The sequence below is a fragment of the Balaenoptera borealis genome (genome assembly GCF_965194805.1).
Source record: "Balaenoptera borealis genome assembly, chromosome: 3".
NCBI lineage: Eukaryota > Metazoa > Chordata > Mammalia > Artiodactyla > Balaenopteridae > Balaenoptera > Balaenoptera borealis.
In genome coordinates, this window is record NC_138866.1 from 93,830,037 (window position 1) to 93,974,215 (window position 144,179).

The following is a 144,179-nucleotide window of genomic DNA, read 5'->3' on the forward strand; positions in this document are numbered from 1 at the left end:
TCTGTCTCTCCCACTGATTACAACTAAACACTCTGAACAACAACAACAACAACAAAGACAAGTAACTGAGGACTTTGAACAGTAAATAAAGCAGGGGGATTGGGGAAAAAAATCAAAATATGATGAATGACCAATATGGTAGCAGCAAGTTTCCTGGGCTTTTTCTCCTGGATTTGACCTGTCCGTGACTACTGTACAGAGTTATGAAACTGCATGGCAGACATGTACAGCAACAACTCCAAGAAACAGCCCATTTTTCTGGCCAAATGACCTGGAAGATTGGACCCTACAAGCCAGAGAGTGTGGACAAAACCCTGTTCTTTTTTCTCATATTTTTTATCTTTTAGTTCAGCTTTAAGGCCATAGGTAGCCCCCAGACTGCACTGCCACCATGCTAGCAGCTCAGGTACCTAAAATCCCTGAGAGAAAACCTATAACTCTGGATAGAGGAACTCAGAAAAATTCACATAACCTTGTTATGTAAAGAGTATGAGGGTAGTTCTTATTTTTTTTTTTGTCTTGTCACTTTGTACTGATTTTAAGAGGACCCAGAGTCTCATTACATACCATACAAAATGTCCAGGTTACAATCTAAAATTATCCAATGTGATAAGAAGCAGAAAAATCTGACCAGTTATCAAGGCAAAGATATGATAATGTTGGAATTACTAGGAGAATAATGTCCATCCTGGAAGCCTCAGAGAAGGAGAAGGGGGATGAGGGTGGGTTATGCTTAAACCTAAATCTAACCCTAACACCACAGCCTATAACCCTAACCCCTAACCTATAACCCTAAACCTAACAACCCTAACCTTGGACTCTAGACCCTCGATCCTGACACCTAAACTCTAATCTCTGACCCTGACCCTTTAACCATCACCCTCTATCCTGACTCTCCAACCCTGACCATAATCCTAACCCTAACCCTGACCCCTAAGTCCTGACACTGACTCTGACCACAGACCTAAACCCTAGCAAAGTGGATACCGAGGGATGTCTCTATAATCTCTCAAATAAACCAAGGGAATAAATCTTTATCACCTTACATTTAGTAATAGTTTCTTAGATCTGACATGAAAGTACAAGCAATGAAAGAAAAAAATAGATACATAGGATTTCCTCAAAGTTAAAAACTTGATCATCAAAAATGCTATCCAGAAAGTGAAAAGACAGCCCACAGAATGGAAGGAAATGTTTGCACATTTTATATCTAATAAAAGTCTATTTTTAGAATATATCAAGAAACTTACCAGGGACTTCCCAGTTCCTATGTAGACTTTTTCTATTAAAAAAATTATAACATTATTTATCAAAACCTAATGCTATGAAACAAGAGACCATTATCCTGCCAAGAGTTTTGCACCTTTTGTAATGGTGCAAATGACTGAAATGGAGATGCTCACAGAACCAAAATGGAGGTTGGCTTTCCCCAGCAGCTTCCTACAGAAACCTTCAAGCACCGTGGGAAGCCTGGAATTTATTGCAAAGGAAAGGAAGCTCTATAGAAAACTTTCACTCCCAGTAAACTCATTTCAAATGTCATCATATTTTTCAGATGCTAAGGAATGGAATGAAATGCCCTCATTGCCTTGGATTCCTAGTGTAATGTCGTCTGTCAGAATACATTAATCCCCTATGTCTGTAAACACGATAATAACTACCACTTGTGTAGCATCTTACAGTTAACAGAGTAGTTCTCATTTCATGCATTTTCTCATTTCATCCTCCCAACCACTATCTTCCCAGGTAGATGAGAGCAATCACCTCCTGTTTTCTCAGAGAAAATAGTCTGAGAGAGGCTGAGAATTTTACCCCAGACCATCCAGCACTAAGCTGGAGAGAGCGCCAACTGTTCTGGCATCCAATTCTGTCCTCTTTTCCCACCACCAAGAACCAGAGGCCCTGGGCAATGCCAGAGCCAAGCTGTGAGCTACAGCTACTGGGCACAGGGCCAGTTACCCCACTTTAGAAGGGTAGGATGTAGTAGATTAGATCCTCTCAGTTCATTCCTCCCGAGAAGAACACAGTGTTGAGAGTCAGCTCCAAGATGCTCTGTCCCTTTCACATTCCCTCATTTGCCCTCCAGCCAGGCTGCTTGGCTGGAGAGGCTCTCTGGTATTAGACACAGAAAAGTTCTCCATCCCCACACCCTGTGTATGAAGCCTCTTTTGAAAAAGTCTTCTCTTCCGTCCCTCTAGTGCCTGTGAACGTGCTTGGCTTTAAGTCAAGTAGGCTTGGGGACTGGTGGTTGTTTCTTCAGGTTTTGCCATTGAGGAGCTTTGAAGGGCTTTGCTGCATGGCCCTCACATCTGCTTCCACTTGGCTCTCCTCTCCACCAAGGAATTCTGTCCCCTCACATTCCTGCACATTCATTCAGCCTCCATGCTGCATTGATGTGCCCAGAGGTCTTCTTTCCCTCCCTGCATGAGCCATTTTCAGCTCATTTATTCACACATTGCCTCCATTTTCAAGAAAAATAGAAAGTAGTCTCTTTGAGTGTGATAACTCTGAGTCAGTGCATAGTGTCATCATTTCAAAACAAAAAGAAGTCAAAATGTGGGTGGGTTCATTCCCTGGCAAGGGAATAGGCCTTCTCTTCTTTGTTTTACCCTTAATGACTCATTCAACCTGAATCAAAGCTGAGTAGTCTTGGCCTTGGAACAGGAGGCTGGGGGTAGGAGGAGCAGAGGGTAGGCATCCTGTAAGCTGGGGCCGTGGGCCCAAACCCCAGGAACCATGTCCATGAGGCATGAAGAGGGCAGAAGGGACTGAGAAAACAGAGTGGTAGGGTGGTGCCATGCAGAGCCCTCGCTCATCTCTGGTCGTGGTTCTTCCCTCTATAAAAACTTCTAAAGGCTCACATGAGTGGGTTGGGAAAGGACAGGGCACATGACTCCACTGTAACTATTTCCCTGAATCACTGTGCTTTCCTACCGGGGCATTGGAGTCTTGATTCAGGAAAGGAGGTTTGACCCTCACCTGTTTAGGCACCTGGAGAGGTGGAGAGAGGAGGCTTTGGTGACAGACTTAGGTCTGGATCCCACCTCTGCCACTTCCTGGCTGTGTGACCTTGGAATAAGTACTTAACCCCTCTGAGTCTCAGTTTTCTCACTTGTAAAAAGAGATTAGTAGTACTTATCTTGTTAAGTCCTTGTGAGGATAAAATGTAACATTTTCGAAGTGCCTAGCACAATGCTGCTGAAATTATCTCCTAGACTTCCCTGGCTCACATACAGGATGTGTAGGGCAGTGGACAAGTTGGCTTGTTGGCCTTGGATAGCCATTTAATCTCCCTCAGTTTCTTCTTCGGTAAGATGGGATAACATGTGCTTCGCAAAAGGATTGTGAGCATTAGCAATGAAGGCATGAAGAGTCCAGCACAGCTCCAGGGCACTGTGGCTCCTTAAGTGGTGCTGCTGGTCAATTGGAGGTGATAATTATTTACCTTATAGGTCGCTGTCAGGGGCCAATGCCCCGAGAAAGGGCTCCCTGGGAAGATTGCAGCAGTCCTTAGATCAGAGGCAATGTCAGAGACTGGAGGCTGGACCAAGACAGAAGATGCCAGCAGGTTTTGAGCCAGAGAACGTGAGATCAGGGGGCCATCAGCTGGAGCCAGTACCCAGAGGTGTGGGGCAGGGTGGTCAGACAGGGCATGATGCCTGGCAGGACACTTGCCCCCTAGGGCCAGAGAGGCTGCTCCACAGGCCCGGTTACGCAGCTGTGTCTTCCACAGTCTTGGGCTCAAGAAGTCTTTCTGCTGGGTCCACAGGCCTCACTCACAATGCAGGCTGCCAGGCAGGGTTCTGCAGGGGTCAAGAAATTGTAAAGCAGCACCCTGGTATAGCAGCTCTAAACATGGGGACCTGGGTCACTGCAAAAGACCCACAAGCATAAAAGCATTCCTTTGGGGGAAGGAGGACCTTTTGTCTTTTTCCTGGTGGAAGCTGAGATCTGTGGGGTTTTGGTCATGCTGGGCTGTCTAGTGGTCCACAGACCCCTTGAGGTTCCAACACAAATGGCCTTGGGATACACGAAGAACTCTGTGCCACTCTGAAAGAGCAATGAGATTCATCTCCCCAGTCCCTCCTTTCAGCAAAAGTTTTAGTTGCACCCCCTGGAGAACCAGCTCTTTGTGGCTTTCCCAAGAAGACGACAACCAAACCATCTGCTAAAAAGTCACACACCGTTGTGCCTCAGTACTTCTACTTGCATCATTGTTCAGCCTGTGATGTCCTCTCCATTCACCAAAATCCTACCCATACACAAGGCCCAGCTCCAATCTCAACTCTTCCAGGAAGCCCTCGTATATCTTTCCAGCCCACAGCAATTATCCCTTCCTTAAAACACACGGATCATGGCGCCATTTTCTTTCTGGATAGCTCTTATTCCATGGCTTTGTTTCTTAACATCTGTCTGTGTTATTTTAACATTTTTCCTTATGAATGTTAGTCTCCTCTGTCTTTCTAGTTCCTTGCTTCCAGCTAGTCACCAAAGACTGTCGGTTGTACCTCTCAGCGATATCTCAAATCCATCAACTTCTGTCTACCTCTCAGGGCCTTTTTCTGGTTCAGGCCACCAGCACTGCAACAGCCTCCTAAGTGGTCTCCCCACATCCAGACCTGCCCCTCCAATCTATTCTCTACCCTGAGGCTAGAGGACTCTTTCTAAAATACAAATATGCCTCAAGCATTTTATCCCACTAGCCTCAAGATAAGATATAAACTCTCCAACAGGCCTTTCAAAGTCCTGCCCACCTTTCCAGTCACATTTCTCAACATTCCCCACGCCTCTCTTCCACCATGGTCACCAAGGCCTGTCCCACTCTGGTCATGATAAAGCCCTCTCAGCTCCTCACACACACACACACTCCTTTGGACATTCTATCTGGAGTACTCTTCCTTTCCACCCTCCGTGCCCCTCACACAGCACTCCCTTGGCCTACACATCCTCAGTCTTCAGGTCTCCACTTCAATGTTATCTCACCCACTAAGCCTTGACCCTACCCCCAACACCCTAGTCCAGGTGACATACCTGGAGTACCTTGTCCCCTCCCATCAGGGCACTTTTAATTCCATATTGTAGTTGCCTGTTTACTGGTCTCTGTCCTCCACTGGACTATAAGCGATTTCAGAGCAGGAAGCATGTCTGCTTCTACAGTTCACTGTTGTATCCCCAGTGCTGCACCTAGTGTCTACATTTAGTAGATGCTCAATAAATAATGTTTTAATGAATGAATGAAAAGAAGAATGAATCTGTACATCCACATCTTCAAGGGCAGCAACCATTTCTTACGCTTCTTTTCAGGACCTCGTTCAGGACCCTGTGCATTCTAGGTACAAAGGAAAGGAGGTAATTATTTGCTGTGAGCAAAAAAGCCTCATTATTTAAATAGCACGCTCCTCTATTTCTTGATGTTTCCCTCTCTCCAGATGGAAGGCTTTTTGAACTGCACACCAGCAGGGATGCAGCTGACAACATGGTGACCTAGATCTGCCTACAGGGGAGCTGGACAAGCAGCGTCCCCAGCCAGGGTTGGGAGACCCACAGAATTCAAGGCCTCCAGAACCTGAATGGGCCACTCATCACAGAGGAGCAGAAAAACCCTTGATAGAGTCCAGAAACTCAAGCATTAGTCCCAGCTCCTTCATTAGTCACGGGACAATGGGCAAATTACTTAGCCTCTCTGGAGTTCAGTTTCCTCATTCGTAAAACGTGGTAAGGGAGAAGGGCCAAAATGTATCTTCACTTATAGCTCTGAATTGTCATTCGATGAAAAAACATGTCACCACATTCCCACCAGAGGTGAAGAAGAATTGGGCTGTTTCCAACCTAAAGATCAGGACACCAGTACCATTTCGAACAAGGTAAGTATTTTGTAATCATAATCTCATCCATTGTATGAGGCTTTAAACTTGGTAGTGCATTTGCATAATTTTTATTCTTTTAATAACTGTGGCAGAGGTAACCATATGGGTATGTCAGTATCTCTTCTCTCCCTTTTCCCTATCAATTTTATTAGAAATAGCAATATGCTCAGTTAAAAAGTATATTCCCCAGCCTCCCTTATGGCTAGAATGGCCATGTGACTAAGTTCTAGCCAATAAGATGATATGAGCAGAAGTCACATGTAGCATCCAGGAAGTCTCCCTAAAGGGAGAGAAGACAACTTTTGTGCTCTTTCTTCTCTCCTTTATGCTGGCTGAATGAGAATGAGAATGAGATGTCTGGAACTTGGCAGCCATAGTGTACCATGAGATGATGTGCTAAGAATGGTGGAACAGGAAGACAGAAGGAGCATTTGTCCCTGATACCTGGAGCCACCATCCCAGCCCTGGGCTACTTCTGTTGGACCTCTTTTCCATGAGAGAGAAATAATTACTATCTTGTTTAAGCTACTATTTTCATTTTCCTGTCACATGTAAACAAACCTAATGCTAATCGATAAAATAATCATCTATTTTATGCAAGACCCTGTGCTAAATGCTGTAGGGAATGCAAAGGTGTTTAGACACAGAAGATTTGGGCAAGTAGGTTCTGTCTGGGTATGAAGGAAAGGCTAAGAAAGGTTTAGCTTCGCAGGTCCATGTGGGTATGAAGAGGATTTACAGGAGCTGAGATCAGGGAATATAATGAAAGGAGTCTGAATGCCAGGCTAAAGAGGTTGGATTTGATCCTATGACAGACAAATAGAGCAGATGACCTTTCCCCCAATTTTCAAATGAAGAAATCCATGCCTAGGTTACAGGACTTGTCCAAGGTCACCCAGCCAGGGAGTGACAGAATCAGTCTCAATTCTCTTGACACTTAGTCCAGAGTCATCCCACAGTTCTGTTCTACCTTTGAAAGGATCTGGGGCAGAAAGAGTAAGAAAGGATATTTTATACTTTGACATAGCCAGGTAACTGGACTGTGCACCCCTCCAATCACCCCCAAACCTCCAAGAGGAAGCTTTGGGAATTGCCAGAAGTCTAGGATCCAGACCTACCTTTAAGTCAGAGGACCCTTTCTGGGGTCCCTGCTTAGCCACCCCCATGAGGCTGCTGTGGCCAGGGTACTCCTTTACTGTGTAGTAAGTCTCCAAGTGTCAGGCACAGTGCTGCGTGCTCTACATACATTATCTAACTTACTGCCCTCAACGGCCTAACAAGAAAGTTATAATGCCCATCCCTATTTTACAGATGAAGATGAAGAAACAGAGGCTCAAAGAAATGAAGCCACCTACCCAGTGTTGCTCAGTTGATGGCAAAGTTGAGGTAAAAAGCCATGTTTGTTCAACTCCATATACCTGTTCTGAGCCCCACATTCTAACATCTTCCCAATCCCTGCCGAAGCATGGAATAGTCTCCTGTTCCTGCTCAGACTCCAAGGACTTACCTCGTTTGATGGGTTGACCAGTGCCAAGGATCTCCTGCCAGATTCCAGTTGTGCTCACTCCACCTGCCGTCAGGAGCCAGACTCCCATCCAGTAGTCACACCACCCATGCTCTGCACATGGCCCCATGTGGGTGAGGGATCTTCTGGGGAGAGAGTGGGCCCACAGATACCCAGACCTCTGTGACCTCAGGCCTCCCAGAGCTCTTAGTCTTGGCTGGTCATGGGGCAGGGATATAAGAGTCCTCCCATTCTAGGTTCTAGAGTTCACAGATTCCAGTGAGCTGTTTCATGGGATCAGGAACACTCCGTTCTTTGTGTCCTTCCTGTGACTGTCATGGTTAGAATGCATTTGTTCTGATTTGCACTGGCATCCATTCAGTAAACAACTGGTCATTGGAACTGAATCTCCTATCATTGCCAGCATTTGGAAAGTTGAGTTTCACTGTGCAGGTCATCCAGTGTGTATCTTTCCAGTAACGTGTTATGTCCAGTGTTCCAAAATGAATCACATATTCCTCTAAGCTGACCATCCTGGCTCTCTTCTGGAAATTCCACAGGAAACATCCTGAGAAGTAGCCTACAGAGCTGAAGGCAATGGATGGATCTTGGTCCCTCTGCATTCACTGCCCAAGTACGAGGGGCCAAGCACTTTGCCAGACTTTGCCCTGGGCCATCACCAGTCCACCCCATTCTTGTCTTGCACAACTTCCCTTTCCTTTGGCCAAACAGTCGCTGTTGCTTTCCAGGCTCAGCCTAGGATTCTCACCCCTACACCCTCTCCCCTAATCATGCTAAAGATGGAATATGTTCACCTTATTTTATTATAACTTGATATATCAGGTTTAGCCTAAGTCTAGCAGATTTTAGTAGTTATGAGTAGAATATTCATCCATTTCCTTATAAACATTATAATCAACATTCCTATTCTCTGATGCACCACTTAAAATATCTGAAATCAGACATGAAAGAGTAATTTAAATTTGTTCATAACAAAGTTTTCTCTTTTTTATTTTTAAAAATTTTTATTTTATATTGCAGTATAGTTGATTAACAACGTTGTGTTAGTTTCAGGTGTATAGCAAAGTGATTCAGTTATACATGTACGTGTATTTATTCTTTTCCCATTTAGGTTATTACAGAGCATTGAGCAGAGGTCCCTGTGCTATACAGTAGGTCCTTGTTGGTTATCTATTTTAAATATAGCAGTGTGTACATGTCAATCCCAAACTCCCAATCTGTCCCTCCCCCCTACCATTCCCTCCTGGTAACCATAAGTTCATTCTCTAAGTTCAGTGAGTCTGTTTCTGTTTTGTAAGTAAGTTCATTTGTATCTTTTTTTTTTAAAACTTATTTATTTTATTTATGTATTTTTGGATGCGTTGGGTCTTCGTTGCTGTGCGTGGGCTTTCTCTAGTTGCAGCGAGCGGGGGCCACCCCTCGTTGCGGTGCGCGGGCTTCTCATTGCGGTGGCTTCTCCTGTTGCGGAGCACGGGCTCTAGGCGCACGGGCCTCAGCAGCTGCAGCACGCAGGCTCTAGAGCGCAGGCTCAGCAGTTGTGGCACTCAGGCCCAATTGCTCCACGGCATGTGGGATCCTCCCAGACCAGGGCTCGAACCCGTGTCCCCTGCATTGGCAGGCGGATTCTTAACCACTGCGCCACCAGGGAAGCCCTCATTTTTAATTAGATTCCACATATGAGTGATATCATATGATATTTGTCTTTCTCTGTCTGACTTAACTTCACTTAGTATGATAACTTCCAGGTCCATCCATGTTGCTGCAAATGGCATTATTTCATTCTTTTTAGTGGCTGAGTAATATTCCATTGTATGTATGTACCACATCTTCTTTATCCATTCATCTGTCGATGGACATTTAGGTTGCTTCCATGTCTTGGCTATTGTAAACAGCACTGCAATGAACATTGGGGTGCATGTATCCTTTTGAACCATGATTTTCTCCAGATATATGCCCAGGAGTGGGATTGCTGGATCATATGGTAGCTCTATTTTTAGTTTCTTAAAAAAACATCCATAGTGTTTTCCATAGTGGCTGCACCAACTTACATTCCCACCAACAGTGTAGGAGGGGGTCACTTTTCTCCACACCCTCTCCAGCATTTATTGTTTGTAGATTTTTGTTGATGGCCATTCTGACTGGTGTGAGGTGATATCTCGTAGTTTTGATTTGCATTTCTCTAATAATTAGCAATGTTGAGCATCTTTTCATGTGCCTCTTGACCATGTGTATGTCTTCTTTGGAGAAACGTTTATTTTGGTCTTCTGCTCATTTTTTGATTGGGTTGTTTGGTTTTTTTTTGATGTTGAACTACATGAGCTGTTCGTAAATTTTGGAGATTAATCCCTTGTCAGTCACTTCATTTGCAAATATTTTCTCCCATCCTGTGGGTTGTCTTTTTGTTTTGTTTATGGTTTCCTTTGCTGTGCAAAAGCTTTTGAGTTTAATTAGGTCCCATTTGTTTATTTTTGTTTTTATTTCCATTACACTAGGAGACGGATCAAAAAAGATATTGCTGTAATTTATGTCAAAGAGTGTTCTGCCTATGTTTTCCTCTAAGAGTTTTATAGTATCCAGTCTTACATTTAGGTCTTTAATCCACTTTGAGTTTATTTTGTGTATCGTGTTGAAGAATGTTCTAATTTCATTTTTTTATATGTAGCTGTCCAGTTTTCCCAGCACCATTTATTGAAGAGAATGTCTTTTCTCCATTGTGTAGTCTTGCCTCCTTTGTTATAGATTAATTGACCATAGGTGCATGGGTTTATTTCTGGGCTTTCTATCCTGTTCCATTGATCTATATTTCTGTTTTGAATTTGTTCATAACAAAGTTTTCTGAAGATATAAGCAGATTCTATCAGATGCAGAAGCACATACAGTTCTCACAAACACTTTCACATGTTGTAGCATAGTCAAAATATCTCACCAGGGATAATAATTAAACCTTGTAGACATTCTTACAAACAGTTTTTACACAATCCTCATAACCTGTCATTGTCACCAATAAGTGATAGCCAGCTGAGCAGTTGTATCCGCGTGATTACCAAAGGTTCATTGCTTCATTGGCTGCAGCAGTTTCATGAAAATCATGCCCTAAGTATTTTATATATAGCAATATGTTGCATTTATACATTCCTCTAGGAAAAATAAGCAGCTGGTGGGCACAAGAGGACTTTAAAACCCTGTACCACACTGCACATGTACTAGCTGTCCTTTTAGACAGGCAGCAACAGAGGTTGGCCAGAATCAGGCTAGGCTCCAGGCCTAGTTTACCTCTTAATAGTGTGTGATCTCTAGTAGGTCGACACTCTCTGAACCTCAGGTTTTTCATCTGTAAAATGGAAATGATAATAATGCCTGCTCTACTATGAGGTTGAAATGAGATCAGGGATGAGAAATCCCTTATAGGCCATGAAGCAACAATCAAACATTAGTCATTTTTTCACACACATTTACTTTTAATCTTCACAAAGCTAGGAGCTAGACATCATCATCCTGTTTTACAGACATGGAGACCCAAGTTAACAAGCACTGGAGGACCTGAGGTCCAAACCTAGATCCCCCTGTCAAATGCTCTTTCCCCTCTGTGCGATGGCACAGCCTGTGGCCCGGTTCCTTGCTCACCACTATGTCATGAGCCATTGGTCTTAAGTATGGGAGCAAATCAGGTTGTGTCAAGAGCCACACTCTGGGGAGAAGGGGGCCAAAGGAAGCCAGACAAGCCCCTGAGGCCTCCACTGGCCATGAGCCCTACCCCAGGTCCCAGCTGTCTGACTCCCCGCAGCACAAGTGTGTTTGCCAAACACCTGTGGAGGGAGCACTTGCCTCCACCCCGGCCCTGGGCTGAGGAAGCGCTAGGGAAAGCAGATGGAATTCGGCGGCACCACCTGAAGAGGCTTGTCATCTGGCTGAGGCAAGAACTCAGAGACACAGGTAAACAACAGCCCAGTACAAAACAGTACACGGTCAGGTGCCAAGTGAGTGGGAAAGACAGAAGGACATTCCCAGAGTCTCTGTTTACGGACACTGGCAATTCTTGAAGCTCTCTGTGGCCCCAACAAGACAAGAGATACCTCAGTCTGGGGAGACATGGAATCTGCATCATCAACCCCACTCCTGAGGTCCCTCTCAGCCCTCTCCCTTCATGACCCCATAGCTGTCTCCCTCACTGGCCTGTAGGCGCCACGGGGTCAGACAGCAGAGAGTTCCATTGCCACACGCGCCAGGCCTGACCCAGAGTCTGTCCTCAGTGAACATCTACTGGACTGAGCAGACGGAAACAGAGCAGATGGACAGCACTGGGGACTCATCCTCTGGCCCTGGAGGCCCATGAGACAGTGTGCAGGCGGCAAGGACCCTGTCCTGAGAAGGGGGAGGCCTAGGCCCTCACGGAGAGGAGCTCCCTGAAAAGAAGGAAAGGGGAATTCAACAACATCCTGTGAACTACACCGAGAGAAACGCTGTGTAGAAAAGAAGCCTGATAACTGAAATTCCTGCCAGCAGCAGCTAAGCCAGGGAGCACGTTCCTCCCTTGTGCCAGAGGTGAGAAGGTAGAGATGCAGCTCCATTCCCATGCCCCTGTTTCCCATGCCCCTGTACGCGCGGCCTTCCCGCCGCGACTGCAGGTGGACTGAGTGCACAGGTGCGAGCGCTTTCCTGCCGCCTTGCTGGCGGGGGCGGGGGGAGCGCCTCTGTGAGTTCAAGGGCCCTGGCCTCTTCGGAGGAAGGCGGCCTGCTTGCCAGGCGGTGTTCTTCCCCTCATCTGCCCAGAACAGATGGAGGCTTTCTCTGAACTGTGCAGCCCCTAGCCTGATTTGGAAGCACAAAGGGAAAATTAATACAGAGGGCTACTATATGGAAATGCCTCTCTCTTTTTGTACACTATATTTGCAGAAGGGAACTGCTTTGGCTTTTAGAGAGAAGTGTGATGTAAGAGTTTGTTGCTGTTCACCACCCAAGCTGTAAAAACAAACTGGAAATACTCAAATGTCAGTAACACCACCAAACCGCTTAAAAAAATATATCGTAGGCCCCCTTCAGTTGTCACTTTTTAAATTCCTGGTAGAATAGAGAACTTTCTCAGGAGAACTTGTCATACTCTAATGTTTGACAACATGTTTTCCACCTTCCCTCCCCAAACTCCCTCCTGAGGTCTTTGTGAGTACATTTGATTGCAACAGTTTGGGGTGAAACTAACTTACCATGTGGCCTTGGGCAAGTCCCAGACAGCAGGACCTCTAAGTTTCTCTTCCGCTCTGGCTCTGGAGTCTTTTTCAGTTCCATGAGTCCATAACCAGTGATCCCATTAGGAAACAGTGCAGTTCCTAGAATTATAGGTCTGCAGGGAACACAACCCACTTCTGGCTGAACTGTTCCTAAACTGCTTCTTACACAGAGCTTCCAAACTTTCAAGCCTCCAATGAAAGCCATTGAGGCTTGAATGAAAGCCTTTCAATGGCTCCAAGGAATTCAGTGTTTTCTGCTGTACCAAATGACTGCTGGAACCACAAGGGCCCTGGACAGGCACTTAGCTGGCCCAGTAAAAAGAAGGCAGTTGACCTTCTGCCCTCCTCCCAAGCTTACTCTTCCGGTGGCCTCCTGGGCTGCCTTCTTTGGACCTGTCCTCACAGCCCCACCACCCCAAGAGTCCAGGCCCTTGGGTGGCCTGCAGTTGCCCGCCATGCCTGGCTTCTCCAGCCCTCTCCTCCCTGCCTGACGAGAAATTCCTTCTATAGTGTCTGCACTCAAGTGGGAAGGAGCCATCTGACTAACTCATGCTCAGGCTTAATGTTTCCTCAAGAATTGAAATATGGATGTCTCATAGGAGAAAAAAATCCATTACATTCCCACAGAAATTAATTTTGAAGAGTTGAACTTGAGGCATCAAAGATGAACCAAGAGAGGGAGATGTTTTGTGGCATGGGAGGCTTCCAATGCCAAATTTCTGGATTTGGGTTTGGCTCTACCCTTTCTTTAAAAACTGTGTGCTCTTGGGAAATTCATTTAACCACTCTGAAATCCAATTTTTATGACTATAAGATGGTTCTGGAGCCTCTGACCTACCCCCACGAGATCATGTGAGAGCACTTGCAAACTGTAAAGTTCAGCACAGACCTACATGTCCGCACCCTGCACCACCTCCTCTGCCGGTGTGTCTGAAAGCAGCCCACTCCCTAAGTCAGCTCTGTCTCAGCTCTGCCATTCAGAAGGCCTGCGGAGAAGACGCGGGAGGGAGAGAAGGATGCCAGTGCTTTCCATTCTAGACTGCCCCACACTTTGTCCCTTCTCCACCTCCTAATCACTGCAGGGATTCCTCCCCCCCACAAGAAAACACTCCAAGTCTCTGAAGCTCACAGGCTGGACTTCACCACAGGCAAGGTTTCTGACACCAACCGTAACAGGACAGCAGGAGACTGGCATGCAGGGCAGAAGGGAGGAGGGTCTGTGTCATGCATAAAACCAGGAGACAGAGGTCTTGCTTTTTTTTTTTTAAACCTATACAGAAATGTGGCCCTTCTGGCTCTGTTCACAGCATCTCTCAGCCCCCTTGAAGACTGGGCAGCACAATGACAAGCTTGGTGCTATTTTAAAACCAGGCAGCCCATAGAATTGGGCTCTTCCCACATTCTCCTCTCAGAGGACAGCCCTCCAACCCCCCAACACGATAGACACTCTTCTTATTTAAATGTAAACATTTCTCAGCATTTCCCAAGATCAATATTTATAAATCATAAATACTATGCTGGCACTTATTCTAGCCATTCCTAATTACCATTAGGCTCATATGATGACAATGTGCTCCCATATAAATTTGAAAATTGTTCTAAAAATGCTAACAGAAACAAAAGTGAATAAAACAAAGCCAATTCATAGGACACTCAAACACTGTAAAGAGAGGGACCATCATGTTTATTAAGCCCCAGTCCGAAGAAATTAAGTAATGCATGCTGGGTGACAAGGTCACACTGATCAGAGCTGGGGTTCATGGCTAGTTGAGGGTGAAACGGAAATAATATAAACTGAAAGGTAAATCTGAGCCAAAAAGGTAAAAGGCAAATTCAAAGCTGTTTTAAAACTAAACGCGGATTTAAATCCAACTAACAAACAAACATGTGGAAATTAAACTTAAATGAGTAAAAGCATAAATGGATAATGCAGGTTTCAGACAGGCAAAGTAAATGTTAACTGTAAACCCATTTCAGCTGTCCACTGATCTGGAGTTTTTACTGTTAGCCATAGGGATCCTAGTGGGTCGTAATTCTGAGGAGGAAGTGATTATACTGGGAAAACAAAGGTCATAGGCAAAACAATAACAAAACACTGGGGCTCGTCTTCGACACAAATTGAAGTCAGAAGTGGAGATGTAACCTCGTTTTTGGTGAAAATGACCAGGAAGAATAAACAAAGAAAACAGTTCTTTCTCTCCTTCAGGCAAAAGGGAATAAAATACCAGTAAGCAAGAAAAACTAATTAAGAGAATTCCTAAGCCCAGATAAACAGTCCCCACTTTGATCAGGGTGGGTATGCAAACCAGGCTGCAAGGCCCTTATAGTGGTTCTGAAAAGCAAGCTGAGGAGAGATGCCTTCTGGGTGCTTGTAAGAAATTTCAGCCTAAAGATGTTCACCTCCTTCACCATCTGCTTCCTCTGCTCTGTCTTCTTGGGCTAACAATATGACGCTAAACCATGGAGCTTGTCTCTCATACTTACCCAACAATTAAGAGAATTCCTGAGTCCCCCCAAATTCTCTCAGTTTGATTAAGGCAGGTGTCCAAATCAGGTTGCTATGGAATAAGGATCTGTTCTACTGAACGATGTCAACTCAATGCATAATTTACCTAACCCAGCCATCCCTTCCAAGAGGCCAGAGGCAAAGCTCTTCTAGGAAAACAAAGGAGGAAAAGTGCATCTGCAGTATTTAAGTCAAATGTCCAGAACTCCTGGACAACGAGAAATAAGACTATAGCAAAACTAATAGGAACATGACATGGACCTTACAGTAAGAAAATTCTTGCTGGGACAATTCTCAACTACAAAAAAATGTACAATGTGGCTCAAGTTTAATATTAAACTAGTAAATCCCAGGTATCTAGACTTTCACTCATATTTTTTTTTTATCAGAATTGTCTAAGTTATGCGAAGTACCTAAAGAAAGGAACAGTGTACATGTGACAGCATTCAAACTCAAAGGCACAGGGCCTTGGGAAGGGTCAGTGTAATGAGGGGCTTTAAAGCTTAAGCATCTTTTGCTTCATGGCACATCTATCTCTGCCAATGCATCACTGTGTAGTTCCTTTAAATAGTTGTTTACTGCATTTCATTGACTCATAGACTTATAACCTGGAAATATGAACTGGCTTGTCCATGGCCATACAGCTAGTTGGTGGAAAAGTCAGGGATCAAGCCAGTCTTTTGAATCCAAATCCAGAACTGTGTTCCCTACACCCACTACACCTCCAACTACTTTGTATACACTCCTAATCATCCAAAAGTGGCTCAGATTCTTGGTTTCAGGCAGTCAATAAAAGGTCTTAATTATCTAGCATCTCAAAAGAATGAACACTTCTAACATTTAGAAGTAAAGTAACCTAAATGGAAGCTGGCAGGTGTTACATGGTGCCATATGACACACTGGTGATAGCCCAGCTCTCTCCTGCTTGAGCTCGTTGCTGTTCTCCATTTCTTCTAGAATCAGGTGCCAGGGCTCATTAAATTGCTGATTAAAGCCCAAGGCAGCACTGGGGGGTTAGCTGGTGAGCTGGCTGTTTAGAAAGCACAAAACAGTCCTTTCTATTTGATTTCCACAGACACTGGGATTAAATTAGTAAAGCAATCCAGTATTCCCTCCACATGATATATCCATTCATTTATTCACTCATTCATTCATTCATTCAGCATTCTTAATGAGCAGCTTAGGACACAGGACACATCAACCTCTCCCCTCAAGAAATTTACAGTCCATTTGAGGAGATGATAGGAAATGAACTCATGGAAAGAAGTTAAGATGGAGCAAGCGTAGGAAGATCAGCAGAGGCAAGAGAGAGGTTCCTTGAGGTGGAACTGATCCAGGCAGCCTTCATGGAGGAGGCGGAGCCTATAAGCTCCTGGGAGGAACTAAGCAGAAAGCCTCTTGATCCTTCCATCCCTTAGTTAAACAAAGTAATATCTCAGTGACACTAAGGAGCAGGATACATCAGCCACTTGCCTAGGGATCCGTTAATTTCTGAAGTTACCCTAAAGTGGAAGAAAAAGTTATTGGGGACCCAGTCTCCTCACTGTACATAGGCCCCCTGGGGCCAGGCTTGGGACTGACAGACAGATGAGCATCTCTTCAGGACACTGGCTCACTTGGAATAGTGGCTCTCAGTCACATTAAACCCAATGCTCTTTTTATAACAAATCATTTGTAATTCTCCCTTTGTTATGCTCAAATGAAAACCAGAGGTAAAACAATCTGCCTATACAAAAAATTTCACTTCTAAAATCCATAATTTCAGAAAAATTAATACATTCACTGCATTATATTCAAGAAACAAAGAAAAGCGGTTTTAAAGTAAAATAATAAGTATGTCAATACCTGAAAAAAATGTGTACACAACTACAACTGGAAGATCTAGTGAGCAGCTGGATGTCTGCACCTACATGCAGAATGACCATGAATGCAATAGATATAAATGCACACAGATACACATGTGTTTTAAGGGCCACTCAACTACTGTGATTGGCATTGCCATTCATATTATTTTCCAGAATGGTGAACAACCCTCAGTAAAAATTCTGAACAAAATTTACCACCTTCATTCAATCTTGCACTCCTGAGAAATTGAATGTATGTTAAAACTGTAAAAAAAAATCCTTTGTGTTTATATATAAAATGAAATTGGATGCTAGACCCAGATAATTATGAACAAAGATTTTCACAGACATGAACATCCAGTGGGATGTTTGAAAGTCAAGCAACATAGTCCCTTGTGGTGTGGACTGTCCTGACCACTGTAGAACATCTGACATTTCTGCCCATGTCCACTAAGTATCAGTGGCACCACCACCCCCATCATTGTGACAAATGCCTCCATAAATTTCCAAAAATGCCTCTTAGGAGGTGGAACCACCCTCTCCGGGAAGTCTAAATAAGAGGGCAGGGGTGTATGTTGTTGGGGGGGAATCTTCCAAAAGCTAGAGTTAGGAGTTTTCTGCTCACCCTATTGCCCTCTGTGATGGTTAATTTTATGTGGCAACTTGACTGGCCCATGGGGTGCCCAGCTACCTGGCCAAACATTCTGGGTGTTTCTATGAGTGTATTTTGGGATGAGATTAACATTTAAATCAGCTGAGTAAAGCAGATTGCCCTCCCTAATGTGGGTAGGCCTCATCCAATCCGTTGAAGCCCTGAATAGAGCAAAAAGCCTGACACTCCCTCAAGTAAGAGAGAATCCTCCTGCCTGTCTTCAAATTGAAAAATTGACTTTTTCCTGTCTTAGGCCTTGAGCTGAAACATGGACTCTTCCTGGGCCTTGAGCCTGCTGGCATTCAGACTGGAACCACACCATCAGACTCCCAGGTCTCCAGCTTGCCAACACCCTGTACATAGTGTCACCCTCCATAATGACATGAACCAACTCCTTATAATAAATGTCTGTGTGTGTGTGTGTGTGTGTGTGTGTGTATGCGTGTGTGTGTGTATACAGACTATCTATATATTATCTATACTTTTCTATATACACATCCTATTGGTTCTGTTTCTCTGAAGAGCCTTAACTAATACACTCCCACACAAGTTTGAGCCACGTCCTTGCCCTGCCCTGCCTCCTGCCTTCTGGTCCCCCATCCCAGAGTCCTGGGATCTCACCATCATAGCCATAGTCCACCCTAAGATACCCTGAAGCACTGTATGAGGAGGCCCCAGCTTCAGCACACAAGACCCCACCCCACCCCAAACTCAGCATGAACCAGGCAATGGCAAACAGGAAGGGGAGGGAAGGCGAACAAGGCAGCCTTTAGAACTGACTGGCCCCTGGGGCTTTGGCCCCTTTTTCAGTATCTGCTTGGACATTCAGGCTTAGAGTCTCTTTTGAAACAGGGAGGACCTTTGGGGAAAGACAAGGGTATTAGTAGTGCTTCCCCAGGAAGGTCAAGAGGGCCAGGGCCAAAGACAGGGAAGTTTTACAAGGTAGGCAGATGTAGAGAACCCCCTTCAAACACCACCTGGGTTGGAGAAAGTTTCTCAAAGGAGCACCCTCTCTCACTGGGCAGAGGAGATGGCAGTGTGCAACTGTGATTGCTTCCCCTTCTGCGAGTGAATCCTGTGGTCAGGAAAGGAGGCCTCAGAAAGAAACTGTAGGAAAGATATTTCATTTTATCAGGTATTTGCTCACTCATTCAAAAATGCATTAAATGTCTACTGTATGCCAGGCACGCATTAAGTTCTGAGAATATAATGATGAGCAAGATGTAGGCCTACACTTAAGGAGCTCACAGCCTGGCAGGAAGATCGGTAAAAAGGCAACTGTAAAATGAGGGGATGTACACCAGGATAGGTAAACACAATTGCAGTGGGAGCACATAGCTGGGGCAGCTACCCTCCCAAGGAGCGGGGGTCAGGGATGAGGAAGGCTCTCCAGAGGGACCACCAGAGGTGAAGTGTTCTATTTATTGAAGTATAGTTGACATACAATGTTATGTTAGCTTCAGGCATAAAACACAGTGATTCAATATTTTTATACATTATGAAATGGTCACCACTATGAGTCTAGTTACCATCTATCACCGTACAAGTTATTACAATATTATTGGTTATGTTCCCTATGCTGTACAGAACATCCCCATGACTTACTTTGTAACTGTAAGTTTGTACCTCTTAATCCTCTTTACCTATTTTGCCCATCCTCCCACTCCCCTCTCCTCTGGCAACCACTAGTTTGTTCTCTGAGTCTATTTCTGTTTTGTTATGTTTGTTCTTTTCTTTTATTTGTTTTAGATTTCACTGATAAGTGATATCTATGGTATTTGTCTTTCTCTGTCTGACTTATTTCACTTAGCGTAATTTTGAAGAATGAATTTAAGTTGGGCAGATAGAGCAGGGAAGAAGGACAAAACAGGCTAGAGATGAGTGCTGCTATGGCAGGGAGCAGGGAAGGAGCAGGTACCTCCCGGAAGCTGGAAGAAGGAATATAAGGCACAGTGTGGAATCGTGAGAGACAGGCCAGAGGGAATAGGCAGGGGTCAGATCATGGAGGGCCCTGTGTGAACCATGCCAGCAAGTTTGGTTTTCACTTTGAAGGCAATAGGAAGCAACCGAAATATTTTAAGCAAGGGAGTGACATGATCAGATTTGTATGAGAAACATATCACTGGGACTGAAGAGTCAAATATAGGTGCATTAACGAGCAGACTGGGAACAGGAAGAGCATTAGGGAAAGTGCTGCAGTAGTCTGGTTGAGGCATGATGGGGACCCAAATTAAGGCACAGGGCAGGGAGGAAGGAAGGGGTATAAGGAATATCAAGTGGGGAAAGGATTCGTGTACACACACACACACACACACACACACACACACACACATGCAATTGATTAATAAAATATTTTTTAACACCTTGCCATCACTAATAAAGCAATAAAAAATAAAATGGTATGCTATTTCCTTCCATCAGCTTGATAAGGGTTTTTGTTTTGTTTTGTTTTGAGGGCATAAAGGAGCAGGAGACTTGGGGAAAGTTTGGATGTGTTGAGTTTGAGGTCACTGTGGGCCTCCAGATGGAGGCCATTGGTAGTTGGCCCTGTGGGTCTAGAGCTCAAAAGAGAAGCCTAGGCTACAGACAGAGCTTGGGAGTCCTCCATGGTAGGTGGTGGTCAGAAGCTTTGGAAGTAGGTGAAGTCACCAAGAGAGAGTCTATAGAGAGGCTGTAAGGCAAAACCCAGGAGAATACTGGCCATCGAGGTGAACAGAGGTTGAAGAGCAGTTGAAGGAGGCTGAGAAGGAATGGTCAGAGAAATAGGAGGAAAACTAGAAGAAAGTAATGTCATGGAAGCCAAGGGAGGAAGGAATGACAAGAAGGAGGAAGTGATAAAGAGTGCCAAAGGTTGCAGAGAGGTCAAACAAGACTGACCTTTAGGCTGAAAAGTATGTATTGTATTTAGCAAACAAGTCATCAATGACTTCTTTTATTTCACTTAATGTTCATTATTTATTTCATCCCTCCCCCCCATTTCCTTTGTATTAATGAACTCAAGTTGCTATTCAATTCTTTTATTTTCCTTGTTAGTTTGGGAGCTCTAGTCTTCCATTCTACCAGCTGCCTCCTTTGTGTCACTCAGTCAGACCCATTATATGAAGCCGTGTCTAACTATTTCCTCCAGATTCTCTGTTCTCCTGCTGTTTTTCCTCCTTTGCAGGATGAAATCTTTAGAATGCTTTCACTTCCCACTCTCACACGGCAACATGAGACCTGTGGAAAACTTTTACTTCCCCTCTTTCTCCTTCAGTACTTTTAGTTCCAGGCTATTATTAACATTTCCCTTGAAATATGTCTCTTCTATTTTGAGCACTTCTATTACACATTCCTAAATGGTCTTTTATTATCCATCCAAATATAACTAATTATATATTGTACAGATTCTTGCTCAACATTATTTTTTTTCTTTTCCATCCTCCCTCTATCCTGAAGCCTTTAAGCTGATTCATTCATTGTTTGGTTAGATCTTTTCTTAACATCTTTTTCTCTGATGAAAGATGTGGGTGACATGTCCTTTGAATCCTTGCATATCCTCAAATACATTTCTATCACTCTGACAGGGGAGTAAGACCTTGCTACAGTATTCTCAGTATGCAGTATTTTTTTCTGGTAATCTTCACATGATTCACTCCAGTCTTCTCTGCCTCAGGTGTTATAGATAAGAAAGTTGATGCCCCCGTAATACTTCTTCCTCTGTAAGTAACTTGTACTTTCTTTCGGGAAGAGTATAGGTTTTCTTTTTATTCTCAGACTTCAGGAATTTACCAAGCTATGACTCATTTGTCTTGCCCACAACTTACTGAAACCTTCCAATCAGCAGACTCAGTCCTTTAATTGAGCTTGGAAATTTTACTTCCTATTACTTAAGTACTACCTCTTTTCCATTTACTTAATTTGTCTGAAGATCTTTTTTTTTTTTTAATCAGTCATCAATTTTATACACATCAGTGTATACATGTCAATCCCAATCGCCCAATTCAGCACACCACCATCCCCACCCCACCGCGGTTTGCCCCCCTTGGTGTCCATACGTTTGTTCTCTACATCTGTGTCTCAACTTCTGCCCTGCAAACCGGTTCATCTGTACCATTTTTCTAGGTTCCACATACATGCGTTAATATACGATATTTGTTTTTCTCTTTCTGACTTACTTCACTCTGTATGACAGTCTCTAGATCCGTCCACATCTCAACAAATGACTCAATTTCATTCCTTTTTATGGCTGAGTAATATTCCATTGTATATATGTACCACAACTTCTTTATCCATTCGTCTGTCGATGGGCATTTAGGTTGCTTCCATGACCTGGCTATTGTAAATAGTGCTGCAATGAACATTGGGGTGCATGTGTCTTTGAATTACCGTTTTCTCTGGGTATATGCCCAGTAGTGGGATTGCTGGGTCATATGGTAATTCTATTTTTAGTTTTTTAAGGAACCGCCATACTGTTCTCCATAGTGGCTGTATCAATTTACATTCCCACCAACAGTGCAAGAGGGTTCCCTTTTCTCCACACCCTCTCCAGCATTTGTTGTTTGTAGATTTTCTGATGATGTCCATTCTAACTGGTGTGAGGTGATACCTCATTATAGTTTTGATTTGCATTTCTCTAATAATTAGTGATGTTGAGCATCTTTTCATGCGCTTCTTGGCCATCTGTATGTCTTCTTTGGAGAAATGTCTATTTAGGTCTTCTGCCCATTTTTGGATTGGGTTGTTTGTTTCTTTAATATTGAGCTGAATGAGCTGTTTATTGTCTGCAGATCTTATCTTCTGGTTTCAGAAAGTCTTTTTGTGCTCTACTGCAATCTTTACATCCTAATCTTATTTTTAAAGTTATCATTGTTCTCTATTGGCTTGGTTTCATACAAGCCTCTTCTAAGTATTGCTGGTCCCTCTTATGGTAGTCTTTTCTTATGTCTGCTCTCTGGGCTCTGTTACAGCCACTAGGGTACCTTAAGAAGGAGCAGACCCACAAATGGTGGGTATTAGTCCCCTTATCAAGGCCATAGCTGCCTGATTCTCCTTGGCAAGGGAAATATTTCGCCCAGGCTTCTAATACCACAACTTTCTGGGGTTTCCTACAGGACCAGCTTCTGACTTGCTTGTCTTGGAATGTTGATGTGACCTGGCAAAATCTAGCCACCTGGGGGCTAGTGAGAACAGAGACAGAGATTTGGGCTGGCAGTCACCATAGTATCCTTTCATGTTTCAGCATAGAGCAAGCAGGTTTTTTTTAAAAACCCAGTTCCCAGATTCTCCCTGTGGAGGGAAGAAGTTGGACAGAGTGTCCAATGACCCTAGACACCTGGGGACTGCAAAGAACAAAAGAAATGGACTAGGTTAGCATGAAAGACTGAGAGGCCCTCAGAATTGCTGGCCAGGCTGATTGGTGGGAGTCTCCTCCTGTACAAGGCCAGTCTGCTTTGTCTAGTGCACAGACACTAACACGGAAAGCCGAGGAAAAGGTGTGCCAAACAATGTAACAACATAAATCTCCAGAGAACTACCCTAATGAAATGGAATTATATGATCTATCTGACAGAGAATTCAAAATAACTGTCATAAAGATACTGGGGTCAAGAGAACAATGCATGAACAAAATTATAATTTTAACTAAGAGATAGAAAATGTTAAAAAAGGACCAAACAGGAATCATGGAGCTGAAAAACACAATAACTAAACTGAAAATTTTACTAGAGCTCAGCAACTCACTAGATTAAATAGAAGAAAGGATCAGTGAACTCAAAGACAAGTCATTGAAAATAATTCAGTCAGAAGAGCAAAAAGGATGAAAAAGAGTGTAGAAAACTTTAGGGACTTATGGGACATTATAAAATAGACCAATAGATGCATTGTGAGAATCCCAGAAGGATCAAAGAGAGAATGGACTAGAAAGTTTATTCAAAGAAATAATGGCTGAACACTTCCCAAATATGGGGAAGGAAATAGACATCCAGATCCAAGAAACCCAAAAAACATCAAATAAGATGAACCAAAAAACAAAAAACAAAAAACCACAAAACCCCACATTGAGGCACATTATAATCAAATTGTCAAAAGTCAAAGACAGAGAATTTTAAAAGCAGCAAGGAAAAGCAACTTGTCACATACAAGTGAGCCACCATAAAACAATCAGTGATTTCTCAGCAGAAACCTTGCAGGCCAAAAGGGAATGGTATGATATATTCATAGTGCTCAAAGGAAAAAACTGCCACCAAAAATACTACACCTGGCAAAACTGTCCTTCAAAAATGAAGATAAGGGACTTCCCTGGCAGTCCAGTGGTTAAGACTCCACGCTTCCACTGCAGGGGGCGTGGGTTCAATCCCTGGTCGGGGAACTAAGATCCTGCATGCTGTATGGTGCAGCAAAAAAAAAAAAAGATAAACAATTTCCAAACAAAAGCTGAGGGAGTTCATCACCACTAGACCTCCTAATAATAAATGCTAAAGGGGAGTTCTTCAAATTGAAATAAAAGGGTACTAAAAACAACACAATAGTATAAGAAAGTATGAAAATCTTGGTAAAGGTAAATATATACACAAATGCAGAGTTCTGTATTACTGTAATGGTGGTGGGTAAATCATTTTTAATTCTAGTATATAAGTTAAAAAACAAAAGTACTAAAAATAACTGTAACTAAAAAATATGTTAAAAGAGATACAACATGAATACATGTAAATTGTGACAACAGTAACATGAAGGTCAGGAGAAATTAAAGGGTGGAGTTTTTGTATGTGATTGAATTTAAGTTATCAGCTTAAAATAGATTGTTATAACTACGAGATATTTTATGTAAGCCTCAAAGTAACCATAGACACAAAAATACCTAAAGTTACACAAAAGAAAATGGAATCGAGGCCTATCAATACAAAAATAAAAATCAACAAAATACAAAGTAAGACAGCAAGAGAGGAAAAAGACAGGCAAAAGAATTACAAGATTAACAGAAAACAATTAACATAATGGTCATAGGAAATCCTTCCCTATAAATAATTACTTTAAATGTAAATGGATTAAACTCCTCAATCAAAAGACAAAGAGTGACTAGATGGATAAGAAAACAAGACCCAACTACATGCTGTCTACAAGAAACTCAGTTTAGATTAAGGGCATACGTAGCTGAAAATGAAGAGATTGAAAAAGATATTCCATACAAATGGTAACCAAAAGAGAGTAAAAGTGGCTAAGCTTATATCAGACAAAATAAACTTTAAGGCAAAAATTGTTACAAGAGACAAAGAAGTATATAAGATAAAAGTGTCAATCTACCAGGAAGCTATAACAGTATATATACGTATATGCACACCCAACATCAGAGCACTTCAACATATAAGTAAACATCAACAGAACTGAAGGGGAAAATAGAGAGCAATAGAAAAACGGTAGACTATTTCAATACCTCACTTTCAATAATGGATAGAACATTCAGACAGAAGATTGATAAGAAAACATGGGACTTGAACAACACTATAGACCAAATGACCCTAACAGATATACACAGAACATTCTGCCCAACAGCAGAACACACATTCTTCTCAAGTACACATTGAACTTTCTCCAGGGTAGATCACATGTTAGGTCACAAAACAAGTCTTAACAAATTTAAGATTATTATCTTTTCTGACCACAATGGAATGAAACTAGAAATCAATACCAGAAAGAAAACTGGAAAATTCACAAATGTGTAGAAATTAAACAACACACTCTTAAACAACAATTAGCTCAAAGAAGAGATCAAAAAGAAAATTAGAAAACTACCTCAAGACAAACAAAAACAAAATACAACATACCGAAACATACAGGATATAGCAAAAAAAATACTAAGAGGAAATGTTATTGAGATAAATGCCTACACTAAAAATGAAGGAAGATATCAAATAACCTAACTTTACACCTCAAGAAAAACAAAGAACAGACTAAGGCCAAAGTTAGTCAAAGAATGGAAATAAAGATTAGAGCAGAAATAAATAGAGTATAGAAAATCAACAGGAAAAAAACAACAAAACTAAGAACTGGTTCTTTGAAAAGATAAACGAAATCGATAAACCCTAAGCTAGACTAAGAACAAAAGAGAGAAGACTCAAATAAATAAAATCAGTAATGAAAGAGGAGACATTACCACCCATGCCACAGAAATAAAAGGATCAAAAGAGACTACTATGAATAATCATACACCAACAAATTGGATGACCTAGAAGAAATTGGTAAGTTTCTAGAAACATACACTCTACCAAGACTGAATCATGAAGACATAGAAAATATGAATAGACCTGTAACTTGTATAGTGATTGAATGAGTAATCAAAAACCTCCCAAAAAAGTAAAGCCTAGGACCAGATGGCTTCACTGGTGAATTCTACCAAACATTTAAAGTAGTATTAATGCCAGTCCTTCTCAAAGTCTTCCAAAAGATTTAAAAGGAGGGAGCATTTCCACACTCATTTTATGAGGCCAACATTACCCTGATACCAAAGGCAGATAAAGACACCACAAAAAAAACCCTGCAGGTTAACATCCATGATAAATATAGATGTAAAAATCCTCAACAAAATACTAGCAAATTGAATCCAACAGCACATTAAAAGAATCATACACCATAACCAAATGGAATTTATCTCTGGGTTGCTAAAATCTTTCAACAGATGGAAATTAATTAATGTGAGCCACCACATTAACAGAATAAAGGAAAAAGTCTCATGATTGTTGCAATAGATACAGAATAATATTTTACAGATTCAACATTCTTTCATGATAATAATCCCTCAACAAACTAAGAACAGCACAAAAGTACCTCCATATAATAAAGGTATATATGAGAAGCCCACAGCTAACATCATACTCAATAGTGAAGAACTAAAGCTTTTCCTCTAAGGTCAGAAACAAGGTAAGGATGCCTACATTCACCACTTTTAGTCAACATAGTACTGGAAGTCCTACCAGAGAAAATAGGTAAGAAAAGAAACAAAAGACATCCAAACTGGAAGGAAAGAAATAAACTTGTCCTTGTTTGCAGAAAACACAATTTTATAAATAGAAAACCCTAAAGACTCCAGTAGAAACTGTTAGAATAAACAAATTTGGTAAAGTTGCAAGATACAAAAATCAGTTGTGTTTCTATACACAAAAAACAAACTATCTGAAAAGGGAATTAAGAGAACAATCCCTTTACAATAGCACAAAATTATAAAATACTTATGAATAAATTTAACTAAGGAAGTAAAAGACTTACATACTGAAAACTACAAAACTGGTGAAAGAAATCAAAGAAAATATACACAAATGGAAAGATAGTTTGTGATCATGGATTAGAAGACTTAATATTGTTAAAATGTCCACAGTACCCAAAGTTATCTACAGATTCAATCCCTGTCAAAATCCCTATGGCAGTTTTTTTACAGAAATAGGATAAACAATTCTAAAATTCATATGGACCCACAAAAGACCATGAATAGCCAAATCAATCTTGAGAAAGAAGAACAAAGCTGGAGGCATCACACTTCCTGATTTCAACATATATTACAGAACTATAGTAGTCAAAACATATGGTACTGGCATGAAGACAGAAGTATAGACAATGAACCAGAATAGAGAACCTGGAAATAAATTCATGCATATACAATCAATTGATCTTTGACAAGTGTGCTAAGAAATACACAAAAGGAAAATGATAGTCTCTTCAACAAATGGTGTTGAGAAACCTGGATATAAATATAAAAAAGAATGAAATTGGACCCTTATATCATACACAAAAACCAACTCAAAATGGATTAAAGACTTAAATGTAAGACCTGAAACTCTGTAACTTCTAGAAGAAAACATAGTGGAAATTCTTCATGACATTGGTCTTGGTAATGATTTCGTGGATCTAACACAAAAAGCACAGGCAGCAGAAGCAAAATAGACAAGTGAGACTACATCGAACTAAAAAGCTTCTGCACAGCAAAAGAAACAATCAACAGAGTAAAAAGGCAACATATGGAATGGGAAAAAATATTTGCAAACCATATGTCTGATAAGGGGTTAATCTCCAAAATATATAAGGAACTCCTACAACTCCATGGCACAAAAACTAATAACCCAATTAAAGAAATGGGCTAACCACTTAAATAGACATTTCTCCAAATAATACAAACAAGTGGCCAACAGGTACATGAAAAACTGCTCAGCATCACTAATCATCATGAAAATGCAAATCTAAGCCATAATGAGATATCATTTCACACTGGCTATCATCAAAAAACCAAAAGTCAACAGTGTTGGTGAGAATGTAGAGAAACTGAAACCTTTGTATACTGTTGGTAGGATTGTAAAATGGTACAGCTGCTATGGTACAGTATGAAGTTTCCTCAAAAAGTTAAAAATAGGACTATCACATGATCCAGCAATCCCACTCTTGAGCATTCACCCAAAAGAATTGAAATCAGGATGTCAAGGAGATTTCTGCACTTCTGTGTTCATTGTAGCATTATTCACAATAGCCAAGATGTGGAAACAACCTAAATATCCATCAACAGATGAATGGATAAAGAAAATGTGGTATATACACACAATGGAACATTATACAGCCTTTAAAAAAGAAAGAAATTCTGCAATATGAGACAACATGGATGAGCCTTGAGGACATTATGCTAAAAAGGCATTATGAAAAAAGTCATCATGAAAGACAAATACTACATGATTTCATTTATGTGAGGTATCTAAAATAGTCAAGTTCATAGCATCAAAGAGTGGAATGGTGGTTGCCAGAGACTGGGGGTGAGTAGGGGAAGATGAAATAGAGAGTTACTAATCAAAGGATATAATATTTTAAGTTAAGCAAGATGAATACATCCTAGAGATCTGCTGTACAACATTGTACCTGTAGTCAGCAATACTGTATCATATACTTAAAACTCTGTAAAGCAGGTAGAGCTCATGTTAAGTGTTTTTCCCACAATAACATGTTTTAAAAAGAAAGAAGGTAAAATGACACACAAGAATAATTCATTCCTAATTGTTTTGTAAGATCATGAAGAATGAGAGAGAGAGAAGGATAGGAGAGATAAAGCCCAGTATCACAGCTGTGCACATCTCTTAAAAAAAAAAAAGAAAAAGAAGTCATCGCAGTCAGGGTCTGTAGTCTGATCTGCACTCCCCCTGGCTGGGGGCAGTCCTCCAATGCCTGGCTTCAGTCCTCTGGCTCTGTAGATGTAGTGCCATCTTCTCCAGTCTTGATAATTGGCAGGAATCCCTTTTGGTCCCTCCCACTTAGCCTCTGGAGAGATGAGGCATATATAATCTTGCTTGTCACTCTGGCTTCTGATCCCAGGAAGAAAAGGTCCTGGGCTCTCAGACTCCTAGTTCATCTTTCTTTCAGGTTCACTATTCATCTCTTGAGATGCAGAGATTATGGTTCCACTACCTAGTCTCCAGGAAATCATATTCTGACATCATTGCTCTCTGTGAACCCTCCATAAAATGTTAGACTGGGGACTGGTTTCCTCTCCCTTGTGAAGCTCACACATTCTAGCATTCAGTGCTTACGCCGCCTTTGTTTTTAAGCCTTGGAGCCAAGTGCCACTCTAAGCCCTTTTCCATTTCATCAAATTGAATCCTTTCCTTGCCCTATTTTTCCCTACTTTCTGCCCATGATCTTGAGCATTCCTGACTGGCCAAAATTTGGGCCAAGAAGGTTCCCACTTTCAATGAAGAGGGCATGGATAAATGCTGGTGAGGTTACAACAGGATGATCTTGAGCAAGGCACTTACCCCACCTGAGCCTTGCTTTTCCATCTGTGAAATGGTTGTAAGACTTACCCTGCTCACTTCACAGGCTTATTATGGGGTTCAAATAACATGAGAAAGTACTTTGAAAACTGAACTGCTCTACACATATAAAGCTTTGTTTTGTCCTTGCAAAAACAGCAGTTCAAGTTTCTTAAGTGGGGCTTTGCAGTATTATCTTACTTCCACGGATTTAGCCATTTCAAAGCCAGTCTTGGAGCTCCTCTTCATATTTTTCCTTCAGCCTCTGAAAACAATCACTTTTTTTAATTTACTGAAAGGCCATAACTCCAGATGAAAAAGAAGACTTCTCTCAACAGTCCGACAAAGTTACAATTAAGAGTCTACTAATGTTGGAATTGGGGAACCTGTCTGTCACTAATCAGGTGGAAATGTGGACATGGAGATGTGCCCATGTCCCCCTTCAAGGAAGGACTTGCTGCAGGGAATGAGGTCAAGGTGTGCCTCAGCTTCAAGAGCCACCTGGCCCAAGGCCACACCCTCCCCAGGGCAGCCCACATCTGCCCAGTGACCCAGAGAGAAGAGGGAGGAAGCCCAGTCATTCTGGCCTGAGATAGGACACTGATGGGCAATACTCAATCCAGAGCTTCCCAGTGGGCTGGCCAAGGCTTGGCAGGATTGCACTGAGTAGGACTTCTCCTTCTGCCCAATCCTGCTTCCTCTCTCTTTCCTTCATAGGTGCTGATCCCTAATATATATCTTGCACCCCAAATTCCATCTCAGTATCTGCTCCAGGGAACCCAATCTGTGACAATTGGCTACCATGTGCTAAAAGGGCAGGATGAGATGGGGGTATGTTTACTGCAAACAAAGGAAACAAAGCACAGAAAGGGTAGAGGGGAAATTTGAAATAGCACTACGGTACAACCTTGGACAGCTCCATGCCCGACAATAATTGGGCTGCTCAAAGGCCTAAGAAACTATAACTATGATAGGTGGAAATCTGTTACGTGATCAACTTAGACCAAAATCTCATAAGGGAAGCAATATCATCTAGCCTTATTCCCAACCCTAGGCATAACCTGATTTGGTGGTCTCAGCCTGATGCACCAAAGGCTTACTTCTCAGAAAATGCAAGTATCTGCTGGGTATTATATAAAAACCCCAGCTAGTATCAAGATTAGCCAAATCATCTAAATGTTAGTTGCAGTTCTATTTTTCAACTACCTTTAAATGTGCAGTGAAAGAGAAAGTGGCACTTTCTAGAACTCAATGTTTTCTTATTTCATTTGGAAAAGTGGGTTTAAAGGCTGAGATTTAGCCTGGTGCTTGTCAGAGATCATACATAGTTTCTGTAGTGACAGGAGCCACTGCAAATCCTGCAAGAAAAGGTAATCTTTGAAAACGAAACACTGTCATCTGTCATCCACCAAACCAACCACCCCCCCCACACACACATACACTTAAAACCCCTCACTGGCTTCCCACTCCTCTTACAATAAAGACCCCAGCCCTACAAAGTCCCACCCACAGAGACTGGCCCCTAACTCTGTCTCCTGCCTCATTTCACTCCCTCCCCTCCTTGCTTCCAGTGCTCTCCATGCTGCAGCCACATTGGCCGCTTTAATGGTTCCTCAAATAAGCCATGGTACCTCCTGCTATAGGGCCTCACACATGCTCTCCCCTCTGCCTGCAACTCTCCCACCCAAACTGTCACCTAGTTAATGATGACTCACCTTTAGTTTCCAACTCAAGCACCATCAGTTCCTCTGGGAAGCCTTCCCTGGCACCACACTCCACGTCTAGGACAGGTACCTCGGTGATATAATCTCACAGAATCACACTGCTTTTTTTTCAGGGCATCTATCTCATCATCTCATTTAGAATTATACCCTCGCATCTGTGAGTACTTGGTTAATCTGTCTCCCCTCTTAGACTGTAAGCTTCAGGAAGGCAGGAATGGTGTCTGGGTTTGCTCTCTATCTTATGCCTAGCTCCTGGCACAGTTCCTGGCAGATAGTAAGCACTTGATTTGTTGAATAAGTGGATAAATGAATGGTTGAATGAATGAACAAGTGAACAAACAAGGAAAATGAGAGAATTTCTAACTTCGGTTGGGTGGCTTGAAGTTTCTTGGGGTGAAAATGTAGAAATGGGGAGTTAAAACCAGAGGTGGTTGGGCGGAAGATAGACGTACATGCTGGCAATTATTAGAGAGACTTTCTCCCTAACCGGTGGCAAAGAGGAAGGGTGGGGCTGGGGAGGCAGCAAAGCACCATCAGAAGTCACAACATAGCTGCCAACCTTTGGACCAAAATACCCAAGTGCCAGGCCTTAAAGTAAATGAAAATTATTCACTTTACAATCAGGAGAAAATGCCATGGAATTAAAATTGGAGTATATTCTTGAATTGGATTTTATTCTTCAGGGCCCTAAAGTTAACCAGCTGGAATCATTTTCTGAGGACCATTCTATTTAACCTTTGGAAACGAAGCATCTGCCTTTTAATGGAAAAACTACTTCTCATTGTAAAGATAGCACATGATGTTCTTGGCTTCTTTGGTCTCCAGAAAAGGAAACTCAGATATCTCCCCATGTCCTCGCTGTATCTTGAACCCCCTATATCAACAAAACAGGCCAGATTAATAGCTAACTTTATTTTTTAATAATAAGTAGAATGTACCAGCTCATCCAGAGAATACTAGACAGGGCAGCCTACATAGACATATCAGCCTCTCAAAAAGTCTCAGGAGGCTTAGGAAGCCACAGATTGAAGCGCCCCACATAACCAACCTCAAAGTCACTGTATTCAGACAAAAGGCCAAGTTTACCACCCACTCAAAGTTCTGTTCCTAAAAAAGCATTGACAACCAATTAATCAAATATTACTACTTTGCACAAGTCCATGCTGTGATGGACACAGTGAAGAGAGGTCCCTTCCTTAAGCATAGTATAACCCAACTAAAGAACTAAGATCTGGAAGAACTAAGAAGTTGGTCAACAGCACAGGCACAGTATATGGATATCAGCAAGTTCAGACAGCCCATAGCCAACCACACTAAAGTCCATTGAACATCTTCTACTGGCTGTGGGCTCTGAACCAGAAGGGGTGGGGATGTGTGTGTCAGGCTACTTTCACTCTCCTGACCATTAGACAGGCAGCCTTCCAAGGAAGGTGGGGCCTGTTCTGTGGCATAAGCAGGGTTTCATTCTTAAGCCCTACCACCACTACACACACATCATTTAACATAGCCTTGCCCTCACCATACAGCCTTTCATTCGTTTGTTCATTTCCTCATTCAACAGGTAATTATTGAATGGCCATTTTAAGCCAGGGACTGTGCTGGGTGTTGGGGGGAGACAGGGTTAAACAGGATGTGACCCCTAACCTCAGGAGCTGTATACTCTGTTGTTAATGGTGAGCATTGGTGACAGATGGTCTGGCAACAGAAACTGTATGAATGTTAGGATAAAGAGACGCTCAGGAGGCTCCGTGGGACTCCAACTGCTTACACTGCAAAAGCTGCTTGTCTTGTTCATTTCTGTACCTCCAATACCCATTACTGTGCCCAACACACAGTAGGCGCTCAGTAAGTTTTTAGTGACATAATGAAAATCTTACTGGGGCCGACCTCCAACTCTGTCTCTCCATGGCTTCTCCCCATTGGTCCTAAGCCTGACAGTTGGCATCCTATGCCTAGATGAAAAGAGATGAGGGCACATGGCAATTCTTCCAATAGGTTGGAGTTGGGAGGAACTGAACAACGTTGTCTGTATCACCCCCATCCCCTCTCAGACATCATGTCCCCATAGTTGAGGTCCTTCATGAACCACTTGGGCCTTCATGCTTTCCTGATTCCTCATCCTGGATGTTCTTTTAAGAATATGCAAGTTGGTCAATGTCCCAATTAAAACTCAGGAATCCAGACCTTGACACAGAACCTTGAAGCTCCAGCTGGCTCAGTGGAAGGGAGCCACCTCCTTCTCTGAGATAATGGGCTGTGGAAACCGCAATCTTGTCTTCTAGTTGTGGCTTCCCACACCACCAGGGCCTCCTGCAGGCCCTGGGGCCCCAGGGAGGCAGAGCCATTCTAGAGAAAGCTGAGAAAAATAGGGATGAAGAGGTCCTTGGAGGAGACTGAGAAGTGACTCTGCATGGGGGAGCGGAGGACAGTGGCCCTTGAGGCACAGCAAGCAAATGAGCTAACAGGAAATGGCTGGGGCTGTGAAGGGGTAGCCAGGAGGTACGAGGCAACTGACCCCTCAAGTAAGACAGGCTAAGTAAGGTAAGGTCCAGCAGGGACCCAGAGTCCCAACCCTTCAGCCAGAAAGCACCTCAGAATCAGTCCAGAGTGGTCTTGGGACATGCTCAAAGTCCCCCAGCTGGGTAGCAGCAGGATAGGGTTAGAAGCAGTTCTCCTGATTTATACCCTGGAATTTTTTTTCTCATCACCTTGCTACCTCCTAGATATGGATCTCATGGGAGAGTTCTTGGCCTGTCACATCCTGAAAAATCTCCCTTCACAGATGATTCCTGCTTGTCATGCAGGGCTGGGCTTTTCTGGTTCTGATGGGTGGCTCTTTTAACCCTCCAATGCCAGCTGTTTCCCTGTCTCTAGCCATTCCCTTCCTAGGAAAGATCGAGTGGGGTCTTCAGTGGCCACATGAGGCCTTATGACCCTGGGGAGGAATGATAGGCAGCCTGGGACCCAGCCCAGCAGCAGACCTCCCAGGGACAGTGGGCACATGCCTTGGCATCTGGGCATGCTGATCCTTTTCTCCAGAGAGGGCAGTGTGGGGGGAGGAGGGGGTGGAATCCAGCGACTTCTCAGGCCATAAGAATTCCTGCTCTCCCCCTCAGTCTGACCCTCGTTCTGCCCGTCTGGGCCACGGCAATGCCCACGCGCAGGGCAGCGGGGGAGAAGGAAGGAGAGACGGGTTTGCTGGTTTGCTTGGCCGGGCACCAGGAGCGTGAGCCCTGCCCCCCTCCGCGGACTGTCTCCACTCGCTCCTCTCCCCCTCTCCGCCTGCCTGTCCCTCCGGGCTACTCGGGCGCCACCATTACTGTCCCCAACCCGCCCCGCCAGCCGGGCCAAAGGGCGGCGTGACTCACGGCGCTGCCACCAGCCCACGGCTTGCCCACAGCGTATAAAGGCTGCGGGGTTGAAAGGCGGCAGAGCCTTGCCCGACCCGGCCCGAGGCGCGCAGAGCATGGCCGGAGGCGCGGAGCGAGGCCGCGGGGGCGCAGGCTGGGGGCTGCGCGGCGCCCTGGCCGCCGTGGCCCTGCTCTCGGCGCTCAATGCTGCGGGCACGGTGTTCGCGCTGTGCCAGTGGCGCGGGCTGAGCGCGGCGCTGCGGGCGCTGGAGGCGCAGCGTGGCCGGGAGCAGCGCGAGGACAGCGATCTGCGCGCCTTCCTGGCGGAGCTGAGTCACGCACCTCGCCGGGCGCCCGCGCCACCGCCAGACCCTGTGAGCGCCGCGCGCAACAAGCGCAGCCACGGCGGGGAGCCGGCGCAGCACATCCGCGCCGAGAGCCACGACATGCTGTTGATGATGACGTACTCCATGGTGCCGGTAGGCGGGGGCTCAGCTCCCCTTGACGCCCCCGCCGGGGTGGGCGGCGTACAGTGTGGGGAGAGAGCCCTAGACGCCCTCTCCTCCCCTAGCCAGATGGCAGGGTGCCGTGGGGAGAGGTCCTGGGTGTGAGCCCGCTGGGGAAGTCACCTTGGCAAGCACCTTAGCCCTCTGGGGTCAGTTTCTTCATCTGTTAAATGGGGGAGGGGGTGAAGGGGTAAGTCTTCCACCTCTGACGTCGTTCAGTCTGCAGATAAATGAGGGGAGTAGGCAGTGTTTTTAAGAGCCTACTTCCTAACTTTGGACATAAGTTTTCACCTTCTGGTGTGCCAGGAGCCACAGCAGCCCCGGGCTGTGCCTGTGCAATTCGTAGGTGCCCCCTGAGAGCACGGAGGTAGCATTTCTGAGAGAGCGCAGGCTGCTTCAATAAAGGGATTCTTTCCCTGGCATGATCTAGTGGTCTGGCGTTTCACCTGGCCTCGGCTCATCAGCACAAGACTGCCGACGTAATAGTCTCTGTTTAAGTGAAAACAATCAGCCCTAATTTTACCAACCCCCCCGGGAGCTTTCTACGGAGAAACTTACTCTTGTGTCTAAAGTGGTTACAAATAGTGGAAATCAACATAGAGCAATTTTCTTAAAACGCAACGTCAAAGCTGAGGTTCATCATATGGGCTCTAAGAAGTCTATGGAACTTCAGAAAATGTCAGTGTGTGCTCTCGCAGGCGCGTGCATCTAGGGCGAGTCCATAGCTTTTCGTTAGATTTTCAAAGGGGCTCCATTGCACTCCTCCCAAAAGGTTTAAGAAACACTGCTGTTAAAAAAGTCTTTAAAGCAAAGCCTCAAAAATCTTTTTTCCAGTGTTAACTTTCTTTGCTTTTGCTGATTTTAACTCAATAATTATCTAACAATTACATTTAGATCACATTGCAGTTCCCCATTCCATTTAATTATCCGTTACAACCGCTATGGTCTTATTTCACTTTAAAATTACAAAGATTTCAGTTCTGTCACCTCAAGTCAAGTGTGAGCCATATTTTGGAATCCTAGGTATTTGAAGATAAATCCACTTAAACCTGTTATAGAAGCTTTTAAATATCTTACATGAGCTGAAGTGCTTTTAAAACTACATGGAGGACCTCCCTGGTGGCCCAGTGGTTGGGAGTCCACCTGCCAATGCGAGGAGGGAGGGAGGAGGGAAGAGGAGGGGGGGAAGAGTTCGAGCCCTGGTCCGGGAGGATCCCACATGCGGCAGAGCGGCTGGGCCCCTGTGCCACAGCTGCTGAGCCTGCGCTCTGGAGCCCCCGTGTGAGCCACAACTACTGAGCCTGGGAGCCACAACTGCTGAGGCCCGCGCGCCTGGAGCCCATGCTCTGCGGTGGGAGGGGCCACCGCAATGAGGGGCCCAAGCACCGCAGCTAAGAGTGGCCCCGGCTCGCCGCGGCTGGAGAGGGCCCGCGGGCAGCAGCAGGGACCCAACGCAGCCAAAAATCAATCAATCAATCAAGGAGTATTTTATATGAAAAAGATAAAATAAGACTACATGGAAGTACTACACACTTCAAACACATCTTATGAGAAAGATCACATTTTCCATTCCTGGATTCAGTTTTTACCCACGTTATCATTTAGAAATCTGGGCCCAAGCAAAAATTTCAAAAAAAAAGAACTCTGTAAAACGAAGAAATCTCCTTAAGGGAATTCACTCTTTCTTGGCTCTCCACCACGCATTTTGAGGGGTTTTTGAAACCGTCTGAGAAGGATGCATCTGAACATCAACATTTTATATTTTTAATTCTGCTTTTAAGGTAGAGGCTTATGTATCCAAATTGCATCCTGTTCAGTCACTAACCCAAGAGAACGCAGAGACTCATTTCTGTGTCAATATGAAAGCTGATTTAACTACCACCACCTGCTCTGTTGCAAGTCAGCAGAAACATTACATTTGTCAGGCTGAGAAGCACTTGTAGATTATCCCCAACTCATCCCCCACTTGCAATGGGTGTGCTTTGACCTTTTGGAGTCACTGAGGGACTTTCTATGCAGGCCAGGAGAAAGCCACCATCATATTCCTCTTGGGAGTAGTTCTCAAACAGTAGGCTTAGGGATCACCTAGGAACATATTAAAAATGCAGATTTCAGGGCCCCACCCTCAGACTTGTAGAATTATAATCTCCAGAATCGGCTTCCTTAAGAAGTCCCCTGATCCCCATTCCCCCACCTTCCCAACCCCTTGATGAGTTTGATGCAGGTGGTCTAGGTGCCACACTTTGAGAAAAGCTCCTCTAGACCATGGCTTCTTTAACTTTAATGTGCTTGTGAATATTTTGGGGATCTTGTGAAAATACAGATTCCGATTGAGAAGGTCTAAGTTGGGGCCTGAGCTTCTGCATTTGTAGCAAGTTCCCGCTGACATCAGTGCTGCTGGTCTGAGAACAACACTTTGAATAACACCGTTCCATAGCAGTGGTTGCATGTTGAAATCGTATGGGGAGTTTAAACATGACTGATGCCTAGGCCCCACCTCCCAGAGATTCTGAATTAATTGTTAGGGGTGGGTGCCCACTCACCAACACAGAGGACCTTGGCGTGCCTTCCCGATGACGGTCAGCTGTGTTAAGCATCTCACTCTCATCAGTTCTCCCTTGAGGCCTCTACTTTGGGCAGAGGAACCAACTTAATTGGTGAAAAACCTTTTACATACTTTATTTTAGCAACAATTTCACCATTCACCTTTGCAGATTTTTCTCATTTTTACTCTCTGTTTTTCTCAGAACAGAGGATTATTCACATGAGGAAACAATTTTTAAGAACTTTCTCAGGGCACCTTGAGTAGAAAAGCTGCTAAGAGAACTATTTAGTGTACAGCATGGAGGTCAGTGTGCCCACTTCTTAAGGTTGAAGTCTACACTTTCCCTCACCCTTTTATATAGCACCAGTAGGTCTTGAATGAAGGTGAAATCAGAAGTCCCATGTCCTTAGAGATCTAGGAACAAAGAAGTAAGCTGTATGCAGACTAATTTCAGCATTTTAAAAAGTCTTCCAAAATGGCTCATTTATCCAAGATGAGCCTTCTTAAGCCAACTGACACTTCTAAGTTCTGTGCTTTTGGCTGAAAGTACATCAACTCAGCGTGGTCATTCTGGTTAGCACAGTCTGACCGGAAACTGATTGGCAGCTGTAAATGACTTTGTTAAAAGGGCAACATAACTAATTATTACTTAAGTACAGTTAGTTTGGTACAGCCAAACACATTAAATCTTTAAAAGTAAGTGGGTACTTTGGAGAAAAGTAAAAGGGGCCCTGGGTACCACTGAGCTTGACCAGTAATGGAACCCATCTGCCAGGAACTCCTGCAGGAGATGCTGCTTCTGTTTAGTCTCCACTCCCTCGCCACCCCTCTTCTCACTCTTCCTCTCATCAGCTGCTCTCTCTCACCCATTCTTCAGGTCTCACTCTTATTGATGTTCTGGTAGCTTTATCATCCTCCCTGAAATCTTGGGTCGAGCACCCAAGGAAGTTTTACTTCTCACAATGTGCACCTTAACAAGCTTTAAATGGATCAAAGATTTACATTTAAAAAATGAAACTCTAAAATTGCTAGAAGAAAATATGAGTAAATTCATTTTTATTTTTGGAATGGGGAATACCTTTCTTTCAAACTATAACTGAAAAGCCTGAAGCAAACAATAAATAAGTAAATTTAACCCCATTTAAAAAGCACACACAACAGCAAAACTGCATCACAAACAACAATAAAAACAAATGCATACACCATAAACAGAGGCAAAAGATAAATGACAAACTGGAAAGAAATATTTGCAGCTCATATCATAGGTACAGGGCTACTCTTCTGAATATATATAGCAGTTCTAGAAGTTGATGTAAAAGATAAGAATTTAATAGGGAAATCTGCAACAGAAATAGGAATCCAGTAGGAGTATGGAACAGATAGTTCTCAGGAAAAGAAATACAAATTTCTCTTAAAAACACAGGAAAAGAACTCTTGATTCAAAAATGCAAATTACAACTGCTCTGAAATATAATTTTTACCTGTCAGAATGACAACTGCAAAAGTTTTTCGACATATTTGGTTGGGGAAACTGAAGGGAAACAGACATGCTCTTGAATTGCTGTTTGGAGTGCAAAATGCTACAACCCATATGGAAGCCAATTTGGCAATACCTTTGGATTACAAACACATTTACCCTCTGACCCAGTAATCTTGCTTGTGGGAATTTATCCTGCACAACAGACTTTATCACCTCTGAAATGACGTATGCACATAGTTATTCATTGCAGAATATTTGTAAAAACAAAAGACTATTAACCTGTGTCCACTACAGGACTAGTTAAATAAACTGACCTATACATCCACTGGGATACGAGGTAGCTGTAAAACAAGAATAAGTAAATTCTCTATGTTCTGCTATGGGAACAATCCCCAGGATATATTTTAAGTGACAAAAGTGTAAGGAAGAAGGGGGAAAAAATAAATGAAATTAACAAAAGTATTAGGGAGGGTGGGGATGAGGTGGGAATGAGACTTTCACTGCATAGCTTTGTGCATCATTTTGACTTTTGAACCATGTGATTGTGTTACTCTTATCGTGAGTGAAAAGGCCATAAGCACGAGGTTACATGGCAGCTGCCCCTGGGCTGGGGGCCATAGGGCATGGTAGGGACTGCTCCAGCCCAAGGTTCATGTGCTGTGTCTATAAGGGGAGGCTTTTGCTGGTGGTTGCTGTATGAGAACGAGAGCCCAGTGTGCCTGATCTTTTGATTTTGTCAAGAAAAGTAAAAATTCTGACTTTTTTTTTTTTTTAATTTTATTTATTTATTTATTTTTGGTTGTGTTGGGTCTTCGTTTCTGTGCGAGGGCTTTCTCTAGTTGCGGCGAGCGGGGGCCACTCTTCATCGCGGTGCGCGGGCCTGTCACTATCGCGGCCTCTCTTGTTGCGGAGCACAGGCTCCAGACGCGCAGGCTCAGTAATTGTGGCTCACGGGCCTAGTTGCTCCGCAGCATGTGGGATCTTCCCAGACCAGGGCTCGAACCTGTGTCCCCTGCATTGGCAGACAGATTCTCAACCACTGCGCCACCAGGGAAGCCCAAATCTGACTTTTTATGTGAAATCTCTTGGCTTTGAAGTATTGACAAAAATTCCCTCAAAATGTTTTTGAATTGACTGGCAGTGTGTTGGCCAGACAACACTCACATTGTTAGGGGCCACGTTAAGACTTCCAAGCTTAGTTTGCAGCAGGCTCATCTCATAATCATGAGTAGTTTTGAACAAAAATGGCTTTATTTAGTTCCAGCACAACCTCCACCCCCACCACTGATTTCCCAGCCTGGTTCTGGAAGGATAGTGGTATCTATGCCATTGTTATCATTATTGGTGGTTAAATGGAGATGGTTTTTTGCATTCAGTTTGGTTTGGTTTGTTTCATTTTGTTTTGTTTCTGGCTGTCTCTAAACATTAACTCCACCTTCGGAGGATGGAGATTTCCTGTCACTATGGCTTTTCAAAAACATGTGTTCTGAAGGTCATTCTCAAGGAGGAGATTCCAGCTATGTTAAGCAGTAACACATTATAGCAAACAGAACTTTTCATGATGACTGCTATGAGGTACACTTATATGGATCTATACATTATCTTGTTTACAGGGGACAAAAATCACATTACCTGTAGTTACAGCTTCTGCTTGTATGGATGCTATATTTCCTTGAAGGAAAGGAAGGTAACCCCTGCCTTTCCCACTCCTTGAACTGGGTCACTTCCAGGGTGTAAAAGCTGAGGATTTAGACCAGGGGTTAACAAACTATGGCCTAAGGTCACATCAAGCCTGCTACTTGTTTTTGTGCAGCCCATGACTTAAGAATGATTTTTAAATTTATAAATGGATAGGAAAAAAAATCAAAAGAGGAATAATATTTTATGACACATGAACATTATATGAAATTCAAGTTTCAGTAACCATAAAGTTTTATTGGAATACATCCATGCCCACTTGTTTATGTATTGTCTGTGGCTGCTTGACACATGACAACCGGAGAACTGAGTAGTTGCACCAGAGACCATACGGCCCACGAAGCCTAATATATTTTCTGTCTTGTCCTTTGCAGAAAAGTTTGCTGACCTCTCATTTAGACAGTGGTCCATGGGAACGGAGGGGTGCTAGGGATGGTTCCTTTGGAGAGCTAATTTAGTAAAATCAGGGTTCTTCTAGCATAGGGTTAACCCTGGAGCTTAAGACCTCCCACAAGGAAACAGAGCCCAGGACAGAGCTGCCCTGAGACTGTGGTTTCACTCTAGAGGGAGGCTGTGGGGCTGAGCCAGCCCTCAAGCCTTTGCTCCCCCTAAGCTGACTTCCCAAGTCAAGAGCAGTCAATGTTAGGACAGCTTTTAGCCACCCATTTAACCCCATATCTAGGCCTTGTTTCACACCCCATCTATTCTCTTCAGTTGAAGGGGAGAAACATATACATATATAGGTCCTGTCACATGAAGTGGACCCTGATGAGAGCTCAGAGGCCTGATAGAGCAGAACAAAAAAAGACTAGGCAGCCAAAGTAATAACCCACATGGAGAGACTGGGAGGTGGGTTTCCGTGGCCTTCCTCATAGCAGCGTGTGCACGTGGGCATTTGGGATGTCACACCTGACACTGTGGGGTTAATTTGCATGTTAGAAGCCATTTCCAGGTATCAAGGGTAAGAGAGAATTTGAAGCTACATCTCTGCTAAGACTGTGTCTGGTATTGGTACTGTGAACACACCCATAAACTTCACTCACGTATCAGGTCATGATGGTATGTGAGGAAGACAGGAGAGAGTTGGCCCCTTAGCTACATCCTTCAGACACTTTCTTCATTGACACATATTTTGCACACATGCAAATAAAGCATTCAGTGTAGATGTACAGTTGTCATGATTCTCTAAGGACTTATGTGAGAAACAAATGGGTCAAGACTGAGCATCTGGACCCGTAGGGACAGGGAAGTTGTGTTGACCACATGAAAGGCATTAAACCATTTGGACCTGCTCTGAGGTCCTGAGTTGCGGAACAACTGCTCAAATCACGGGTCTTCCAATGCCAAATGGCTGTTCATCCTCCGTAAAGCCCGTGTCTCAGGATCCATCTTTGGCTGGTCCAAGCTCACCTCCACGTGGCTCTACTGCCACCTTCAGCCACTGTATTCCTGCCCTTAACTTGAGAGACCTGGGATTCCTTCTTCACAGTCAGGTTTGCAGCCAAATTCTCTCTCCCTGATGCTTCCCTGAGGTATGTTGTGGCAGTCGTCTGACCCACGAGTCAGACGGATTCTCATCCCGGGCCCACAGCTTGGTAGCTGGGCGACCTTGGGCAAGTCTTTTAATTTCCCCAATCCTCAGTTTCCTCCTCTGTAAGACTGAGATAATAGCATGCACCTCACAGGGCTGTTGGGAGGTTTAAGGGAAACAATGTAGGTAAAGGACAGTGCCTGCTATAGTCAGAGTTCCAGTAAGTGTTCATTGTTGCTGTTACTGAGATTAATCACTATGACTTTATCATGCAGCCCTCCTTGCCCAAAGCCCTCAGTATCTTGTTTCTGGGTTTACTCTTCATCTCCACTTTCTTCAGAATGCCAAGTTGTCTGATCATATGTGCTTTTATCAGCTGCTGCTTCGGGATCATATTTGGCCTTTTGAAGCCTAGGGTGGCATCACACCAACCTAAATCATCTTGTCATTGAAAACAAAACAGAATTAGCCTTGATATGGCAACAAGGCTTCTTCAACAGTTCAGGCTTTCCTGGGGCCTCACCCCTTCTTCATGGCCACTGATGACGAGGTTTGACACCCACTAGAAGAGAGTCACATTCACCCCATTTCTGACTGGCGTAGCTGTTGTTAACTCCTGATGATTCCTGTTGGTGGCAGTCCTGAAAAAAGTTTTGGGTGCTTTCATTTGGAAAATTGACAAAATGTGAGTGGAAGGTAGAGCAAAAAACTTCTAAGAAAGGAGAACAGTTTACTTCTTAGGGGTCTCATGTTCTCTAGGATATAGGTACCTATGTGAGAACTATCAAAATAGTCTTTATATCTGATAAAACATACTTATCTGGAAAAAAAGACATTTTTTAAAAAAATCTACATTATTCAAACTCTCCTTCCCTCCCTCCCCTCCCCACAAGAAAAAATCCTTGGCCAAATCTAGTTGACATTCAAGCTTCATTTACATGCATTTTATCTACAGACTAAAGGTCATGTTGTGTAAAACAAGATGATGATTTTAGGTTGTAATTCTTCTACAAAGGGAGCATTTTTCAGCCCATCAGTTGCTTTTTTTTTATGTAGCTCTTTGGATTTTAATAGCTCTATATTTTAAGTAGATATAATTTACTTCTAGTCTGACTAAAGTTGAGACACAATTTTCTTTACTGAAAGGTAGAGTTAAAATAACAATGCCAACTAAAGATCACTTAAAATGCAATTTGTTCTGAACGCAATAGGTAGAATAACCCCTTCATCTTGCCACTCAGAAAGTTTCTTGTGCTTATCAAAGTGCTGGGAACTTTGGAGATCCTACACGGGCTGTATGTAAAAACTGAGAAGGACTTGGAAATGTGTTGTGGATAACTGTACCCAAGCTAAAATGATGAGCTGGCAGCTGCAAAATAATTCCCCAGTTTTTCAGTAACTTAGTGTAATTGGGGTCTGGAATCCTTTCACTCAAAGGTAGAAAAGGCCCTCTCCCTTTAGGCAGCACTTGAGGACCTTGGAATCAATCCCTCTGAACAGGAAGACCTTTAGAGAAAAATCCTTTACAGTAAGCATCAGGGCAGTGACAAAGAGAGAAAATCAATCCTCACTAAAGTGATGAAGGCAGGTTTCATGGAGGAGACAGAACTTGAAATGGGCATTGAAGGGTTGGTGAGATTTGAGCAGGCAAGGAGGGAAAATCATTCCAAGTGCAGGTAATAACTTGAGCCAAGGTCTAGGGACAGGAATGAATGTGGTACAAGGCTTGGAAGAGCAAGAAGCTTTCCTGCACTGGGGAGTTTGGGCTGTGGGAGAGGAATTAAGATGACTACATGAGAGAGAGCCTTGAATTTCTACTTTTGAAAAGTTGAGAATGAATCTGATGGGTAATTGGGAGAATTTTTCATGGGGCAATCATGAAGAATGTGGTTTTATAAGACTGGTCTGGCTGTACAATGCAGGAAGGACTGCACAGGGGAGAGACAAGAGGCAGGAAGAAAGTTAGGACATTATTGCATTAGTCCAGGCAGGAAATGTTTCTGTCTGGCTAAGGTGATGGCATCAAAAATGGAGAAGATATAGACCCTAGAAATACCAAGAAATAAGAATGCATTGAACTTGGGAACTAATTGGATATAAGAAAGAGAAAGGAGCCACCTGGTCCAGATCCATCCAAAGATGGTGGCATCATGGGCAGAACTGAGGAACCTAAAGTGGGTTAGTTTAGAAGTGAGGATGCTAAATTTGTTTTGAGATGAAAAGAGAGGAAAAAAGAGGGAAGGAAAACTGAAGAGTGAAAGAACATTCAAGGAAAGGAGAACCCATTTCTTCCAAGAAGAATTCTGTCTTCTCCATGAGAGAGGTCTTTACAAGTCTAAAAAGTAAAAGGCAGACCCGAAAGCCTTTATAATGAGTGCTGGAATCATACTATGTGTTTACTCCTAGCTCCCCTCTTAGCTGTGTGACCTTTAACAGATCACTCAACCTCTCTGAATCTCAGTTTCCTCATTTTTAATAAGGTAATGACAGTAGTATCTACCTTAGGTGTTATCATAAGGATTCAATTCAGTAATCCATGTGAAGTCCTTAGCATGGTGCCTAGAACTCAATATATGTTACCTTGTTGTTACTGATATTTAGTATCTCTCAAATCCTTCCTTTTTGTGCTTCAGGGAATTTTGAAGCCTTGTAATTAAAACAATGGAGATTGAATCAATAGAACTTGCCAGAGAAAGGGCAGGTTCTAGAATAACTCCAAGGTCTGGTATCTCGGGTGCCATAAGGGAAACACACAGACTTCTAGAAAGAATGTTATTTCCCAGATAGTCATTTTTATGGTTCGTGGGTTCAATATATATATATATATATATATATATATATATATATATATATATATATATGCTGGGTATTGAATTTAGGGACGTTAATTATACTAAGGATAATTTGCAAATATTTTATTCATGTTCAAGGTGAACTCATGCATTTATCCTTTCATAGACCAAATCTTTCTGAACCCCATAGGAACAGCATGTTTGTCAAACCAACAGTTCCATCCAGCCAGTTTTCTGATGCTAACATCATCAACAATTATTTTGTGGGTGAGCATCTCAACCCAAGGACCTCCTCTAAATATTTTCTGGGCTAACCACTTGTAGCTATTCTCTGAGCGGAGGGAGGAGGGGGCTGAGCAGGGAGTAGGTTGACAAAACATCGTCACAAATGTTTTTGCTATATACAAAGAATGCCAAAGGGCAGAGTTTGAGATAATGGATTAATTCTTTGTCCATTCCCCCAACATTGGACAAGTTACTTAACTATGGTTTATGTATACTTTTCTGACTATAAGGTGACGATAAGAATGCTTAGATAAAAATCAAAAATTAACTGAAGATGCTTGTTGAAGGGAACAATGTGAGCACAAAATATTGTTATTAACAGTTAGTGAGAGATTATTCCAGCAGTACTCCTGCTTCAGAAAACTCCATTAGAGGCCTGGGGGAGACAAGTGATTCTTAGCTCACTTCAAAGCACTCATCTCTTCCACCCCTAACCTCTTCTGCACTTATTGTCTGTATCACACAACTAAAACTTTGTGTACAGTTTTGGTCTCTAATTTGTCATCTTTGGTCACCTTGTCTCTTTAAATATATCTCCACTCTTCGCTAGACCTCTAGTGAGGTATTTGATGAATACCTCTTCACTCATAAAATGCATCCACAACTCAGCAAGGGCAAATATAGACTAAGGTATCTGCCAGTTTCTGAACCTAGTTTCTTTTCATACTAAGAGTTTTGGAGGTGTGTGTTAGTTTCGGCATGTAGTTACTGAGCACCTACTATATCACAGGCACAACTGTGGGTGCACAAGAAACAGTATGAACAAACCATGCAAATCCCTGTCCTGTTGGGGTTTATGTTTGGTGGGGGAAGGGGGGAGGAGCAGACAAGAACCAAAGTAAATAAGTAAATTATCTACAATATTAGAAAGTGATGAGTGCTGTGAAGAACAATAAAACAGCGTTGAGGATTAGGGAGCAGGAAGGGGAAGATGCAATTGGAAGTCTTCTGGGTGGGGAAGGCCTCACTAAGAAGGTGACATTTGAGCAAAAACTTGAAGGAGGTGAGGGAGTGAGCCATGTGGAAATCTAGGGGAGGGCTGTTCAGGCAGAGGGAACAGCAAGTGCAAAGACCCTGAGATAGGAGAGTGTCCCCAGAGCACAAGGAACAGCAAGAAGACTGGGAGAGGATAACTGGGGGAAAGAAGGACAAGAGGACCAGTTCAAGTAGGGCCTTGCAGGCTGTTGTGAAGACATTGGCCTTTATGGGGAGTCTTTGGAGGATTTTAGGCAGAGGAGTGATATGATCTGACCTGCCTTTTCAAAGGATCACTATGATAGGACTAGACTCTCTGTGTGGGGAGGGTGGGCAGTGGTAGCAGGGAGGCCATTTATTTAGCTACTGCAGTGAAAAAAGACAGTGGCTGAGGCCAGGGTGGTAGCAGTAGAATGATAAGTGGGCAGTGTCTAGATATGTCTGATGTCCAGCTGATGGAATTTGCTGACAACTTGAATATGAGCGGGGGAAAAAGGAGTTCAGTGACTTCAGGGTTAGTGGCCAAGCAGCGGAAAGATAGAATTGCCATTAATGAGATAGAAGAATTGCAGATGGAACAATTTTGAGGGGAATATCAGGAGTTCAGTTTGGGGTATGTTGACATTGAGATTTCTGTTAGATGTTCAAGTGAAGATATTGAAGAGACAGCTGAATACCAGAGCCTGGGAGGGAAGGAATTCCAGTTGGAGGTATACCCAGGAAATAGTGGAGATGCTGAGCATGATAATACTCATGACCTGGACACAGGGAAGCTCTAACCAAGAGTTTATCTACTCCTTATTAAACCCAGATTATTTTACTTAAAACTCTTGTATAAACAACTAATTAAATTAATTAACTATATTGCAAGCTTTTTATACCCAGGGATTGTCTTACCTTTATAAACATGGGGCCCAACTTATCAAGTATTTGTTAATGAATAAATAGGTACTTCTAAGTCGTCAGAAATGTCTTGGAAAGAAGTTTAAAAGAAATCTTTCAGGGATTAGGTAATATGTAAGTCAGTATAACAGATGCTAAGCGCCTGTTCTGGGCAGTGTGGGTGCACACTGTGGTGATAGGAAAAACAAGAAAGGAGCCCTCAGGGAATTCATCGGCCAGTGGGAGGGGAAAATCCTCAAGCACATATGACAGAGCAAAGGATGGTAAGACCCTAAGAGAAGTAAGAATAAAATCCAGTGGGCAATCAGGAAGGGTTTCAAGAAGAAGGTGGCATTTGACCTGAAACTTGGGAGATGGGCAGGGCTTCAGAAAGGGAAAAAGGCCCTTGAACGGCAGGTGGTTCATTTTAGGTGGAGCATGATAGAGGGAGATGTAAAAAATGTCTGAAGTCCTGGCCTTCATTCTGGAAAATTATTTTGAGTATAGAATTGAGAATGTTTCCCTTTTAGTACTTGAAAGATGCCACCCCACTATCTTCTCACTTGCCTGTTTGCAGTGAGAAGCCTGCTGTTCTTGTCTTTGTTCCTCTCTGTGGGTTGTGTCTTTTCTTCCTCTGACTGCCCCTAAGATTTACCCTTTACTGAATGTTTTAAGCAGTTTTATTATTATATGCCTTAGTGTCATTTTCTTCATGTTTCTTTTGCTTGTGTTTTGCTGAGCTTATTGGAAATGTGGGTTTATAGTTCTCATTAAAATTGGGAAATTTTCTGCCATTATTTCTTCAGATATTTTTCTGCCCATCCTGCCAGCCAGGGACTCTAATTACACATGTATTGGGCTACTTTAAGTTTTTCCACAGCTCACTGATGACCTGTTTGCTTTTTAAGTCTTTTTTCTCCATGTGTTCCATTTTGTCTAGTTTCTATTGTTACATCTTCAAATTCATTAATCTTTCCTCTGCTCTTAGTCCCACTCAGTGTACTTTTCACCTCAGACATTCTAACTTTCATTTCTATAAGTTTGAATTGGGTGTTTTTTTATATTTTTAAAATTTCTATTTAACATGTTCGGTCTTGCCTCTAGCTTCTTGAATGTTCTGTTTCCTGCTGAGGAATGAAGAATTCATTCATTCACAGCTTACTATGTGGAAAGCTACTGGCTATGTGTTGAGGTTATAAAAATAAACAAGATATATACTTCCCCTCCCCGAAATGCTTACAATTAGTGGGGAACAAACAAGTAACCAGGCAATGACAAGAGTGCCCTGATGGGAGAAGTGAGGGATGCTGTGGGGGAGATAAGAACATCTCCAACCTGAGATGGGGGAGAAAGACTTTTGGGAAAGCGACATCAGAGCTACAGCTAGGATGATATACGAAGAGTGAGAATGACTAGGAGTTTTGCAACTTTTTTTCTGATTGTTAATGTTTCCATTATAGTAACTTGGAAAATACAGAAAGATATAAAAACTCTTAATTTTAAAAGTGTTTTGCATGTTAATAAGTTAACAAAGCATGGTGACTTATGGAGAAGTTACCCTGTGATCCTTTCTGGTTTTTTTTTTTTTTTTAATTGCTGAAGAATCATCAGGAGAAAAACAAAAAGACCCCCACCTCGTTAGTCAGGACTCTGTTCTCAAGGTCTGAGTTCACAGGGAGTTTTCTGGGAGAGGGAAAAAGAGAGAGAGAGACTGCAGGAACTGAAAGACGCTGGAATAAGCCCTTGTTTTTGATGGCACAGGGTAGAACTTCTCAAAGTGTGGGTGGGGGTCATCTTCATCAAAAAGACCTGGGAGCATCTGTTTAAAAATGCTGATGTCTGGGCTACATTCTGGATCTGCTGAGTCAGAATCAGTGAAGGTTGAGTCTGGAAATCTGTATGTAGATTACACTCTAGGTGATTCTAATACATCCTAAATTGAAGAATCATTGGCCAGATTGGGTGGGAGAAGATATTAGAGGCTTGGTAGTTTGATGTTTAAAAGAGGAGGGCCCAGGAGAGGGTTCAAGATGGCAGCATAGGAAGATCCTGAACTCACCTCCACCCACAGACACAACAAATCTACAACTACATATGGAATAATTCCCTCTGAAAAGGACATGAAGACTGGATGAACAGAGTCTCCAGAACAAAAGGTAAAAGGACAACATGAAGGTGAACAAGAGAAAGAGAAATATGCTCATGCCAAGGAAAAAAACACACCCTAGCCATGGAAATCCACAATCGGGAAGGATCACAAAGGCAGAGTTTTTTTCTGAGGAGCAAGGGATTTGAGCTCCACATGAGGCAACCCAGCCCTTAGATCATGCACGGGAGAGATGAGCACCCAAAACACTTGGCTTTGAAAACCAACAGGAAATATGTCCAGGAAAATTATGGAACTCTAGGGAACAGAAAACCACTGCTTAAAACGCTCATGCACAGACTCACTCAACCTGAAAATCAGTGCAAAAACACCAGATTGAAAGTGCCTGGACCATAGGTGAGGGGGACCCACTTACTCATCTTGAAGTATCTACCAAAGAGGCAGGAACCAGTTAGGACACTACCCTGGGACTGAGACACTGATGAGAGCCATTTTTGTGATCTCAGGCCGCCTTGCTAATACTGGCACTGGAGGGCGCCATTTTGGAAATCTCTATATAACCTGTTAGCCTCAACGGGCATGCCCCACCAAGAGCCCTGCCTACCCCTGTGCCTTGGCCAGGCCTTACAGCCAGCTGTGCAATAACTCATCCACCAGTGCCTGGAAGCCACCGTGGCAGGCCACACAGCCATTTCAAGGGCTAGCCCCACCCACCAGCATACAACAGCCACCACAACCAGGCTGCACAACCATTCATGGGGCCAGCTCCACCCACCAGTGTACCGCAGGAGTAGCTACAACCTGGACATAACAGGAGGGTACATGCAGCCCACATAGGGGACACCCCTGATTACTGGCACTGGTGGCCAGGTGGGATTGCACTTCTGAGCCTCACAGGACATCTACATAAGGCCACTTCTTCAAGACTAGGAAAGGTAGCTGATTTACCTAATACATAGAAACAAACACAGAAAATTAGGCAAAATGAGGAGACAGAGGAATATGTTCCAATTAAAAGAACAAGGCAAAACCTCAAAATAGGAACTAAGTGAAATGGAGATAAGCAATATACCTGATAAAGTGTTCATAATAATGATCATAAAGATGCTGACTGAACTCAGGAGAAGAATGGACAAACGCAGTGAGAATTTCACAAAAAGATAGAATATATAAGAAAATACCAAACAGAAGTTGTAAATGAATTGAAAAAAATCCACTAGAGGGGTTCAACAGCAGATTGGATGAGGTAGAAGAAGAAATCAGTGAACTGGAAGACAAAGCAATGGAACTCACCCAAACAGAGCAGCAAAATGAAAAAAAAATAATTTAAAAAAATGAAGAATACCCTAAGGGAACTTTGGGACAACATCAAGTGGGATGACATTTGCATTATAGGGGTTCCAAAAGGAGAAGAGAGAGAGAGAAAAGGCCAGAATAATTATTTGAAGAAATTGTGGCTGAAAACTTTCCTAATCTGGGGAAGGAAACAGACATTCAAGACCAGGGAGCCTAGAGTTCCAAATAAGATGAACCCAAAGATACACTAAGATACATTATGATTAAAATGGTAAAAGTTAAGGATAAAGAGAGAATCTTAAGATCAGCAAGGGAAAAACAACTTGTTACATACAAGAAAAACCCCATATGACTATCAGCAAATTTTTCAGCAGAAACCTTATGGGCCAGAAGGGAGTGGCATAACATATTCAAAGTGTTGAAAGGAAAAAGCTTCCAATCAAGAATTCTCTACCAAGCAAGGCGATCATTCAGAATTGAAGGAAAAATTGAGTTTCCCAGTTAAGCAAAAGCTAAAGACATTCACCACCACTAAACTGGCTCTAATAAGAAATATTAAAGGGACTTCTTTAAGTTGAAAAAAATGGCACTAATTAATTATATGAAAACGTATGAAAGTAAAAGATTTCACTGGAAAAAGTAAATATTATATAAAGCTGGTGGATAATCACCTATAAAGCAACCAGGAATGTTAAAAAAACAAAAGTAGTAAAATTAACTACAATTAAAATAATTAGTTAAGGGCTACATAAAATTAAAAGATTTAAAATGTCTCATCACAAGTATGAAATGTGGAGGGGTGTAAAAGTATAAAGTTTTGGAATGTGTTCACATTTAAGTTGCTACCAACTTGAAACAGACTGCTATTTACATAGGATGTTATATGTGAACCTCATGGTAACCACAGGGAAAAAACTTATAGTAAATACCCAAAAGAAAATGAGAAATGAATTGAAACATACCGCTAAAGAAAACCACCAAAACACAAAGATAGAAAGAGAAGAAGAAAGGAACAAATAGGAACCACAAAAACAGCCAGAAAACAATTAACAAAATGGCAATAAGTACATACCTATCAATAATTACTTTAAATGTAGATGGAATAAAATTTCCAATCAAAAGACAAAGTAGCTGAATGGATTGAAACAAACAAACAAACAAACAAGACTCATCTATATACTGCCTACAAGAGACTCACTTCAGAAGTAAGTACACACACACACTACTATATTTAAAAAGGATAACCAGGGGCTTCCCTGGTGGCGCAGTGGTTGAGAGTCTGCCTGCCAGTGCAGGGGACACGGGTTCGAGCCCTGGTCTGGGAGGATCCCACATGCCGCGGAGCAACTAGGCCCATGAGCCACAACTACTGAGCCTGCGCATCTGGAGCCTGTGCTCCGCAGCAGGAGAGGCCGCGACGGTGAGAGGCCTGCGCACCGCGATGAAGAGTGGCCCCCACTTGCCACAACTGGAGAAAGCCCTCGCACAGGAAAAAAAAATGAAGACCCAACACAGCCAAAAATAAATTAATTAATTAATTAAAAAAAAAAAAAGGATAACCAACAAGGACCTACTGTATAGCACAGGGAACTCTGCTCAATATTATGTGGCAGCCTGGATGGGAGGGGAGTCTGGGGGAGAATGGATACGTGTATATGTATGGCTGAGTTGCTTTGCTGTGCATCTGAAACTATCACAACATTGTTAATTGGCTACACTCCAGTATAAAATAAAAAGTTAAAAAAAAGTACAACAAAAAAATAATAAGAGGTAAGGTTTTTGCAAAAAAAAAAAAAGAAGAAGTAAGTACACACACAGACTAAAGGTGAAGAACAGAAAAAATATTCTGTGTAAATGGAAAAGAAAAGAAAGCTGGAGTAGATATACTCACATCAGACAAAACAGGCTTTAAACAAAGACTGTAATAAAAGACAAAGAAGGGCATTAGATAATGATAAAGGGGTCAATCCAGTAAGAAGATGTAACATTTATAAATGTATATGCACCCAACAGAGGAGCACCAAGATATATAAAGCAAATAGTAATGGACTTAAAGGGAGAAATTAAAAGCAATATAATAATAGTAGGGAACTGTAACACCCCATTTACATCAATGGATAAACCATACAGACAGAAAATCAATAAGGAAACAGCAGACTTAAATGACACATTAGACCAGATGTATTTTATTTTATTTTTTTTAACATCTTTATTGGAGTATAATTGCTTCACAATGTTGTGCTAGTTTATGCTGTACAACAAAGTGAATCAGCCACATGCACACATACATCCCCATATCTCCTCCCTCTGCGTCTCCCTCCCACCCTCCCTATCCCACCCCGCTAGGTGGTCACAGAGCACCGAGCTGATCTCCCTGTGCCATGAAGCTGCCTCCCACCAGCTATCCACTTCACATTTTAGACTAGATGTATTTTAATACAATAGATGCAGAAAAAGCATTTGTCAAAATTCAACATCCATTAATGATGAAAACTCTCAACAACGTGGGTATAGAAGGAACATACCTCGGCATAATAAAGGCCATATATGACAGACCCACAACTAACATCACACTCAACAACAAAAAGCTGAAAACTTTTCCTCTAAGATCAGAAACAAGACAAGGATGCCCACTCTAACCACTGTTGCTCAACATAGTATTGGAAGTTCTAGCCACAGCAATTTGGCAAGAAAAATTAATAAAAAGTATACAAATAGGAAAGGAAGAAGTAAAAGCTGTCACTATTTTCAGATGACATGATAATATACATAGAAAACCCTAGACTCTATCAAAAAATTGTTGGAACTAATAAATGAATTCAGAACAGTAGCAGGATACAAAATCAATATATAAAAATCTGTGGCGGGAATTCCCTGGCAGTCCAGTGGTTAGGATTCTGCGCTTCCACTGCAGGAGGCCCAGGTTTGGTCCCTGGTTAGGGAACTAAGATCCCTCAGAGCTGCTTGGTGTGGACAAAAAAAAAAAAAAAAAATCTGTGACATATCTATACACTAAGAACAAACTATCAGAAAGAGAAATTAAGAAAACAAACCCATTAGCAATGCAAACCCAAATCAAAAAGAATAAAATACCTAGGAATAAAATTAACTAAGGAGGGGCTTCCCTGGTGGTGCAGTGGTTTAGGATCTGCCTGCCAATGCAGGGGACATGGGTTCGAGCCCTGGTCCGGGAAGATCCTACATGCCATGGAGCAACTAAGCCCATGTGCCACAACTACTGAGCCTGCGCTCTAGAGCCCATGAGCCACAACTACTGAAGCCTGTGCACTTAGAGCCCGTGCTCCTCAACAAGAGAAGCCACCGCAATGAGAAGCCCGTGCACCACAACAAAGAGTAGCCCCCGCTTGCCACAACTAGAGAAAGCCTGCACGCAGCAACAAAGACCCAATGCAGCCAAAAATAAATATAAATAAATAAATTTATAAAAAAAAGTTAACCAAGGAGGTAAAAGACCTATATGTTGAAAACTACAAGACATTAATGAAAGAAACTGAAGGAGACATAAATAAGTGGAAAGATATTCTGTGCTCATGGATTGCAATAATTAATATTGTTAAAGTGTCCAAACTACCCAAAGCAATCTACAGATTCAACACAATCACTATCAAAATGTCAATGACAAATTTCACAGAACTTAAACAAATAATTCTAAAATTTGTACAGAACTACAAAAGACCCTGAATAGCCAAAATAATCTTGATAAAGAAGAACAAAGCTGGGGAAGTATCACATTCCCTGATTTCAAACTATACTATACTATACTATACTATACTATACTATACTATACTATACTATATTATACTATACTATACTATACTATACTGATACTGACACAAAAACAGACACATAGATCAGTGGAACAGAATTAAGAACTAAGAAATTAACCTACACATATATGGACAATTAATATATGACAAAGGAGCAGCAGAGAACATACAATGGAGAAAGACAGTCTCTTCAGTAAATATTGTTGTGAAAACTGGACAGCCATATGCCAAGAAAAAAAAAAGAAAAGAAAGGAAGAAAGAAACTAGACCACTGTCTTACACCATACACAAAAATTAACTCAAAATAGATTAAAGACTTGAAAGAAAGACCTGAAACCATAACGATTACTAGAAGAAAACATAGGCAGTAACCTGATTGACATCAGTCTTAGCTATGTTTTTGTGGATCTTACTCCAAAGGCAAGGGAAACAAAAGCAAAAATAAACAAATGGGACCAAATCAAAGTAAAAAGCTTCTGCAGAGCAAAGGAAACCATCAACAAAACGAAGAACAATCTACTGAATGGTAGAAGTTATTTGCAAATCATATATCCGATAAGGGGTTATTATCCAAAATATATTTAAAAACTCCTACATCAACAACAACAAAAAACCTGATTCAAGAAATGGACAGAGGATCTGAATAGACATTTTTCCAAAGAAGATATAGAGATGGCCAACAGGCACATGAAAAAAATGTTCAACATCACTAGTTATCAGGGAAATACAAATCAAAACCACAATGAGATATCACCTCACACTTGTTAGAATGGCTATTATTGAAAATACAGGGAATAACAAATATTGGGGAGAATGTGGAGAAAAGGGAACCCTTATGCACTATTGGTGGTACTGTAAATTGGTGCAGCCACTGTGGAAATTAGTAGGGAAATTCCTCAAAAAATTAAAAATATAACTACCATGTGACCCAGCTATTCCACTTCTGGGTATTTACCCGAAGAACACAAAAACACTAATTTGAAAAGATATATGCACCCCTTTGTTCATTGCAGCATTATTTACAATAGCCAAGATATGGAAACAACCTAAGTGCCCATCGATGAATGAATGGATAAAGAAGATGGAATGGAATACTATTCAGCCATAAAAAATAATGAAGTCTTGCCATTTGTGAGAACATAGATGGACCTTGAGAGTATTATGCTAATTGAAATTAGATGGAGAAAGCCAAATACCATATGATTTCACTCAAGTGTGAAATCTTAAACAAAAAACCCAAGAAACAAAATAAAACAAACTAATAGATACAGAGAAGAGATTAGTGATTACCAGAGGGGAAGGAGGTTGGAGGGTTGGGTGAAAGTAGTCAACTGTATGTTGATGGATGGTAGCTAGACTTAGGGTAGTCTACTCTACTGTATACAGATGTTGAACTATAATACTGTACACCTGAAACACAATTTTTTAAAAGGAAGAATTGAGTTGAATTGTAGGACACTAAGTAAATAAATAAATAAATAAATAAGTGGGACCCAACCCTGGGACAGGTTGAATCCCTAACATCAGGGAGGGGGCTGCAGGTGTTTGATTACAGTGAGGATGAATTTTTTTTTCATATGTTTATTGGTGATTTGAAATCATTGTGTGAGTTTTTTCATGTTTTAACTCATTTTTTAATTTGTTTTAAAAAGTTTTTCCTTACTAATTTACAAATACCTTTTATATAGAAAAACTATTTGCTTTTTGTGTATTACACATGTTGCAATATTTTTCCCTTAGTAATGATTATAACATTTATTGAGAACCTAAAACTTGCCAGGCACTATGCTAAGAGCTTTAGGTATGTGTGTCAAAAAAGTCCTTATCCTAGTAACAACCTTATGAGGTAGTTGCTATTCTTATCATTATTATGATTATTCCCATTTTACAGACAGGTCACTGAGGCTTAGAGAGCATCCTGTTCAATGACACAGAGCCAGTGAGTGAAGGAATTGGCACTCAGATCAGACTTAGCTGTATCTGACTCCCAAAACTCATGTTCTTTACACCACACCGTTCAGCCCTGGGTGTTATCTTTTAATTCTGTTTGCTGGGGTTTTTTTTGGTGGGGAGTATTTAAAATTTTCCATTTTCATGTAGTCAGATCTATAAAGTCCTTCGTTTACAGGTTCTTCTTTTGCTTTTGTGCTTAAAATATTCTTTCCTACCTCAAGGTCTCAAGATCAAATAGTTACCTATATTTTCTCATAGTTACATATAATTTCACTTGAAAGCTATTCCATTACATTTGCATGTGTTTAAAATACAGAGATAGAAAGAGCTTTTCCCCTTTAAGAAACAACTGGCCAGAATAAATTGTAAAATTGCTGGGCTTGAAAATAGGCAATTCAATACAAAACAACTTCTTAAAGTTGGATTTGAACTTAGTAACTTGATTTTTAGCTGCTACTTTTTCTTTTTTTTATGACCGGGGGAGAACTGTGTCAGGATGAGATGCAGTATAAGTAGATAAAACATCATGTTGTCTCCATGTTTGAGTCTATCTCCGACCTGGAGGAAGAAAGGTGTGAGCACAGGAGATAGTGGGAGAAGGCGTTCTGAGCCTCCTCTGAGAGTGGCCCATCACTCCTGGTTCTGGAGCCGGGTCAGCATGTTAGCGTGAGGAGTCCAGGCTGTCAGCAGCTCCCAACTAAGCAGGTGACAGGAGGAAATGCAAAAGGACAGGCCATTCCTGAGAGGCAGCTGCTTGAACTGCAGACAGGACAAGGCTGAGAACTGGGGCTTGCTGGCACCTGAGGGGCTCCTGGTGGGAGAAGGGAATGGTTTAGGAAGAGAGTCATAATACCAATCGAGGCTTATATTTAGTGGGTTAGGGCACTTATCAATTTATATCTGGCTATTTCTATAAATCCTACTCTGTTTTACATTTAGAAACTAGTAATCAGGCTTTGATTAAAATAGTATGAATTGACGATTTTTTAAAAAGCAGGATCAGCTGATTTACATTCAAATCATGAGACAATCATGTTTATGTAACACTAGTACGAACACCAAAAAGTTGTTTTTATAAGGACTCCTTCGTTTACTCCTCACAGCCACTCCCTGGGGTAAGTATTGCCATGAGTCCTGTTTTGTCAAGGGGCTGGGGAGCTAGTAGGGGATCCTGCTCAGTCAACAAGAAACAAGTCACTCATCTCCCCCATCAGGTCAGACCTAAAGAAGGCCTCCAAGCACACCTGGGGAAGGAATTGCTCCTTCAGGGACTTCTGTCATGCATTTTTAGGTGTCCCCAGGGTTCATAAATGTCACAGGGCTGTTCCCCACCCCGCCCCCCGGTCCTGATCCCAGCTGAAAGTAATTTTGCCGGAGACATTGGGTGAGGGCGTTTGCTGGAACTGCCCCTTCCAACTGGGATTGCTGAGGAGGCCTGGGCCCAGCCTGAGCTGCTTCAACTTCTGTGACTCCCCAGCCTTTGTGTGCAAGAAGGCTGGCCAAGGCTGTGGGTGGACTCTAAACCAATACATGTTAACTATTTGTTCAGCATTTTATTAGAGAATCCAGGCAATTACTGAGGCAGGGTGAGAAAGAGGGCGATGGGAGGCCGCACCGTCACTAGCAATTCAGTTCAGCCCTTGTAAGCTACTCAGGAAAATAAATGCCTTAGGGACAAGTAGTCTGAGACCCCTGCCCCTTCGAGGGCAGGCTGGTCTTCACCTCCATTCTGATCTACTTAGCAAAACAGGAAGAGCTGGGGAATACCATGTTTTCCCTATGGCATTGCATTTTCATTGATGTTTGAGACTCCTTTTCATTCAGCACCCCAGTCTCTACCTGGCCAACTCAGCCCTAACCAGGTATTTCTACTCAAGGCAGCATGAAATGTTTCTGTTATTTTCTGTTAGCCATGTATCAGGGACCCTATAGGATAACCCTAGCATCTCCAGGCTCCTATTTTCGAGGGATTAGTGGAGTTTTTGCCAAAATAAGGTTATCTTAAGCAAACAGGCACAAAGAGAAACAGGTAACCACATGCTAGATGTTCGGTTCCCATATACTGCTGGTCAAAAAAGGAATAATATCATTGGTTGAAGAGCACATTCCCCTCCCAATTGATTGAGTAGTCAATAATGAAGTATTTATTGAATATCTACTATGTGTTCAATGCCATTCTAATGCTGGCAAAGGGACCAGATGAGTGAGTGCGGTGCACAGGAAGAGTACGTAGTACAGTCCCTACCAATAGGAGCCTGTCTGGTTGAGGAGCCCGAAAAACATGACGGAGCGTGCCAACAAGCAGCCACGTGGTGATGCTGCTGGGCTGTAAAGGGGGCAGTTAGTGGGAATGGAGGTCTTTGGGGAAGACTCGTTAGGATTTAGCTGGGCTCCGAGGATACCAGTTTCAACTGACAAGAGCACTCGGCCCCAGGCCATTAGTGTGGGATGGCCACGGTTTGTTCACTTGCGACAAATGCCCAGACCTTTGGCTGATCTTCCTGTGGGGCTGCAGGAAGAAAGTCGTGCCTCAGTATTTCACCCCGTACATAGCAAACCCCACCTTCCTGTTGCGGTTTGCAGATTGTCATCACCATGTCTTGGTCCCAGTGTGAATTCCTGCCTTTCAGAGGGATGAGTCCAGGGTAGCTCACCGCAGCTTCAGACCCCATGAGGGATTCCGCCAATACCTGTGGTCTAACCCTCCAGCAGCTGGGCCACCACATTCATAGCTCAATGTTTTCTAAAGGATCATGTGCATACACAAAATAACAGCAATTTGCATAATTAAGGAGCACCATAAAGGGTATTCAGTTGTCTAAGAAAATGGAATTTAAGTTACAAAATAGGTCAGATCTGAAAGGTGACTTGGAGTTTAAACATTGTTCCCCCCAGCAAACCAGAACCTGTACTTGGAGAACTTCAGAGAAGCCGTGACAGGACACATTATTTTAGCAATACGTAAACTGATGATGACAGGCAGGTTTGCTCCCTTACTTTTTCGTGAATCAGTCCTGAGAGTAAAGGGTGAGAGGAAGGGAGTTCAAGAGGGAGGCCAGCCAACCACCTGAGGTTTTGTGTTCTGATGAGCAGTGGTAGCACACGGCATTTAGCTCTATTCATTCTGATGAGAAACACTTTTGATTAAACCTTTCTCTTTTGCACAGAAGAGATTTCTTGAAGTTGATGCATAATCAACTGGTAAAAATCTAATATCTTGTTCACATTCAAAGTAGACTAAAGCAAAAATTTGCATTTCCTGTTGAATTTCAGACAATTCCTTTTGCAAAGCCTAAATGGTATGAAAAAGTAGATGCGGGAGAAAAACAGGACTCTATTCTGGAACCAGCTAGGGGAGGCTGGGCCAGCTACTTCACTTGCTTTCTTTGGACCTCAGCTTTCTTATCCCTCCTCCCCTGACTCTAGGTCTCCAGGTGTCCCTCCCCACTTCCTCCCCTGATTCCTCCTGGGAGCAGAGTTTGAAATCATCTGTCTAGTCCAACCCTCTCATTTTACACATAAGTTAACCCAGAGTAGCTTCATTCTATTTGTTTTTTTATTTGGAGGGTTGGCAATTTATGTGGGAAAAAGAAGAATCTTATGACTAATGAACAATTTGAAAGTCACTAGACATCTGTTCTAGTTCATTCTACGTTCATTTGTCTAGAAGCAACAGAGATCTGTCCAAGTTATTCCAAGTGATGGGGGTTATTGTGAAGGCATGATATTTGGATTCCCAGGGAAAGCTGGGTCATTAGACCCATCTTTTGGGTTCATGTAATGCTTGCATGCTCTCTTCTCTCTCTCTGAATTATTAAAAGCATAGCAAAGTAAAATTCACCCATAATCCCAACATATCTTTTAAAACAATATAAACTAAGAAATGAAAAGACCCCTTTTATCTCCTAGTCTCAGCCTCCAGGAGAAAAAAAATTTGTTAATGGTTTGGTTCATGAGCCTTCCAACTTTTCTCTGCACTTATCCAGACATATCTAAATATTCTTTTTCAACCAAAAAGTTGTATTGTGTTATATGGCTTGGGCTGCACCTTGCTTTTATCACTTAACAGTATGCCAAGGCCATCTTTCCAGATTAGTACATATAGACCTACTTCATTCTTTCTCATCTGTTTAACAAGTGCCTTACTGATGAACATTTAGATTTTTTGCATGCCTTTGCCATCACAATGTTGCAATAAGCATTCTTGCCCAGATATCCTTGTATAAGCTTCCTGCAAGTGAGATTCCCAGTTCATAGCATTTTCTTTCTCATAGAGACTGCCAAATTAGTCCCATCTATTTTTAGTTTGAATTAGAGCCAGCTCAAGCCATCTGATGCCAGATTAGCAAGAAGTCCATTACTTTTCTTCAGGAGCCCCTTCCTTGCCCATGAATTTCCTAAGATCCCATGAGTTCTACTAATCCAGTGAGACCAGTTCTGTATCCAGAGAGAAAACTGGAAGGTCTGGTCAGGCCACTAATGGGACCCATTTTGGCTGTCTTTTCTCCCATTGCTGCCATATGTTGTCAAAGCTGAAAACAAGTCCCCATGCCTTGTAAGGCATGGCAAAGACCAGTGATGATGGCCAGTGTGATTGGAGCAGAGCAATGGGGGAGAGCAGGGGGAGATGGCCTCAAGAAGGGGCAGGGCCACGTCCTGGATGGCTCCTGCCTGACACTCCCAGGACAATGAGCTCTAAGGCCTCTTCCAACTTCACCATTCTCAAATCCTAAATCAAGATCTAGGAAGCCTTGTATACCAAATATGACTCCTTAATTTGACAAGCTAGATTTTGTGACTTTCAATTTTTGAATTTTCTTATTTTCATCCAAACTCTTAATCATTATTATCAGAAAAAAAAAAAAAAGTTTCTGGTTTTCTTATGGCCATACCTTTTCATACCATGTTTTACCTTGATACAATCTTATATAGACCATGTTTGTTAAAAGAATATTCCCGAGTGAAGATTAACACAATTTACTGGTAAATATCTAAATTAACTTTTAGCATATAAATGAAGCCAAAAGATCAGGAAATGAAAACTCCTTCTTCATCATTTTTTATAGAAGCTGTGCCAACTGCAGACCAGTGATGAGCATAAAAGAGAGGAAGGTTAATTTTCCCTATTGATGCTTCTGTTGTTTCTAACTACTCCTTCTGCTGTGATCCCCCAGGCAACAAATGAAGCATTGTGAAGCCTCTAATGGTCCTCTCAATGGACAATTATACATTTTTTTAAGATGATAAATTTTGTAGTGCAGCTGATTGCATTAATTTATGAGCATGACTAAACACAGTGAATCGAAATTTCTTCTGGTTACGTTAAGATGCTCATCAGAGCCATAATAGAAAGTGCAGTAAACCTGGAATCAGGAAACCTGGAGCTGAGCCTGGCTTTTCCAAGAGCAAGCTGTGTGACCTTGAATAAATGACCTCACCTCACTAAGCCTCTCTGTTGCTATCTGTACAAAAGGGAGAGTTTCACGGCCCAATATACTTCAGCTCAGGGAGTGGTTGTGGCTAGGAGGGAAGGGTGTGTTTTGGGAGGGGCACCTGGGATGCTCTAAAGCCTTGCTTAGCTGAAGGTGGTGTATACATGTTTGTTTTATTGTTCATCTTTAAACTGTTGGCACACCTTTCATATTTTTGTGATATGTATGATATATTTCACAATAAATTTCTAAAGCAGTCAATAAGCACCTGCTGACACACTTCACAAAAAGTAAATACCGTACAAGTTTCCCTCTGGATCTCCTAGCAAACAAAATAAACCTAGGTAGAAGACAAAACAAATTTTCCCTTCAAATCAAAACATGTTCTTTTTACAAAGAGTTTCATTGAGAGAGAAATCAGCGAAAATTTTGAATAAAACAGAAGGGCGAATCATGCTTAGTATAGCTCCCTCTGACCCTGGCTCTCTACTGCTCCTTACTTGAGGAGGAGTTTTTAGGTTTCAGTTCTCCTTCTTAGGTTTCTCTCCAGAAATATTCTAGAAAGTCAAAGACAAAGAGAGAATCTGGAAAGCAGCAAGAGAGAAGCCTAAAGTAGCATTTTCGTATGTACTACTTTTTTATATAAATGAAAGGACACTATACATACTGCTCTGTACCTTGTATTTTTTCATTTATCTTGGAGATCTTTCAATATCAGCTTTATGGATTTAAATTTACTGTTTTTCACGGTATTTCCTTATGTGAATATGCTACAATTTCTCTAACCAGACCTCACTGATAATTATTTAGGTTGTTTCTAGTTTTTGCTTTTGCCCACATTTTTGCAACAACCATCTTTGTACTTACATCTTCTCATGCATATATGAGTGTATCTGTAGAATAAATCTCAAAGTGTAATTGATGAGTCAAAATGTAGATCCATTTAAATTTTAGTAGATATTGTCAAAATGCCCTCCAAAGAGGCAGTATCCCTTTACATTTCCATCAACACAATATGAGAGTGTTACTTTCCTGACACCCTTGTGAGAAGTGCTCTGTTATTCTTTTTATTAGCAAACCTAAGAAGTAAAAATAGTATTTCATAATTTGATGTTTTTCTTCAACTATAAGTGAAGATAGGGCACTATTTTTTTTCTTTGAACTTTCTGCCTGGGTCCAATGCCCATTTTCCTTTGTTTTTGTTTTTGTTTTTTTCCCTTTACTTATTGCTTTGTAACAGCTCTATATACAAGCCCTTTGCAATTATTTTTCTAAGTTTGTGTTTCTCCTTTGTTATTGCTTGTAGTATTTTACCTCTTGCAGAAATTTTAAATTATTAGACAGTTGAATTTATCACATTTTTCCTATATACAGCATGAGGGTTGTTTCTTTCTTAGAAAAGTCTTTCCTACTCTAATACCATTATAAATATTTTTCCCAAGGTTTCCTTCAGTATTTTCACTAGTTTTCTTTTAACTTTTAATTTTTTGATTAATGGGGCTCACTTAACTTGTTTAGTGTAAGGAGTGAAATAGCGATCCATCTTTTTTATTTTTCCCCACGTGTCTATCCAGCTGTCTCAACTCCATTTCCCAACTAATAATGTTTCTTCCCACAGTTTTGAAATGCCACATTATTTGGGTCTAAAAATTGCTCTATGTATAAATTTGAAATTCTTGGATGGTAAATTGATAAATTATCTAAGTCATTCCAGGCATATCCAAGGAACCATCAAAACAATAGCATAAATAGAGTTTGCTTATCATATGCCGGGCCCTGTTGTAAGAGTATTGCATGTATTCACTCATTTATCCACATAACCATGCTTTAAGTAAGGTAGGTACTGTTAACTCCATTTACAGACAAGGACACTGCAGCACAGAGAGGTTAAGTAACTTTCCCAAGGTCACACTGCTTGTGAATGGCAAAGCCATGATTAGAACACAAGCAGTTTGACTTCAGGATTCATGCCTCTATCTGCACTCTCTGCTACCTCCACAAAACAGAAAACACTTTTGTGTGTGCTTCCTACACGCCAGGCAGTGTTCTAAGAGCTTCACATATAACTTCACTTAAGCTTCACAACAATCCTAAGATGTAAGTACTACAAATAGCTCCATTTTACAGATGAGCAAACTGAGGCAGAGTGGAACTAGAGAACAGAAAGGGAGGGGGGAATGGTGTGAGCTGAGGCCAGAGAAGGAGGAATTTTGCTATATCTTTAGAGCAGCAAGGAGTCACAAAAGTGTTTGAAGCAGGGCTGACCTGATCAGATTTGGGTTTTGTGAAGCTCATTAGCAGCAGCATGAAAAATGGATGGGGGGAGGAGAGTAAAGTGGTGTGTGGGAACCAGGTGTCAGGATGGTACCACAATGCAGTGACCATGTATTCCAGGTGGCCATCCAGTGGCAAGTAGGCAGTGTCCACATGGCATGAGAATCACTCTAAGGGCAGTTTCCACATGCCAGACATGGAGCTGCCTAACCTTCAAGACAGCTACTCATATAATCTACAATTTCGGAGGAAACCAAAGTGTCAAGGAGTTAAGTACCTCACCCGTACTCACTCAGATAGTTAAGTGTTTGCTTCTGACTGCTAAGCTCACCAGCCCTCTTTATTCAGACCCACAGACTGAGCCCTTCAGACAATGGGGGGGCCAGCCTGGATGTAGATTTGGTGATTCCTTCCCCATCCTCGGCTTTCTCAGAGTTTGGTAGAAATCAAGGAGATTCTGTTGACAATGTTGATAGATGAGCTGCAGATATAAAAAAATCTTTAGATCTTTTAAGGGTTTCTTTTCAGTTTTAGGGCAACTTTTCCTCAGACTTCTACATATTCTCCTGAAGTTATTTTGTAAATTTTTATAATTGCTTTCTGCTTCTCTGAATAAAGGGCAAGTTCAGGGTCCACTGCCTACCATACCGCTATTAATGGTCCTCTCTTCCTGCAGATCCGAGTGATGGTGGACCTGTGCAACAGCACCAGGGGTATCTGCCTGACAGGTAGGCTGGCTGAGCACTGACCAATAGCAGCTTATGTGGGAAACACATATGCTGGCCAAAGGGCTGGGGCAGAATGAACACCTAGGAACTCCTTAGGTTATAAAAATATATGTTGGTTTACTTGTATACCAGATGTTTTCAATGGGCTGAAAATCAATAGTTAATAGAATTTTGGAAAATAATATTTTTGGTATTGCCATAGAAATACAGCCATGGAAAGTAACTAGGTCTTGGGTAATTAGAAATGTGTGGTACCCTGAACTGAGGCCATTGATGTTTTCCTTATTTCCATTAGTTTTTTAAATGGGAAAAGAAAGGAAAAAGACCTTGCTAAATAGTAGAGAGCTCTTACCAGAAGTAATTATTTCCCTATATCATACATATTGCTTGAATGGGAAGCTCTAGATGCAAACCGCTAATTAGTTAAGAAAATACTTTTTATGAAGAGTGCTTTGTGTGGTGCCTACTATGTGCTGGGTGGGACTGGAGGTTGGTCATACTCTGTCCCCCTCCACTCAATGAATCAAGGACAAGTAGAAAGGAGGGAGGGAATTAACCTCAAGGCACATCAAGCCTTAAGACCTGGAATGGCTGATGGATGGGGCAGGGGAAGAGGGGAGTGGTCTTTTTTCTTGTTTTCTTTTGGCTGATCAAGATCTTAGTTCCCTGACCAGAGATTGAACCCGCACCCCCTGCAGTGGAAGCACATTCTTAACCACTGGACCGCCAGGGAAGTCCCAGGGGAATGGTCTTGATGTGATTATTCCAGAGTCTCACAGAGACCGGCCTCTCGTCTCAGGGCAGGGACGCCTGCCTCCTGCCCTTCAGAAGCTCATGTGGGGAACACCTGTGCTGGCCAATGGGCCAGGGACAGAATGAATACCTAGGAACCCTTTAGGTTATGAAAATACATGTTGGTTTGCTTTTACCAGATGTTTTTACTGGGCTAAAAGCCAATTATAATGTAATTATGAAAAATAATAATATTTTCAGTATGGCCATAGTAATATGGCCGTGGAAAATAACTAGGTCTTGGGTAATTAGAAATGTGTGGTACCTTGAACTGAGACCAGTCACCCCATTCATCACCCTCTGCCCCAGCCAGGCACTAACCAGGCCCAAGGATGGGCCTACGGTGCCTGATTTCAGACACTGCATTTCCTGCCTCTGAGAAGGGGCTGTAGCATTCTTAGGAAACAGAGGGAAATTATTTTTGCATTAAACGTGTATTATGGAGAGGTCCACATCCAGAGGGCAGAGTGGGAAGACCCTGAGCTCACTCCCTCCCATGGACACACCGAAACTACAATTACTTATAGAACAACTATCTCTGAGAACTACCTGAAGACTAGCAGAACAGATTTTCTAAACTAAGAACAGAAAGCAAAGGACACAGTGAGACAGGCAGGAGTGGCAGAGACACAGTCTAGTCCAACCCACACCCCCAGTGCAGCAACCCACACACAGGAGGGATGTCACAGCCACAGAGATTCCCCCTGAGGAGCAAGGGCTACAAGCCCCACATCAGGCTCCCCAGCCTGGGGGATCTGTACTGGGAAGACAAGCCCCCATAATGCCTGGCTTTGCAAACCAGTGAGGTTTACGTTCAGGAGAGCGGAAGGGCTGTGGGAGACTGAGACGCTCCTGAAGGGCTTGCACACACATTCACTCACTCTGACTCCCAGCACAGAGGCAGCAGCTTGAAAAGTGCTTGGGTCACATGAGAAGGAGAATCACTGATGAATTTTAAGGCATGCACTGGAGGGGCAGGGATCTGGAGGGACTTGTTCTGGGGATGGAGCCACGGGCAGGCACCATTTCTGTCACTGTCCATCAACCTGACTAACAATGTGTGCCCCACCCTGACTTTCCCCTGAGGACCCACTCCAGCTGGTCCCTCCAAAACACTTTCTGCCCTGCCCCAACCGCTGGGCAGCCCTGGCTGGCACCAGCACCCCTCCAAAGTGGCTCCCACTCCAGGGGGCCAGCCCCGCACTACAGAGCACCCACAATAGTCCCAGACTGGCCTCGAAGTCAGTTGCACTGAAGGCCAGCCCCATGCATCAGTATGCCCACAGCAGTGCTCTGGTGACCAGGGGGGATTGCACCACTGAGCCCCACAGGACACCTTTCACGTAAGGCCACTCTTCCAAGACTAGGAGATGTAGCCAACATCCCTAATACACAGAAACAAACACAGAGAGTGAGGCAAAATAAAGAGACAAAGGAATACCTTCCAAATGAAAAAACAAGACAAAACATCAGAAAAGGAACTAAATTAAACAGAGATAAGCAATTTACAAGATAAAGAGTTCAAAGTAATAGTCATAAAGATGCCCACTGACTCTAGAGAACAATGGATGAACTCAGTGAGAATTTCAACAAAGAGAAAGAAAATATAAAAAAGAACCAATCAGAACTGAAGGATACAATAATTGAAATGAAAAATACACTAGAATGAATCAATAGCAGATTAGAGGATGCAGAACAGATCAGCAATCTGGAAGACAGAATAGTGAAAATCACCTAATCAAAACAGTGAAAAGAAAAAAGAATTTTAAACAATGAGATAATTTAAGGGACCTCTGGGTCAAGCATACTAACATTTGAATTACAGGGGTCCCAGAAGAAGAAAAGAGAGAGAGAGAGAAAGGGACAGAAAACCTACTTGAAGAAATAATATCTGAAAACTTCCCTAACTTGGCAAAGGAAACAGACATCCAAGTCCAGGAAGCACAGGGAATCCCCAAAAAGATGAACCCAAAGAGGCCCACACCAAGACACATTATAATTAAAATGTCAAAAGTTAAAGAATCTTATAAGCAGTAATAAAAAAACTAGTCATGTACAAGGAAACCCCCATAAGACTATCAGCTGATTTTTCAGCAGAAACTTTATAGCCAGAAGGAAGTGCCATGATATACTGAAAGTACTGAAAGGAAAAAATTTACAACCAATAATACTTTACCCAACAAGGTTATCACTCAGAATTAAAGGAGACATAAAGAGTTTCCCAGACAAGCAAAAGCTTGTGAAGGAATTCATTACCACTAAAGAGGCCTTACAAGAAATGTTAAAAGGACTTCTTTAAATGAAAAAGAAAAGACCATAATTAGAAATAAGAAAATTATGAAAGAAAAAAATTTCAGTGGTAAAGGCAAATATGTAGTAAAGGTAGTGGATCAACTACCTAGAAAGCTAATATTAAGGTTAAAAAGCAAAAGTAGTAAAATATATCTAAAATAATTTGTTAAGAGATACACAAAAAGATGTAACATATGATGCTAAAGACATAAAATGAAGGGAGGGGAAGTAAAAATGTAGTGCTTTTAGAATGTGCTCAAACTTAAGTTACTATCAACTTAAAATAGACTACTATAACATAAGTTGTTTTATATGAACCACTAACTAAGGAGATAAAAGACCTGTACTTGGAAAACTACAAAACACTGATGAAAGAAACTGAAGATGACACAAACAGATGGAAAGATATGTTGTATTCACTGACTGGTAGAATTAATATTGTTAAAATTAAAATGACTATACTACCCAGGGCAATCTACAGAGTCAATAAAATCCCTATCAAAATGCCAATGTTATTTTTCACAGAACTGAAACAAATAATCCTAAAATTTGTGTAAAACCACAAAAACCCCAAATAGCCAAAGCAATCTTAAGGAAGAAGAACAAAGAACTTCGAACTTCCTGATTTCAAACACTATTACAATGATATAGTGATCAAAACTGTATGGTTCTGGCACAGAAACAGGCACATAGATCAATGGAACAGAATAGAGAGCCTGGAAATAAAACCATGCTTATATGGTCAATTAATTTATGATAAGGAAGCCAATAACAGACAGTGGAGAAAAGACAGTCTCTTCAATAAAATGGTGTTGGGGAAACTGGACAGCCACATGCAAAAAAATGAAACAAGACCACTTTCTCATACCATATGCAAAAATAAACTCAATATGGATTAATGACTTAAATGTAAGAAGAAAACAGGTAGTACACTCTTTGACATCAGTCTTAGTCATATTTTTTTGGCTCTGTCTCCTCAGGCAAGGGCAACTAAAGCAAAAATAAACAAATGGGACTACATAAGAATCTTTTGCACAGCAAAGGAAACCATCAACAGAACGAAAAGGCAACCAAACAAATGGGAGAAGATATTTGCAACTGATGTATCTGTTAAGGGGTTAATATGCAAAATATATAAAAAGCTCAAACAACTCAATATCAAAAAAACAAACAATTCAATTAAAAAATGGGTAGAGGACATGAACAGGCATTTTTCTAAGGAAGACATACAAAGGACCAACGGACACGTGAAAAGATGCTCAACTTCACTAATCATCAAGGAAATGCAATTCAAAACCACAATGAGATATCACCTCACTCCTGTTAGAATGACTGTTATCAAAAAGACAACTAAAAACAAGTGTCAAGGAGATGGGGAAAAGGGGACTCTCATGCCCTGTTGGTGGGATTATAAATTGGTGCAGCCACGATGGAAAACAGTATGGAGGTTCCTCAAAGATTAAAAATAGAACTACCATATGATCCAGCAATTCCACATCTGAGTATTTATCTGAAGAAAACAAAAAACTAATTAGAAAAGATATATGCACCCCTATGTTCATTGCAGCATTATTTACAATATCCAAAATATGAAAGCAACCCAAGTGCCCATTGATAGATGAATGGTTAAAGAAGATGTGGTATATACATACAATGGAATACTACTCAGCCATTAAAAAAGAATGAAATTTTGCCATTTGCAGCAAAATGGATGGACCTAGAGGGTAATATGCTAAGTGAATTAAGTCTGACAGAGAAAGACAAATATTGTATGATTTCACTTATATGTGGAAACTAGAAAACAAAACAAATGAACAAACATAAAACAGAAACAGACTCACAGATATAGAGAACAAACAGGGAGGAAAGGGGGATTAGGGGGTAAGTGAAATAAGTGAGGGAGATTAAGGGGTACAAACTTACAGTTATAAAATAAATGAGTCATGGGGATGTAGTGTCCAGCATAGGGAATATAGTCAGTATTATTGCAGTAACTTTGTACTGTGACAAATTACTAGACTTATGGTGATCAATTTATAATGTATATAAATGTTGAATCACTATGTAGTATACCTGAAACTAATATAATATTGTAGGTCAACTCTACTTCAATTTAAAAAAGAAAGAAAAACTCCTTTTACGGAGTAAATGCACAGCTCTCATGGACTTTAAAGATAACCACAAGACTTTGAAGCCATCTGAAGCTTGTGTTGGATCTCCTCAGTCTATGGCCCCAGGCTCTGGGGAGGTCCTGGTCACTTCACAGTGCACAGTGTGTGTGGAGTTGCAAGAAACCTCTTCTGCAATATTCTCCCCAATACCTCTCGTTACCTGCCGTGCGTTAGGAGCTCTGGTTGAGTCTGTTGAATGACTAAACCTGTGATTTATGTAAGTGATTAATGGGAGTGGTGGGCTGGTAAGAAAGATGCTTCTCTGAGGAACCCTGTGTCCAAGTCTGACTCTTGTTTGCTTAGTTTAGCCTCAGAGAGAAAAGCTATAATCCTGTGGCTTCTTAGAAAATGCTAATTGAGTTACTCAAGTCACATTTCAGCCCTCACAGAAAATTAAATATCTTCAGAACAGCTTGATCCTTTATTCTGAAACCCTTGTGGCTTAAGCACCTTTCTTCCATCTCTGGGAGTCCCTTTTCAGCGTTCCCGTGTGTGACAGTAATGAGCGCTAGAAAAATGCTCAAATGGATGGAATTACAGGCACAAAAGCCCTGTTGAGAGGCACAGGAAAAGCCTCTTCCTTTCTGATTTTTATAGTGATAGAATGAGAGCCAAGCTGTTCAGTGAGTGTGGGCTGGAGCTATTAAGACCACTTAGGAGAGGCTGGCGGGATCGCATCTATGCTGGAAATGGGTTGAGGAGGTTATTCTTTGGCATCTAAAAATGCTTTTCAAATGCCAGCCTCTTCATTTTTCATGATAGCTTGAAAGTGGGCCTCCTTGTACACAGAAAGCCCTTCAATTAAAACTTAGGTGTGAAAAGTGCAAGTTGCAAGGCAAGGAGGTACCTAGGGATAGGCCAAGCTGCCTGGATTGGGGGTGGGGAGGTGACAGGACCCAGGACTGAATTGGGGAACTTTGGGGAGAGGCACAGAGAGCCTTGGTCCAGAGCTTGCAGAAAATGCCTTCAGGAAGGATTGCCAGGGCAGACCCTGGGCTTGGGGCCTGAGAACAAGATCTAGCTCCACACTAGATTCATCTTTAAAAAAGCAGGTGCATGTGACTTGAAGCTAGTCCAGCTGTGACCATGAAACCCCATTCCTGTCCCTTTCCCAGGACTCAGCTGTGGTTGCTCTGGGGACAAAGACAGATGCCGTGTAGTTTTGTGCAGCTGGTGACATCTCAGGTGAATAGTGAGGGCAGTTCACTAGCTAGAGTAGTCTGGGGTTTTTGCTAGTGCAGAGTTTGTCAAATGACATGTTTTCTGGATGCATCTTACCCCTGAGCGCAGGTTTCCTTGGGACCCCAGAAGCATGTCTTCTGGAAGAGCAGGTATCTTGAAGAAGGCAGGTCTTGGGTAATTCTTCACCTCCAGTGGCCTCCATATAGGGGCTTGTTGGAAAATCTCTAAACCATAATATTGCTGAACTGCTTGTTGCAACAGAGTTGCTTGAAATCCACAGTGCCCATTCTCCTTGCAGCCATGAGACTCCAACCCAGTGATAACACTTCTTATCCTATTTCCAGGCAGACATCAATAGTGGATCACAGTTGCTGCCGAGCATGGCCTCAGGTCTCAGGTCATTCTTTTCTGGTGTTGCAGAAAGTTGTACTAATTGATTAGAATTGGCACTTGAAATAAAACCTATTTGCTGGGACTTCCCTCGTGGTCCAGTGGTAAAGAATCTGCCTTCCAATGCAGGGGACACGGGTTCGATTCCTCATCAGGGAACTAAGATCCCACATGCCACGGGGCAACTAAGCCCATGCGCCACAACTACTGAGCTCACACACCTCAACTAGAGAGCCCGCGTGCTGCAAACTACAGAGCCCACGCACTCTGGAACCCACCTGCCACGACTACAGAGCCCACGCACCCTGGAGCCTGTGCGCCGCAGCTAAAGAAGAGAAAACCTGCATGCCACAACTAGAGAGAGAAAACCCACACGCCACAACAAGAGAGAAGCCCATGCACCGCAACAAAGAGCCCGCGTACCTCAACAAAGATCCCGCGTGCCACAACTAGGACCCAATGCGGCCAAAAAAAAATAAAAACAAAAAAACAAACAAAAAAACCTATTTGCCATCCCTACTCTACTCATTTTTAAGGTTGCCATGGTCATAATCCAAAGTTGAAATGCACCAAATAAATGAGATTGGACCAAAGCTTCAGTTTAATGGGGGCATGTGAGGAAAGATACATACTTTCCCACGTCAGGTGCCCTGGGACTGGCAGAATAGCTGGCAGCAGGGGTGGTTGCAGAGGATGGACCAGCACACAGAGGGTGGGAACTGAGGCCTCAAAGCTGTAGACAGTTCAACCTTTGGTAAACAAATGGATAGGCCACTCTCAGAACAGCTACTGTAGCTGATGATGTTTTCACTCAACTGGCCTTACTGAGCAAACTAGCAAGTTGTTTTAGTGTTGGTGGATTCGGGCTCCAAATGTGGATTCGGGCTTGGACCCTGTCAGGCCATCCCTTAAGGCAAGCATGCCTGCCTCCCAAGGGAAAGAGGGGACCACCCCCACTCTGGCCAGAGCTCCTCTCTGGCACTGAAGCCGTGGCTGGCATGAATCCTGAGCCCCAGGGAGTTCTTGCTGGGAGTAGGAGTAGGAGAGAGTCAAGACTACAGACCTCGGAGGTGTTCCAGACCTGGAAATATCAGGTTTATGAAGTTGCATCTTTCACTAGCTCTTCCTATGGCAGCAGAACCAGGCCTTACTTTTTTTTTTTTTAACATCATTATTGGAGTATAATTGCTTTACAATGTTGTGTTAGTTTCTGCTGTATGACAAAGTGAATCAGCTATACCTATACATATGTCCCCATATACTCTCCCTGTTGCGTCTCCCTCCCACCCTCCCTATCCCACCCCTCTAGGTGGTCACAAAGCACAGAGCTGATCTCCCTGTGCTTTGCAGCTGCTTCCCACTAGCTATCTGTTTTACACTTGGTAGTGTATATATGTCAATGCTACTCTCTCACTTCATCCCAGCTTGCCCTTCCCCCTCCCCATGTCCTCAAGTCCATTCTCTACGTCTACATCTTTATTTCTGTCCTGCCCCTAGGTTCGTCAGAACCATTTTTTTTTAGATTCCATATATATGTGTTAGCATACAGTATTTGTTTTTCTTTCTGACTTACTTCACTCTATATGACAGACTCTAGGTCCATCCACCTCACTGCAAATAACTCAATTTCACTTCTTTTTATGGCTGAGTAATATTCCATTGTATATATATGCCACATCTTCTTTATCCATTCATCTGTTGATGGACACTTAGGTTGCTTCCATGTCCTGGTTATTGTAAATAGTGCTGTGATGAACACTGTGGGACATGTCTCTCTCTTTTTTTTTTTTTTAACATCTTTATTGGAGTATAATTGCTTTACAATGTTGTGTTAGTTTCTGCTGTATAACAAATCAGCTATACGTATACATATATCCCCATATCCCCTCCCTCTTGCGTCTCCCTCTCACCCTCCCTATCTCACCCCCCCAGGTGGTCACAAAGCACCGAGCTGATCTCCCTGTGCTATGCAGCTGCTTCCCACTAGCTAGCTGTTTTACATTTGGTAGTGTATATATGTCAATGCTACTCTCTCACTTCGTCCCAGCTTACCCTTCCCCCTCCCCGTGTCCTCAAGTCCATTCTCTATGTCTGCATCTTTATTCCTGTCCTGCCCCTAGGTTCTTCAGAACCTTTTTTTTTTTTTTAGATTCCATATATGTGTGTTAGCATACAGTATTTGTTTTTCTCTTTCTGACTTACTTCACTCTGTATGACAGACTCTAGGTCCTTCCACCTCACTACAAATAACTCAATTTCGTTTCTTTTTATGGCTGAGTAATATTCCATTGTATATATATGCCACATCTTTTTTATCCATTAATCTGTCGATGGACACTTAGGTTGCTTCCATGTCCTGACTACTGTAAATAGTGCTGCAATGAACATTGTGGTACATGACTCTTTTTGAATTCTGGTTTTCTCAGGGTATTGCTGGGTCATATGGTAGTTCTATTTTTAGTTTTTTAAGGAACCTCCATACTGTTCTCCATAGTGGCTGTATCAATTTACATTCCCACCAACAGTGTAAGAGGGTTCCCTTTTCTCCACACCCTCTCCAGCATTTATTGTTTGTAGATTTTTGGTGATGGCCATTCTGACTGGTGTGAGGTGACACCTCACTGTGGTTTTGATTTGCACTTCTTTAATGATTAGTGATGTTGAGCATCCTTTCACGTGTTTGTTGGCAATCTGTATATCTTCTTTGGAGAAATGTCTGTTTAGGTCTTCCACCCATTTTTGGATTGGGTTGTTTGTTTTTTTGATATTGAGTTGCCTGAGCTGCTTGTATATTTTGGAGATTAATCCTTTGTCAGTTGCTTCGTTTGCAAATATTTTCTTCCATTCTAGGGTTGTCTTTTCATCTTGTTTATGTTTTCCTTTGCTGTGCAAAAGCTTTTAAGTTTCATTAGGTCTCATTTGTTTATTTTTGTTTTTATTTCCATTTCTCTAGGAGGTGGGTCAAAAAAGGATCTTGCTGTGATTTATGTCATAGAGTGTTCTGCCTATGTTTTCCTCTAAGAGTTTGATAGTGTCTGGCCTTACATTTAGGTCTTTAATCCATTTTGAGTTTATTTTTGTGTATGGTGTTAGGGAGTGTTCTAATTTCATTCTTTTACATGTAGCTGTCCAGTTTACCCAGCACCACTTATTGAAGAGGCTGTATTTTCTTCATTGTTTATTCTTGCCTCCTTTATCAAAGATAAGGTGACCATATGTATGTGGGTTTATCTCTGGGCTTTCTATCCTGTTCCATTGATCTATATTTCTGTTTTTGTGACAGTACCATACTGTTTTGATTACTGTAGCTTTGTACTATAGTTTGAAGTCAGGGAACCTGATTCCTCCAGCTCTGTTTTTCTTTCTCAAGATGGCTTTGGCTATTCGGAGTCTTTTGTGTTTCCATACAAACTGTGAAATTTTTTGTTCTAGTTCTGTGAAAAATGCCATTGGTAGTTTGATAGGGATTGCATTGAATCTGTAGATTGCTTTGGGCAGTATAGTCATTTTCACAATGTTGATTCTTCCAATCCAAGAACATGGTATATCTCTCCATCTGTTTGTATCATCTTTAATTTCTTTCTTCAGTGTCTTATAGTTTTCTGCATATAGGTCTTTTGTCCCCTTAGGTAGGTTTATTCCTATGTATTTTATTCTTTTTGTTGCAATGATAAATCTATTTGGATTTTTTGGCTTCTTTTTTTCCTCTACCAGCAAGGCTTTGGGAAATGTGTAGCCACTTCCTCTGTGGTCATTGCTGTGCTAAGCAGGTCACTTGGGTCAGGCAACATCAGTTCTGATACCATCCCAGGGGGAAAGCAGAGGCTACTAAAAGGAAATTAGAGATAAGCATCTTCTCCTATGACTTGGAATGGCTGTGGTGGGAGGATCCAAGGAGTCAGGTTTTCCAGAAGCCTGTAGCGTTAGCCACTGGCCAGCGCCTGCCCTTGAAGACAGGGAGTGAGACTTACACTTACACTTCTTTATTATTCACTCTCCATAACTCTGGTGCCTATATATCCTGTCTCAATTAAGATTCTACTGTTTGCTTGTAGCAGGAACCCGTTAGAGCTTATCTGAGGAAAAGCGGGTGAGAGGTTATAAATTATTAAAAAGATAGAGGGATGTGTTTGTCAAGCTGGGTTTGGCCATGCTCTGGTAACAATTAAACCTTAAAATCTCAGCAGCTTAACACAGCAAAGGCTTATTTCCCACTCCACGAAGTCCAGCGAAATTTGGGTGACTCTCCTACGCAGTTCTGGAAACTCAGAGAGCCAAGTGCTGCCGTCTCGTAGCTTCATCATCTGAGCACCAGGCACCAAGATCACTCCCAAGGGAAGAGAGGGGAACAAAGGATGGCACCCACTGGGTGCTTTAAAAGGTCAGGTCTGGAGGTATCTCACTTCCCCACCCCCACCATGGAAGGAAGGCAGGGAAACGCAATCTGTCTGTGGGTCCAGGAAGATGACAATGAAACCCAGTCTGGTGAAAACAAAGCTTTCCTCATGAGACAGAAGGGTATCTCACAGACAGACCAGGAGGGCAGGGGAAGCAGCCTGACCCAGGGGGCTGGAGCCAGGAACTGGAAAGCCACTGGGAACCCACACAGCTCCTCTCTCAGCCTTTCTGACTCTCTAGCAGACACCCAGTCCCTCATCTCTGCTTCTCTCTCCTTCATTTTCTTCTCCCTGCAGACTGACATTTTTCACTGTGCATGGCCATCCACAGACCTCTACTTCACATAAGTAGGGGCATTGTGGGTCAACTTTAGATTGCAAGGAGAAAAAAATCTAAGTGGTTCAGCTCCTATCACGTATCTACCCAATTCTAATCAACTCCAGCTAGGAGTGTTGGGTGGGGTAATCAGAGCCATTTGCAGGGCCCAGTGCAAAATGAAAATGCAGGGTCCCTTGTTCATGAAGCAGGAAAAAGGCTTTTTCCTTTCTTCCACAACCTCTCTTGACCTGCCATGGTGGGGCTTTTTATTTGCTACTTAATGTCGTACTCCTTGAGGCATGGGATACTCACCGCATGAGTACACACCCTCACAGGCACAGGGGCTCCCTGGGACAAAAGCACGCAGGGCACACATCCAACCCTAGCCTCCCCTGCACTCGAGCCTGGGCCCCCACTGGGGTGGCAGGTGGCAGCAGTCACTGATGGGGCAGGGAGTGGGGAGGACACCTCAAGGGGCACAGGAGCAGGCAGGGGAAAATCTGTCCTGGGGAGGCAGGGAGGAGATAGGAGGCAGGGCCACATATAAATCAAGACTCAAAGCCCCGGGCCATGCTCCACTGTCCCATCAGACTTCACTTACAAAGCACAAATTCAAAGAAAAAATGATTAAGATTGTCCAAACGATCTAAGAAAAAAGCAAAAAAGGTCATGAAGAACCTAGGGGTAAGACGGGAATAAAGACACAGACCTACTAGAGAATGGACTTGAGGATATGGGGAGGGGGAGGGGTAAGCTGTGACAAAGTGAGAGAGTGGCATGGACGTATATACACTACCAAACGTAAAATAGATAGCTAGTGGGAAGCAGCCGCATAGCACAGGGAGATCAGCTCGGTGCTTTGTGACCACCTAGAGGGGTGGGATAGGGAGGGTGGGAGGGAGGGAGACCCAAGAGGGAAGAGATATGGGAACATATGTATATGTATAACTGATTTACTTTGTTATAAAGCAGAAACTAACACACCATTGTAAAGCAATTATACTCCAATAAAGATGTTAAAAAAAAAAAAAAAAAAAAACAATGTCCAAACGGCAACTGCAGAGCATTTAAACCCAAGCAGGGAGCTCCCTTCTTAGCATGCAGTCCTGTGTAGCTGCACTGCTGGCAGGCCCAGGAAACAGCCCTGCGTACAGTGTTAACATGAACGTGGCTGCCCACATGTGTTCCTAGAGGGTCTGTTATTCCAGAAGAGGAGAAGGGTCAGGAGCTAAAAAAACATCCTGAAAGATGGTTTGCTAAATAGCTAGTAGGCACACATTTGACATTTGACATTATTATAATGACTCATATTTGGGGCTTCTTCTGGGTGTAAGGGGCCGTGAGCAGCTCAATTGGCATCCCAGGATATTGGGACGGTCATCATCACTGTAGCACTCTGCTCCTGAGCTCTTTGGAACCGTTTGTCATCCTTTCTCTTCTGAAATTCTCTAGCTTCAAGGCATGAGACCTGCTGGCTTCCCTCTTCCATCTTCAGATCACACTCTCTGTCTTTCCTGGTGCTTCTTCTATCACCTTCCTCCCTCCAGATGGGGTGTGTCCCCCTCTCTACATCCCCAAATTTGGCTCAGACATTTCACTCTTACCTGAAGGCTAGTAGCTCCCAATATTTCTAGGGTCAGGAACCCCTTTAAGGAGAGTGACTGACTCTTTTCCCAGAAAATTTTCACATCAGGTCGAGGGGACCCAGGACCACCTGCATCCCATACACCTGTGGTGCTTGGTAAAAATGCCAGTTCCTGGGCCTTACTCTAAATCCAAACCGAATCAGAATCTCCAGATGGGGCCCAGGTAACTGCATTTTTACAAGCATTCTAGTTGATTTTGTGGCCTCAAATGTGTAAAAACTGTAGCCATAGGGTATCAAGGATCTCAGGTCAGTGTCAAGAAACCCTAATCTAAACACTTCATCATAGTGATACCCTTGGCCATAACTAATGTGTCCTAAGTATACAGCTCCAGCCAGGACCTCTTTCCAATACTCCACTGCATGGAAATGGTTATTGGACTGTCCTTTTTTTTAAATTAATTTTTATTGGAGTATAGTTGATTTACAATGTTGTGTTAGTTTCTGCTGTACAGCAAAGTAAATCAGTTATGTGTATACATATATCCACTCTTTTTTAGATTCTTTTCCCATATAGATCATTACAGAATATGGAGTAGAGTTCCCTGTGCTATACAGGAGGTTCTTATTAGTTATCTATTTTATATAGAGTAATGTGTATATGTCAGTCCCAATCTCCCAATGTATCCCTCCCTGAGAACTCTTGAAACCTACTATATACAGTTGATTCTTGCTTGTTTACCTTTTTCTACCAATCTGCACATCTGAATTTGGCTCCATCTGCAGTCGGGACTGACGATTGATTGATTTCTTCTGACAGCTCTCAAAGGGCCATATCACCTCCTTACCAGGGCATGTGTGCGCCATCTGGCGGTAAACTGACCACACTGACTACAGGCTACACTGACCCTAGAAAATGCCGTGCTGTTTTCAGCAAATCATTTTTGCCCAACATAGGACTGTATGTACTGAAAGCATACCTTCAAACACGTATTCTTCCCAAAGTTTTCATGTCTGTCAAATAGGCTCATCAGTATCCAGGCTCAGTCGTCTGAGAGGCCTCCTCAGCTGTCTCCTACCCAATCAGACATGGACATGTCCTGCCCATTCTTCTGCTGAAATACCTCTCGAATGTCTAGCTCCCTCTAGAACTCTACAGTCACCAACCGCATTTATCCACAACCTTGTCCCAAACTTTAACTACAAAGATCCTCTGGATATTTTCTCCCTGCCCCACCCCCTTCCTTCCCTGTCTCTTTCTCTCTCTCATCTCACTCCCTAGTTCTATTCCATATCCATCTACAGAGAGGATATCAAACACACGCTGATTTCAGTGTCATCCCCCCCTGCTTAAGAATCAATCTACTGTAGCTCCGCACTGCCTGGCACATACCGTCTACACCCCTCCACTTGGTCTTCAAGTGCTGCTGCCCCACATCCCTCTGCCAAGAACACACTTCAGCCTCATCTCTACACACTCCCGCTGAGCCATTCTTCCTCCTTTCTCTCACCCTGAATCACGCAAGCTCCCACCCCTGTACCTTTTCTCCAGCTGGTCTCCTGCATGGGATGCCCAGCCCTCACCCCTGCAGCCATGTCAGGCCACTGTGTCTTCAGAGCCACAGCTCAAGGCTCACTCTCTCTGAGAGCCTTCTCCGACTGCCATGTGCCCAGACTTCCCTGGCACCTCTGTAGGGGTTTGCTTCTCTGTAGCTCCCTCATCTCATTGTGGTTTCAAAGTATTCACCTTCCTCAGATAGGTCGTAAACACAGCAGACACAAGGATCAAGATTTCTACTTATGGGAGGGCTTCCCTGGTGGCGCAGTGGTTGAGAGTCTGCCTGCCAGTGCAGGGCACACGGGTTCGAGCCCTGGCCTGGGAAGATCCCACATGCCGCGGAGCAACTGGGCCCGTGAGCCACAATTACTGAGCCTGCGCGTCTGGAGCCCGTGCTCCACAGCAAGAGAGGCCACAATGGTGAAGAGGCCCGCGCACCGCGATGAAGAGTGGCCCCCGCTTGCCGCAAATGGAGAAAGCCCTCGCACAGAAACGAAGACCCAACACAGCCATAAATAAATAAATAAATACATAAATATAAAAAAAAAAAAGATTTCTACTTATGGGAAGATTGTGGTGCACACAGAAGTGCTTTGTAAATGGTGGTTTTCTTTTATATATATATATAGATATATATATGTGTATATATAGATATCTTTATTGGAGTATAACTGCTATTCAATGTTGTATGTGTTAGTTTCTGCTGTACAAGAAAGTGAATCAGCTATATGTATACCTATACCCCCATATCCCCTCCTTCTTGAGCCTCCCTCCCACCCTCCCTATGCCACCCCTCTAGGTCGTCACAAAGCATCGAGCTGATCTCCCTGTGCTATGCAGCAGCTTTCTACTAACCATCCATTTTACATTTGGTAGTATATATATGTCAGTGCTACTCTCTCACTTCGTCCCAGCTTACCCTTCTCCCACTGTGTCCTCAAGTCCATTCTCTACATCTGCATCTTTATTCTTGCCCTGCCACTAGATTCATCAGTATAAATGGTGGTTTTCTGAAGAGTCACAGGCTTGGATCTTTAGAAAGACCTACCCACTCCAACATTGGTGATTGTTATATGTGGTCCGGAGAAGCAAAAGACCCTCAACTGTTCATGTCATGACCTCACTGGCTTGTCCGAGTGCTTAAATGGAATAATTGTCACTAAGGCTATTTGTGGAAGCAAAATTATTGTGTTAGATTATGTGTAAGTTATTCACCTGAACCCCTTAGATCCTTGGGTAATTACACACTAAGAAAGGTATCTGTTACCTGATCTGGGCCCTCAAGTTTTCTCAGGCTATTTTATGCAACAAAATAGAGACCAAGCAAACCAGCTTCTGCTCTCAATTCCCCTTGGCGGCCTAGAGGAGACAGGCTGGCTGGATGAGCGTATTTGGGGCTGCTCCTGGGACAGCTGGATCTCAGCCATGCAAAAGCAGCACTTCCTGACACCTACCTTTGCCAGGGCTGCACTAGTGCCCACCCACATTGTCACCAAACCTCATTTAATTAAGTTGATTGCTTGAGAGATGACTGATTTATGAGTCTATAGTGAAGCCACTTAGAAATTATTCTTAGTCCATTGGAACTTAAGCAAAAGTGGTTTTGATTGGCAAATGGGTCTTTGTTGAATTGTTTCTTAGAATCTTTGGGCAAATATACTGAGTTCTAAGTAAAAGGCATGGGGCGGTTCCTTAGGGCCCATAGATGGTTAGTACGTTTTAAGAGGGGGAAGGTGCTCTTTGTTTTTTGGGTTGTGGTGTTGGCTTCACTTTCTTCCATCTGTGGTTTACCATCTAAATTTTTTTTTCTGTTGTAGGACCACCTGGCCCAGCAGGTAAGGACCCATGGATTTTTCCAAGTTCATGGGAAGGATATGGGTGGCTGGCTCCCCAGGATCACTCAGAAGGGACTGAAGCAGGGAAGGAAGAAGAGTCTGAAGGCAACCTTGACTATCACTGTGTCCCCCTCCTTCTCTCTGCCCCAATCACCAGCTCTCCTGTTCCCTCCCACTTGAGAACTTGCTGTCACCATTCGCCACCTGTCACTGCTTCAGGCGGGGGCAGGGAAGGTAGAGAAAGAAAGGAAGAAGCAGGAGAAGATCTGGAAGAGGCGTCAATGCCTGGCCAGTTTCACTGGCTAAAGGAAATCATGTTAACTTCTGTGAAGATTTTTTTAAATGTTCCCATTTCCCGTGTTTTGATGCAGGACCTCCAGGAATTGGTGGGTTACCAGGACACAACGGATCAGATGGACAGCCTGGTCCCCAGGGCCCAAAAGGCGAAAAAGGAGCAAATGGAAAAAGAGGAAAAATGGGTATTTTGTCACTCTTCTAATTCATTTCCTTGTTTTTTGTCTCTATTATTGCATTTGGGATGAACCAAAGCTGGTGCAGTGGGGGAAAAGTGCTGCATCTCTGAATGCAAGGCTGGTTAATGCTTGCCTGGAAGCTGCTGTGTTCTGGGGCGGCAAGGGCCTTCTCTTTGGTCCAACCCCAATAAGATTTATATCCAGTCTGCCTGAGAGAAGCAGTATACCTGAGAGCTGATGTCCACTCCTCTGCTTGCTCTGATGCAGACAGACAGATGGAAGGGGCAGGAGTGAGCAGTCCTGGGGAGGGCCACTACACGGGCTGTGAAGGCTGTCTGTGCTGGTATCCCAAGTTCTTTCAAGTGTCGTTCCTGCCCGACCCTCTCACCGCCTCCTCCTGCCCAGTAAATTTTTATGTTTGACTGAAAATCAGTTGACTGATATTGACCCCTAGGTTTTCCTGGCTGGAGGAATCACTAGAATGATTTGAGTAGGAAGGCAGCATCCAGGCTGACACTCAGGTTGTGTGGTCCCAGCTGTCAGGGTCTCCTGTCCAGGGGTCACAGAACTATTAAGAAGATGTGGCTGGCATCTCTGAGAGACCTCCTCTGCCCTGCTGTGAGTGGTGGCATTGCCACCACCCAAGCAAAGACCTGGAAACACCAAGGTGTCAGATGTGTCAGGGAGCAGTGACCAGCAGGGGCTCAGCTAGGGCCTGGCAGGGTCTGGGGGTTGGAGGCTGGGGCAGGGCGAGTTCTGAGGGGCTCTGAGCACCAGTCCTGGGAAGTCCATGGGGAAGGCCGGGGCAGAGTCACCTGAAGAGAGCTGGCACATGGCACAGTGGAGGCGTGAGGGCAGGGGTTAGAGACTCCTCAGGGCGCTTTGAGGAAGGCCTGGTTCTTAGCCGCAGCTGAGGGTGGAGGCTCCACCGACTCTCTTATTTATTTTCAATCTCTTGGTTACACTGCCCCAACTCACCTGGACAGGCCCCAGTTTAGAAGAACCACTAGAACAACTCTTCCAGACAACACAGGAACCCCTTCCAGTGTTTCTGCTCTTAAACAATTTGAGTGAGAGCCAGTGGAAAGGGAGAAAATTGTTGAGGGGCTCTGCCACTTGCCAAAAGCCTGCATACCTGTGTTCCCAGGGGCAGCCTCTGTGAAAATGGGCCCACGCAGCCCATGTCAACTCCATCCCCAGAAGTCCAGCAGTTACAGCCAGAACTGCAGAGCAGAATGGACCCTTACATGTCAGATAATAACTATAATTATAAATGAATATCAGCATCAATTAATGATGACCGTCAGTGTTCAGGCACTTGGTTTATCCCAGAAAGACCCCAGAAATGTGATCTGGTCCTGAGGATTCAGTAATGAGTATTATGAGAGCCAACAGTGAGGGGGAGGGACCACCATACAGCACTGGATGTGGGTCAGGTGAGAAAGGGGTAGCTCCAAAAAGGTCTGAGACAGATCTCTAGCTTTGAAGAGATATGCTTAGCATGCAGCCCACAACCCAGTGAGGGCAGAAAAGAAAAAGTCTATTTATTTCTATAAGACGTATTTATGTGGCAGGTGTTATTCTAGATGCTGGAGATCCAGAAATGAAAAAGCTGACAAAATCTCTGCCCTCATGAGGCTGACATCCTAGTCTGGGCAGATGGACAATGAACAAGATAAATAAGTAGAATATATTGTCTGTTACGCGGTGCTAAGTGCTAAAGAGAAAAATAGAGCAAGGGGAGGGGATAGGAAGTGTGTAGGGTGGGGCGTGACTGTAGACTGGGAGGCCAGGTGAGGCCCCCTGAGAAGGGACCTTTGAGCAGACACCTGGAGGAGAGGAGAGCGCAGGTGGCGGACTGTCTGGGGGAGAGGGTTCCAGCGGAGCCTGTAGGTCCAGTGTGCCTGCAGACGCTGAGGAGCAGCAGGGAAGCCAGCGTAGCCGGACAGAAAGGATGAGAAGTGAGCATGGTCAAGTTGAAACCAGAGAGGTAACAAGACCGAATCAGGTTAGCCCTGAGCATTTTAAGAACTGGGGTTTGTACTCAGACACCTGCCCTGCACACCTCACTGGCAGCCACACAAAGGAGCCTGCAGGAGGGAAAGGAGGAGGCTTTGAAAAGGCTAGCTCTATGAATAGGTTGTTGGAAGCATTGCTCAGCCCTCGGCCAGCTCAGACTCTAGCCTGGACCATCCGACTCCAGAGCAAGGGCTGTGCTGTCCCCGTCACCCTGCCAAAGCCGCACAGCTATGCTTTCCCTCCCCTGCTCCCTTCCTGAGCCCAGGGTGGATTCCCATCCCACCCAGCAATCAACAGAATTGCAGGGAGTGGGAGGAGGGACCAGAGCTGGCAGGGCCACAGAGGGGAATTGGCTCTATTCTGGGAGCCATGAGAAGCCACGAAGGGGTTTCAAGTAGGAGAGTGACATGATCAGATCTGCCTTTCTGTAATACCCCCGCTGCTGCTGGTGGGGGACACACTGGAGCGAGCGCACAAGTGCTGCTGTTAGGGAAACAGGGCAGAAGCTACTCAGCATGAGGGCAGAAGGGATACAGGTGGGGTGGGCAAAGGCCGATGAGCTGAGTGATATTTGGGGGTGAAATCAACAGGACTTGGGGGAAGGTGGATATGAGAAGGAAGGGGAAGGGACCACCAAGACTGACTGTGAGATTTTCATCCTGCCTGACTGCTCTTCCCTGAGGTGAGGGGCCCTAGACTGACTCAGGTCCAGGGAGACAGTCATGGCTCAGCATGGGATGTGCTGAGTCTGAAATACCTTGAAACATCCAGGAGGAGGTGTCAGGGGGCCTTGAAGATGCAGGTCTGCAGTTGGAGAAGACCCCTGGGCTAGAGGTATACATTAGGGCGTCACCCAAGGCAGTGGGCTTGTGGGCCAGGATGCAGTCCCTTAGGGAGGGAGCTACTAGCAGAGGAGAGCCTGGGTCAAGCCCTGAGAAGTAACAGCATCTAGTGACCAAGTAGGAGGGGAGGAGCCAGCAAATGAGGCCAAGGACAGACTGAGCAGCAGGAAGAACACCAGGAGACGATGGGAACATTCATCAGCAAATACTTACTGAGAGGGTTCCAAGTACTAGTGGGGAAACAATATAGACGTAGCCCCTATTGTGGAACTTTCCATCTTTGGTGGGGAGGCAGACATAAATAGTCAACACAAATACATCTGTAATCACAATGTGAGGTGCACATTTGAAGGAAAGAACAGGGTGTTATAAGCTACAGTGCAGAGAGGGCGGGTCGGGAGGTAATGTCTGAGGTCAGACCTGAGGGATGAGGGCGAGGCAGAGGGTGGTCCAGGTGGAGTGCACACACCTGCCAAGGCCCTGCTGGGGCAGCTGGGGGAGGGGGCATGCAGCAAGGTGAGATGGGAGGCGGGGGCCAGGCCCTTCCAGAGCCTTCAGGTTAGTGGTCTGGGTCTCTCTGTCAGCCACAGGGTCTCATGCAGGATGTGACTTGCTGGGCCAGGGTCATGGCTGTGGAGAAGGAAGGGCCGTCATTTCAGCTGAGAGTTCCAGGATTGTTAGTGGTTTGCCAGGCAAGGGGTGGGAGAAGGGAGGAGTGGGTGTGCATTCCAGAAAGAGGGAACAACAAGTGCTATTACCAAAATCAGGAAAAAGAGACTGTGTTCCACAGAGATAGGACAGGGTTAGGCTGGACCGTGCCCTCTAGCAGTGATCCTCTGAACAATAGTAAATAGCTGACATTTACTGTCAGGCACGCTACTAAGTCCTCTCTACACTCACCTCATTTAGTCTTCACAACAACCCCAAGGAGATGGGTATTTTTACCAGCCGTATTTTTCCCAGATGAAGAAACCTTATCTTTCTGTTTTCCAAACAGGTCAGGCCCACCCTTGTCCCAGGGCCTTTGCACTGTTGTGGCCCGGCCCTTCTTGAGGCCCGTCCTTCCCACAGAGCAGATCTCAGCTTATAAGCCACCTCCTCTTCAAGATTGTCCCTGACCTCTGTGTCTGGCACCTGCCTCAGCAACTCAGTCACATTTCCTGCTCTTTTCCAATAACATATCCCTCCCTGAAATTCTCTCCCAGCGTTGCCTGTTGATATGCTGATGGTCTGACTCCCTAGGGAGAACGTGAGGTCCTTGAGAACCAGGCCATGTCACTCTCGCTTAGACTCAACCTCCAGAGCCTGGAACAGCCAGCGAAAGAGGACAATCAAGTCATGGTTGAACTAATGGACATAACTTGTCTAATGTCCAAAAGCTAATAAGTGGAGGAGGCGGGACTTGAACCCAGGCCTCTCTGACTCCTGGACTCCTGCTCTTAAACACGACTGCACTAAACGTCTAGGCTCAAGGGGGTTGGGCCCAAGCTGTGAGAGTGGCGTTACTGGAGGTGCCGCAGAGCAGGAGCCGAGGGAAGGAAGGCTGGGCCTCGGGAGCTAGTGCTGTTAATTGTCGAAGGATGATGCTGAGTCTGACCCTGAGTCTTCCCGGGAGGGTGGGAGAGCGCCAGCCCTTCCGAGAGGCCCGCAGGACGTGTGCAGGAACGCACAGTTCAATGAGTACTAACCTGTCAGGCAGGCAGAATGGTCCCTGCTCTCCTGGCAGAGGGGAGCCAGGAAAGGAGTTCCGGGAGCACCTGCCTCGAACCCCGACTGGCTCTGAGGCCTTGGGCGGGTCAGTCCCTCATCGGGCCTTGGTCTCCTCTGTACTCTAAAGAGGTTGTCTTCCAACAACTCTAGCATGGCTTCTGGTTTTTAAACAGCCTGCTCTAGTGTTTGCCTATGAAAGAGAGACTATTATTTGGCATAGCTCTCAGCCAACCCCAGCTGAGGCTCAGTAAGTAATTAATGAGTGAAAAATGAAGGAATGCATGAATGAGAAGAATAGAACATAGTTTCTGTCCATAAGAGCTTACAGTCCTGTTGAAAGAGAAGATATAGTGTATATCCAGGATGAATTCAATAACTGGTTATTCTGATATGAAGATGCTTTATACTACACAGCAGAGAATACTGCTGGTAGAAAAATCTGAACTTTCCTGTGCAGATAATGAACAAATAGGATCCAGTGTAGAGGACGGATTGTACAGTAGAGACAAGTGTAAAGGACAAGAGAGACAAGTGTGATCAACATCTTGGAGACAAACAGAGGGGAGATGGGGAGGGCATTGCAGGGGGAGAACAGAAAAGCCACGCTCGGAGGAACTTCTAAGGAGGTTGCCCCTGCGTATAAGAGGGGACCCAGGTGAGCCTGGTGTGGGGTCAGGGCCTTCAGCTCCATGTCTGCAGGAGGCCACCGGGAGCCACTGTGGGCTCTTGAGAAGAAGACTAACCTGACGAAACCAGAGTTTAGAGCTTTAGACCAACAGCTGTTTCCGGGATATTGAAATACGAAGATAACCCTCAGTGTCTGACTTTAGGGATGCTAAGAACAAGGGTGCAGTAGGCCAGAGCCAGAGCTTGAAGTCTTGGTTTGGGTCCCAGATCTTCCGCTTACTAGCTGTGTGCACTTGGGCAAGTTACTTAATCACTCTGTTTCCTTATCTGTAAAATGAGAACAGTCATAGTATCTGCCTCATAGTGTTGTTAGGAAGATTAAATTAATTAATATATATATATAAAGTGCTTAGAATAGGGCCTGACACATAGCAAGTGCTATGTTAGTGTTAGATATTACTGTTGTTGTTGTTTCCAAGGGTGAGGAAGGAAATCTGAGTGGAAATGCCTGTATTTATTTGAAAACACCGACTTAGATTTAGAGAGAAGAATTGGACTTACATGTTGTCAATTTTGCAACTAGCGTCTTTTTCGAAGTTTGACGTGCTATGCCTCAAAACCAAGCCTTTTCTTTCTCTCCATCTGCCTCTCACTTTCTTACTTGAGTTAATGCCTCAGTGTCTTCTCTAAGAATCGAATCTCCACCAAAACAGAAGTAAACGCCCTCCTCCTTATTCATCCCAGTCTTGGGTCTGGGTTTTGCCCAACACCCTCGGCTCCCTTTCCTCTGCCTCAGTCGGAGACAGATGGTCCTGCCAAAAATAAGATGTCCTCCCTCACCCCTTGCAGTGAAGATGATGGCGTTGACCCCAGCTGGTCACACAACCCCAAACTCTAAAGCTGGGAAAACAGCTTGTTTTGAGTGGGCACCACTGGGGAAGGAAAATAGCAGAAAGCCACACCCAGCGCCCGAGCGAAACAAGAGGAATCTGGCCTTTCTTCCCTGGCAGAATGTGCTGACTCAAAGCCTGCCAGGAATCACGGGACAACAATGCCAGGGTCCAGGCCACACAATGTTTAACAGTGTCCCTGTGCACAGCTGAGTCAGGGGAAGGTAGAAAGTGCCACATTCAAGTCCTCTGATGACGTGGCGGTATACTTCTGTGCGTGGCCAAGGTGGTTTCACCAAGCAAGACAAGGGAAAACTTTGTGGAGGCAGCAAAGACGGTACGTAGACAAAACATCCCCTACCCTTTCTTAATGAAAGCTTAAAAATTATCATGCACACACAGCTGAGAGTCAGAATACATCCATAAGCAAAGGTCCTTAGTATCCTGAGCTTTAAACACCTGCCCCTGTGCAGGCTGCATTATAACAGCTGCATTACAGTATGAACATTTTTCTATTTCACACCTTGCCTTTTTGAGAAAGGGGGAAAAATGCATAAGAGGAAGGAATAAAAGAAAAGAAGGGGAAATCAAACGATGATGCAGAGAGGCTCTTTGTGACTAGAATAAATGCCTGAAAAAAGAAACCCCTTAAGTAACTAGAAGATACCATTTCCCTGAGCATTGCTGAATGTAGGTCATGTGACACCTTTAGAAGGTATCAGTTATACTCGGCGCATTGTGCTGGCTGGACACTATGGCAACGTTCTCTTTTGTGTCCTTCAGATAATGTGCTAAATTGCCTATTTAAAATACTGACAAAAGAACGTGTGCTCATGCAGAGGTCCCTGATTAAGAGAGGTCCCTGCTCTTCTTCACATCCTCTTCCACTGTGTCCCCAGCAACTCCATCAGTACAAGGTGACACCCAAGATCACCCCTGGCAGAGGCAGGGAACCGGGGGCTTCTGACCCCCATCTACAGCTGAATTGCATGGTTTCCATTGAGTTTTTTTTTAGTAGTTGGCTGAAATCTGGTGAATGTTTCTTTGTTCACCACATTTTTTAACAGTGATCAACACTTTAAGTTTCTTTCATATACTGCCGACTTCCTTGGGATGGTCTGTGTAGGGTGCCTTGAACCTGGAAGACCTTATCATTCCCTCGGCATAAAGGAAAGCTGCTAAGAGCTCCAGATGTATGTTTTAGGGAATAATGGCCTCCGATGGCAGTGCAGAGTATTCCAGCGCTCTCTGTGGTGTGATGTGATATAATAACCTCCGCATTGCTGCAAGGACTTGAAAGGAGCCAATCGGGTGGTGGAGAGGGGCTTTCAGGGTTGGATGGGAGGTTAATCTAAGTGACCCCTAAGGTGCCTTCCGATCTGTAATTCTATGATTCTCTTGGGACAGCTATATAGGAATCCTATGGGGCTGGTAGGAAGTTGGGGGTAGGGTTCAGAATTGGTCTTAAATCTGGGGGGAGGACAATTGCAATGGCACAGAATGACAATTGGAGAATGGGGATTGGCCAGGTTGATGGGGCACAGGAGAGGGGTGAATGGGCAGTCACTCAGCCAGAACCTGTAAGAAGGGGCTTGGGACTGGCAAGGTAATTAGAAAAAACAATGAATGCTAAGCCCTCTTGGTTAAAGAGGTGGAGAGAAACTGAAGTTTTGCACTAAAACATGCCTCTGGCTCTTCCCTATTGCCTGAAATCTCTGCCACTTTGAAAAATATCTCTATTGAGCAATATCTCCAGGAGGCTCTTGTCAAAATGAGCAAATGATCCCTGCAATAGGGTATCGTATTAACTGATCCATATCTGGCAATACCTTTGCACAGTAGTAAGTAATCACTTTCCCTCTCAGTGTGCCTAGGTGCTCATGAGTTCTAGCAGCTTTTTTATAGATTTTCTACATAAATAATCATGTCGTCTGCATATAAAGACAATTTTAATTCATCCTTTCTAATCTGTTTGCCTTTATTTCTTTTTCTTTGCTTTACTGCACTGGCTAGAACCTCCAGTACAGTGTGAAATAAAAGTGATGAGAATAGATACCATTGTCTTTTTCCTGATCTTAGGGGGAAATCATTTAGTCTTTCATCATTAAGGATGATGTTAGCTGTAGGTTTTTTCATAGATGCCCTTTTTCAGATTGAGGAAGTTTCCTTCTATTCCTCTTCTTTTTTTCATAAATTTTTATTTGTTTATTCATTTATTTTTGGCTGCTTTGGGTCTTCATTGCTGTGCGTGGGCTTTCTCTGGTTGTGGCGAGTGGGGGCTACTCTTCGTTGCGGTACGTGGGCTTCTCATTGCAGCGGCTTCTCTTGTTGCGGAGCACGGGCTCTAGGCACAAGGGATTCAGTAGTTGCAGCACACGGGCTCAGTTGTTGTGGCGCGTGGGGTCAGTAGTTGTGGCTTGCAGGCTCTAGAGAGCAGGCTCAGTAGTTGTGGTGCACGGGCTTAGTTGCTCCGTGGCATGTGGGATCTTCCCGGACCAGGTCTCGAACCCGTGTCCCCTGCATTGGCAGGCGAATTCTTAACCACTGCACCACCAGGGAAGTCCCCTTCTATTCCTCATTTGATGAGAATTTTTATTAAGAATGGGTGTTGAATTTTATCAAATGTCTTTTCTGCCTCCACCAAGATGGTCATATAATTTTTTTCTTGCTTAAATTATTAATATGCTACATTACATTGACTAAATGATTAAACTACTTTCAGTAGTTTAAACTACAGTTTAGAGACGTTTGGCTGGGCAGTTAAACTACTTTCTGCTCAGTTTAATCCTTTTGAAGCTTGTTTTTAAGCTTTGTTGTGGTACATCCACAGCAGCCTTGACTCTTGGGCTAATTTAGCCTCACTACTAAGACAAGACTTTCCAAGGACTTGACCTAACAGCCCACCATTCTGAGATCTCTCTGCTTTGACTGGTGGGAATGAGAACCTTTCCCTGTGCAAGCTCTGAGAGTTGTATAGTGAGTGGCTTTCTGTTCATTCTTTTCCCTACCTTGTAGACTTTCACCCTGCACAGACTATTACTCTGACAAAGACTCGAGGAAACACCTCTGAAGTTCTCCAGAGCTCTTTCTACATGATTACCCCCTCTCTCATATTCTGTCTCATGAATGCTAGCCACCTTTATCTCCCCAAGCTCAACTTTTTGTCTCCTCACCTCAGTGAAATTGCTAGGCTTTGTTTAGGTTCCCCCTCCCTGAGCTGCTGTGTGGAAACTACTATGAGCCAAGGCAATCATATTATGCATGTTGTTTGCTTCCTTTCTCCCAGGCATCAGAATACTATGCTGCTGTAGTACAATGCTGAGATGAGTCACGGCATAGATCTTGACTATTCCTAGCTGTGGGTGGTAGGACTGTAGTTCCTATAGTGATGCCTCCCTGTGAGCAGAGACAGAGATTTCCTCCATTACATTTTGTTCACACTATCACCATCCCTTGTAATGCTTGTCCTAAAGCAGCTTTACCTGTTTTGCTACTTTGATTAAAAGCATTTTGCATTGGAATGTCACAGAAAAGGGCATTGGAGTTGGAATCAAGATTTTTGCTTCTCACTCAGCATCAGTTGTAACCCCTGTAGGCCTTAGTTCCAACTTCTATAAAATGAGAGTAAGGATAACTGACCAGCCTACCACTACAATGTTGTGAGGAATATACCAGATAATGCAAAGGACAACATCCACCCTTATGGTGCCAAACAAACCCCTCTGAGTTCTCAGTCCTTCCTGCTGGGGTGAGGAGGGCGTGGGGTGGGGGAGGGCAGACTTCCAATTAGGCTTTACCTTCTTTCTGCTCTTGCTGTGACTGTCCTTCTAGGGGTTCACTCCTCTCCAACCTGTTGGCCCAGCCAAATGTCTCTGAAAAGAATTCAACAGAACCACCTGGAGATACTATTCTTTCATGAATTGAGAACATGCTGCTGTCCTAAAATGGTTATGAAGTGTTATGTATTTGGTTTCTGAAGCTACTTCACCTTAAAAATACAAAGTACAATATTACAAAGTAGTTAGTGTGCCAGAATTTCCTGCACAACAGGCTAATAAATCATTTTTTCTCAGGGCCACCTGGAGCCACAGGAACTCCAGGGGAAAAGGGAGACCCTGGTGAGCTGGGCTTGACTGGAAACGAGGGCCCAGCAGGGCAGAAGGGTGACAAAGGAGACAAAGGGGACGTGTCTAATGATGTGCTTCCTTCAGGTAAGGGGCTGGCGCTCAGGCTCTCTCCCAGGGTGAATGGGCCCAGAAATTGGCCTGGCTTCTAGTACCAAGGCTGCTCCGGGTCTTCTCTCCTTAGCTGCCTTATGTGCCCATCTGTTTCGCAGCATGTTTTAGAGTTCTGTGCTTTCAACAAGGAGAGAACCATGCATGTAAGCCCAATGTTGGTGAGACCAAATCTGATATCTAAGCATGAGTAGTTGAGATAATGCCGGTCTAAGTGTCATGGCTGGATGGATTTCGGATGAAGGAAGCTTCCTTTTTCTAAATAGCTATTAAATCCAGCACAATCCAGAACAAGACAAGTAAGCGAGCAATTTCAGATACCTCAGAGGACAACAGACAGAAAGCACAGCTTCAGAGTTGAGCTAGAGCCATCCTCAGGCCCTTATCCTAAGACTTTTGACATAGAATTGGGGCAGACATCATTGCTGATCTTCTTTTTCTGGTTTCCAGCCCAGGTTAAAAACAGATAATTGCTGTCTATGGGGGAGGAGGTGGAGGCACAGCAAGCCTCAGAAAGACAATTACATGGTGGAAAGAGTAGGCGACAGCTGATGGTCATGGCACGGAAAGAGGCAGAAGAATTTTAAAAGCACGCTACTTTGGAGACCATTTATACCATAAAAACATAACTATCCTATTAATGTGTTCAATAAGCATTTTTTAATATCAGAGGACACCATTTATGAATTAGGGATTTTGCTAGTAGCTGGAAATAGGAATATGAAAATGAGTTAAGACATAATATCTGTCCTCAAGAAGTTAGGATGATAGGTGTTCAGAACAATGACCCTGAATCAGTTGCCCATCCAGCCATTCAAAATTTACTGAGCACCTGCTATTTGCCAGGTACTGTGCTAAGACCAAAGCACCAAGGAAAGATCAAATTAGGTTTAGCATGCTTTGTTTAACAAACAGGGAAGTTGCCATGTAAAATACATAAAATTTAATAAGTGTTTTGACAGGATCATATATATGTGAATATACTTTGAAAATATAAGGTCATGTTATACTCAGTTATACGGGAAATCTACACATCCAGAATACCACACTCCCCTATACTACCAAACAAGTGAGGGTGACCACAAACCATTCAGGAAAGCAACATCTCTGAGTGTACCCCAGTTCTAGAGAACAGGCCAGAGCTGAGTGTGTCCTCTGGCCAGAGAGCAGAGAAGGAATAGGAGGGTTGGATTGTGTTTGCCCTGCCTACAGATCTCTGCCCCTTCCACAGTGGGCTTAGACCTGCCGTTAGCCTCTGTGACCCCTGCTTGCCCACTCTAAAGCGACTGAAAGTGCTTATTTGGTGGGGCTGGGAAGAGGCAGCTAAAGAGATCTTAGATCACCAGTCAGCCCAGGAAAGGAGGGTAGAACAAAAGGATTGAATATCCCAGCCTAGCGGCATCTTTATGAAAGTTCCATAACCAATGGCCCCTGCAAGGGGCTGTACCCACACTGGCCACCTGAAGCTAGAAGTGTGTAGGGATTCCACCTGCTGATGTGTAGAGAATCCAACTGTCCGAGCACTCACCCCAATGACTTCAATGGATTCTCACAAGTCAGGACAGGGAGTATGAGACAATCTGGAAATGAAGAACCAGTCTCGGAGGGTTAAGCTGCCTGCCCAAGGTCACAAAGCAGGACAGGAGCCCCTGATTTCTTCTACCACATAGAGGCATGTTTCTCATACCTGAAAGCATCTTAGGAAGTTTTTAAAACTACAGATGACCAGCTTCCCCACCATTTTTTGATCTAATTGATCTGGGATGGGGCCCAGGCATTAGAATTGTGTTTGAGCTCCTTGGGTGATTCTAATAAGTAGTCAGGGTTGAGCTTTCCAAACATCAGCCAACGAAAAAAGGATGAGCTTAGGAGCAAGACACCCCTAAGGGTGAGTCCCAGCTCTATTCCAGTTGTGACCTGGGGCAAAGCACTGAACTTCCCTGAGACTCGGGTCACTGAGGAACCGCTGATACTATCTCACAGAGTGGCTGAGAAGGACAAAGGGGAGGAGATTTATAAAATTCCTAGCACAGTTCCTGACACATAGTTGGAACTCAGCACCTGCTATGGGTGCTCCCTCGACTCTGTGTGAACAAGTGCTGGAGGACAGCTATGTCTGGCAAGGGGGACTCAGCAAGCCTTCCTGGAGATGCTGGGTCCCCTTCTCTCTTGTGTGAAGCCCATCTCTGCCTATGGCTCTTTAATCAACCCCCATCCCTGCTTCTCTCTCTCTTTCTCCAGGTGCCAAAGGTGACCAAGGCCCACCCGGCCCACCTGGGCCCCCGGGCCCTCCGGGTCCCCCAGGGCCCCCCGGAAGCAGAAGATCCAAAGGCCCTCGGCAGCCAAACATGTTCAACGGCCAGTGCCCAGGTCACCCACCCCTTCCCCAGGGAACCACCTCTTCAGTTAATGATCCCAAACTCTCAGGCTTCACCCAGGCTTTGTGACCAGATTTGTTTTAAACAGAGGGAAATTTTGCCCAAAGCGAGTGTTCCCCCCTTGCAACATGTTCCTGGGAGGCCTGAGCAGTCTGCCTGGGGTGAGGACTGGTGGCAGGTTTAGAATTGGGCCTCCCACCCCCTGGCCTCATCCCTCTCCCTTCACTTATCACCAGACTCTTTGCTCCTCCATGCCAGATCCGCCATCCCTGGAGCATGAAGGGCTTGACTGATGCTGGGGAGATGGAGATGATGGGGAGATTCAGATCAGCTAACTTCCCACAACACCCCAGTACTACCATCACCACCACTAATGTTGATGTTCCAGGCACAGGGCTAAGTGCTCAGTTCATTTAATTCTACAACAGTCCTATGACATAAGAGTCGTATTCTTACCAGTTTACAGATACAAAGCTGAAACCCCGAGGAACTACATAGCCTGTCCACGATCACTCAGTTAGTAAGTGACAGAGCTAGGATTCAAACCCAGATGTGCCTGCCTGTAAAGCCCCTGCTTAGAGCATCTTCTTTCGGAGACGGAAGTCCACACTTTGAGAATAAGCCAGTCAAGGCCAAGGGACACCTGATCTCTGGCAGGCCTGGACGGTTTGTTCTTCGGCCAGTTGTTACAGGGGTGGCCATGGGGTTGAAAGCTAAGGAGAAATCAAGGGCCATATTAATGGGAAATCCTTCTAGGGTAGAGCTAGAACTTCTCCCCACAGTGGTGACCAGGGACTAATTCACCTAACTTAGGCCGTGAGAAAGCACAACTTGATGCCTTGCTCCCTGGCAGAGAGGAGGGTCCTGACTGGAGTTTCTTTGTCACTTGCCATGGATTTCATTGCCACTTTCCTAAACAGTCTCTCATTCTGTCTGGTGCACTGTTGTTTCTGGAAGACATTTGGGGAGCACACACAGTCAGAGTGGGTGAATCTGAGCTTTCAAAGATGTTACCACCCCCAGTAAATGGAGCCTGCTTACAGTCCTCCCCAGCAGTTAGCTGGCTGTTAAATCACCGCAGAGCTGCTCCCACCCCGGGTCAGTGCCACCCCCTCCATTAGCATCACCCTTTGTTCAGCCTCCCTTGGATTGTGAGCTCAGTGGGAACCTTCCCCTGAGCAGAGGGGAGGTCTGACCTTGCTCTTTGGGAATTCTGATTTGCCAGAGGCTCTGTCAGCAGTGAGAAGGGTGCTGGAGAGGTGCTCTCCTCCACCTTGCCTGTCTACCAAGAGGCTGGTCTGCAGGGGATGGGCTCCAGGGTTGTGAAAACTGCTTTAAAAGAGAGGCCGTTATCTTCCACTTTTCCTCCTGGAAATGAGTCCTCGTTGCACCCAGCATCTGAACTTGACCCTCTCTCCTGCTCCAACTCCCTTTCTTTAACCCCCATCCCACTCCCACAGCCTTAGAAGCTGGTGGGCGCTACATGATTTAACGAGGGCCTTTTCTTCAGACTAAGAATGGGAGGGTCTCTCTGTCCCCCTCTTGTGCGAAGCCCAATCCCCTAAGCGGAAACTCCAGACGAAACCCAGGACGGCAGCATTGCGTGGGGGGGAGTCTAACAGATCCTGAGACTGCTCTCGTCGGGTGACAAAGGGCTTCAGAGAGACACAGGCTCATATCCAGCTGAAGGAAGATTAGAGACTGCGGAGGGTCCTGCCTCCTTATTTTGCTGATAAAGAAACCTCTCTAGTTTATTCTGTGAGTTTCCTTAGTGACAGTGGAGGTGCTCCTTTCTATCAAGCAACCACAGGGTGATTGGAAATCCTCAGAATTTGTCTAGGGAAGTGGGCCTGGCCTTTCTCAGAAAGCCTGATTTGCCCCGACCTGCCCCCAGGTAGGGGGTCCTTACCCCCAGGCAGTCCACTCCCTCTCGTCTTCACACTGACCATATTCCTCCCTGCCTCCTGTCCTACTTCTGCCACCCCGAGCCACCTCTCCACCAAAGGTCTGAATTAAGCCTGTTTGCTAAGGGGAACAATGACAAGCCAAGGAGGATGAATTTGAGCTCAGTTGTAGCCTCAAACCAACTATGAATCAGGTGCCCCTCAAGGACCTGGGTCCCACAGGCCTTCAAGCAGAAACAGGTGGGAAATGGGGTGGGAAGAGGCTCAAATCTCTCTGTGCTGGGCTGCCTCTAGGCTCCTTCTTCCTCTGTGATTCTACTCCCTGGCAGTTCAGGAAGACAGGGTAAAGTGGGTCACCCCATCATGAGACTGCTCCCTCATCCCCATCAGCTTCCCTGAAAGTGAAAGTCCCTCCAGAAAAATGCAGACTGTGATAGATTCCCACTGGCCCAGAGGGGCCAGGAACATGTCAGTAAGCCTGTCTTTCTCCCAGGTTGCTCAGGGCTTGGATGGCTGACTCAGGTGACATTTGCCTGATTGTAGTATGTTAGCAACTATGGTCATGGAATGCTTGTTAGGAACTCCCCAGGGAGGGGAAAAAATTTGGAAGTGTATGACTTGGTGCTTAAAAGCAAGCGAGCAAAAACCTCGGTGAGCCTATTGTAAAGGATGCTTATGGAACTAGAGTCTGGATTGAGGATGTGTAACCAGTTATAAAGTTATACAAATCTCACTGTGCCAACTAGTTTGCTCTGATTATCGTTGTTGTTGTTCTTTTAGGTGAGACGTGTGCTGTACCAAATGATGATACCTTGGTTGGAAAAGCTGATGAGAAAGTCAGTGAACACCATTCCCTGCAAGCAGGTACAGAAACTAAGCATCCTGTTTTAAAATTCAGAAATCAGATGACTAAAAGTCATAATTGGTAGGTGAGTAACTTTCCTTTCTCTTCTTTTGGTAGAATCCATGATCACGTCCATTGGAAATCCAACACAAGTTTTGAAAGTTAAAGAGACGTTTGGGACTTGGATAAGAGAGTCTGCTAACAAGAGTGATGAACGGATCTGGGTGACTGAACATTTTTCAGGTGCTTTCACTTGGCGGATCTGTGTTGTAATTGTATCTTTCATCCGTTGCCTCCTTTCAGGCTTATCCTATTTCTGTGTCTGAAGTCCCTGCTAATTGGTGTAACAGACTTGCTCTTTATTTTAGAAAGCCCAAATGAGTAGGCAGAATACTTTTCTCAGTTGAGCACACTGGTGACAAGCCTTGCAGTTCAGGTCACAGGGACATGACCAGGGCTACGCTGAGGGGCAATAAGCTCCCTCAGTGTAGCTTATTCCAATTTTCAGCAAAGTGTCCAGAAGGAAACAAATAGCATTATGACTGATGGCTTTATAAACCCCAAAAACCGTAATGTGGAAGAAATGTCGGAGACAAATTCTTTTGCATGGGCTATCTTTCTTTAAGGAGAGTACTTTTGGCCACTTTTCTCAGATATCTGTGGGCAGAGAGCCCAGGGGAGACGGTGAAGTGTCATCTTGCAGGTCTGCTGCATCTGAGCATGACCCTAGTCACACTGCCTCAAAGGAATGTGGTCAGGAATTGCCAGTGGTAGTAGCAGTGGCCTCATGCCAGAAGAGGCCTGGCCATACCTACTAGTCAGAGCAATAGCTGAGATACGCTGCTTCATTTCATCAAGGCTCACACATCAGCTGGCAGTAACTGCCTGGATGAGCAGCTGAGAAGGATTCTGTGGCTCAAAAGGAAAGAGCAAGGTCATGAGTCAGCATGGCCACTGTGGAGTGCAAGAGGCAGAAGGTGACTGCACGGTGCTCTTCCCGATACAGGCCTATGTCAGCCTGATAGAAAATTTTATAAAATTGTAGGGGAGAGGGTGATGCCATTTTCCTGGGAGGATCAAAGCCAACTCTGTGGTTACTATGTTGAAAAGATGGTTCGGAAAAAGAAACAAAACTGAGTTATTTGTAGTGAGGTGGCAGGACCTAGAGTCTGTCATACAGAGTGAAGTCAGTTAGAAGGAGAAAAACAAATACCGTATGCTAACGCATATATATATGGAATCTAAAAAAAAATGGTTCTGAAGAACCTAGGGGCAGGACAGGAATAAAGACACAGACGTAGACAATGGAATTGAGGACACGGGGAGGGGAAAGGGTAAGCTGGGATGAAGTGAGAGAGTGTCATGGACATATATACACTACCAAATGTAAATAGATAGCTAGTGGGAAGCAGCTGCATAGCACAGGGAGATCAGCTCTGTGCTTTGTGACCACCTAGAGGGGTGGGATAGGGAGGGTGGGAGGGAGGGAGATGCAAGAGGGAGGGGATATGGGGATATATGTATACGTATAGCTGATTAACTTTGTTATACAGCAGAAACCAGCACAACACTGTAAAGCAATTATACTCCACTAAAGATGTTAAAAAAAAAAACAACTAAAAAAAAAGATGGTTCGGGAATCCATAGAAGAGAATTGGCCTTTGAGTTTGAGAGCCTGAGACTCTTGAAGCTGAACAAGGACCCTTACAGGACATCTCACTCTCACCTTCCGTCCTTTTAACTTCCTCCCCCGACTCACTCCCAAGCGTGATTGCCTTTCGCTGGCTTCCCTCCTGCAGGCCTCAGGGTAAAGGAATTCCAGGACCAGACCTCACTGCTGAACGGCAGTTACACGCTCATCCACCTCCCTTACTATTTCCATGGCTGTGGGCACACCGTGCACAACAACTCTCTCTACTACCACAAAGGAGGCTCCAACACCATAGTGAGGTGAGTCCCCTGGGGCCCCTGGCACCCTCCTCTCTGCCCCGCAGCCCATCCTTCAACTACTTAGGGGAAGGGACTGTGGCTCCATCATCTTTATGTCCCCAGGGGTGACACACAGCCAGAGGTCAGTGAGGGTTTGCTGACGAAATGAACCACAGGACATGATGAGTGAGCCCCATATCTGCATTTATTGCTGGTCTGGACACCAAGAGTAAGGTCAGGGCCAGAAAGAAGGCCTGGAGTGATAGCAGCAGCAGCTTTCTCATCCTTTGGGAAAGGAAGCAGCGGAACCCAGAGCTCCCTCTAGCAGGAAGGTATCATACCCCGAAATCGGTTTTGTTCTGAAAAATGACAGGTATGAAGAATTTCATGTCACGGCTGAGATCACCAAGGACTAGAGACTGCAAGGCAAAGTCAGGGTCCCCGCCTTCAGCTCGCTCTGTCATCCTGACGGAGCCCTTGCCAGGCCACCTCCCCTGCTCCCTCCGCTTTCCCACGGGGAGGGGAGGTGGCCACACAGGTAGTCGGTGCCCAGGGCAGCAGCCCAAGCTTCCTGGCTTCACACAAGAATTGCTGAAAGTTGTCTGCATGGCTCCAGAAGAAATCAAGTTCTGGGCTTTAGAGGCAGAAGCGGGTCATCTTGGGCAAATCAAGAGAGCAGTGAACTCAAGTTCCAACTCTCCTGCCTACTTACTTGTGGCCTCAGAGGAGAGACTCCACCTCCTGTGACCTCCATGTCCTCATTAAAAATGCAAAGGCGGACCAGAGCCTCTGCAGCCCTCCACTGTACCCCCCTCTGAAATGACAATTCCAGTGTTACAAAAGCCATGGTCCTCGTCATTCCAAACAAGAGACAAGGATCTTGAGGGAGGACTGGGTCCCTTCTCTCTCTCCCTCTGTGAGATCCAGCTTCAACAACCTTGTTGGTGCTGCAGAGCTAGGCTAGGATGGGGGCAGGTCTCCTAGTACATCGTGCAGTTAAACCAGCCACATTAGACACACGTGTCAGCCGTGGCTGGAAGCGTCCCCTCCTGTGCCTCTCACCCCCCTCTACTGGGCTTCTGCACCACCTCGTCATCTGGACAGCATCTTGTGCTAACAGAACAAGATAGCTGACCCTCCTCCCATTCAGAAGCCCTCTCTCCCCAGACACACTCCTTTCTGTGACATTTGTTCTCATTCAATCCTGTGGCTCCCGGGGACCGCTGTTACATGGGGTGGTAGGAGGGGAGTTCTGGGGTAAATGAGCCCAAAGGAGGACTGGCCACCCTAAGAAAGAGTGTCCTCTAATGACACTAAATTTGCGTGAGGCACTGGTTAGGAGACCTATGCTGCGGCCCTGCTCCAGTGCCAGGCCACAGACTGGGAGGAGAAGGAGAGGCAGACTGGAATTAGACCCCTTTTTTGCTGGGAGAGGCAAGCCTCATCAAGGAATGCAGTTGTAGGTGCCAGTACTAGTCAGGAACCCAATGGCAGTCCTGAATCCCGGGCATTCAGAGGAAGGAGAACCCCGAGAGCTGAGATGGGCAAACAGGGCTTTCTCAAGCCCTCACTCTTGTTTCTTTTCAAGCTTACTTCAGGGTTTCTTGATTGGTTTCAAGCTCGCCATGTTCCAGTGCATACCCGCAGCTTCACACCCTTCACAGTTCTTCTGCTGCTCAATGGCGCCCTCTAGTGTTTTACTTTTCCTTTAGCCTAAAGTTCCTGAATTTTCATTCCTGCAGTTGAATCATAATCCACTTTTGATATGATCTAGATGTGGAGTCTGCCAAATCAGACGGCCTCTGGGAGCTGAGGGGCATGGGATTTCATGCCGTCACTTCATTGATCCAGTCACTTATCAGACAAGAAAAATGACATCACAGCCATGACTTTGCTGCTTCCCTTCTCAGTTGGTGACTTCCTTCGTTGAGCCTCCTGTGAAATTTTTGTCTTAAAACTCCAGCATGGAGTAGAGGAAGAACCCCCAAACTTGGAGTCAAAAGCCTGAGTTTAAACTCTGGCTCTGATACTTACCTGTGTTCCTGGGCCAGTCACTTCTCCTTTTCTCATTAGTAAAATGAAACGACTGGACTAGATTATCTTTCAAGGCCCCTTGCAACTTTGAGAGTGCATTTCAGGAGGTCAGCAAACACCTGAGGATTCAGGAGGTTAAGGAGTTTTATCGGGGTCACATGGCTAGTAGGTGGACACTGGGATGTAGTCACCATCCTCTACATCCTTGCTGCTCACAGCACTGCAGACGGAACAGTAGAATGAGCACAACCTGGGAACTTACTAGAAACGCAGAATCCCAGGCCCCACCCCAGTTTAATGGAGGAGCCTAAAAAACCACCCTTGTCCACAAAAATGGTGGCTCATATCTACTTTTTTATACATTTCAGATTTGAATTTGGCAAAGAGACATCCCAAACTCTGAAGCTTGAAAATGCCTTGTATTTTGATCGAAAATACCTCTTTGCAAATTCCAAGACGTACTTCAATTTAGCTGTAGATGAAAAGGGCCTTTGGATTATCTATGCTTCCAGTGTGGATGGCTCGAGCATCCTTGTCGCACAGCTGAACGAGAGGACCTTCTCTGTGGTGCAGCACATCAACACCACGTACCCCAAATCCAAGGCTGGCAACGCCTTCATTGCCCGAGGGATCCTCTATGTCACGGACACCAAAGATATGAGGATAACATTTGCCTTTGATTTGTTAGGAGGGAAACAGATAAATGCAAACTTCGATTTAAGAACGTCCGCATCTGTTCTTGCCATGTTATCATACAATATGAGAGACCAGAATTTATATTCGTGGGAAGATGGCCATTTAATGCTTTATCCTGTACAGTTTTTGTCAGCTACATTAAAACAGTGATGGGGTGCATTCTATTCCCCTCAGTAAATTTCAGCTGTTCTCTGGTACCATTTATATCCCAATAGAAAACTTGTCTTTAAGGGTGGTCAGGTACTTAGCTGTCATAATCACATGACATGGGTATTTATATGGTTGGTGACCCCCTTTTAATTCAGATTCTGTAGGAGAAAATAACAGATTGGAACTCAAAAATGGCTGATATTTGGTGATTCCTTTACAAACTAGCTGGGCAAGTTACCTGTCCCTCTTTAGGTTTTGTTTTCCCCACTGGTAATTTGAAAGGGCTGGCTAGGATGATTGGTAAGATTTCCTCAAGTTGTAGGGAATTCTGTGATTCTTAGCTGTTGCCACTCTCACAACTTTTACATATTTGGTTTTGTTTTTTTGGTTTTTAGCCACATGCTGAGCAATTTTACCTCTGAGTTGATCAGCCTGATTGCTTGAGCAACAAATTCCTTAGTGATGACTTGGTGCCTTGGAAGCCGCACTGACCCCTTAAGGCTGCTGAGGTACCTTATTACCCCTAATTTATTACCTTTCTCTGCATCTGCACCTGCCACCAGAGCACCAGAGTGGCCATTATCCTCAGCTCCTGATTACCACTCCAAGATTAGCAAAAGCCAGGAACAGCTACCTGCTCGTGTTTCCTAATGAAACAGAAACAGGCCCTTCCAGGTTCCTATCAATTTCTGATCATGCTGTTACGCAGGTTGGGTCATAAACATCGAATCCTCAGGTCTTGCAGGGTTCTTCTGCCACAGATGTGGATCTGCTATCAGAGTAAATTCTGTGCTAGTGGGCATTACTCTGGCGAGAACCTTGGGAAACACTTTGCAGTTTTCAGAAGAGAGGCACCATTCGTGGTTATTATCTAGAAGAGGGATGAGCAAACTATGACCCTCGGGCCAAAGCCAGCCCATCGTCTGTTTTTGTAAACAAAGTTTTATTCCACACGGTCACAGGCATTTGGTTATGTATTTTAGTATATGACTACTTTTCCTCTACACTGGCAGAGTTGAATCACTGCAAGAAAGTTGAGTAACAGCCCCCAAAACCGAAAACATTTACTCTCTGGCCCTTTACAGCAAAAGTTTGCCAACCCCTGATCTAAAATATAAAGTGAGCCTGATTCTTGAAAGGGCTTATTCACCTGAGCCTGTTTGTTATATTTTGTTTTGTTCCAGATGAAAAAGTGGTCATTTATATGGCTTGAGTTTTTGGTAAAGAAGAAGGGTGAGAACAGCATAAAATTAAGTGGCCCTCCCAAAAAGTAGTTAATGAACTGTTCTTACCCTAATATAGTTTTAAAGAATATGATCTGGTTCGTTCGGATGCAAGGAGAAAATCCAATTTAACCTGCTCCTAAATGCCCTTAGATACGCATATTTTCTGCCAATTCAGTTCTTCAAACATCTTTCAGCCCAGCACTGAGGTCCAGGCAGCGCCACTGAGAGTCGAAAGGAATCTGGAAAGTTTCTGTGGTCCTGCAGCCAGGAAAGACACCTAGGGAAATACTTATGTAAACATTTTCCAGCAACTTGCCCTCACTGAGTACATGAATGTGTTGGGGGGAGAGCTTCTGAAACTTTTTCACTGCAGCCAAATCGATTCTCAGTGGCCCTGAGCCCTAAGTTTTATACCTTATTAATAGAAGCATTTTAAAACTTAGGGGATGTACAGATTTAAATATTTAAATCTCCCCACACCCTGAATAAACCTAGGCAGCTATTAGGGAATTTATTGTTGTTGTGTTCTCAAAATAATGGGTATTTGAAACTTTTTCCCCCACTTTTTAATTAGATTGGTTGTGTCATGTCATCACAGCTTTTAAAAAATACTCTCTTCAGATTCATGTTTTATAACAAAGTAAAATAGAGTTTCATGTTCAAGATCAATGTGTTTAATATATACTAGTCTTCTTTTAAACTATTTAAAAATATGCATTGCTGTTTCTGGACATAGGGGACCTGAATATGTGTATAATTTCATAGTGATAGTTATATATACAATACTAATTGTATATACAGTAGCAACCAAAAGAGGTTACTTATTGAGTTAGCACATATTTCTTTTAGAAAAAAAGTTTTAGAAACCCTAGTCTTGATATTTGAGCTATCTTAGCACCCTTAATTTTTGGTAAGGAATCCTATACTCACTACTAGCGAAGTTTATACTGGGATTTCTCTCTCTCTCTCTCTCTCTTTTTTTTTTTTTTTTGCTATGCAGAGTAATATAAGGACAACTGAGTTTGACCAACAAACAAAAATTAGTAATTTCATAATAAGGGTGACAAGTTTGTCTTTACAGAGTGAAAAGAATTCAGATTTTACTCATTCTTTCCTGGTTTCACTTTCCAAACAGTGTTTGATTTAAAAAAAAAAAAAGAGAGAGAGAAAAGATTTGAGCTCACTGCTAAAATAGAATATACCACCTAATGTTTTTTTTTGTTTTTTGTTTTTTTTTTAAGTTTGTCCTGACCACTTTAACTAGGGTCTGGCTTTTTTTTTTTTTTTTTTTTTTGGCTGTGTTGGGTCTTCGTTTCTGTGCAAGGGCTTTCTCCAGTTGCGGCAAGCGGGGGCCACTCCTCATCACGGTGCGCGGGCCTCTCACTATCGCGGCCTCTCTTGTTGGGAGCACAGGCTCCAGACGCGCAGGCTCAGTAGTTGTGGCTCACGGGCCCAGTTGCTCCGCGGCATGTGGGATCCTCCCAGACCAGGGCCCGAACCCGTGTCCCCTGCATCAGCAGGCAGACTCTCAACCACTGCGCCACCAGGAAAGCCCCCCCACCTAATGTTTTTAAGTCAAGATATCATTTTAGCAGTTTACATTGTCACTTATAACCAAAGTTACTTTAAAGCACTATCCAAATGTCTGCACTTCTGATGTCAGAATCAAACCAGATAATTCTCTAATTCTTCTTTAATCTAAAGCAGATAGCTTCCCACCAGAAAGTAAATAAAACCACCCCTCCCAACCTCAAATGTGGGTGAACCCTATTTCAAAGCATTTTCTTGCAAACTGATAATGTGTCCTATTGAAACCATGTGGTGGTTATGGTCTCAACGTATCACTAAGCACAGGTGTTATGACAAAGAAAGAGTCCTGGGGGAAAAGTTTTAAAATGAGGAATTCTGATCTTAGGTACCTTCACAGTTTCTTACCTTCCAAGTTTGCAAGATAAAAAAGTCAAATGAGACACCAAAATGCTTGAAGAACCAGGTGTCATTTTCTAGCTGCACAGACTACACTTTGGCTGTGACTGGCTGATCACAAACCATATGAAGGAGAAGTTCGTGATCAGGCTTTTCAGTCTTCATGCAGCTGCTGTGACCTGGTGTACCACACTGCATTAAAAGCCATAATATACAATCTGTAACCACAGATTGTTAACTATTCTGAACAACAAATGAATCAAGGTGAACGTCTCTTTTTTGGTTGGAATTTATTTAACTTTAATCTAATTAGTCAATAAAAATAATCATTGCTGGGCACAATCACATGTTGAAACCAGTGTAGTGTTATCTTTACCTCTTATTAATTTACATGTAACATTTAAAAGAAAAAATAACAACCAAAAACCAATATTGTGGTAGAATTATATTTGTTGCTCCTCTGTTCAAACTCTCACAGTTTGCTAGCTCTTTGGAATACTGAAAAAAATCATTGATATGGACTATGCTTTCTCTATAGGAAAACATGAAGAAGGTACAACTAGTTACTAAAACTAGATACTTACAGACATAAATGCAATGAATATTTGCTAACTTATTGGCTTAGGTGAGGCAACTACAAAGGACATGACTTTTTAGGCTAAAAATAAAAAAGAAGAAATTTTTAAAATTGGATTTGTGTGAATTTGGGCAAGTCTCTCAATCCCTCAGAGCCTCTGTCTCATATGTAAAATGTGGATAATAGTACTACTTACCTCCTTTGATTTTTCTATGTGAACTGAGAAATGCTCTAAAAATTATATGATTAATAAATTATAAATGCAACTTTTATAGTTCATCCCTACAGGTAACCAGAGTGACCTTGTTATTCTTACAGCCTTATTCAAGGGCTGCAGAGATGAGTGAGGGGCACAGCATCAACAGTTTCTATCTATTGGTCTGTTTGATGAGGTAGTTAACACTTCATGTCACCAAAAAATGGTCCCTTAGCCACACAACAAATTTACAATAAAACTGCCCTCAAATAATGAAAAAACAATTCAAGAACCTGCTGCCTTGATCTACAGAGCTTCTTTATAACCTTCCCTAGAAGTGTCTCTGTTACTGGGAGGCCCAGGCATGCACTACTGATGACTTTTGTCATTAAAATAATACAAAGCAAAAAAGAAATAAAAGTCCATGAAGAACATAGCCTTGCCCCTTTAATTGAACCATTCAGACCTTGCATGGGATGTTAACATATTCAATCTTAGAGCTGTTCACTCTAAGATTTAAAATAAGAAAGAAATTAACTTGTCTTCCTACCTTTCCCTCCAAGCAATTTGCCATGATCAGCCTCAAAAACTGAGCTACTTGAAAAGTGGTGGTTAAACTACTCTCTAAAATCTAAAAAATTAATTTTAAAATTGCTAAAGTCTTGTGTCTAGCAATCTGGCATGGTCAGTGTCCCAAACTCATTTGCCAAGAGGCCACATACACAATCACAGGATTACAAATGGTCAACACTAGATAGAACCTTCACAGAATACCCACTCCAACCCTCTCATTTAAAAGCCTAGAAAAGTGAGGCCAGAGAAGATTCACCCAACATCACAGCTTAAGTGCCAAGGTAAACATGAGACACTGTTTCCTGACTTTATGATCATGTTTTCCAACTCACTCTGCCACTTTCAAAGGAAGGATCTGGTCTCTGTAACAGGAAAGAGAAAATAATTAACTTTGAAGATTTTTTCAAAAGGCATTCCTTTTTGAAAAGCTCTATCTAGAGGAAAATGCCAAATCAAGCCTAGTCAGGCAGAGACCACTCCCCACCAAAGAATTTCTCAACAGTCATCACCTTCTGACTGTTGGTAGATAAGCATGCTGAAGCAGTGCCACGTGTTACTCTAAAAACTGCCTCACCACTGGACAACCCTTCCTGCCCAAAGTTTCAGAGACATCAACACAACTACTGCCTGGTGCTTACCAGCTATGGGCCATGGTCTCTTCTAGGCAATCTGAACACATTATTTCACTTAATCATAGATGCTCAAGTGGAAAAGTCCTTAAATATTATCTGTTCTCTCTGCTCAATGTTTTAATCCTCTCTCCAAGCGTAGTAGACACTGTGATGCACTCACTACATGGATTCCACCTCAGGAAAGACTTTCTGCCCCTGGTGCTGGGAGGGCTGTTGGCATATAGCCTTCAGCCGTCAGCCCCTTCAGGAATTACCTCGTCTGCAGAGATCCCCTCCACCCAGAAAGCACTCCCTCATCCATTGACGGATCAGTGTAAGTATAAGGGCCTGGACAACTCAGCCCAACTTGGAACTACTCTAAATGGCCATTCTAGTGCCAGAGATCCCCAGGGCTCAGCCAAATCTGTCACTGGACCTGCATCACAGACTGACTTTTCCTTCTGCCCTCTTGCTTCTTTCTCCTCCAATCCTTCCAAAGGTATTGATAACAAGGGCACTCTTTAATGACATCCTACTAGCTAAACTCCATCTCAGAGTTTGCTTCCTGAGGAACCCAACCTGTTGTAGAGTTACCAGGTGAAATACAGGATGCCCAGCTAAATTTTAATTTCAGATAAAGAACAACAATTTTTTTAGTATAAATATGTCCCGGATAAGGCATGGGATATACCTACACTAAAAATTTTGTTTTTCCGAAATTCTTACTTAACTGAGAGTCCTGTATTTATATTTACCAAATGTGAACCCTAACCATATGTGGTCCCAGAATGAGGCCACTGATAGGGTTTTGGAGCTGAGTGCTTCACCACCCTGTTTGCAATAAGGCCCTCATGGCTGACAGTAGATTGAGCACAAATAGCCACTGGAACAATGTGGTGGTCCAGTCGTTAGAACTTTCATTGGTGGGAAGCTGGAATGGTATAGCAGTGGAAAGGAATACGTCAGCTAATGTTTTATATCAGGTGTTTGAGATCATGGAGAAATAGGGACTCAAAGGATAATGAAATCAGGTGGCTATTGCTAAGCTTGTTTGACCTTCTAAAAGGAAAAAGATAATAAAAAGCTGAGAGCAATTAATTGCCAACTGAAAGCTATGTGGGAAAGCCCAGGGCCTCCTTAGCAGCACATAAAGAGTCTCCTGTCTCCTGCAGTAGAAGGGCAGAAAAAGCTGAGGACCAGACCCCGGACTTGAAGATCAGCTCCAAAGAAGCTTTTTGCCAAGCTCCAAAGAAGATTAAACTCCCAGCAGAAGAAAGTCGCTATACCAAGGTGAGGACCTGGCCAGAGAAAGATTGGGACTCTGCCACTTGGGATGGAGATATCTGGGTCGGCAGTTTCCAAGCTGCACTTTGTGTAGTGTTTGTGGTCATTTAGAAACAAAGGGGAAGTTCAAGGATGCATTAAGTCAAGCTTGTCGGCAAATTTTTTTCTGTAAAAGGCCTGATAATAAATATATTAGGCTTTGTGGGGCACGCTGTCTCTGAACTGTTGCAACTCCTGAACTCTGCTGTTGTGGCTGAAAACACTCACAGACAATATGCCAATGAGTGAGCATGGCTGATTCCAATACAACTTAATGGACACTGAAATTTGAATGTTATCATTTTCATATGTCACAAAATGGTTTTAACTATTTAAAAACGTAAAAAGCATTCTTAGCTTGCAGACTGCACAAAAAAGGTGTGGGCCGGATTTCACCTACACCTGGTTTCAAGTTGCTGAAACCTGGTGTGATCTTGTGATTTATAATAAGAAATATATATTAGTCTTTGTCTCCTTTCTGGCATGGAGCTCCTAGACCTCAGAATTTCCTGTGATGAGAGCCATAAAGGTGTCTTTTGTTGTTAATGAAGTGACTTTTGGAAAGCCCCTAGGTAACATAGCATGGGGGCAGGTTGCCATTATAGCCAACCATGATTAGAGGGTTGGAACTTTCAGTCCCACACCAACCTCTGGGGAGGGGAGAGGAGCTGGAGGTTGAATCAATCAGCAATGATTTAATTATATAGGCATAATTTAATCAGTCATGCCTGTATAATGAAGTCTCCATAAGAAAACCAAAAAGACAGGGTTTGGAGAACTTCTGGGTTGGTGAACATGTGGAGATTTGGGGAGAGTGGTGCCCTCAGAGAGGGCATGGAAGCTCCAAGTCCTTTTTCCATACCTTGCCCTATGCTTCTCCTCCAACTGGCTATTCCTGAGTTTTATCATTTTAAAATAAACTGGTGATCTAGTAAGGAAAATGTTTCTCTGAATTCTGTGAGATGCTGTAGAAAATTAATCAAAACCAAAGAGGAAGTCATTGGAACTTCTGATCTATAGCCGGTTAGTCAGAAGCACAGGTAACAACGTGGACTTGCAATTGGCATCTGAAGCAGGGGCAACCTTGTAGGACTGAGCCTTTATCCTGTGGGCTCTCATGCTATCTCCAGGTAGATAATGTCAGAATTGAGTTGAATTTTAAGACACCAACCAGTATCCAAGAATTTCATAGTGGGAGAAAACTCCCACACATCTGGTGTCAGAAGTATTGTGTGTTGTAGGAGTGTGAGAGTAGGGGGGAAATGTGGAAAACTGAGTTTTTCCTTATTCACCTGGGTTAAGTCATGCCACCCCAAATGGTACTTTTTTTTACATATACATATATCCACTCTTTTTTTAGATTCTTTTCCCATACAGTTCATTCCAGAGTATTGAGTAGAGTTCTCTGTGCTATATAGTATGTCCTTATTAGTTATCTATTTTCCAAATGGTACTTATATTTAAGAACATTTTACTCCTAGAGGATGGGGGTCATTGTGTCAACTTAAAGATTGTTGCACAAACAGGGTACAATGCTTCATTTTCTCCAAAGGAATACCACAGTGGTTGGCAACATCAGTGTCATTATCATAGTTCACATTTATTAAGTACTGACTATGTGCCAGGTGCTGTACTAAATGCTTCACATGTATTAACTCATGTAATTCTCATGGGAAGCACATAAGGTACAAATCTTATCCCCATTTTCCAGATTAAAAGAGATTAAGAAACTCACTCACTCTCACTCGGTTTGTAAATGGTAAAATTAAGATTCAAATTCAGGAAGTCTGACACAAGAGCCCACACTGTTAGTCACTATTCTTTCCTTCCTCTCAGAAAGAAGCTTAGGATTCCTCCATTCTTTCTAGCTCCTTCGACCCTTCTAGTACAGTAGCAAGGGCTAAAGGCACACCCACATGAAGGAGGTTCGACAAGTCCTTTTCTGTCTTATTTGGTTGGCCTCGTTCCTAGGAGTCTGGCAATGAAATATCTATTGGCAACCTGATCCATTTGGCAGAAGATGCAGCCATCTTTCTGCTTGCTGACTCTCTTTGAACCCTATCCCTCCTTTTGCTCTCTAGATGTACTCTGGCTAATATTAACATAGGCCCTCCAGCTTTCTTTTGATTCATATTAGCATGGTATATCTTTTTCCATCATTTTACTTTTAATCGGTGGGTATCATATTAAAATATTTTTTTGTAGGCAGCATATATTTAGGTCTTGCTTTTTTCCCCAATCTATTTCTGCCTTTGAATTGAGGTAAACAAGGGACTAGTAAACTATGGCCTGCTATGCTGCCTGTTTTTGTAAATGTTTTATTGGAACACAGCCACATCCATTTCTTTATGTATTGACTGTGGCTGCATTTGTGCTACAACAGCAGAGTTAGGTAGTGACAACAGAGACTTTATAACTTGCAAAGGTAAAATATGTACTATATGGCCTTTAAGAAAATGTTTGCTGATCTGTGGTTTACAATATTTACGTATGATGTAATTGTTGATATGGTTGGTTTAAATCTACCATCTTGCTATGGTCTCATCTGTCCTTTGGTCCTTTTTTTCTCTCTTTCTGCTGTCTTGTGGACTAATGAAAACTTTTTTATAATTTCACCTTACTTCCTTTCTTCGCTTATTAGTTACCTTATTTTGTGTTATTTTACTTTAGTTTATACTGTTTATCACAGTCTATCTTCAAGCAATACACCATTTTACACATAGTGTAAGAACTTTTTGACAATATACTTTCATTTTTCTCTCCTAGTCTTGGTGATATTTTTGTCATGTATTTCACCAGTACATAGGTTATAAAACCAGAAGTATATTTTTATTATTTTTGCTTCAAGCAATCCATTGTCTTTTTTTTATTGGAGTATAGTTGTTTTACAATGTTGTGTTAGTTTCTGCTTTACAGCAGTGAATCAGCCACACGTATATGTATATCCCCTCTTCCTTGGATTTCCTTCCCGGTTAGGTCACCACATAGCATTGAGCAGAGTTCCCTGTGCTATACAGTCGGTTTTCATTTGTTATCTATTTTATATATAGTAGTGTATATATTCAATTGTCTTTTTTTTAACATCTTTATTGGAGTATAATTGCTTTACAGTGGTGTGTTAGTTTCTGCTTTATAACAAAGTGAATCAGTTATACATATACAATAGGTTCCCATATCTCTTTCCTCTTGCATCTCCCTCCCACCCTCCCTCCCTATCCCACCCCTCTAGGTGGTCACAAAGCACAGAGCTGATCTCCCTGTGCTATGCGGCTGCTTCCCACTAGCTATCTATTTTATGTTTGGTAGTGTATATATGTCCATGCCACTCTCTCACTTTGTCACATCTTACCCTTCCCCCTCCCCATATCCTCAAGTCCATTCTCTAGTAGGTCTGTGTCTTTATTCCCGTCTTGCCACTAGGTTCTTCATGACCTTTTTTTCCCCCTTAGATTCCATATATATGTGTTAGCATACTGTATTTGTTTTTCTCTTTCTGACTTACTTCACTCTGTATAACAGACTCTAACTCCATCCACCTCACTACAAATAACTCCATTTCATTTCTTTTTATGGCTGAGTAATATTCCATTGTATATATGTGCCACATCTTCTTTATCCATTCATCCGATGATGGACATTTAGGTTGCTTCCATGTCCTGGCTATTGTAAATAGAGCTGCAATGAACATTGTGGTACATGACTCTTTTTGAATTATGGTTTTCTCAGGGTATATGCCCAGTAGTGGGATTGCTGGGTCGTATGGTAGTTCTATTTTTAGTTTTTTAAGGAACCTCCATACTGTTCTCCATAGTGGCTGTATCAATTTACATGCCCACCAACAGTGCAAGAGTGTTCCCTTTTCTCCACACCCTCTCCAGCATTTATTGTTTCTAGATTTTTTGATGATGGCCATTCTGACCGGTGTGAGATGATATCTCATTGTAGTTTACATTTGCATTTGTCTAATGATTAGTGATGTTGAGCATTCTTTCATGTGATTGTTGGCAATCTGTATATCTTCTTTGGAGAAATGTCTGTTTAGGTCTTCTGCCCATTTTTGGATTGGGTTGTTTGTTTTTTTGTTATTGAGCTGCATGAGCTGCTTGTAAATCTTGGAGATTAATCCTTTGTCAGTTGCTTCATTTGAAAATATCTTCTCCCATTCTGAGGGTTGTCTTTTGGTCTTGTTTATGGTTTCCTTTGCTGTGCAAAAGCTTTTAAATTTCATTAGGTCCCATTTGTTTATTTTTGTTTTTATTTCCATTTCTCTAGGAGGTGGGTCAAAAAGGATCTTGCTGTGATTTATGTCATAGAGTGTTCTGCCTATGTTTTCCTCTAAGAGTTTGATAGTGTCTGGCCTTACATTTAGGTCTTTAATCCATTTTGAGTTTATTTTTGTGTACAGTGTTAGGGAGTGTTCTAATTTCATACTTTTACATGTACCTGTCCAGTTTTCCCAGCACCACTTATTGAAGAGGCTGTCTTTTCTCCACTGTATATGCTTGCCTCTTTTATCAAAGATAAGGTGACCATATGTGTGTGGGTTTATCTCTGGGCTTTCTATCCTGTTCCATTGATCTATGTTTCTGTTTTTGTGCCAGTACCATACTGTCTTGATTACTGTAGCTTTGTAGTATAGTCTGAAGTCAGGGAGCCTGATTCCTCCAGCTCCATTTTTCGTTCTCAAGATTGCTTTGGCTATTCGGGGTCTTTTGTGTTTCCATACAAATTGTGAAATTTGTTGTTCTAGTTCTGTGAAAAATGCCAGTTGTAGTTTGATAGGGATTGCATTGAATCTGTAGATTGCTTTGGGTAGTAGAGTCATTTTCACAATGTTGATTCTTCCAATCCAAGAACATGGTATATCTCTCCATCTATTTGTATCATCTTTAAGTTCTTTCATCAGTGTCCTATAAATTTCTGCATACAGGTCTTTTGTCTCCTTAGGTAGGTTTATTCCTAGATATTTTATTCTTTTTGTTGCAATGGTAAATGGGAGTGTCTTCTTAATTTCACTTTCAGATTTTTCATCATTAGTGTATTGGAATGCCAGAGATTTCTGTGCATTAATTTTGTATCCTGCTACTTTACCAAATTCATTGATTAGCTCTAGTAGTTTTCTGGTAGCCTCTTTAGGATTCTCTATATATAGTATCATGTCATCTGCAAACAGTGACAGCTTTACTTCTTCTTTTCCGATTTGGATTCCTTTTATTTCTTTTTCTTCTCTGATTGCTGTGGCTAAAACTTCCAAAACTATGTTGAATAATAGTGGTGAGAGTGGGCAACCTTGTCTTGTTCCTGATCTTAGTGGAAATGGTTTCAGTTTTTCACCATTGAGGACGATGTTGGCTGTGGATTTGTCATATATGGCCTTTATTATGTTGAGGAAAGTTCCCTCTATGCCTACTTTCTGCAGGGCTTTTATGATAAATGAGTGTTGAATTTTGTCGAAAGCTTTCTCTGCATCTATTGAGATGATCATATGGTTTTTCTCCTTCAATTTGTTAATATGGTGTATCACGTTGATTGATTTGCGTATATTGAAGAATCTTTGCATTCCTGGAATAAACCCCACTTGATTATGGTGTATGATCCTTTTAATGTGCTGTTGGATTCTGTTTGCTAGTATTTTGTTGAGGATGTTTGCATCTGTGTTCATCAGTGATATTGGCCTTTAGTTTTCTTTCTTTGTGACATCTTTGTCTGGTTTTGGTATCAGGGTGATGGTGGCCTTGTAGAATGAGTTGGGGAGTGTTTCTCCCTCTGCAATATTTTGGAAGAATTTGAGAAGGATAGGTGTTAGCTCTTCTCTAAATGTGTGATAGAATTTGCCTGTGAAGCCATCTGGTCCTGGGCTTTTGTTTGTTGGAAGATTTTTGATCACAGTTTCAATTTCAGTGCTTGTGATTGGTCTGTTCATATTTTCTATTTCTTCCTGGTTCAGTTTTGGCACGTTGATCATTTCTAAGAATTTGTCCATTTCTTCCAGGTTGTCCATTTTATTCGCATAGAGTTGCTTGTACTAATCTCTCATGATCGTTTGTATTTCTACAGTGTCAGTTGTTACTTCTCCTTTTTCATTTCTAATTTTATTGATTTGAGTCTTCTCCCTTTTTTTCTTGATGAGTCTGGCTAATGGTTTATCAATTTTGTTTATCTCCTCAAAGAACCAGCTTTTAATTTTATTGATCTTTGCTGTTGTTTCCTTCATTTCTTTTTCATTTATTTCTGATCTGATCTTTATGATTTCTTTCCTTCTGCTAACTTTGGGGGTTTTTTGTTCTTCTTTCTCTAATTGCTTTAGGTACAAGGTTAGGTTGTTTATTCGAGATGTTTCCTGTTTCTTGATGTAGGCTTGTATTGCTATAAACTTCCCTCTTAGCACTGCTTTTGCTGTATCCCATAGGTTTTGGGTCGTCGTGTCTCCATTGTCATTTGTTTCTAGGTATTTTTTGATTTCCCCTTTGATTTCTTCAGTGATCACTTCGTTATTAAGTAGTGCATTGTGTAGCCTCCAAGTGTTTGTAAGTTTTACAGATCTTTTCCTGTAATTGATATCTAGTCTCATAGCGTTGTGGTCGGAAAAGATACTTGATACGATTTCAATTTTCTTAAATTTACCAAGGCTTGATTTGTGACCCAAGATATGATCTATCCTGGAGAATGTTCCATGAGCACTTGAGAAAAATGTGTATTCTGTTGTTTTGGGGTGGAATGTCCTATAAATATCAATTAAGTCCATCCTGTTTAATGTATCATTTAAAGCTTGTGTTTCCTTATTTATTTTCATTTTGGATGATCTGTCCATTGGTGAAAGTGGGGTGTTAAAGTCCCTTACTATGATTGTGTTAGTGTTGATTTCCCCTTTTATGGTTGTTAGTATTTGCCTTATGTATTGAAGTGCTCCTATGTTGGGTGCATAAATATTTACAATTGTTATACCTTCTTCTTGGATCGATCCCTTGATATTATATAGTGTTCTTCTTTGTCTCTTGTAATAGTCTTTACTTTAAAGTCTATTTTGTCTGATATGAGTATTGCTACTCCAGCTTTCTTTTGATTTCCATTTGCATGGAATATCTTTTTCCATCCCCTCACTTTCAGTCTGTATGTGTCCCTAGGTCTGAAGTGGGTCTCTTGTAGACAGCATATATATGGGTCTTGTTTCTGTATCCATTCAGCCAGTCTGTGTCTTTTGGTGGGAGCATTTAATCCATTTACATTTAAGGTAATTATTGATGTGTATGTTCCTATTCCCATTTTCTTAAATGTTTTTGGTTTGTTATTGTAGGTGTTTTCCTTCTCTTGTGTTTCTTGCCTAGAGAAGTTCCTTTAACATTTGTTGTAAAGCTGGTTTGGTGGTGCTGAACTCTCTCAGCTTTTGCTTGTCTGTAAGGGTTTTAATTTCTCCATCAAATCTGAATGAGATCCTTGCTGGGTAGAGTAATCTTGGTTGTAGGTTTTTCTCCTTCATCACTTTAAATATGTTCTGCCACTCCCTTCTGGCTTGCAGAGTTTCTGCTGAAAGATCAGCTGTTAACCTTATGGGGATTCCCTTGTGTGTTATTTGTTGTTTTTCCCTTGCTGCTTTTTTTTAAATTTTTTAGCTTTTTTTAAAATTAATTAATTAATTAATTAATTTATGGCTGTGTTGCGTCTTTGTTTCTGTGCGAGGGCTTTCTCTAGTTGTGGCAAGTGGGGACCACTCTTCATCGCAGTACGCAGGCCTCTCACTATCGCGGTCTCTCGTTGCGGAGCACAGGCTCCAGACGCGCAGGCTCAGTAATTGTGGCTCACGGGCCTAGTTGCTCCGCGGCATCTGGTTTCTTCCCAGACCAGGGCTCGAACCCGTGTCCCCTGCATTGACAGGCAGACTCCCAACCACTGCACCACCAGGGAAGCCCTCCCTTGCTGCGTTTAATATGTTTTCTTTATATTTAGTTTTTGATAGTTTGATTAATATGTGTCTTGGCATGTTTCTCCTTGGATTTATCCTGTATGGGACTCTCTGTGCTTCCAGGACTTGATTAACTATTTCCTTTCCCATATTAGGGAAGTTTTCAACTATAATCTCTTCAAATATTTTCTCAGTCCCTTTCTTTTTCTCTTCTTCTTCTGGGACCCCTATAATTCGAATGTTGGTGCGTTTAATGTTGTCCCAGAGGTCTCTGAGACTGTCCTCAGCTCTTTTCATTCTTAATTCTTTATTCTGCTCTGCAGTAGTTATTTCCACTATTTTATCTTCCAGGTCACTTATTCGTTCTTCTGCCTCAGTTATTCTGCTATTGATCCCTTCTAGAGTATTTTTAATTTCATTTATTGTGTTTTTCATCGTTGCTTGGTTCCTCTTTAGTTCTTCTATGTCCTTGTTAAGTGTTTCTTGCATTTTGTCTATTCTATTTCCAAGATTTTGGATCATCTTTACTATCATTATTCTGAATTCTTTTTCAGGTAGACTGCCTATTTCCTCTTCTTTTGTTAGGTCTGGTGTGTTTTAACCCTGCTCCTTCATCTGCTGTGTGTTTTTCTGTCTTCTCATTTTTGTTATCTTACTGTGTTTGGGGTCTCCTTTTTGCAGGCTGCAGGTTCGTAGTTCCTGTTGTTTTTGGTATCTGTCCCCAGTGGCTAAGGTTGGTTCAGTGGGTTGTGTAGGCTCCTGGTGGAGGGAACTAGTGCCTGTGTTCTGGTGGATGAGGCTGGATCTTGTCTTTCTGATGGGCAGGTCCACATCCGGTGGTGTGTTTTGGGGTGTCTGTGACCTTATTATGATTTTAGGCAGCCTCTCTGCTAATGGATGGGGCTGTGTTCCTGTCTTGCCAGTTGTTTGGCATAGGGTGTCCAGCACTGTAGCTTGCTGGTTGTTGAGTGAAGCTGGGTCTTGATGTTGAGATGGAGATCTCTGAGAGATTTTTGCCGTTTGGTATTACGTGGAGCTGGGAGGTCTCTTGTGGACCAGTGTCCTGAAGTTGGCTCTCCCACCTCAGAGGCACAGCCCTGATGCCTGGCTGGAGCACCATGAGCCTTTCATCCACATGGCTCAGAATAAAAGGGAGAAAAAATAGAAAGAAAAAAAAGAAAGAGGATAAAATAAAATAAAGTAAGATAAAATAAAGTTATTAAAATAAAATAAAAAATAATTATTAAGGGCTTCTCTGGTGGCGCAGTGGTTAGGCATCCACCTGCCAATGCAGGGGACACGGGTTCGAGCCTTGGCCTGCGAAGATCCCACATGCAGCGGAGCAACTAAGCCTGGGCTCCACAACTGCTGAGCCAGCGTGCCACAACTGCTGAAGCCCATGTGCCTAGAGGCCATGCTCCACAACAAGAGAAGGCACTGCAGTGAGAAGCCCGTGCAGCGCCAAGTAGAGTAGCAACGAAGACCCAACGCAGCCAAAAATAATAAATAAATAAAATAAATAAATTTATAAAAAATAATAATAATAATTATTAAGAAAAAAAGAAAAAAAATTTTTAAGTAAAACAAACGAACAAAAAAAACGGACGGACAGAACCCTAGGACAAATGGTGAAAGCAAAGCTATACAGACAAAATCTCTCACAGAAGCATACACATACACACTCACAAAAAGAGGAAAAGGAGAAAAAATAATATATCTTGCTCCCAAAGACCACCTCCTCAATTTGGGATGATTCATTGTGTATTCAGGTATTCCACAGATGCAGGTACATCAAGTTGTTTGTGGAGCTTTAATCCACTGCTTCTGAGGCTGCTGGGAGAAATTTCCCTTTCTCTTCTTTGTCCGCAGAGCTCCTGGGGTTCAGCTTTCGATTTGGCCCTGCCTCTGCATGTAGGTCGCCTGAGAGCATCTCGTCCCCACCCAGACAGGACGGGTTTAAAGTAGCAGCTGATTAGGGGGCTCTGGCTCACTCAGGCCGGGGGGAGGGAGGGGTACGGAGGCGGGGCGAGCCTGCAGCTGCAGAGGCCAGCGTGACGTTGCATCAGCCTGAGGCGCGCCGTGTGTTCTCCCGGGGAAGTTGTCCCTGGATCACGGGACCCTGGCAGTGGCGGGCTGCACAGGCTCCCGGGAGGGGCAGTGTGGATAGTGACCTGTGCTTGCACACAGGCTTCTTGGTGGCGTCGGCAGCAGCAGCCTTAGCATCTCATGCCCATCTCTGGGGTCGGCACTGATAGCCGTGGCTCGCGCCCATCTCTGGAGCTCTTTTAAGCGGGCTCTTAATCCCCTCTCCTCGTGCACCAGGAAACAAAGAGGCAAGAAAAAGTCTCTTGCCTGTTCGGCAGCTCCAGACCTTTTCCCGGACTCCCTCCCGGCTAGCTGTGGCGCATTAGCCCCCTTCAGGCTGTGATCACGCAGCCAACCCCAGTCCTCTCCCTGCGATCCGATTGAAGCCCGAGCCTCAGCTCCCAGCCCCCGCCCGCCCCGGTGGGTGAGCAGACATGCCTCTCGGTCTGGTGAGTGCTGGTTGGCACCGATCCTCTGTGCGGGAATCTCTCCACTTTGCCCTCTGCACCCCTGTGGCTGTGCTCTCCTCCGTGGCTCCGAAGCTTCCCCCCTCCGCCACCCGCAGTCTCCGCCCACGGAGCGGCTTCCTAGTGTGTGGAAACCTTTCCTCCTTCACAGCTCCCTCCCACTGGTGCAGGTCCCGTCCCTATTCTTTTGTCTCTGTTATTTCTTTTTTCTTTTGCCCTACCCAGGTGCGTGGGGAGTTTCTTGCCTTTTGGGAGGTCTGACGTCTTCTGCCAGCGTTCAGTGGGTGTTCTATAGGAGCAGTTCCATGTGTAGATGTATTTCTGATGTATCTGTGGGGAGGAAGGTGATCTCCGCGTCTTACTCTTCTGCCATCTTCTCCTCTCCTATTCAATTGTCTTTTAAAGAGATATAAATAGTGAGGTAAAAGTCTTTATATAATTTATCTATATAGTTACCGCTACTGGTGCTCTTCACTCTTTTGTGTAGATCCAAACCTCCATCTGGTATCATTTTCTTTTGGCTTCAAAGACTGACTGCCTTTACATTCCTTTCACATTTCTTGTTGTACAGATCTGCTGGTGACATTGACCTTTTGCACATTTAAGTCTTTATTTCACATTTGGGGGGAACAGGCAATCAGTTGTTTGGTTGGTTTTTTTTCCCTCCAGTTTTATTGAGATATAATTGACATACAGCATTAGGTTTAGGTGTACAACATAATGATGATTTGATAAATGTATGTATATGTATATATAATGCAAAATGATTGTCACAGTAAGTTTAGTTAACATCCATCACCTCACATAGTTAAAACCTTTTTTTTTTCCTTGTGGTGAGAAGTTTTAAGATCTACTCTCTTAGCAGCTTACAAATATGTAATACAATATTATTAACTATACTCAGCATGTTGTACATTACATCCTCAGGACTTATTATATAAATGGAAGTTTGTATCTTTTCAACATCTTCTTCTATTCCCCCCACCACCACCAACCCCCTCCTCTGGCAACCACCAGTCAGTTCTCTGTATCTATGAGTTTGGGATTTATATTTTCCTCTTTTAAGAGATCATATGGTACTTGTATTTCTGTCTGACTTATTTCACTTAGCAAAATGCCAGTGAGGTCCATCCATGTTGTCAAAATTGGCAAGATTTCATTCTTTTTATGGCTAAATAATATTCCATTGTATGTATATCACATTTTCCTTATCCATTCATCTAACAGTAGAAACTTAGCTGGCTTCCATATCTTGGCTGTTGTAAATAAGGCTGTAATGAATATAGGGGTGTATATATCTTTTTGAGTTAGTGTTTTCATTTTCTCAGCTAAATACCCAGAAGTAGAATTGCTGGATCATATGGTAGTTCTATTTTTAATTTTTTGAGGAACCCTCATACTGTTTTCAATAGTGGCTGCACAAATTTACGTTCCCACCAACAGTGCAAGAGGGTTGCTGCTCCACATCCTCACTAACACTTGTTATCTCTTGTCTTTTTGAAAATAGCCATTATGAGAAGTGTGAGGTGATATCTCATCATGGTTTTAATTTGCATTTACCTGATGATTAGTGATGTTCAACATATTTTCCTGTACCTATTGGCCATCTATATGTCTTCTTTGAAAAAACATCTACTCAGATCTTCTGCCCATTTTTAATCAGGTTATTTTTTTGCTATTGAGTTTGTTCTTTATTTATTTTGGATATTAATCCCGTACATCCCAGATGTACAATCTGAAATATTTTCTCCCATTCAGTAGGTTGCCTTTTCATTTTGTTAATGGTTTCTTTTGCTGTATAGAAGTTTTTCAGTTTGATGTAGTCCCAGTTGTTTGTTTTTGCTTTTGTTGCCTTTGCTTTTAGTGTCAAATCCAAAAAAAATCATTGCCAAGACCTATATCAAGGAACTTACCACCTATGTTTTCTTCTAGGAGTTTTATGATTTCAGGTCTTATATTCAAGTCTTTAATCCATTTTGAGTTGATTTTTGTATATAGTGTAAGATAGTAGTCTAGTTTCATTCTTTTGTGTGTTGCTGTCCAGTTTTCCCAAAACCATTTATTGAAGAGACTGCCTTTTTTCCACTGCCTATTCTTGGCTCCTCTGTCATAAATTAGTTAACCATATGTGGTTGGGTTTATTTCTGGGCTCTCCATTCTGTTAACCTATTAACTTATCTCTCATTAACCTATGTGTCCGTTTTTATGCCAATACCATACTCTTCTTATTACTGTAGCTCTGTAATATAGTTTGACATCAGTACGTGTGATGCCTCCAGTGTTGTTCCTCTTTCTCAGGATTGCTTTGGCTATTAGGGGTCTTCAGTGGTTCCATATAAATTTTAGGATTATTTGTTCTATTTCTGTGAAAAAATGTCCTTGGAATTTTTATAGGAATTGCAATGAATCAGTAGGTTGCTTTGTGTAGAGCACACATTTTAACAATATTGATTCTTCTAATCCATGAGCACAGAATTTATTTGTACCTTCAATTTCTTTTTTTAAATTTTTATTTTATATTGGAGAATAGTTGATTAACAGTGTTGTTAAACTAACAGTGTTAGTTTCAGGTGTACAGCAAAGTGATTCAGTTATACACATACATGTATCTATTCTTTTTCAAATTCTTTTCCCATTTAGGTTATTACAGGATATTGAACAGAGTTCCCTGTGCTATACAGTAGGTCCTTGTTGGTTATCTATTTTAAATATAGTAGTGTGTGTGTGCATGTCAATCCCAAACTCCCGATGTATCCCTCCCCTCAACAATTCCCCCCAATAAACATAAGTTCATTCTCTAAGTCTTTGAGTTGTTTCTGTTTTGTAAATAGGTTCATTTGTATCATTTTAAAAATTACACGTATAAATGATATCATATGATATTTGTCTTTCTCTGTCTGACTTACTTCACTTAGTGTGATCATCTCCAGCTCCATCCATGTTACTGTAAATAGCATTATTTCATTTTTTATGCCTGAGTAATATTCCATTGTATATATGTACCACACCTTTATACATAAATCTGTCAATGGACATTTAGGTTGCTTCTATGGCTTGGCTATTGTAAACAGCGCTGCAATGAACATTGGGGTGGATGTATCCTTTCGAACCATGTTTTTCTCCAGATATATGCCCAGGAGTGGGATTGCTGGATCATAGAGTAGCTCTATTTTTAGTTTCTTAAGGAACTTCCATACTGTTCTCCATAGTGGCTATACCAGTTTACATTCCCACCAACAGTGTAAGAGGGTTCCCTTTTCTCCACACCTTCTCCAGCATTTATTGTTTGTAGGCCTTTTGATGATGGCCATTCTGACCAGTGTGAGGTTGAATCTCATTGTAGTTTTGATCCGCATTTCTCTAATAATTAGCAATGTTGAGCATTTTTCATGTACCTCTTGGTCATCTGTATGTCTTTGGAGAAATCTTTATTTAGGTCTTCTGCCCATTTTTCAATTGGGTTGTTTGTTTTTTTTGATATTGAGCTGCATGAGCTGTGTGGAAATTTTGGAAATTAATCTAGGTCTCATTGTTTGCAAATATTTTAATTCTGTGGGTTGTCTTTTCATTTTGTGTATGGTTTATTTTCCTCTGCAAAAGCTTTTGAGTTTAATTAGGTCCGTTTTGTTTACTTTTGTTTTTATTTCCACTGCTCTAGAAGACAGATCAAAAAAGATATTGCTGAGATTTACGTCGAAGTGTATTCTGCCTATACTCTAAGAGTTTTACAGCATGCGGTCTTACATTTAGGTCTTTAATCCATTTTGAGTTTGTTTTTGTGTATGGTGTTAGGGAGTGTTCTAATTTCATTCTTTTACATGTAGCTGTCCAGGTTTCCCAGCACCACTTATTGAAGAGGCTGTCTTTTCTCCATTGTATATTCTTGCCTCCTTTATCAAAGATAAGGTGACCAGATGTGTGTGGGTTTAACTCTGGGCTTTCTATCCTGTTCCATTGATCTATATTTCTGTTTTTGTGCCAGTACCATGCTGTTTTGGTTACTGTAGCTTTCTAATAGAGTCTGAAGTCAGGGTGTCTGATTCCTCCAGCTCCGTTTTTCTTTCTCAAGATTGCTTTGGCTATTTGGGGTCTTTTGTGTCTCCATACAAATTTTAAGATTTTTTTATTCTAGTTCCGTAAAAAATGCCATTGGTAATTTGATAAGGATTGCATTGAATCTGTAGATTGCTTTGGGTAGTATAATCATTTTCACAATATTGATTCTTCCAATCCAAGAACATGGTATATCTCTCCATCTGTTGGTATCATCTTTAACTTCTTTCATCAGTGTCTTATAGTTTTCTGCATACAGGTCTTTTGTCTCCCTCAGTAGGTTTATTCCTAGGTATTTTACTCTTTTTGTTGCAGTGGTAAATGGGAGTGTTTCCTTAATTTCTCTTTCAGATTTTTCATCATTACTGTATAGGAATGCAAGAGATTTCTGTGCATTAATTTTGTGTCCTGCAACTTTACCAAATTCATTGATTACCTCTAGTAGTTTTCTGGTGGCATCTTCAGGATTCTCTACGTATTGTATCATGTCATCTGCAAACAGTGACAGTTTTACTTCTTCTTTTCCAATCTGTATTCCTTTTATTTCTTTTTCTTCTCTGATTGCCATGGCTAGGACTACCAAAACTATGTTGAATAATAGTGGTGAGAGTAGACATCCTTGTCTTGTTCCTGATCTGAGAGGAAATGCTTTCAGTTTTTCAACATTGAGAATGATGTTTGCTGTGGGTTTGTTGTATATGGCCTTTATTATGTTGAGGTAGGTTCCCTCCATGCCCACTTTCTGGAGAGTGTTTATCATAAATGGGTGTTGAATTTTGTTGAAAGCTTTTTCTGCATCTATTGAGATGATCATATGGTTTTTATTCTTCAATTTGTCAATATGGTTTATCACATTGATTGATTTACATCTATTGAAGAATCCTTGCATCCCTGGGATAAATCCCACTTGAACATGGTGTATGATCCTTTTAATGTGTTGTTGGATTCTGTTTGCTAGTATTTCGTTGAGGATTTTTGCGTCTATATTCATCAGTGATATTGGTCTGTAATTTTCTTTTTTTGTAGTATGTTTGTCTGGTTTTGGTGGGTGATGGTGGCCTCATAGAATGTGTTTGGGAGTGTTCCTTCCTCTGCAATTTTTGGGAAGGGTTTGAGAAGGATGGGTGTTAGCTCCTCTCTAAATGTTTGATAGAATTCACCTGTGAAGCCATCTGGTCCTGGACTTTTGTTTGTTGGAAGATGTTTAATCACAGTTTCAATTTCATTACTTGTGATTGGTCTGTTCATATTTTCTATTTCTTCCTGGTTCAGTCTTGGAAGGTTATATCTTTCTAAGAATTTGTCCGTTTCTTCCAGGTTGTCCATTTTATTGGCATAGAGTTGCTTGTAGTAGTCTCTTAGGATGCTTTGTATTTCTGTGGTGTCTGTTATAACTTCTCCTTTTTCATTTCTAATTTTATTGATTTGCGTCCTCTCCCTCTTTTTCTTGATGAGTCTGGCTAATGGTTTATCAATTTTGTTTATCTCCTCAAAGAACCAGCTTTTAATTTTATTGATCATTGCTATTGTTTCCTTTGTTTCTATTTCATTTATTTCTGCTCTGATCTGTATGATTTCTTTCCTTCTGCTAACTTTGGGTTTTGTTTGTTCTTCTTTCTCTAGTTCCTTTAGGTGTAAGGTTGGATATTTTATTTGAGATGTTTCTTGAGGAAGGCTGGTATAGCTTAGAACTGCTTTTGCTGCATCCCATAGGTTTTGGATTGTCGTGTTTTCATTGTCATTTGTCTCTAGGTATTTTTTGATTTCCTCTTTGATTTCTTCAGTGATCTCTTGCTTATTTAGTAACTTATTGTTTAGCCTCCATGTGTTTGTGTTTTTTACATTTTTTCCCCTGTATTTCTTTTCTAATCTCATAGTGTTGTGGTCAGAAAAGATGCTTGATATGATTTTAATTTTTGTAAATTTACTGTGGCTTGATTTGTGACCCAAGATGTGATCTATCCTGGAGAATATTCCGTGCACACTTGAGGAGAAAGTGTAATCTGCTGTTTCTGGATGGAATGTCCTATAAATATCAATTAAACCTATCTGGTCTATTGTGTCATTTAAAGCTTCTGTTTCCTTATTTATTTTCATTTTGGATGATCTGTCCATTGGTGAAAGTGGGGTGTTAAAGTCCTCCACTATGATTGTGTTACTGTCGATTTCCCCTTTTATGGCTGTTAGTATTTGCCTTATGTATTGAGGTGCTCCTATGTTGGGTGCATAAATATTTACAATTGTTATATCTTCTTCTTGGATTGATCCCTTGATCATTATGTAGTGTCCTTCCTTGTCTCTTGTAACATTCTTTATTTTAAAGTCTATTTTATCTGATATGAGTATTGCTACTCCAGCTTTCTTTTGATTTCCATTTGCATGGAATATCTTTATCCATCCCGTCACTTTCAGCCTGTATATGTCCCTAGGTCTGAAGTGGGTCTCTTGTAGATAGCATATAGATGGGTCTTGTTTTTGTATCCATTCAGCAAGCCTGTGTCTTTTGGTTGGACCATTTAATCCATTCACGTTTAAGGTAATTATCGATATGTATGTTCCTATGACCATTTTCTTAATTGTTTTGGGTGTGTTTTTGTAGGTCCTTTTCTTCTGTTGTGTTTCCCACTTAGAGAAGTTCCTTTAGCATTTGTTGTAGAGCTGGTTTGGTGGTGCTGAATTCTCTTAGCTTATGCTTGTCTGGAAAGCTTTTGATTTCTCCATTGAATCTGAATGAGATCCTTGCCGGGTAGAGTAATCCTGGCTGTAGGTTCTTCCCTTTCAACACTTTAAGTGTATCATGTCACTACCTTCTGGCTTGTAGAGTTTCTGCTGAGAAATCAGCTGTTAACCTTATGGGAGTTCCCTTGTATGTTATTTGTCATTTTTCCCTTGCTGCTTTCAATAATTTTTCTTTGTCTTCAATTTTTGCCAGTTTGATTACTATGTGTCTTGGAGTGTTTCTCCTTGGGTTTATCCTGTATGGGACTCTCTACGCTTCCTGGACTTGGGTGGCTATTTCCTTTCCCATGTTAGGGAAGTTTCCAACTATAATCTCTTCAAATATTTTCTCGGGTCCTTTCTCTCTCTCTTCTCCTTCTGGGACCCCTATAATGCGAATGTTGTTGCGTTTAATGTTGTCCCCGAGGTCTCTTAGGCTGTCTTAATTTCTTTTTATTCTTTTTTCTTTATTCTGTTCCACAGCAGTGAATTCCACCATTCTGTCTTCCAGGTCACTTATACATTCTTCTGCCTCAGTTATTCTGCTATTGATTCCTTCTAGTGTAGTTTTCATTTCAGTTATTGTATTGTTCATCTCTGTTTGTTTGTTCTTTAATTCTTCTAGGTGTTTGTTAAAAATTTCTTGCATCTCCTCGATCTTTGCCTCCATTCTTTTCCCAAGGTCCGGGATCATCTTCACTATCATTATTCTGAATTCTTTTTTCTGGAAGGTTGCCTATCTCCACTTCATTTAGTTGTTTTTCTGGGGTTTTATCTTTCTCCTTCATCTGGTATATAGCCCTCTGCCTTTTCATCTTGTCTACTTTTCTGTGAATGTGGTTTTTGTAACACAGGCTGCAGGATTGTGGTTCTTCTTGCTTCTGCTGTCTGCCATCTGGTGGATCTTCTCTAAATGTTTGATAGAATTTGCCTGTGAAGCAATCTGGTCCTGGACTTTTGTATGTTGGCAGTTTTTATTTATTTTTTAAACATCTTTATTGGAGTATAACTGCTTTACAATGGTGTGTTAGTTTGCACTGTATAAGACAGTGAATCACTACACATACACATATATCCCCATATCTTCTCCCTCTTGCGTCTCTATCAGCCCCCTTCTAGGTGGTCACAAAGCACTGAGCTGATATCCCTGTGCTGTGCGGCTGCTTCCCACTAGCTCTCTATTTTACACTTGGTAGTGTATATATGTCCATGCCACTCTCTACCTTCACCCCAGCTTACCTCCAAAAAGCCGTATGGGGGTTTTGCTACCGAGAAAAACACCATAAGTTTATGTCTCAGTACATCCATTCCTACATCTGGTTACTAGGGCAAAAGAGCCTTCCTGGGTGTAATGTTCCAACTTGTAAATTAGAATGGAATGTGCCAGGAAAAACCCCCATATGTTTATGTCTCATTACTTCTTGTTGGTTTTCTTAATGTAATTTTTATTTGTTACCACAGCAAATTTGATTACAATGTTTTGTTTGTTCTAGGTGTGCAAGATGTGGTTCTTCTATACATATACATATATCGATTCATCTTCGGATCCATTTCCCATGTGGGTTATGATGCAATGTTGAGTAGTCTTCTCTTGGTATTCCATAGGTCTTTGGTGCTTATATATTTCACATGTGTTGGTATATCTCTGTTTACCCCAATATCCTAATTTATCCAGTCCTCACACCTTTGCATTTGGTTAACCATACGTTTGTTGATTGAATCTTTGATTACCTTCTTTGTGGAAAAATCATCATTGGTATCCATTTGTAGGTAACACCAATAAGTGACATCAACGGATATGTGTCCTTTGCTTTCTGACTTACTTCAAGATGTGATTACCTCTAGACTCATCTATGGTGCTGCAAACGGCATTGTTCCATTTTTTCCTTGGCTAATATTCCACCTGTACATGTACCAGTTCTTTCCCATTCATCTGTTGATGGACTTTTTGGTAGCTTCTCTGTCTTGGCTGTTGTAAAAGTGCTGCAGTGCAGTTTTGCCTGCCTGTGTCTTTCTAATTCTGTCTTCTTAGGTCATAGTCCCAGGACTGGGCCTGTTGAATCACATGGTAGCTCAATGTGTACCTTTTAAAAGCACCTCCATTCTGTATTCATTGGTGGCTCTAACCAGTTTAGTCCCACTTAGAGCTGAGGGTAGGCATTTCTCCACAGCCCCTTCAGCATTTATTGTTTGCAGAAGTTTTGCTGATGGTCATTCTCACCGGTGTGAGGTGATACGTTTTTGTAGATTGGATTTGCATGTCTTTAATAATTCCTAATGATGAGCAGTTTTCCACGCCTTTTTGTTGTTGTTTAAAAAAAAGTGCGAGTAAAATATATGTCTCGAAATTTTCTTCTTAAAACCTTGCCCTCTTTTGAATTGTTTGGTCGATTTTCGACCCCAGGATTTTTTTTGAGGGCGCCTGTCACTTACAGGCTTGCAATTGTTGTTAATATTTAGTGACCATTAGCACTGGGTTGAAAGCTGCTGTTGTGGGAAACGGCCACACGGCAGCAGCGTTTCTCCATTCCCAAACCTGGTTACTAGGGCAGCAGAGATTCCCGAGAAGTCATATTCCTAGGTTGTCAATTAGAATGGAATGTGCCAGGAAAACCCCCATAAGTTTATATCTCAGTACATCTTCTTTGTTGTTTTAATTTAATTATTTTAATCAGGGTAATGATTAGAATACTATTCGTTCTAGGTGTACACAATCTGGTTCATTTGTACATTATATATATCTATTCATGTACAGATCCTCTTCCCATGTAAATTAATACAGAGTGTTCAGTAGACCCTCCTTGGTATACGGTCGGTCTTTTTGATATATGTATTTAATATGTATTGGTATACGTAGGGTAACCCTAATCTTAATTTATCCATTTCTCCCACCTTTCCTTTTAGATAACCATAGTTTGTTTTCTAAGTCTGTGAGTGTCTTTCTCTGTGGAAATAAGTTGATTTGTGTCAGTTGTTAGATAACACCTATAAGGGATATCATAAGATATTTGTCTTTTGCTTTCCGACTAACCTTATGTTCTGTGATTATCTCTAGGATCATCTATGGTGCTGCAAAGAGCAGTGTTTCATTGTTTTCCAAGGCTAATATTCCATTGTGTACATGGACCACTTCATCATTGTCCATTCATCTGTTGATGCACATCTTGGTTGCTTCCATGTCTTGGTTTTTGTGAATATTGCTGCAGTGCACCTTTGCCAGCCTGTGTCTTCTCGACTCTGGCCTTCTCAGGTGAAAGGCCCAGCGGTGGGCCTGCTGGATTGAATGGTACCTCAGTTATTACTTTGAAACACAGTTCCCTTCTGTTCTCATTATTGGCTCCTACCACTTTACATCTCACCAGCAGCTAGAGGGGACACAGTTCTCTAAAACCTCTTCAGCATTTATTGTTTGTAGACTTTTTGCTGATGGTCATTCGTCTGGTGTGTGTTGAAACCTTTTTGTAGATTAGATTTGCATGAGTCTAATAATTCCTCATGTTGAACTTTTATCCATTTTCCCTCGTTTTTTTTTTAAAGAGTGTGTAAAACTTACCTCTCATACGATCTTCTTGAAAAATTTGCTCTCATTTGAGTTTTTTGGCCACTCCCTACCTCAGAACATTTTTTAGAGGGCAGCTGTCTTTTACAGCCGTGAGTCCTTGTGAATATTAAGTGACCATTAGCCGTGGTTTAAAGCTGCTCTTGCGGGAAACGGCCACAAGGCGGCAAAATTTCTACATTTACAACTCAGGGTACTTGGGCAACAGAGCCTTCCTGGAAATCGTGTTAGCAGGCTGTAAATTAGAGTGGAATATGCCAAGGCAAACTCCCAACAGCTTATATCTCCTTACTTCTTCTTTGTTTTTAAACTTAATTTTTATTTTTTATCAGAAGAAATTTGATAAAAATGTTGTGTATGTTCTAGGTGTACAGAATCTGGCTCATTATATCTATATATCTATCTATTCATCTTTGGATCCTTTCCCATGTACGTTATTACAGAGTGTTGAATAGACCTCTAGGTATTCCATAGGTCTTTGGTGATTATATGTTTCCTATGTATTAGTATAGGTCTGTCAGCCCCATATCCTAATTTATCCATTCCTCACACCTTTCCATTTGGGTAAAGGTAATTTTGGATTCGTAATCCATGAGTGGCCTTTTCTTGGAAATAAGTTCATGGGTATCATTTTTTAGGTAACAACCATAAGTGATATCATAGGATATCTTTCTTTTGGTTTCTTTCTTACTTCAAGTTGTGTGATTATGTCTAGGTCCTTCTATGGTGGTGTAAACAGCACTATTTCATGCTTTTCCATGGCTAATATCCATTGTGTAGATGGACCAGTTCTTCTTGGTGAATTCCCCGGTTAATGGACATTTTGGTTGTTCCAAGTCTTGGCTAGGGTAAATAGTGATGCAGTGTAGGATTGTCAGCCTGTGTCTTTTTGATTCTGGTCTTCTCAGGTGATAGGGCCAGTAGTGGGCCTACCAGATCATATGGTAGCTCAACTTTTACCTTTAAACGCACCTCCTTTCTGTTCTCACTACTGGCTGTTACCAGTTGACATCCCAACAGCAGCTAGAGGGTCCACAGTTCTCTAAAACCCCTTCAGCATGTATTGTTTGTGGACTGTTTTGCTGATGATCATTCTGACTGCTGTGAGGTGAACCTTTTTTATAGATTGGATTTGCATGTCTTTATTAATTTCTGATGATGAGCAATTTCGATGCAATTGTTCCTAGGTTGTAAATTAGAATGGAAAGTGCCAGGAAAAACCCCAATAAGTTTATGTCTCATTAATTGTTGTTAGTGGTTTTAATTTTTAAATTGGTGCACTGATTACAATATTGTGATCTAGGTGCACACAATCAGGTTCAATAGAACATTGTATATATCTATTCATGTACAGACCCTCTTCCCAGGTAAATTATTATTTTTTAAAATAAATTTATTTTATATATTTATTTTTGGCCGAGTTGGATCTTCGTTGCTGCATGTGTGCTTTCTCCAGCTGCGGTGAGCGGGGGCTAGTCGTCGTTGCGGTGCACGGTCTGCTCACTGCAGTGGCTTCTCTTGTTGCACAGCACAGGCTCTCGGCGTGTGGGCTTCAGGAGTTGTGGCGTGTGGGCTCAGTAGTTGTGGCTCGTGGCCTCTAGAGCGCAGGCTCAGTGGTTGTGGTGCACGGGCTTAATTGCTCTGCAGCATGTGGGATCTTCGCGGACCAGGGATCGAACCTGTGTCCCCTGCATTGGCAGGCGGATTCTTAACCACCGCCCCACCAAGGAAGCCCCCATGTAAATTATTACAGAGCGTTCAGTAGACCTACCTTGGTATAGGATCGGTCTTTTTGATATATGTATTTAATATGTATTTGTATGTGTATGGTAACCCTAATCTTAATGTAGCGATTCCTCCCACCTTTCCATTTAGATAACCCTAGTTTATTCTCTATGTCTGTGAGTGTCTTTCTCTGTGGAAATATGTTCGCTTGTGTCAGTTGTTAGGTAACACCTAGTAGTGATATCACAGGATATTTGTCGTCTGCTTTCCAACTTACCTCATGTTCTGTGATTATCTCTAGGCTCACCTATGGTGCCGGAAAGAGCAGTGTTTCATTCTTTTCCACGGCGAATATTCCATTGTGTACATGGACCACTTCTTCTTTGTGCATTCATCGGTTGATGGACATTTTGGTTGCTTCCAAGCCTTGGCTCTGCTAAATATTGATGCAGTGCAGGATTGCTAGCCTGTGTCTTTCGGATTCTGGTCTTCTCAGGGGATAGGGCCAGCAGTGGGCCTACTAGATCATATGGTAGTTCAAGTTTTACCTTTAAATGCACCTCCATTCTGTTCTCACTACTGGCTGTTACCAGTTTCCATCCCACCAGCAAGTAGAGGGTACACAGTTCTCTAAAACCCCTTCAGCATTTATCGTTTGTAGACGTTTTACTGATGGCATTTTGAGTGTTCGGTGGTGATACCTTTTTGTACTTTGGATTTGCATGCGTCTAATAATTCCCGATATTGAGCTTTTATCCACGTCCGGTTTTTTTTTCTTGTAACAGGAAAAGAGTAAAACTTACCTCTTCAAACTGTTTCCTTGAAAACATTGGCCGTCTTCTGAATTCTTTTGGCCATTACCTACACCAGGACATTTTCTGAGGGCAGGTGTCATTTACAACCCTGTAGTAATTGTGAATATGCAGTGACCAATAGCACTGGGTTTAAAGCTGCTGTTGCAGGAAACGGCCACAAATCGGCGGCATTTCTATATTCCCAACTCTGGTTACTAGGGCAACAGAGCCTTCCTGGAAGTCCTGTTTGTAGGTCGCAAATTAGAGTGGAATGTGCCAGGACAAACCCCCTCAGACTTCTGTCTTCTTATTTGGTGTTGGTATTCTTAGTTTAATTTTTATTTTTCTCAGAGCAAATTTGGTTGCAATGTTGTGTTGGTTCTAGGTGTACAGAATCTGTTTCATTGATACATATATCTTTTCATGTTTGGATCCTGTTCCATATAGGTTATTACAGAATGTTGTGTAGACCTCTCTTGGTATTTGGTATGTCTTTGGCGATTCGATATTTTATAAGTATTAGCATATGTCTGTTAAACCCAATCTCCTCCGTTATACATTCCTGACACCTTTCCATTTGGTTAACCACAAGTTTGTTTTCTGAATATGTGAGTGTCCTTCTCTGGGGAAATAAGTTCATTAATATCAATTTTTACATAACACCTATACGTGATATCATAGGATATGTGTCTCTCGCTTTGTGACTTACTTCAAGTTGTATGATTATCTGTAGCGTCATCTACGGTGCTGCAAACGGCATTGTTTCAATTCTTTTCTGTGTGTGATATTCCATTGTGTACACGGACCTCTCTTTCGTCCATTCATCTGATGATGGACATTTTTGTTGCTTCCATGTCTTGGCTATGGTAAATACTGCTGCAATACACGATGTTCCATCTGTGTCTTTTTGATTCTGGTCTTCACAGGTGCCAGGCCCAATAGTGAGCCTTCCGGACCATATGGTAACTCAATGTTTACCTTTTCAACGCACTGCCATTCTGTTCCTATTATTGGCTGTTACCACTTCACATCCCACTTAGAGCTATAGGTCATGCTATTCTCCACAACTTCTTCAACATCTATTGTTTGTAGACTTTTTACTGATGGTCATTGCGACTAGTGTGAGGTGATAACTTTGTGTGGATTGCATTTGCATGCGTCTAATAATTCCTGATGTTGAGCTTTCATCAATATCCTTTTTATTTTTTTTAAGATTGAGTTAAACTTACAACTTCAAATTGCCCTCTTGAAAAATTTGCCGTGTTTTGAATTTCTTTGGCCCTTCCCTACTCCAGGACATTTTTTGAGGGCATGTGTCATTTACACCCCTGCAGTCCTTGTGAATATTAGTGACCATTAGTAGTGGATTTAAGGCTGCCGTTTGAGGAAGCGGCGTTGGGTGGCACCATTTGTACGTTACCAACTCTGCTTGCTAAGGTAACAGAACCTTCCTGGAAGTTGTGATTTTACGTTGCAGATTAGAGTGGAATGTGCCAGCACAGAGCCCCAGAAGTTTTAGCCTCCTTAATTCTTGTTTGTGTCTTTAATTTTTAGTTTTTATCAGAGCCAATTTGATTGAGACATGTCGTTTGTGCTAGGTGTGCAGAATCTTGTTCGTTTACACATATACATATATCTATTGATCTTTGTATCCTTTTCCATGTAGGTTATTACAGAGTGTTGAGTAGCCCACTGTTGGTATTCCATAGGTCTTTGTTGATTATATATTTTATATGTATTAGTATATGTTTGTTAACCCGAATATCCTATTTTATCCACTCCTCACACCTTTGCATTGGCTCAACCATAAGTTTGCCTTCTCAGTCTGAGATTGTCTTTCTCTATGGAAATTTGTTCATTTTTATGAATTTTCAGATAACATAAGTGATATCATGGGACATTTGTCTTTCGCATTCTGACTTACTTCACTTTGTGTGATTATCTCTAGGGTCATCCGTGGTGCTGCAAATGGCATTGTTTTATTTTTTTCATGGCTAATATTCCATTCTGTACATATCCCACTTCTTCTTTGTCCATTCATCTGTTTCGGGACCTTTTTTTTGCTTCTGTGTCTTGGCTATTTAAATATTGCTGCAGTGCACATTTGCCTGCCTCTGTCCTTCCGATTCTGGTGGTCTTAGGTTATAGGCCCAGAAGGTGCCCTGCCGGATCATATGGTAGCTCAATTTTTACCTTTGAAACCACCTCCATTCTGTTGTCGTTAGTGCTGTTACCACTCTTCATCCCACCAGCAGCTAGAAGGTACACAGTTCTCTAAAACCCCTTCAGCATTTATAGTTTGTAGACTTTTTGCTCATGGTCATTTGATTGGTGTGAGCTGAAACCTTTTTGGAGGTTGGATTTGCATGCATCTAACAATTCCTTATACTGAGCTTTAGGCATGTCTTTTGTTTTCTTTTCCTTTTTCTTTTTAAAGAGTGAGTACAACTTCCCTCTTCATATTGACTGCTTGAAAAATTTGTCATGTGTTGAATTTTCTTGGCTATTCCCTACCCCAGGGCCTTTTCTGAGGGCAGGCGTCATTTACAGCCCGGCAGTCCTTGTGAATGTTAAGTGACCATTAGCACTCTATTTACAGCTGCTGTTGTGGGAAACAGCCACAAGGCGGCAGCATTTCTACGTTCTCAACTCTTGTTACTAGGGCAACAGAGTCTTCCTGGACGTCGTGTTCCTCGGTGGTAAATTAGACTGGAATGTGCTCGGACAAACCCCCAGAAGTTTATGTCTCCTTACTTATGTTTGTTTTTTAAATTTAATTTCTCTTTCTTATCGAAGTAAATTTGAATAGAGTGTTGTGATTGTCTGGCTGTACAGAATCTGGTCAATTATTCATACATATATCTGTCCATCTTCGGATCCTCTTACCATGTATGTTACTACAGAGTGTTGAGTAGACCTACCTTGGTATTTGGCAGGTGTTTGGTCATTATGTATTTTATATGTATTGGTGATTACATAATTCATATAGTTTATATGACATATGTTCATATACATTTAACATACATTAGGATATGTATGTTACCCCCATAATCCTAATTTATCCATCCTCCCACCTTTCATTTTGGTTAACCGTTGGTTTGTTTTATAAGTCTGTGAGTGTCTTTTTTCTGTGGAAATATGTTCATTGGTAGCAATCTTAGGTTAACCTCTATAAAGGATATCATAAGATATTTGTCATTCCCTTTTGACTTACTTAAGATAATATGATTATTTCTAGGCTCATCTGTAGTCATGAAAACGGGATTGTTCACTTTTTTCCGAGGCTAGTATGCCAGTCGGTACATATACCACTTCTTCTCTGTCCATTTATCTGTTGATGGACATTTTGTTTGCTTGCATGTCTTGGCTATTGTAAATATTGCCGCAGTGCATGTTTGCCTATCTGTGTGTTTCTGATTCTGGTCTTTGTAGGTTATAGGCCCATTAGGGGATCGGCCGCATCATATGGTAGCTCAACTTTTACCTTTTAAATGCAGCTCCATTCTGTTCTCATGATTAGCTGTTACCAGTTTACCTCCAACCAACAGCATAGTGGGTATGCATTTGTCCACAAACCCGTCAGCATTCATTGTTTGTCGACATTTTTACTGATGGCATTTTGAAAATTGGGTGGCGAAATCGTTTTGTAGTTTGGGTTTACATCCAAGCAATAATTCGCGATATTGAGCTTTGATCCATGTTCTTCTTTTGTTTCCAAATAGAAGAGTGAGTAAAACTTACCTCTTTAAATTGTTTTCTTGAAAATATTTTCCGTGTTTTGAACTTTTTTGGCCATTACCTACCCCAGGACATTTTTTTAGGACATGTGTCATTTACAGCCCTACAATTCCTGTGAATATTAAGTGACCGTTAGCCCTGTGTTTAAAGCTGCTGCTGTGGCAAAAGGCCACAGGGCGGCAGCATTTCTCCATTCCCAAATCTGGTTACTAGGGCAGCCGAGCCTTCCTTTAAGTTCCTAGGTTGTAAACTAGAATGGAATGTGCCAGGAAAAACCCCAATAAGTTGATGTCTCATTAATTGTTGTTAGTGGTTTTAATTTTTTTAATTGGGGTAATGATTAGATTATTGTGCGTTCTAGGTGCACACAATCAGGTTCACTTGAACATTGTATGTATCTATTCATGTACAGATCCTCTTCCCATGTAAATTATTATTATGTTTTGCAATAAATATTATTTATTTATTTATTTATTTATTGGCCGAATTGGGTCTTCATTGCTGCATGTGGGCTTTCTCTAGTTGCAGTGAGCGGGGGCTAGTCTTCGTTGCGGTGCACGGGCTGCTCACTGCAGTGGCTTCTCTTGTTGCACAGCACGGGCTCTCGGTGTGTGGACTTCAGGCGTTGTGGCGTGTGGGCTCAGTAGTTGTGGCTCGTGGCCTCTAGAGCGCAGGCTCAGTGGTTGTGGTGCACGGGCTTAATTGCTCTGCAGCATGTGGGATCTTCGCGGACCAGGGATCGAACCTGTGTCCCCTGCATTGGCAGGCGGATTCTTAACCACCGCCCCACCAAGGAAGCCCCCATGTAAATTATTACAGAGCGTTCAGTAGACCTACCTTGGTATAGGATCGGTCTTTTTGATATATGTATTTAATATGTATTTGTATGTGTATGGTAACCCTAATCTTAATGTAGCCATTCCTCCCACCTTTCCGTTTAGAAAACCCTAGTTTATTCTCTGTGTCTGTGAGTCTCTTTCTCTGTGGAAATATGTTCACTTGTGTCAGTTGTTAGGTAACACCTAGTAGTGATAGCACAGGATATTTGTCGTCTGCTTTCCGACTTACCTCATGTTCTGTGATTATCTCTAGGCTCACCTATGGTGCCGGAAAGAGCAGTGTTTCATTCTTTTCCACGGCGAATATTCCATTGTGTACATGGACCACTTCTTCTTGGTGCGTTCATCGGTTGATGGACATTTTGGTTGCTTCCAAGCCTTGGCTCTGCTAAATATTGATGCAGTGCAGGATTGCCAGCCTGTGTCTTTCGGATTCTGGTCTTCTCAGGGGATAGGGCCAGCAGTGGGCCTACTAGATCATATGGTAGTTCAAGTTTTACCTTTAAATGCACCTCCATTCTGTTCTCACTACTGGCTGTTACCAGTTTCCATCCCACCAGCAAGTAGAGGGTACACAGTTCTCTAAAACCCCTTCAGCATTTATCGTTTGTAGACGTTTTACTGATGGCATTTTGAGTGTTCGGTGGTGATACCTTTTTGTACTTTGGATTTGCATGCGTCTAATAATTCCCGATATTGAGCTTTTATCCACGTCCGGTTTTTTTTTCTTGTAACAGGAAAAGAGTAAAACTTACCTCTTCAAACTGTTTCCTTGAAAACATTGGCCGTCTTCTGAATTCTTTTGGCCATTACCTACACCAGGACATTTTCTGAGGGCAGGTGTCATTTACAACCCTGTAGTAATTGTGAATATGCAGTGACCAATAGCACTGGGTTTAAAGCTGCTGTTGCAGGAAACGGCCACAAATCGGCGGCATTTCTATATTCCCAACTCTGGTTACTAGGGCAACAGAGCCTTCCTGGAAGTCCTGTTTGTAGGTCGCAAATTAGAGTGGAATGTGCCAGGACAAACCCCCTCAGACTTCTGTCTTCTTATTTGGTGTTGGTATTCTTAGTTTAATTTTTATTTTTCTCAGAGCAAATTTGGTTGCAATGTTGTGTTGGTTCTAGGTGTACAGAATCTGTTTCATTGATACATATATCTTTTCATGTTTGGATCCTGTTCCATATAGGTTATTACAGAATGTTGTGTAGACCTCTCTTGGTATTTGGTATGTCTTTGGCGATTCGATATTTTATAAGTATTAGCATATGTCTGTTAAACCCAATCTCCTCCGTTATACATTCCTGACACCTTTCCATTTGGTTAACCACAAGTTTGTTTTCTGAATATGTGAGTGTCCTTCTCTGGGGAAATAAGTTCATTAATATCAATTTTTACATAACACCTATACGTGATATCATAGGATATGTGTCTCTCGCTTTGTGACTTACTTCAAGTTGTATGATTATCTGTAGCGTCATCTATGGTGCTGCAAACGGCATTGTTTCAATTCTTTTCTGTGTGTGATATTCCATTGTGTACACGGACCTCTCTTTCGTCCATTCATCTGATGATGGACATTTTTGTTGCTTCCACGTCTTGGCTATGGTAAATACTGCTGCAATACACGATGTTCCATCTGTGTCTTTTTGATTCTGGTCTTCACAGGTGCCAGGCCCAATAGTGAGCCTTCCGGACCATATGGTAACTCAATGTTTACCTTTTCAACGCACTGCCATTCTGTTCCTATTATTGGCTGTTACCACTTCACATCCCACTTAGAGCTATAGGTTATGCTATTCTCCACAACTTCTTCAACATCTATTGTTTGTAGACTTTTTGCTGATGGTCATTCTGACTAGTGTGAGGTGATAACTTTGTGTGGAATGCATTTGCATGCGTCTAATAATTCCTGATGTTGAGCTTTCATCAATATCCTTTTTATTTTTTTTAAGATTGAGTTAAACTTACAACTTCAAATTGCCCTCTTGAAAAATTTGCCGTGTTTTGAATTTCTTTGGCCCTCCCCTACTCCAGGACATTTTTTGAGGGCATGTGTCATTTACACCCCTGCAGTCCTTGTGAATATTAGTGACCATTAGTAGTGGATTTAAAGCTGGCGTTTGAGGAAGCGGCGTTGGGTGGCACCATTTGTACGTTACCAACTCTGCTTGCTAAGGTAACAGAACCTTCCTGGAAGTTGTGATTTTACATTGCAGATTAGAGTGGAATGTGCCAGCACAGAGCCCCAGAAGTTTTAGCCTCCTTAATTCTTGTTTGTGTTTTTAATTTTTAGTTTTTATCAGAGCCAATTTGATTGAGACATGTCGTTTGTGCTAGGTGTGCAGAATCTTGTTCGTTTACACATATACATATATCTATTGATCTTTGCATCCTTTTCCATGTAGGTTATTACAGAGTGTTGAGTAGCCCACTGTTGGTATTCCATAGGTCTTTGTTGATTATATATTTTATATGTATTAGTATATGTTTGTTAACCCGAATATCCTAATTTATCCACTCCTCACACCTTTTCATTGGCTCAACCATAAGTTTGCCTTCTCAGTCTGAGATTGTCTTTCTCTATGGAAATTTGTTCATTTTTATGAATTTTCAGATAACATAAGTGATATCATGGGACATTTGTCTTTCGCATTCTGACTTACTTCACGTTGTGTGATTATCTCTAGGGTCATCCGTGGTGCTGCAAATGGCATTGTTTTATTTTTTGCGTGGCTAATATTCCATTCTGTACATATACCACTTCTTCTATGTCCATTCATCTTTTTCGGGACCTTTTTTTTGCTTCCGTGTCTTGGCTATTTAAATATTGCTGCAGTGCACATTTGCCTGCCTCTGTCTTTCCGATCCTGGTGGTCTTAGGTTATAGGCCCAGAAGGTGCCCTGCCGGATCATATGGTAGCTCAATTTTTACCTTTGAAACCACCTCCATTCTGTTGTCGTTAGTGCTGTTACCACTCTTCATCCCACCAGCAGCTAGAAGGTACACAGTTCTCTAAAACCCCTTCAGCATTTATAGTTTGTAGACTTTTTGCTGATGGTCATTTGACTGGTGTGAGCTGAAACCTTTTTGGAGGTTGGATTTGCATGCATCTAACAATTCCTTATACTGAGCTTTAGGCATGTCTTTTGTTTTCTTTTCCTTTTTCTTTTTAAAGAGTGAGTACAACTTCCCTCTTCATATTGACTGCTTGAAAAATTTGTCATGTGTTGAATTTTCTTGGCTATTCCCTACCCCAGGGCCTTTTCTGAGGGCAGGCGTCATTTACAGCCCGGCAGTCCTTGTGAATGTTAAGTGACCAATAGCACTATGTTTACAGCTGCTGTTGTGGGAAACAGCCACAAGGCGGCAGCATTTCTACGTTCTCAACTCTTGTTACTAGGGCAACAGAGTCTTCCTGGACATCGTGTTCCTCGGTTGTAAATTAGACTGAAATGTGCTCGGACAAACCCCCAGAAGTTTATGTCTCCTTACTTACGTTTGTTTTTTAAATTTAATTTCTCTTTCTTATCGAAGTAAATTTGAATAGAGTGTTGTGATTGTCTGGCTGTACAGAATCTGGTCAATTATTCATACATATATCTGTTCATCTTCGGATCCTCTTACCATGTATGTTACTACAGAGTGTTGAGTAGACCTCCCTTGGTATTTGGCAGGTGTTTGGTCATTATGTATTTTATATGTATTGGTGATTACATAATTCATATAGTTTATATGACATATGTTCATATACATTTAACATACATTAGTATATGTATGTTACCCCCATAATCCTAATTTATCCATCCTCCCACCTTTCATTTTGGTTAACCGTTGGTTTGTTTTATAAGTCTGTGAGTGTCTTTTTTCTGTGGAAATATGTTCATTGGTAGCAATCTTAGGCTAACCTCTATAAAGGATATCATAAGATATTTGTCATTCCCTTTTGACTTACTTAAGATAATATGATTATTTCTAGGCTCATCTGTAGTCATGAAAACGGGATTGTTCACTTTTTTCCGAGGCTAGTATGCCAGTCGGTACATATACCACTTCTTCTCTGTCCATTTATCTGTTGATGGACATTTTGTTTGCTTGCATGTCTTGGCTATTGTAAATATTGCCGCAGTGCATGTTTGCCTATCTGTGTGTTTCTGATTCTGGTCTTTGTAGGTTATAGGCCCATTAGGGGATCGGCCGCATCATATGGTAGCTCAACTTTTACCTTTTAAATGCAGCTCCATTCTGTTCTCATGATTAGCTGTTACCAGTTTACCTCCAACCAACAGCATAGTGGGTATGCATTTGTCCACAAACCCGTCAGCATTCATTGTTTGTCGACATTTTTACTGATGGCATTTTGAAAATTGGGTGGCGAAATCGTTTTGTAGTTTGGGTTTACATCCAAGCAATAATTCGCGATATTGAGCTTTGATCCATGTTCTTCTTTTGTTTCCAAATAGAAGAGTGAGTAAAACTTACCTCTTTAAATTGTTTTCTTGAAAATATTTTCCGTGTTTTGAACTTTTTGGCCATTACCTACCCCAGGACATTTTTTTAGGACATGTGTCATTTACAGCCCTACAATTCCTGTGAATATTAAGTGACCGTTAGCCCTGTGTTTAAAGCTGCTGCTGTGGCAAAAGGCCACAGGGCGGCAGCATTTCTCCATTCCCAAATCTGGTTACTAGGGCAGCCGAGCCTTCCTTTAAGTTCCTAGGTTGTAAACTAGAATGGAATGTGCCAGGAAAAACCCCAATAAGTTGATGTCTCATTAATTGTTGTTAGTGGTTTTAATTTTTTTAATTGGGGTAATGATTAGAATATTGTGCGTTCTAGGTGCACACAATCAGGTTCACTTGAACATTGTATGTATCTATTCATGTACAGATCCTCTTCCCATGTAAATTATTATTATGTTTTGCAATAAATATTATTTATTTATTTATTTATTTATTGGCCGAATTGGGTCTTCATTGCTGCATGTGGGCTTTCTCTAGTTGCAGTGAGCGGGGGCTAGTCTTCGTTGCGGTGCACGGGCTGCTCACTGCTGTGGCTTCTCTTGTTGCACAGCACGGGCTCTCGGTGTGTGGACTTCAGGCGTTGTGGCGTGTGGGCTCAGTAGTTGTGGCTCGTGGCCTCTAGAGCGCAGGCTCAGTGGTTGTGGTGCACGGGCTTAATTGCTCTGCAGCATGTGGGATCTTCGCGGACCAGGGATCGAACCTGTGTCCCCTGCATTGGCAGGCGGATTCTTAACCACCGCCCCACCAAGGAAGCCCCCATGTAAATTATTACAGAGCGTTCAGTAGACCTACCTTGGTATAGGATCAGTCTTTTTGATATATGTATTTAATATGTATTTGTATGTGTATGGTAACCCTAATCTTAATGTAGCCATTCCTCCCACCTTTCTATTTAGAAAACCCTAGTTTATTCTCTATGTCTGTGAGTCTCTTTCTCTGTGGAAATATGTTCACTTGTGTCAGTTGTTAGGTAACACTTAGTAGTGATATCACAGGATATTTGTCGTCTGCTTTCCGACTTACCTCATGTTCTGTGATTATCTCTAGGCTCACCTATGGTGCCGGAAAGAGCAGTGTTTCATTCTTTTCCACGGCGAATATTCCATTGTGTACATGGACCACTTCTTCTTTGTGCGTTCATCGGTTGATGGACATTTTGGTTGCTTCCAAGCCTTGGCTCTGCCAAATATTGATGCAGTGCAGGATTGCCAGCCTGTGTCTTTCGGATTCTGGTCTTCTCAGGGGATAGGGCCAGCAGTGGGCCTACTAGATCATATGGTAGTTCAAGTTTTACCTTTAAATGCACCTCCATTCTGTTCTCACTACTGGCTGTTACCAGTTTCCATCCCACCAGCAAGTAGAGGGTACACAGTTCTCTAAAACCCCTTCAGCATTTATCGTTTGTAGACGTTTTACTGATGGCATTTTGAGTGTTCGGTGGTGATACCTTTTTGTACTTTGGATTTGCATGCGTCTAATAATTCCCGATATTGAGCTTTTATCCACGTCCGGTTTTTTTTTCTTGTAACAGGAAAAGAGTAAAACTTACCTCTTCAAACTGTTTCCTTGAAAACATTGGCCGTCTTCTGAATTCTTTTGGCCATTACCTACACCAGGACATTTTCTGAGGGCAGGTGTCATTTACAACCCTGTAGTAATTGTGAATATGCAGTGACCAATAGCACTGGGTTTAAAGCTGCTGTTGCAGGAAACGGCCACAAATCGGCGGCATTTCTATATTCCCAACTCTGGTTACTAGGGCAACAGAGCCTTCCTGGAAGTCCTGTTTGTAGGTCGCAAATTAGAGTGGAATGTGCCAGGACAAACCCCCTCAGACTTCTGTCTTCTTATTTGGTGTTGGTATTCTTAGTTTAATTTTTATTTTTCTCAGAGCAAATTTGGTTGCAATGTTGTGTTGGTTCTAGGTGTACAGAATCTGTTTCATTGATACATATATCTTTTCATGTTTGGATCCTGTTCCATATAGGTTATTACAGAATGTTGTGTAGACCTCTCTTGGTATTTGGTATGTCTTTGGCGATTCGATATTTTATAAGTATTAGCATATGTCTGTTAAACCCAATCTCCTCCGTTATACATTCCTGACACCTTTCCATTTGGTTAACCACAAGTTTGTTTTCTGAATATGTGAGTGTCCTTCTCTGGGGAAATAAGTTCATTAATATCAATTTTTACATAACACCTATACGTGATATCATAGGATATGTGTCTCTCGCTTTGTGACTTACTTCAAGTTGTATGATTATCTGTAGCATCATCTATGGTGCTGCAAACGGCATTGTTTCAATTCTTTTCTGTGTGTGATATTCCATTGTGTACACGGACCTCTCTTTCGTCCATTCATCTGATGATGGACATTTTTGTTGCTTCCATGTCTTGGCTATGGTAAATACTGCTGCAATACACGATGTTCCATCTGTGTCTTTTTGATTCTGGTCTTCACAGGTGCCAGGCCCAATAGTGAGCCTTCCGGACCATATGGTAACTCAATGTTTACCTTTTCAACGCACTGCCATTCTGTTCCTATTATTGGCTGTTACCACTTCACATCCCACTTAGAGCTATAGGTCATGCTATTCTCCACAACTTCTTCAACATCTATTGTTTGTAGACTTTTTACTGATGGTCATTGCGACTAGTGTGAGGTGATAACTTTGTGTGGATTGCATTTGCATGCGTCTAATAATTCCTGATGTTGAGCTTTCATCAATATCCTTTTTATTTTTTTTAAGATTGAGTTAAACTTACAACTTCAAATTGCCCTCTTGAAAAATTTGCCGTGTTTTGAATTTCTTTGGCCCTTCCCTACTCCAGGACATTTTTTGAGGGCATGTGTCATTTACACCCCTGCAGTCCTTGTGAATATTAGTGACCATTAGTAGTGGATTTAAGGCTGCCGTTTGAGGAAGCGGCGTTGGGTGGCACCATTTGTACGTTACCAACTCTGCTTGCTAAGGTAACAGAACCTTCCTGGAAGTTGTGATTTTACGTTGCAGATTAGAGTGGAATGTGCCAGCACAGAGCCCCAGAAGTTTTAGCCTCCTTAATTCTTGTTTGTGTCTTTAATTTTTAGTTTTTATCAGAGCCAATTTGATTGAGACATGTCGTTTGTGCTAGGTGTGCAGAATCTTGTTCGTTTACACATATACATATATCTATTGATCTTTGTATCCTTTTCCATGTAGGTTATTACAGAGTGTTGAGTAGCCCACTGTTGGTATTCCATAGGTCTTTGTTGATTATATATTTTATATGTATTAGTATATGTTTGTTAACCCGAATATCCTATTTTATCCACTCCTCACACCTTTGCATTGGCTCAACCATAAGTTTGCCTTCTCAGTCTGAGA

The 144,179-nt window shown here is 42.5% G+C and overlaps 1 protein-coding gene and 1 long non-coding RNA gene across 3 annotated transcripts in view; both read left to right on the forward strand.

The window, feature by feature from the left end:
• The window catches only part of LOC309626779, a 25,241-nt gene extending 16,640 nt beyond the window's left edge, over window positions 1–8,601 (forward strand). Inside the window, exons 1-2 of the long non-coding RNA XR_014243400.1 lie at window positions 1–5,864; window positions 7,179–8,601. The exon at window positions 1–5,864 is cut by the window's left edge and continues 16,640 nt beyond it. This is a non-coding gene — a long non-coding RNA (uncharacterized lncRNA). The remainder of the gene's footprint in view (window positions 5,865–7,178) is intronic.
• Window positions 8,602–34,430: 25,829 nt separating this feature from the next.
• On the forward strand, window positions 34,431–105,965 carry GLDN (gliomedin). 2 transcript variants are annotated; one of them, XM_082387924.1, is made up of 10 exons: window positions 34,431–34,925; window positions 64,667–64,718; window positions 81,222–81,239; window positions 81,611–81,718; window positions 91,874–92,011; window positions 94,277–94,405; window positions 97,098–97,181; window positions 97,279–97,404; window positions 98,961–99,111; window positions 101,493–105,965. In XM_082387924.1, exons 1-10 carry the CDS (start codon window positions 34,563–34,565, stop codon window positions 101,968–101,970), a joined length of 1,647 nt encoding a protein of 548 aa, XP_082244050.1. In that variant the 5' UTR covers window positions 34,431–34,562; the 3' UTR covers window positions 101,971–105,965. The 2 variants fall into 2 exon arrangements, with proteins under 2 accessions (XP_082244050.1, XP_082244051.1); XM_082387925.1 differs by lacking the exon at window positions 81,222–81,239.
• Window positions 105,966–144,179: the final 38,214 nt, after the last annotated feature.

Excerpts from the sequence above, each read along its gene's own strand:
- GLDN (XM_082387924.1), top strand. The coding sequence starts at position 34,563 with ATGGCCGGAGGCGCGGAGCGAGGCCGCGGGGGCGCAGGCTGGGGGCTG. Across the intron at positions 81,719-91,873 it reads TGGAAAAAGAGGAAAAATGG|GGCCACCTGGAGCCACAGGA; the intron begins GTATTTTGTCAC and ends ATTTTTTCTCAG. Across the intron at positions 97,405-98,960 it reads GGTGACTGAACATTTTTCAG|GCCTCAGGGTAAAGGAATTC; the intron begins GTGCTTTCACTT and ends TCCCTCCTGCAG.